The sequence below is a fragment of the Mangifera indica genome, chromosome 2 (assembly GCF_011075055.1).
Source record: "Mangifera indica cultivar Alphonso chromosome 2, CATAS_Mindica_2.1, whole genome shotgun sequence".
Taxonomy (NCBI): domain Eukaryota; kingdom Viridiplantae; phylum Streptophyta; class Magnoliopsida; order Sapindales; family Anacardiaceae; genus Mangifera; species Mangifera indica.
The window spans coordinates 2809672-2953850 of record NC_058138.1 but is presented as its reverse complement, the minus strand read 5'-3'; the positions used below and the strand labels follow the sequence as shown (position 1 = coordinate 2953850).

The 144179-nt window shown below is 31.9% G+C and overlaps 12 protein-coding genes, 5 long non-coding RNA genes and 1 pseudogene across 17 annotated transcripts; 11 read left to right on the top strand and 7 right to left on the bottom strand.

Annotated features, from left to right (window-relative positions):
* Positions 1 to 1185: 1185 nt before the first annotated feature.
* Positions 1186 to 3156, bottom strand: LOC123204117 (disease resistance protein At4g27190-like). The gene has a single exon (XM_044620680.1). The coding sequence runs from the start codon at positions 3154 to 3156 to the stop codon at positions 1186 to 1188; it is 1971 nt and encodes a 656-aa protein (XP_044476615.1).
* A 17020-nt stretch (positions 3157 to 20176) lies between these two features.
* Positions 20177 to 21481, top strand: LOC123204053 (putative UPF0481 protein At3g02645). Its single transcript, XM_044620598.1, has one exon. The coding sequence runs from the start codon at positions 20177 to 20179 to the stop codon at positions 21479 to 21481; it is 1305 nt and encodes a 434-aa protein (XP_044476533.1).
* A 4751-nt stretch (positions 21482 to 26232) lies between these two features.
* On the top strand, positions 26233 to 28646 carry LOC123204028. Its single transcript, XM_044620563.1, has 4 exons — positions 26233 to 26257; positions 27433 to 27709; positions 27974 to 28122; positions 28198 to 28646. The coding sequence occupies exons 1-4, from the start codon at positions 26233 to 26235 to the stop codon at positions 28641 to 28643; spliced, it is 897 nt and encodes a 298-aa protein (XP_044476498.1). The 3' UTR covers positions 28644 to 28646.
* Positions 28647 to 33235: 4589 nt separating this feature from the next.
* LOC123204012 lies at positions 33236 to 39017 on the top strand. The gene is made up of 3 exons (XM_044620539.1): positions 33236 to 33608; positions 37786 to 38534; positions 38859 to 39017. Exons 1-3 carry the CDS (start codon positions 33236 to 33238, stop codon positions 39015 to 39017), a joined length of 1281 nt encoding a protein of 426 aa, XP_044476474.1.
* Positions 39018 to 45876: 6859 nt separating this feature from the next.
* Positions 45877 to 47112, bottom strand: LOC123203962 (UPF0481 protein At3g47200-like). Its single transcript, XM_044620463.1, has one exon. The coding sequence runs from the start codon at positions 47110 to 47112 to the stop codon at positions 45877 to 45879; it is 1236 nt and encodes a 411-aa protein (XP_044476398.1).
* A 17647-nt stretch (positions 47113 to 64759) lies between these two features.
* Positions 64760 to 65620, bottom strand: LOC123209810 (annotated as a pseudogene).
* A 4425-nt stretch (positions 65621 to 70045) lies between these two features.
* On the top strand, positions 70046 to 72273 carry LOC123203934 (putative UDP-glucuronate:xylan alpha-glucuronosyltransferase 4). Its single transcript, XM_044620426.1, has 2 exons — positions 70046 to 70790; positions 71345 to 72273. The coding sequence occupies exons 1-2, from the start codon at positions 70046 to 70048 to the stop codon at positions 72271 to 72273; spliced, it is 1674 nt and encodes a 557-aa protein (XP_044476361.1).
* Positions 72274 to 73341: 1068 nt separating this feature from the next.
* LOC123201928 lies at positions 73342 to 73768 on the top strand. Its single transcript, XR_006498886.1, has 2 exons — positions 73342 to 73378; positions 73689 to 73768. It is a non-coding gene; the product is annotated as an uncharacterized LOC123201928 (long non-coding RNA).
* Positions 73769 to 74059: 291 nt separating this feature from the next.
* Positions 74060 to 75219, top strand: LOC123203915 (UPF0481 protein At3g47200-like). The gene is made up of 2 exons (XM_044620404.1): positions 74060 to 74946; positions 75087 to 75219. Exons 1-2 carry the CDS (start codon positions 74060 to 74062, stop codon positions 75217 to 75219), a joined length of 1020 nt encoding a protein of 339 aa, XP_044476339.1.
* Positions 75220 to 79593: 4374 nt separating this feature from the next.
* Positions 79594 to 80868, top strand: LOC123203854 (putative UPF0481 protein At3g02645). Its single transcript, XM_044620312.1, has 2 exons — positions 79594 to 79880; positions 80256 to 80868. The coding sequence occupies exons 1-2, from the start codon at positions 79594 to 79596 to the stop codon at positions 80866 to 80868; spliced, it is 900 nt and encodes a 299-aa protein (XP_044476247.1).
* Positions 80869 to 81701: 833 nt separating this feature from the next.
* On the top strand, positions 81702 to 85327 carry LOC123203840 (putative UDP-glucuronate:xylan alpha-glucuronosyltransferase 4). Its single transcript, XM_044620291.1, has 2 exons — positions 81702 to 81706; positions 84367 to 85327. Exons 1-2 carry the CDS (start codon positions 81702 to 81704, stop codon positions 85325 to 85327), a joined length of 966 nt encoding a protein of 321 aa, XP_044476226.1.
* Positions 85328 to 94430: 9103 nt separating this feature from the next.
* Positions 94431 to 96782, top strand: LOC123206418. The gene is made up of 2 exons (XR_006500019.1): positions 94431 to 96361; positions 96464 to 96782. It is a non-coding gene; the product is annotated as an uncharacterized LOC123206418 (long non-coding RNA).
* Positions 96783 to 101694: 4912 nt separating this feature from the next.
* On the bottom strand, positions 101695 to 102299 carry LOC123199666. The gene is made up of 2 exons (XR_006498396.1): positions 101927 to 102299; positions 101695 to 101747 (listed from the first exon to the last, which is right to left on the bottom strand). It is a non-coding gene; the product is annotated as an uncharacterized LOC123199666 (long non-coding RNA).
* A 40-nt stretch (positions 102300 to 102339) lies between these two features.
* On the bottom strand, positions 102340 to 104821 carry LOC123203809 (disease resistance protein SUMM2-like). Its single transcript, XM_044620259.1, has one exon. It carries the CDS (start codon positions 104819 to 104821, stop codon positions 102383 to 102385), a length of 2439 nt encoding a protein of 812 aa, XP_044476194.1. The 3' UTR covers positions 102340 to 102382.
* Positions 104822 to 125047: 20226 nt separating this feature from the next.
* LOC123203778 (protein FAR1-RELATED SEQUENCE 5-like) lies at positions 125048 to 128254 on the top strand. The gene is made up of 4 exons (XM_044620257.1): positions 125048 to 125394; positions 126341 to 126410; positions 126542 to 127421; positions 127758 to 128254. Exons 1-4 carry the CDS (start codon positions 125312 to 125314, stop codon positions 128252 to 128254), a joined length of 1530 nt encoding a protein of 509 aa, XP_044476192.1. The 5' UTR covers positions 125048 to 125311.
* Positions 128255 to 131064: 2810 nt separating this feature from the next.
* LOC123199678 lies at positions 131065 to 131978 on the top strand. Its single transcript, XR_006498400.1, has 2 exons — positions 131065 to 131203; positions 131304 to 131978. It is a non-coding gene; the product is annotated as an uncharacterized LOC123199678 (long non-coding RNA).
* LOC123199672 lies at positions 131894 to 134389 on the bottom strand. Its single transcript, XR_006498399.1, has 2 exons — positions 134068 to 134389; positions 131894 to 132811 (listed from the first exon to the last, which is right to left on the bottom strand). It is a non-coding gene; the product is annotated as an uncharacterized LOC123199672 (long non-coding RNA).
* Positions 134390 to 135388: 999 nt separating this feature from the next.
* On the bottom strand, positions 135389 to 141386 carry LOC123203771 (probable disease resistance protein At4g27220). Its single transcript, XM_044620246.1, has 5 exons — positions 137968 to 141386; positions 137418 to 137499; positions 137274 to 137332; positions 135552 to 135614; positions 135389 to 135397 (listed from the first exon to the last, which is right to left on the bottom strand). The coding sequence occupies exons 1-5, from the start codon at positions 141370 to 141372 to the stop codon at positions 135389 to 135391; spliced, it is 3618 nt and encodes a 1205-aa protein (XP_044476181.1). The 5' UTR covers positions 141373 to 141386.
* Positions 141387 to 144179: the final 2793 nt, after the last annotated feature.

The following is a 144179-nucleotide window of genomic DNA, read 5'->3' as shown; positions in this document are numbered from 1 at the left end:
TTTTTTCTATATTATTTGATGTGAAAAAGATAAATAAAAATATTGCATATGAAAATATTTGTTAGTAAATGTAGAATAAATGGGAATGAATAAATAATGTAGCAAGAAAAAAGTAATCCAAATCAAATTGTCCAAATTAATAATGTTTATGTACAATTAATTGAAAATAATGTGCATGAATGAATGAATGAAAATTGAGTAAGTTGAGAAAATGAATTAGAAAAAATAGTTGTTTCATCATAAAGTAGTATATACCTGTTCATTGAAGTACTCTTCGAATGTGCTATTCAGGTTGCCATTCCAACGTCCAGTACTTTCTTTGGGAGAATAATCATTGCTAAAAAACACTTCTTTAAGCTTGGGTGTCACTTGCTCTCCAGAACCGAAGGTCTTCATCTTTCTACAGTTATATATCCGTAATCCTTCTAATTTTGGGAATTCAATAGTATATGGCCCAGAGCTAAAACAAGTGAGGCTACATAGATCAAGCAGATTCAATTCCTCCAAACTAGGAAACACAATACTCTCTGATGGCTTTTTTTTTTCTCCTTTCTCATTTGTGATTATTTCTTGTATTTTAGAGCAGCAACTTACCCAAAGACTTCTGAGCTTCACTAAGAGTTTGGCAATTGAGGGAGTGAAGAGGATTTCTAAATTATCATAAAGTGTTAAGCTTATAATAGTGAGGTTTCCCAAACATGGGGAGGTTATGGTGTGATCTAACTCTACATCCTCCACTTCTTTCTTCTCAAAGATCTCCTTTAGATTAGAGCATAAACATATGTCTATTTTTTCCAAACAAATAAGGCTTCCGAGTAGAATTGGTGAAAATAGTTTTATTAACCTGGAGCATCCAAACAGTCTTACGCTCTTCAAGTTATGGAGGCTTATGGATTGATGGTCACCCTTCCATATATGCGACATCTCTTCCAAACGTCTCAAATGGAGATTCTCTAATGACGAGAGTAACTTGGTTTCTCCCTTTGCAATCTTAATCTTTTCACAATTAAATATGCACACCAATGATGGACACAAAATTACTTCAAGATCTTGAAGATTTTGAAACCTCTGTAACAAATGACTTGGTGCAATATTTAACAAGTCATGACACTATTCCACTTTTAAAACTCTTAGTTTACAAAAACACTGAGCAAGAGGTTGTCCATTACATAATTCAACAAGGTTCTAATTTTTATTGATATGCAATTCCTTTAACTTTTGAAGAGAAGATATAACACCACAAGGTATTAGTTCTAAATTAGTATTATTCAAATCTAACAATATGAGATTAGTTAATTGACTAAAGGATGAAGAGATCTCCTTAACAAGTTTAGAATCAGAAATGGAAAGAATCTCAAGTTTACTTAGTCTTCCAATTACTGATAGATCAACCACTTCGGAAGCACTAACAACTAATGTTCTAAGATTTGTGAGAAATAAAAGTGAATCAGGTAATGCCTCAATGTATGTTTGTCCCAAGTTTAGAACTTTGAGATTTGTCATTTTCTCAAAGAAGCTACTTGTTACAACCCAACTTTCATTTTTCTGCAACAATAAAGCTTGCAAATTTGGGTATTCCAACCTATTTGGTAGCTCTCGAATATAATTTGCCATCAATGAGATACATGTAAAATCTTCAAATATATCCCTATGTGGCCACTCCTTTAGACCAATTCCAGCATTTACCATGAATTTATGGTTGTATTCAGGAGCTATAGTTATTGCAAAATCACGGACAATATCATGCATCTTTACATGCTCTTTATATTCTTCAATCAAGAGAAAAGAAGAGGTTAGGGTACTTACAATATCATAAACTTTGTCTCTGACATCCTCAATTGTCTCACCGATATCTTCAGACCACTTCAAACCCATCCAATATCTTACCAAATCTTCAATAGGAATTAAGTAATCCTCTGGAAATAAGCTACAAAACAAAAAAAGTGATTTTGTCTCCTCTTCTAAGTAATCAAGGCTTAGTTTCAAAGATGAAGAAACTTTTCCCTTCATTTCTAGGGTAGACGATTTAAGTTGTCGTGCTGCACGTTTCCATCTATGGATGCTCTTCCCTTTTAAAGCACCTGCTGTTGTCACAATTGCAAGTGGCAGTCCCCCACAACCATCAGTTAACTCTCTTGCAATCTGGTTAATATCAGAATTTTCAACAATCGGGCCCGCAATCTTGCTAAAAAGCTCCCAAGATTCTTGTTCTGATAAAGTTTCAACCGTATATATCTGCTGGCAGTCCATTCCAATACATACATCTTTGCTTCGAGAGGTGATTAAAATTTTACAACCTTTGTGGTCATTCCCAAAAGGAATACCGATCTTACCCAATTTAATTGTCTCCCAAACATCGTCTAATATTATAAGGACCCGCTTCTCTTGCTTGATTCTCTCCCACAATGAACCTACTCTTGCTGATTCAGAATGAATTGGACGAGATTTTAAACCCAACATATCAGCAATTTCACCTTGAATCTTCATAATACTGAGGTTTTGAGAGACAACTGACATCGCTACAGCATCATACTCCTTGGCTTCTTGTACATGGTGGCCGATTTCTTTAACTAGTGAGGTTTTACCGATGCCCCCCATCCCACATATGCCAATTATGCTGACATTGTTAGCATCAATTAAAGCCATCATAACTTCCTCCTTAATCAAATCTCTAGATTTGAATGTGCCAGAATTAATTGCCTGAGATGGCAATATAATTCCAGATGGAGGAGCAGGATAAGACACACTGTCAAACTTTCCTAGTTCTTGAAGTTGATCAAAAATCGTTAGAGTATGCTTTTTTGCCTCCTTACTAAATCGAAAACGTTGTCCGAGATTAATGCACCACCCATTGAGGCACCATTTGTTGGCTTTTCCTTCATCTTCCAAAAACTCTTCAGCTTTTGCAGAAACATCATCTACTTCAGCTAACGACTTTTGAACAATATCAAAGATGATCTCTCCATTTCTTTTAGCAGACTCGATTTTCTTTTGCACCATGTCTCTGCTATCCCTCAGCTTCTCAACTTGCTTTTTCAATTTTTGAATGTTGTCATTGTAGTGAAACAAATAACCAAGTTGATCACCAGCAGCTGCAAACACAGGGTCAGCTGCCTTCTCCGCTACTTTCCCACAAACACAAGTGAAAATTTCCATGGCTTTTTTTTTTTCTTGGGTGTATAAGGACAGAGTTGTGTTTGAAATGATAAGTATAAAAAAAATACAGAAAAAGAAGGAATATATAGAGCCAAGAGAAGTCCCGATGAATATAAAGCAAAGAACAAGTACTTGTGTTTGTACACGTTGTTAATGGATATAGTTATACTATTTTACCAAATGTTGTAAAGATTAATTTTATATTAAGGAAAACTTTACCCTGTGTGTGTATTTGAAATTTTTTTTTTTGGGGTAAACTACTGTATGCATAAAAACAAATGTTAATGTTTTATTATGTAATTAAACGTTAATATATTTCTATGTTAAAATAATCCGATCTTATTTATAGAATTAATAATGATTTGTTATTAAATGAAAAAAGGGGAAAAATAATAAAAAGGAATATATAAATAAAGTAGGAAAAAAGAAATGTTCATAATATACTAAGCAAATTAATGAAGAGAGGTATGTGATTTATCTTTGAATAATGAGAATTCCATTATTTGCCTTTGCCCTTAGAATTGCTTGGTTACAAGATCAATTTTTTCTTTTACTTGTAAACAAGCACAAACATAAGAAATTATGAAAAATAAAGAATTCATGATAAAAGAAAGAGATTAAAATAAATGACATGATAAAACAAGGTATATAATTAAGAAATGATTTCATTTTACGCTCTCAAATATGAGGCTCAATCTCTTAAAATTAATATCATATGCCAAAATTCTAATAGATTGACATAACATACAATCCATTTTGTTTATGGGTTTTGTTGGATGTAGGTTTTTTCTATAGGTGTCGTAATTGCATTTCACTAATTATGGATTTTGAATGAATACAAACTTTATTTTTATTGAAATTTAATATAAAACACAAAATTTGATATGATTAAGGTTAGAAAAATGTGTTTGATAGAGCTTGTAACAAACAAGTGTCAAAATCTACTAAAAACATGTAAAATCTATAAGATCAAATTTATTAGACAATTTTAGCATTACTACTTTCATATTCCCATTTAACAACACTATTAACATTCAACTTCTCTAACTTTTGAAGAGAACACGTAACATCAAGGTGTATTAGTTTTAAATTTGTATAATTCTGATGGATTCCCAACTGTACTTACAAAGAAAAATTCAATCCACACTAGAATTTATGTAAAATATCTCCATTTTTGATCAGCCAAACAATAAAATTATACAGACATAACTCAAAATTATTGATATGATTAAATGTTGAATATAATCACTTAGTTTCGTTAGTTAGTCAATGTGACATTACCTCCTCAATACCAAGTTTACTTCTCAATTCTCTAAAAAACCACACTACTCTCATTTCCTCCTTAAAAAGCACTCTCATTCATCACTTCTTAGCTTTTTTTCTCTTCTCTTACCATTCAATCACAAAATGATATAATATCTGTTTACCTAATTATATATTAAAAATATATACACATAAGATTACTCTTTATGTAGTCATGGCCAAAGTTTCTTCAAATGCTCCCTTACAACTCTAGAATAATTAATCTCCATACAACTAAAAAGAAGAATCCACCAAATGTTAAAACCAAGTAACAGGAATCTTTTTCAAATGGTTTAATGCAATAACTGATAGGAGGTAAGAATAGTTAGATGTACAAGACACATAAAACAGATACAAAAATTAAAAAATCAAGAGCATTGATATTCAATAAGAGAAATTAAGTACATTAATAGAGAACGGTAAAAAGACACATAATATAATATTAATCAGATATTTAGATTGACATTTAAACTTTGCATTACTCCCAAATTAAGTAGAAAGTACTTTTATCTTAAATTGTTGTACCTGCATTAACAATTGATATATATACGGACACAAATATTAATGTATCATTATATAATTATGTGTTATTTTATTTATAATTCAATCTTATTTATATAATTAATAATTATTTGTAACAAAATGACCAATGAGGAAAAATAAAAGGAAAAAGGAATATATAAATAAAGTAAGAAAAGGGAAATGCTCATAATAGATAAAGCAAATTAATGAAGGAAGGTATGTAATTTATCTTTGAATAATGATCTTTTCATCCTTTGCCTTTGCTCTCAAAGTTGCTTTGTTACAAAATCAATCTTTTCTTAAAAACAAAAATACAAACACAAGAAATATGAAAATCAAAGAATACATTATAAAAGAAAGAGATAAAAAAATGAATAATATAATAAAACAAGATACATAATTAAGAAATGATTTTATTCTTTGTTTATACTCTAGTAGGAGGCTAAACCTCTTATGATCAATATCATGTAACATTTGGTTTAATAATTCAGTCTATTGTCAAGATATTATTCGTTTTGAACATGCAATTTGTCATGACATTCACAACGTATTTTGACATCTTAAAAGCTCATGAGTTATTCAATTATATACTCAATATTTCTCTCATACTTTATTAATATGAAATTTGTTTAGGAATGTTGCATTTAACTCTATCATTAGACTTAATATCCTCAATCAAGTTTCCTTGAACACTTGAAGTTGTTTTGATATTATTTATAACATCTTTCAAATTCTACAATATTATAAGGACCCATGCACTTCTCATTCTTGATTCTCTCCCACAAGAATTTGCTTTGGCTAATTCACAATGAGTCAAAAGAGATGTTAAACCTAATATGTAAACAATTATGTCTCAAATCTTCATACTACAATTCAAGTAAAGAACTAAAACGTAGGATAAAAATATCTTTTAAAATCCTTTTGGATTGGAATATAAAATTTTATAACTTTGTGTTAGATTTAATTGACAATCCTAACCAAATTCATGTCAGTCACAATGCGAGGTAACACATGTAACAACAATCTTAAATATTGTATGCTTTATTGATAGTTTAGGAAGCATAATGTAGGGATATACTTTCACAGTTTGGTAGACAAAATGGAACAAATCACTATCATATAAATTAATACAAAATTTGCGAGTTAAAAACAGTAGACAAAAACAAAGGCACCTCCCAGGAAACAGCTACTCTTCAACTGAAGATATAAAAATATGTCAAGTAGGAAATTTTGAATTATTTTTTTATTTTATTCTCACGCATATTTATCTTCACGCGATGGGTCTCCACTCTGCAATGTCTCTTTTCCTTTTTTTTTTTATTTCATATCTCATGAAGCCATTGACAGACAGGACAGACAACTCTCCTTGAAATCCGTAAGTCATACACGTGTTTGATACTTTATTAAAGTTTCCCTGTTAAAATTAATAGCACTCCAGCCTGCGTTCACATTTCAACAACCATTTCAGTAAATTAATTAATTAAATAGTATTTTCGAGCGGCTCAAGATCGGGAACCTGAAGATTCGGAGGGAAGAAAAGGTGGCCTTTCAGTGTACATTGGTAGAACTTTGGGTTTTTCAAACTCCTCATATGTGACTTTGGGTGGGAAATAGATCTTTGGCCCAACCAAAAAAAAAAAGCGAAAAAAAAAAGACCCCCCACAGTTTCCAGAGATTATGAGGCAAACATTAACTTGTATTACGTTACTTAATCACAATCTCTGTAGTGAAATATGAATAAACATCCATTTTATCTTTTTTAATTTAGTATTTTTAATATAAAATATTAAATTAAATTTTAGAGTTTTAAAAATATTTAGATCGTTATATAAACTCACCTATAAATTATTTTTATTAATTATTTAAACTCACCTATAAATTAATATTACACTATTTAATTATCTAATTTTATAAAATCATACACATAATACATTTGCTTTCAGGAATATGCTTTTCTTAATTTTCTGCAATTGGTTGCTTTACACTCATTCTTCATTATCTTGCTTAATTTTCTTCACTCTTCTTGGAAAGGAGGTTGCATGGCTGTATTGTAGGAAAAATTTTCTGGACTCTTGATAGGAGGGTCTAAAGAGGCGGCACTTTATTTAATCATCCGGTGAAGGATGACGAAAATCATCTAGATTTGAGAGACATTCTTCGTCCATCCACATGTCGTGTCAATCATTAGTGGTCCGAGAAAGGGGTGAAAAAAAGACTTAGAGATTTGAGGGAACAAATTTACTTTTCAAAATTCAGATATAAGGTAAAAAATTAATTTTTAAAATGAGATAAAATTATATATTTTTTAATATTATTATTAAATAATGATTTTATCTTTATATTTAATAATAAATTTAACTATAATTTAAAAATTAATAAATATTTAAATTTTGTATGTAGATAAACATAACTTTAAAAATGAATTAAAGCTTGCGTAAAATACCAAGTCAAGCAAAAGTCTATGAACTGTAGAAATAAACAGGATTTTTGTTTCAGAATGATGAAGAGGTTTGTGAAAGTAATTTTGGGTGGTTTCAAAATGATTGCGAGAGAAGAAAACTAAAGATGATGAAGAGGGACTGGGTGTGCGTCATTCGGATAATATTTTATTATAAAAATTAAAATATTATTAATAAAATAAATTAATTAAGAAATTATTAAATATAAATAAAATTAAATAAAAATTAATAAATATTATATTTGATTTGATATAATAAAAATATATTAACATATTTTTAAATATAATTATTTTAAAATATTTTATATATTATTGATTATTTTAATAAAAAATAAAAAAAAATTATATTAAAAAATATGCTCATAATAAATTTAAAAGGGAAACTATTAAAAATAGGCAAAATTAAGAGGCTCTAAGCAAAATTATCCAAAATATTCAGGTTTAAACAAAAATGCCCAGGTTTTGTGAAATGACGAAACTGTCCCCATATATAAACACAGCAAATTTTCTTACTCCCCACGGCCATTTTACTGTACAAATTCAAAAAAAATTCAAAATTTCCCAATCTCCCACGGTCATCCCAAATTTTTGTTGATTTTCTTGCTTTCCGACAACCGGAAATGGCAAAAAAGGTTAGTATATCTCCTGTAATCTTGTTTGAATCAAGTTATTGCTCATATTATTGAGATTTGATTGAGATTTTGCGGTTTGAAATTTTAGGGTTTCGCTCTTGAACAATGCTTAAAATGTTTTGATTCTTGGTTGTTTTCGTTGAATTGATTAAGGGGTTTTGTGTAATAGCCTATATAGATTTGATTTATGTGAAAATCGGAGGCCGAAACAACGAAATTTTGGCAGAAAATGGCTGCCGAAGAGATCGGCAATCCGACGTGGGAACAGTGTTTCCCACGTCAAGCAATTTCTCCCACGTCAAATAGACATTGACTTTTTTAGGGGGGTAAATTAGCTTTTTTAAACTATTGGAGAGTCGGGGAGAGTCTTAGCCCACGTCGGGTTTTTTTGAAATTTGTCACGTCACCGTGGGATTTGCGAAATTATGAAACTGCCCCTATATATAAACACAGCCAAATTTACTTATTTCCCACGATAATCTTTGCGATTTTACTGTGTATTTCAAAGAAAACTCAAAACTTCCCACGTTACCACGTTCATCCCACGACCGACCACATTTTCGCCGATTTTCTTGCTTTCTGACAGTCGCAAATGGCAAAGAAGGTTAGTATATCTCCCGTAATCTTATTTAAATCAAGTTATTGCTCATATTATTGAGATTTGATTGAGATTTTGCAGTTTGAATTTTTAGGGTTTCGATCTTAAACAATACTTAAAATGTTTTGATTCTTGGTTGTTTTCGTTGAATTGATTGAGGGGTTTTATGTTATACCTTATGTAGATTTGTTTTATGTGGAAATCAGAGGCCAAAACAACGAAATTTTGGCCGAAAATGGCTGCCGAAGAGATCGGCAATCCGACGTGGGAACAACGTTTCCCACATCAAGCAATTTCTCCCACGTCAAACAGACATTGACTGTTTTTTAGGGGGGTAAATTAGCTTTTTTAAAATATTGGAGAGCCGGAAAGATTCTTTAGAAGACAGCGGGTTTTTCTGAAATTTTCCATATAATAGTGGACCTGTTTAGAAAGGAATTTTCATGCGGGGGTAAATTGATAATTTTCTTATTTAGGGTTTCTGCTCGTGTAGTTTTCGAATTTTATATCCGTTTTTTCTATTCTAGGGTTTTTCAACTTTTAGAATTCGAATTTCAGTTCTGTTTTTTCGAATTTCTCCGTTTTACGATATATCGACTCATATTTTTCAGATTTCTAAAAAATTTTTCGATTGTTGCCATTCTAGGGTTTTTTAACTTTTAGAATTTGAATTTCAGTTCCGTTTTTTTGAATTTAACCGTTTTACGATATATCGACTCATATTTTTCAGATTTCTGAAGATATTTTCAATTGTTGCCATTCCAGGGTTTTTCAACTTTTAGAATTCAAATTTCAGTTCCGTTTTTTCGAATTTCACCGTTTTACGATATATCGACTCGTATTTTTCAGATTTCCAAAGGATTTTTTGATTGTTGCCATTCTACGGTTTTTCAACTTTTAGAATTCAAATTTCAGTTCCGTTTTTTTGAATTTAACTGTTTTACGATATATCGATTCATATTTTTCAGATTTCCAAAGATTTTTTTCGATTGTTGCCATTCTACGGTTTTTCAACTTTTAGAATTCGAATTTCAGTTCCGTTTTATGATATATCGACTCATATTTTTCATATTTCTAAATATTTTTTCGATTGTTGCCATTCTAGGGTTTTTCAACTTTTAGAATTCGAATTTCAGTTTCGTTTTTTTAAATTTCACCGTTTTACGATATATCGACTCGTATTTTTCAGATTTCTGAAGGATTTTTTGATTGTTGCCATTCTAGGGTTTTTCAACTTTTAGAATTCGAATTTCAGTTCCGCTTTTTTGAATTTAACTGTTTTACGATATATCAACTCGTATTTTTCAGATTTCTGAAGGATTTTTTGATTGTTGCCATTCTAGGGTTTTTCAACTTTTAGAATTCGAATTTCAGTTCTGTTTTTTTGAATTTAACCGTTTTACGATATATCGACTCGTATTTTTCATATTTCCAAAGATTTTTTCGATTGTTGCCATTCTAGGGTTTTTCAACTTTTAGAATTTGAACTTCAGTTTCGTTTTTTTGAATTTAATCGTTTTACGATATATCGACTGGTATTTTTTAGATTTTCGAAGATTTTTTCGATTGTTGCCATTCTAGGGTTTTTCAACTTTTAAAATTCGAATTTAAGTTCTGTTTTTCTGAATTTAACCGTTTTACGATATATTGACTCATATTTTTCAGATTTCTGAAGATTTTTTTGATTATTGCCATTTTAAGGTTTTTCAACTTTTAGAATTCGAATTTCAGTTCTATTTTTTTGAATTTCACTGTTTTACGATATATCAACTCGTAATTTTTAGATTTCCGAAGAATTTTTTGATTATTGTCATTTTAATGTATTTCAAAGTATAGAATTCGAATTTCAGTTCTGTTTTATCGAATTTCACAATTTCAGGATATATCTACTCGTATTTTAATGATTTTCGAACGATTTTTTGATTATTATCACTTTAAGGTATTTCAAAGTATAGAATTCGAATTTCAGTTCCATTTTTTTGAATTTCACCATTTCAAGATATATCGATTCGTATTTTCAAGATTTCAGATCGATTTTTTGATTATCGTCACTTTAAGGTATTTCAACGTATAAAATTCGAATTTCAGTTCCGTTTTTTTCAAATTTCACCATTTTAGGATAATCAATTCGTATTTTCAAGATTTTCGATCAATTTTTTGATTTTCGTCACTTTAAGGTATTTCAACGTATAGAATTCGAATTTTAGTTCTGTTTTTCCATATTTCACCATTTCAGGATATATCGACTCGTATTTCAAGATTTTCGATCGATTTTTTGATTATCGTCACTTTAAGGTATTTCAAAGTATAGAATTCGAATTTTAGTTGCGTTTTTCTGAATTTCACCATTTCAGGATATATCGACTCGTATTTTCAAGATTTCTGAACGATTTTTTGATTATCGTCACTTTAAGATATTTCAAAGTATAGAATTCAAATTTCAGTTTTGTTTTTTTGAATTTCACTATTTCAGGATATATCGACTCGTATTTTCAAGATTTTCGATCGATTTTTTGATTATCATCATTTTAAGGTATTTCAAAGTATAGAATTCGAATTTCAGTTTCGTTTTTTCTAATTTTCATCATTTTGGGATATCTTGCTTCATATTTTGTTATCTTCGATCGATTTTTTGATTGTTAACATTCTAGGGTATTTGTATGTATAGAACTCGAATTTCAGTTCTTATTTGTTAAGTTTTGTCATTTCCTTTTTGATTATTTGGTATTTTTCATTTTTTTATGTTTTTTTCACTAATACACTTGTTTACATATTTATTTTTATGAATATCTAACAAATTTTTAAAATTGTTACAGGATATTTCTCGCAAAAGAAGACGGGTTGACAGCGAGCTGCACATCCCCGACGAGTCTAGACACTTTCGAGCAGATGCGATATCTTGTGCATAGCATACTACATTATCTCGGATTTCTTCTACATTGACCCCGGGTCAACTGTGACTATTTAAGGGGACATGTTTCGGGTCTCTCCTTCGTTTACCCGAAACCAAATTCTTCAAGATATTGGTTCATGCTTTTTTGCTACGACAGCTACATCCACCCTTTGCCAGAGACGGGTTTTGGTTTAGGGTTAGTGGGGTTGATGTGAGATTTAGCCCGTTTGAGTTTGCGTTGGTGACAGGGCTTTCGTTTAGCAGACAAACTAATGTTTCTTCATATATTCCTCGCTTCTCCGAACATAGGCCATGGGGGGATGACGATATTGATGCTGTCAAGATGGCCTTGTTGTATATTCTTCACATGGTTTTGTTGGGGAATGATCGACGAAAGAAGGTGTCCACGGATTACTTATAGGTAGTTGATCATTTGAACGGGTTTAATTCCTACCCCTGGGGCGTTGTTGTGTGGCAGATGACATACGATTCTATGTCACCGACGAGTGAGAGAGTCTATTCCAAACGGATGCCTGAAATCTGTAAATACGACCTTTACGGATTTTCTTTCGTATTTCAAGTAAGTTTTATATTATTATTTATATATTTTAATTGGCAAACATATAAATTGATTTATTTACATCGTAAATGATTATATTGCAGTATTAGATATATGAGACTCTAGAGACGTTACACGATTGGATTGACCTTATCGATCTCTATTTGTCCCTACAGATGTTGAGGTGGTGTATGTGAGACATCCCTAGTTGGACTCATATAGGTCGTATTTTCACTGGTGATCTGGTATGTACTAGTCAATTAATAAGTCGATTAATTCATTATATATTACAATTATTTTGACTTATATATCTTCATCATTAGGTGGATGTCACATTCCCTTTTCATCCATCATCGATCGAGAAGGGTTTACCGTGGTACGCTGAGATTCGTGAGTACACCGGTTTACCCAATGCTGATTCCTCCTCATCTTTTTTGGTTTCGATCGTGACTAGAGACGGGGCTTTTCCATCCTCAGGACCTTCAGATGTACTCGTCAAGACTTCTGAGACACGTGAGGAGCCTATTCAACCTCTTGTTATGGAGCAGTCTATATGTTCCCCTATTGTTCAGAGCCCACGGACGACAGACCATCCTAGAGTGGAGGACCACTCTAGCGTGGAGGAGCATCCTGGAGTGGAGGATCGCATTACCCATCATGCCACTGAGCAGTGTCCCCCATTCGTATCACCCAATATTTCTACATTAGATGCTACATTAGCACACTAGGGTGCTACGATTTTACGTGAGATATCGAGTTTTCGTGACGATATCTCTTCCTAGATGACTCGATTACGTGACGATATCTCTTTCCAGATGACTCGATTAGAGGATCGTATGACTCGTTTGAAGGACATCGTCACGCGTACATATCCAGTCCCTGTTGCTCAGGTTGTAAAACCACTTCTAATTTATTACTTATATAAAATGTCTACTGTATTATTATTCTAACAACTATTATTGCATTCGTACAGAAGAGGGATGAGGATATCCGACCGTCATCCCCTATCGACCCCACAATACCATCTCATCACCCACACAAAGTCCGTATGATATTTCAAATTTATATAACTTATTAAATGTCATTATTATATTATAATATTTTTATATATGAAATGTCACTAATTAAGTTATTATTACTATTATCTTAGGGTAGTCGCCAGGAGGACACACCGGTTAGTCCTTCTATTGCATCACCTGTCCAAGCTGAGGTATATCACTTATCAATGAAACTTTATTTTTATAATTGTTCAGTTATCGATTAATATAGGATATATATATTCGTATAGGGTCTTCCTCATAACTCGATTTCGGTCAGATCTCATATAGGTTCTTCAGATCCTCCACTTGAGGTATGACAATTATTATACATTATATCGACTCTTAGATGTGATATTATATTTTATATGAAATATCATTTATCATTTTGTCCTTTTCATGCATATAGGGAACCGATATTGATATATTATCGATCGAGGGTTCTCCCCGAACACCTTCCCCGGAAGTTAAGGTTAACTTTTTTTTTAAAATTGTCATTCATTGATCTGTCTTTTCAATTATATTTTTTATTTAATAATGTTTTGACTCTTTTTCAGGACGAGCAATTATGGTTACTTGTTGATATCCCGAGCTCGACCAAAAATATAGTGGATATTGATTCACAGGAGGAGGACTTCTAGGCGGACGATTTTGAGGCCATCCATATTGAAGTATATCAATCATACTTAGTATATAAATATTCGTATATATTGGTCACTGAGATGTTCAAAATTACAATTTTCTAGTTCGTCGAGGGAGCACGCTTGGTCGACTTGACCGTGATTCAGGATTCTCTAGCTAAACCTCATTTTGCATACATGAAGAAGGTAAAATAAATCGATTAATGCTAATTGTTACGTAGGATGAATGATGAATTAATTATTTGAGTGTGATCATACAGATGATCCGTGCAACACATGGCTGGATCGTCTGGAAGGGTTTGCTAGTTCGCACTCCATATACGAATCCACTCAAAGGGAGGGCGAAACAACAACCTAGGACCATTCCATCCTCTGCCGCAGAGTGTGAGGAATCTTTCCTCACGTGGTACACCAGTGCTGCAGCTTCCGACACACATAATGTTTACTTCATCAGGTCGAAGTCAAAGGACAGTTTTTGGCGGCTTGTGGTAGAGTTGAACCAGTTGCTGATCGATGATGTAAGTTGTCTATACTATATAATTCGGGAAAAAATTTGATATTTTTACCAATAACTAACACATGTGAACTTGTTTATACCATTTTAGCATGTGGATTCTTTTTTGGCTTTATTACGTCGAAAATAGGATGAGCACTGTGCTACTGTTTCCTAGCGTTGGACGACTGCCCACACATTCTTCGGAGGCCATATTGAGATGGCTGGGAAGAGTTGGCAGACTACACTAATTAGCGAGTTTGAGTTTTTGGGGCTCTTCACGAGGATGGTTGACGCAGCGTACACCCTGAGATTGTTGTACAAACCATGGGGGATGGTCGATCAGGTATAGTATATATATATTTCTATTACATTGAATTGGTGGGCGACAACGATAATTAACTAAAATTTGCCACTGTTTATAGGTTTACATCCTTATAAACTTCGACAACGCACATTGGGTTGCCGAAGTTATAGATTTTCATGAGTGGTCAATTACGGTATACGATTCAGAGGTATCATATTCGGGGAATATAGGGACTCTTGAACAGAGCATGCGATCATATTTGACATTCATTCCCGCGTTATTAGATGCGGCGAGTTTTTGGATAGCTTCTGGGATGACTCCACAACGTGATTCCCTCACTTTGCATTGAGCGACGGATGTCCCTCAGTAGGGATTGGGCTCCGGTGACTGTGGCATGTTTATGTTACGATTTTTTGAGTGTTTGGCATTATCACGGAGCTATGCTTTTCCCCGAGAGTCGTCTACCTTTATGCGTCGACGTTTAGCGGCATAGTTGTATTTTCACTATATCGAGTAGCTCACGGATGTATATTTAGTTGACTCATTGTTTATTTATCGTTTTTGCTATGTTTAGATGTATATATTTATTGTATGTGCATATGTGTATGATATACTTTATCTATGGTTATATATGGATATGTATGGTATTTTATTTCATTTTTTAAATAATCTTGTCACGAAAATACAATAAAAACATAAGATTACTCAAATAATTACACATTTGAAACAATTAGATGAAATAAAGAAATACTGAAACAACTTAGTGTTTACACTAAAGTTATTACATCACATGACAATACAATTATACATTTGAAACAATAATTAAAATACATCGGTTAGATAAAACTGAAGTACAACAATGAAGAATCATATAAGAAACAAAACTGAGAATAAGCATGTCAAGATCTCGTTTCTTTACCCTTTTTAGATGAACGCTGCGGGGCAAAGCTCGGGATCGGTGCTGGGGATTTACATTAGGTTCGTGTGTGCCCCGGTTCATGGCAACGACTGCAAATCCTCGGTGTAACATTTTCTCCTTGCGATGGATGTCGATTTCTATTGGATGGATGACCTAGACGACGACTATCAAGGACAGGGGGCAATATAACTCTTTTTTCTAGCGAGTGCAACCAATCACATTGATTTCCAAGAGGATTGATCGGTTCCTAATATATTGCATGGTAGACCTCGGTGCGAAAGAATGGATGAACCCATGCATTAACATTCGTGAGCCTCATATATTGTGTAACAGCAATGGCATGCTTGCACGGAATATGCGAAAGTTGAAAGTTTCTACACGTGCATGACATTTCACCAAAGTCCACAATACTTATGAATCCACCAAATCTGACAACCTGATACCGAGTAGGTGTAATCGATCAAACCTCCAGACTTACAGACTTTAATAGATGATTACTGATCTTCTCCTCCGCCCAAGGGGTGACAAAGTTAGGACATTCGTCTGTAATTTGAAAAAATATTAACAACACATTTGGTAATATCCAAAACTAAGGAAAAAAAGAACATGAGAAAAAAAATTTAATTAATAACGATTAGATACTTACTTGCATGGTTTATTCTCTCGTAAAACCATCGCTGCATGGTACCACGAATGAACTCCAGGAGCATTGTGATGGATAGGCCTCGTGCATATCTAACAAGGGCATTAAATGACTCAGCAATGTCAGTGGTCATGATGTTGTAATGATAGCTCAGAAAGTACGCTCTACTCCAACGCTTAAGTCCGATATCACGTAGGTAGGCTCTAGCTTGAGGGTTCATTGAGGCAAGAGATTGCATCATCACCCCAAATTATGATTCGATGTATGATTTTGCGGCTTTCCAATATGCCCCCGCAACCTGTTATATGTCAAAAATTATGATAACTGATTATAATTAAAACATATGAAAAAGATAAACTGTTAGAATTTTAATTACTTGTTTAAAACACTATACCTTTGAGTCTCGTTTATACTTTGCTCGCATGTTACACAGAAGATGATGACAACAATATCCATGGTGGACATCTGGAAAGACTTTAGCCATTGCCGAGTATATAGCATGATGTCGATCTGAGATTATTGTCAAATCAGATAGGTCATGGATACATTCTTTGATACTCCGGAGAAACCAAGACCACGTGTCATGATATTCTTTTTTACCGACATCGAAACTAATAGGATATATCTGGTTATTACCATCAAGAGTCACCGCAATGAATAAATGCCCCAGATATCGACCTTTGAGGAATGCAGCATCAATGCAAATAACCGGGCGAAGATAATCTCTGAATGTACTAATGGAAAATCCTAATGCCATGAAAAAATTCTTAAATTGATAGTCATCATCCGTTTCAATAGCAGTAACGGTGCCCAGATTAGTACGTTGTAGATTATAGCAATAATCTGATAAAAACATAAATGATTCCTCCAGTGAACCCCTCAATGAATTTATAGCCCAATTTCTTGCCCGCCAAGCCTGTGAGTATAAAATATCAATTTTATATCAGTCGACGATGTCTACAATTATTTCCTTAGGCCGATAAATTTGATCAACCATCACAAACTTTGATCTCATTAATTGACCTAAAGCTCGGGCCCCAGCTTGTCTGTGATGTGGCATGATTTGATCAACTAAACATGTGTGGGTAGGAGTCATAGAGTTGATCCCCCACACTTCACTGACAGTGGACTTGGTTGCATGTATATACCACTCACAATTTTCACCCTTGCACTTTATTTCCCACTGTTTCTTGTCAGACTTTTTTACACCAAATTGAAATCCTTTAAGTAAGGAGAATTGCGTCACGACGTCTTTCAATTGGACTTTATTATGAAAAATATCACCAATCTTTACACCATTCTCCTCTCGGATCAATCTGGAACCACCTGATAATGCTGATGGCTGTGGAGGAAAATCAGGAAGCCACCTAAATGGATCATTGGGGACATTGTCAAAAAATGGTCCAGAATAATTTTCATCACCCGAAATAGGATCTTCAAGCTGTAAACTATCCATACCCTCAATAACTGATGCTATATACTCAGGCTCTACATCTTCTGAAGGAATATTGGGCATATTATTTCTATCAAAGTCACCCCAATCGGGAACTATATCTTTTTCTCCATGAGCCCATGAGTTTGCAATGTACAACAGGTCATTACTGAAATCAATCAACTTTTCCAAATCGTATTCTTTTTTTACCCCACTACTTTCTTCTTCATCTTCATCTTCATCATCTTCATCTTCATCTTCTTCCTTCTGCCCTTTAATTGGGGTACATGTAACAAAAACAGGAATACATTCCTGTAAGTACTGGGACATATCAATAAGACCCTGGACATCTTCATCATTTTGGATCTCTATGGGGCAGTTGAGCTAAATTTTTCTTGGCTTCATTGATAGTTGAAGGTAGTTTGTCATTGGATCAATACTGTAAGACTCCTTCAAAAGCTCAATAAATCCCTCGAATGTTGTTCCATAAGGGATTTTAATCGATTGTTTGACTCCTCCAACATATTTCATTGTGTTGTTGCCACCTTGAATCCATTCTCCCTGGTAACGAACCGATGCATAACCATCCATTTTAATTATCAATCCTACAATGACAAGTTTTTGAAGATAATTATTCATTTATAATAAAAAAATCTATAATAACTATGTAAAACAGTCGTACAATTATTAATAAAAAAAACTCCTCATATTTTTCTAATATTTTATTTATCCCCCTATAATTATTTAACAATTTATATAACACTTTCGTATGTTATCTTATATCAAAATGCATCTTATATCAAAATTTCTTCAGAAACATGAAAAATACTAGTTGATATATCCTAAAACATTGAAATTCGAAAAAACGGAACTGCAATTCAAATTCTAAAAGTTGAAAACCCTAGAATGGCAAAAATCAAAAAATTCTTCGAAAATGTGGAAAATACAAGTCGATATATTTTAAAACGGTGAAATTCGAAAAAACAGAACTGAAATTCGAATTCTAAAAGTTGAAATACCCTAGAATGGCAACAATCAAAAAATTCTTTAGAAATCTGTATAATACGAGTCGATATATCCTAAAATGATGAAACTCGAAAAAACATAAAATTTCATTTATAATACGCCTACAATGTTTAATATCAAAATGCCCCCTTAATTTTAATAACATTTCATTTGAGCCCTCAATTATCTCTTTCTTTATTTAACACCCTTGTATGTTGTCTTGTATCAAAGCAATACCTATCTATTCTTAACATGTTATATAAATCATTTATATATTGCAAAATATCCAAAAACCCCCGATATTTATCTAGAATTACTTTAACCCCCCATATTTGTCAGACATTGCATTTTACCCCTATATTACAACATAAAAACTAACTTAACAAATAAAATTAAGTTTTAGGCTAAGATTGGTATAAATACCTTTTTTCGATGAATAGTCTTTTTTCAAGTCGAATTCAGAAATACTAACTTCTTCGGTCCGAACGAATCTCCACTAATTGATCTTGAATAAAAATGAAAACGAGAGAGTGAGTGTTTGAGTGATATGAGAAGTGTGTGTAATAAAAGTGAGTGAGGAGAGTTTATATAGATGAGGCGAAGGGTAATTTTGACTTTTTAGAAAAAGTTACGAAATAATAAAGAAATATCAAAATGCCTTTACAATGTTTAAAGTAAAAAATATTTTTTTCACCAATTTTATAAATAATTTAACATATTATATTAATAAATTTATAAATAGATAAGAGTAAAAATTTCAAATTAAAGTTTGGGTGGGAAATAGTCTTTGGGCCATTTTAAAATGGGATATATGTGCATAAGCCGAGGAGGATGAGTAAGCATGTGGCCAACTTAGTGGCGTGTAAGGCCTGCTTGTTCACTTTGCTTTAATCTTTGTTTATTGAAAAGATCTTCTTTATGGATATAACACACAGTAGCACGAACAATGGAAGCAAAGCAACAAATCCCGGTGAGCTTTCACCATATTAGAGAGGAAGATCTTGGGAAGCTGCTGCTCTCAACCACACAATTATTTCTTCATTTCCTGCCCAAATATTCAGGTTCTTATTTATTCACTTATATTCTCTATCATTTCCATGTGATATTTGGTTGCTAGAACTCTCATTTTATTTATTTTCCTTCACCGAGAGGTTCAGAATGGATGGAATATATGGTATTGTACTGTAGAATATAGACTGTATTATTCCTTTTTTATTTTTCTTTGTTTAATTGTTCAGTATGGATGGAGGGAGGGGACAAGGGGGGCTCACTTGACCCTTCTTGAGATTTAGCTCCTTATATTAATATAATTAAAAAAGAAACTGAGTTTGGTCTATACATATCACTTGTTTTGAGGATGAAACATTCACTTGTAGCTTGTAGGGTGATTTCAATTTCGTCACATAATGATTATTTTAAATGATTAATTTTTGTCTTGCCTAACCTTTTGGGATGAATTTTTAAATTTTTGGACGAAAAAATCTCTAACACCTTTTATAAAATATGGGATGCACACAAATGGTTTTCATTTGAGGGTTGCATTTATCTATATACTCTTTGTAGGTTTGTCGTTGGAACAATGAACACCTTGCAGGAGAACAGTGGTACCTTTAAAGTTCAGGATTTAGTGGAAGAGTTGCAAATTGGCATTGAAAATTTGAAGCCTGAGCCCCTTTTTTTTAAGTGTTCTATATACAGGGTTCCTGAAAAGATTCGTTGTACAAAGGAAAATGCCTACACACCTCAATTAGTTTCAATCGGTCCTCTCCACAATAGGCAGCACACACATTTAGTTGACATGGAAGAGACAAAAAAAAGGTATATGAAAAGTTTTCTTGGAAGAATATCTACGGAGAAACGAGATAAAATATTAGCCTTCATCATGAAGAATGAGCAAGAAATTCGAAATTGTTATGTGGAGACATCCAAACTTGATAGTAAAGAGTTTGTGATGATGATTATGTATGATGCTATCTTCATTATAGAACTCTTCTTAAGGAGTAAATCTGGCCGTGATAGGGCAAGTGATTCATTGCTAGCTATAACGGCAATAAGACGTACGTTATGCATAGACTTGGAATTACTTGAAAATCAGCTTCCTTATTTTGTCCTGGAGGAAATGTATAAGTTGGCTAATCTCGTTGGTCGTCAAATACCTTGCAGCTTCATGGAACTTTCTCGTTCTTTCTTCGGCTATTTTAGCAAGCAGAGCTTGGCTATACCTAGAGGTTTTACAGTCAAACATTTCTGCACTTGGAGAAGAAATACTCTACTGGAAGGCTACCGGAGTTCAGTACTAGAATCAAAGGGATGGATTACAGATTTGCCTTCTGCGGTGAAGCTGAAAGAGTCAGGAGTAAGATTTAAGAGTGTTGAAGGAGAATGCTTACTTAACATAAAATTTGAACCTGTAAAGGGGCTGATCCCATGCTTCAAAAAATATGAGCTGCAAATACCACGTTTGGAAATATTCCACAGCACCGAACGCCAACTTAGAAATATTGTCGCTTTGGAGCAGTGTAGTTTTCCATTGGATACTCCAGTCTGCAATTACATCAAGATAATGGATTATCTCATCGATACAGAAAAAGATGTGGATTTGCTTGTGGGGAAGGGAGTTATTTCCAACCATTTGGGGGATAACGCTTCAGTGGCAAAAATGTTTAACAGACTTACCGAAAATATCCATCTGAGTATTTCCTCTTCCTTTAAATGTTGCGAGGATTTAAAAGCCCACTATAACAATCCCTGGAACAAGAGGAAGGCAACTTTGAAAAGTGTGTATTTCAGCAACCCATGGAGAGGTGCAGGCACTCTTGCGGCAATTGCACTCCTGTTGTTCACTGCCATACAAACTATATGTTCTACAATGCAGGTCGTTTAATTTTGATTAAAACCACGTATAGTTTTAGTGTTCAGTTTGAAGCTTGTTATGTTAATAATAGAGGGCAATACTACCTATACCTATTTTGAGTATATAAGTGGATTCACATTTGTCATTATATAATTGAGTATTACTTTATTCTTAATTTAAAATCATCAAATCACATGATAATACATATGAGTATATATATTTTGTGTACTCAAATTAGGTAATATTATATGTGTCTGCTATGTAATTCTTATTGGTTCTGTGTAATGTATGAAATACCCAAATTCTTGTTGAAGGGATAAAATGCGTAATAATGAAAACTTTTGGGTTAATGTGGCAATCAACAAAAGTATGAGGTCTAAGGGTATTTTGCCATGAAATTCACTTTAATGGCAAGGCAAAGCCATTTGGGTTTTCTTTTCTTATTCTGGGAAGGAAAAAGAACGGCTGAGAGAGAAAAGAAATAGAGAAAGGGAGAATTAGTGAAAGAGGAGAGAGAAGAGAGAAGAGAGAAGAGAGAAGAGGGAAGAAAATGGAAAAGGGAGAGAAAGATAAAAAATAATAATAATAAGGGAGATGGAATTGGCAGAAATAGGGGGAAAGGGGGAGAGAGTTTTCCAATTTTTCATCTACATTTAGTTTTTGGGGTTTAAAAAAAATGGCCAAAGGAAAATTTCCCACCAAAGTTTAGATGAAATGACAAATATATATTTACGGTGGATAAAAAATTCAAATATTCACCTAAGTTTTCGTTAGTTAAGATACACTCGCAAATTTTTTATTAGAGTTAAAGGGTAAAATCGTTATTTTACTAGTAATATTAAAATAATTAAAATTATATTTCATTTTCTCCCGATTTAAAAAACTAATAATTTTTCTCCTGGATTAAGTTTTAAAAAAATTCACTTTTCCTTTGAGGATACCAAACTTGATATTCAACCACTTCTGCTTGCAAACGATAGCCCTACAATAGACAAACAAGTCATCGTCATCGTCATCCAGCAAAGTTCAAGGCCTCTGGCCACCAATAGTGGCTAGAGGGAGGGGTGAAGAAAAAACTAAGGATTTAGGGGGGAGGGAGTCACTTTTCAAAGTTCAGGTATGGGGTGAAATGTTAATTTTTAAAATCTGAGATAGAAAATGAGATAAAATTATATATTTTTTAATATTATTATTAAATACCAAATTTACCATTATATTTAACCACAATTTTAACGAAAGTTTAGAAATTGGTCAGTATTTAAGTTTTTTATTTGTTATGGATATATTTTTAAAATTGAACTAAAACTTCGGTAGAAAATATAAAAATCACCTACTCATATAATAACATATTTATATGTGTTAATATATGATTGAATAATTTTAAATTAAAAATAAAATAATATTTAATAATATAATGATATATCATCTATATACATAATTTGTATATAAAAAATACGTAAAAATAATATTACCCTTTTCCTGATTTGCAAATATGGAAGCCAAGGGGAATCGGAGCACGTGATGAGATGTATAATATAGGCATGCTGGTATCTTTTTCCAATAAATAAATATATTATGGCATTATTGCATATATTAATTAAATTCATAGTCTTTGTAAATTAAAGAGTAACCCCAAGTTCTTTCTCTGCTCGTTCAATGGCAATTTAAAAAAGGCTAAGTGACTGCTTTCCAGTTAAACTTGGATGAATCCACTTTTTTATATATATATATTTTTTTGAAGTTTCAAAAATATATATTTTTTCATTCATTCATGAAAAGACTTGAAGTGTATTTTTATCATTTTATATAATATATAATAGAATCAGTATTACCAAACTCAAAGTATAGAATAATTGTGTTTTCATCCTAATATTTTACATTTTTTGTTCCTCTCCATCTTTTTTCTTTTTTCTCATTTTCTGAACTGTTGAACATTGAGGGAGGGCCAATAGATATACTTAGGGTTTGTATGAGTTACAAGATGTCTTAGAGTTAGTGGAAATAGTAATATCCAACCAAAACGAAACTCTTCAATGGTAAATCTAAGCGAGAAGTGATAGATTTGTCAATGACAAAAAGGGTTGTAGTTAAATAGGAACAATCCTGCTATTGATTTTTATAATTATTAATCAAGACTTGATAAAAATTTTATAATGTTTAAGTAAAACTATAATTTAGCTCTGGTAAAAGTTGAAAATAGTTTTTCACCAATTTTATAAATAATTAAAAAATTTTATGAACAAATTTAACATAGGTTAGAAAATAAAAATTTCAAATTCAATGATGAGAAATTGTCGTTTCATCAAAGTTTGGATGGGCCATAGTGATTTGACTATTTTAAAGTGGGAAATATGTGCATTAGCCGAGGAGGGTGAGTCAGCATGTGACCAACTTCTTGTGTGTAAGGCCCGCTTGTTCACATTGCTTTAGTCTTTATTTATGGAAAAGATGGACTTGTTTATATATATAACACACGGTCGACCTTGAGTCTTGGCTGTTAGAAATTTTCTAATATAGGGTAATATTAATTATTTTTTTTATTTAATAAAATTGGATAATTAAATAGTTCAATACTAATTTACAAATAAGTTTGAGTAATCAATATAGATAAGTTTAATATACTTAAATGTTATGATTTGAGTGAACAATATAAATGTAGGGTTTGAGGTTTATTAAACCTTGATGGGAGGGTCAATCAACCTAATATAAATTGTTTAGGTTTTTGTTCTAAAACTTAATACAATATGATTGTAGTATATTTTACCCATACAAAACTATCATTCAATGATGTTTATGAAGTAAAAGACCAAGTCACATGGAGAGGTAATCTCGACAAGTAATTTCAAGTGATTTATAAAGGTTTTATGTATTTAAATTGTATGACAATCCAGATAATTTTAAAACCTTAAAATTTAATTCAATTTTTATAATTTGTGTGTGGATTTTGTGGAATATAACCGATTGATTTATTTATTCAAGTTTATGTAAATAAATATTTCCTGTGGTATTAAAGCAACACGTGATAAGTTATAAAATCTAAATATGGAAATTGAAATTTGAACTGAAATCAGAATTAAGGTTGATTGAATTAAATTAGAGTTTATTTCAATTAGACTTTGAAATTGAAACTAGGGTTTTTAATTCAATAAAACAAACTTTCTAAATTAAGGATTGAAGTTTTGAAACTGTGGTTGATTCAATTTCAACATTAGGGTTTAATTGAAATCTTATTAAGGTTTAAAATTTATTGATTCTGAATTAGGGTTTGAGTTTTTAGAATTGCAATTAATTCTTTTTTTAATTATTGCCTTTAATAATTCTAATGTTGAATTAGAGTTTTTGAATCAAAATTAGGGCTCAAATTTTTTTTAAAATTAGAGATCGATTCAATTTTAGTATAAATCAAACCCAAGAGATTAAGATTCATATTGAAATTAGGGTTTTGGATTTAATTTCTGAAATTAGGGTTTGTTTTAAATCAAATTCAAGTTTATTTCAATTAAGTTTTTTAATTGAAATTAGGGTTTAAAAAAATAAATAAAACCTGTCACCTAGAGCTACCATTCGACCACGATTTTCAGCTAAATCAGAGGCATTTGAGCCACCTCCAGCAAGAGTATGAACATGGAGATGATTAAGAGTTGCTAATTGGCATTGATAAAAACGTGGAGTTCGAGTCTGATCTTGGTCAGTGCTGTATTTTTAGGGTGCCAAAAGACATTCGAAACATAAATGAAGTAGTCTACACTTCTAAGTTAATTTCAATTGGTCATATTTACCATGACAAACAAGAATTAGTTGACATGGAAAAGAAGAAGAAAAAAGTATGTGAAAAGTTTTCTTAGAAGAATGATAATAGAGAAAATTGCTACAATTATAATTTTCATCAAAAACAATGAAAAAATATTCGTGTTTGTTATGTAGAAACATCAACACTTAGGAGTCTCAAGTTTGTTATGATGATTCTATATGATATCATCTTCATCATAGAGATCTTTTTTAAGAAAGAGATTTGATGATGGAAATGATATATTACAGGACTACTAGTGATAACACCACTATAATATGCTTTATGCGTCCTTGCAGTTATTTGAAAATCGGCTTTCATACTTAATCTTTGAGGAAATATACAAGGTAGCTTTTGTTGGCATTGACATAACTACATTCATAGGGTTTTCTTGTTATTTCTTTAGTGAGTTTAGAAGTCTGAAATTAAGTAGAATAGCCACTGAGGTGGCAGTTAAAACATTTCACTTATTGGAGACAATATACACTACTCAAAGGCTACCCAATATCAGTGTCAGCCAAAGGATTGACTGGTGATTTACCTTGTGCATTGAAACTACATGAGTCGGGTGAAGGAGAGCACAACTTATTGGATGTAAGAAACGAAAAGCAAAAGCAACAGATCCCACATTTTGAAGTCCATGAATTGCAATTATCACATCTGTTAGTAAACAGTGAGACTGAACGTCTATTCAGGAACATTGTTACTTTGAAGAGTGTCTTTACCTAGATGATGCTCAGGTTTGCAATTATGTAGCATTAATAGATTATTTTATCAATACTGAAGAGGATGTGGATTCGTTTGTTAGAAATCGAATTATTTCCCAATGGATGGGGGACAATGCTTCAGTAGCAAATATGTTTAACAAATTTTATCAAAATGTACATCAAAGCCAATCGCCTTACCATAGCATATGCCAGGAACTCAACAAAAACTAAAACAATCCTTGGAATAGGACCAAGGCAACTTTGAAAAGTGTATATTTCAACAATCTATGGAGAGGCACAGCAACTGTTGCGGTAATATTACTCTTGCTTCTAACTATCATACAAACTTTATGTTCTATCTTGCAAGTTCTGTAATTTTAATTATACTTGTACTCGTGTAATTTTCAGCTTCAAGCCGCTAGTAACATTTTGTTGAAGTGGAAGAAAATACCACCAAACGTGTTATTCACAAAAATTCAAACTTAATTCTTTTTCTCTCTTAAATCTTCTTTATCATAAAGCAAAAGAGCAGGTATATGTGCTTAACTTGACCAAAGGGAGAGCATTTAATCTTGGGATTATAATATGCGCAAGAAAGGAATTACATTAATAAGGTGAGTGTGTATATATATAGTATACAAGAGCAAAGAGAGGAACTGCGACGTGTCTGTGGGCTGTGGTTGTGAGTTGTAACATTTGAGAGAGAAGGATTCTACACGCTGATATCACACTTGTATCTCTTGGACTCTGAAATTCAGGTGCACATATTTTTCTTTACCATTTATTCTTCGTCTTTGTTTTAGCTTAATTTATGTGATAGTTTGATAAGATATTAAACTCGATTCAATGTTTTCAGACCTAATCAAAGTGTCGTCTCTAGGTCGATGATTATGTCAATTTGATTCAATAATTTAAATGAGTTTCAGCTATGATCATAATCAGATTTATCATTGGTTCTTGATTAGAGTGGTTGGTTCCATTTTGATTTTAAAACACTACCCTAATATGATAAGCAGCATAATTGGTTCTTGATTATGGCAATTTTCACTTTTATAGGGTTTTGTATTTACCGCAAAATATTAGACTCTTATCATTTTTTTCTTGTTATACTTGATTTTCATTTGCTTAATTATCTTGTTACTTTTCTCAGTAAATAAAATTAAAGAATAGAGGTATTGCCGGATTCCAACACCAAAAAAAAAAAAAATTTAATCCAAATTATTTTCAATATAAATTTGTATTAACCAAATTGATTCACCCCAAAACTTTAAATAACCAAATAATTTAATTGAAACTGTACATTTCAAGTGATTTATGAGAGATTTCGTGTTATTCTCTGAAAGCTGTATATAGAGAAGAAAATAAATACCTCATGCTATTGTTATCTACCTTTGGTTTTAGAGCAAATAAACTCGGAGATGACTACAACCTTTGAGCATGAAGATCTGGTCAAAGAGTTGCTAAATGACATTGATGAAAACTTGGAGTCCGACCCGCTCCTGGTCAGTGCTGTATTTACAAGGTACCTAAAAACATTCGTAGAGTAAATAAAGAAGCCTACACTCCTCAGTTAATTTCAATAGGTCCTCTTCACCATGGCAAACAAGAATTAGCTGACATGGAAAAGAAGAAGAAACAGTATGTGAAAAGCCTTATTCAACGAACAACAATAGAGAAAATAGATAAGATTCCAAGTTTCATCAGAGACAAGGAAGAACAAATTCGTGTTTGTTACGTAGAAACATCTACATTTGAGAGCACTGAGTTTGTTAGAATGATTTTTTATGATTCTATCTTCATTATAGAGATCTTCTTATCAAAGAAATCTCATGATAAAAGTGATATATTACTAGATACAAAGCCAACAAAACTTATTTTAGTGACCAACCTGCTATTATTTGAAAATCAACTTCCATATTTTATCCTTGAGAAAATATACAAATTGGCTTTCGACGGCATCCATGTACCTACCTTCATGGACCTTTCTACTATTTTTTTTGGCTCTTTTATGGGTGTAAAATTATGTAGCATAACCCCCGAGGAGGAAGTTAAACATTTCATAGATTGGAGTAGACTTAGTCTACTTAAAGGCTACCCAAGATCAGAGTCAGCCAAAGAAGAGGTTTATGACTTACCTTGTGCAGTGAAGCTAAATGAGTCAGGGATAAAGTTTAAGGGTATTATTAAAAAAGAACAGAGTTTACTTGATATAAAATTTGAAAAGCGAAAGCAGCTGATCCCATTTTTTTAAGTCCATGAATTGAAGATACCACAACTAATTGTAGCTGACGAGACTGAACTTCTACTCATAAATATTATTGCTTTGGAGCAGTGTGTTTACCCAAGCGATGCTTTGGTTAGCAATTACGTTGACCTAATGGATTGTCTTATCAATATTGAAGAGGATGTGGATTTGCTTGTTGGAAATCAAATTATTTCAAATTCTATGGGGGACAATGCTTCAGTGGCAAATATGTTTAACAAACTTAATCAAAATGTACCCATAAGCCCCTGGTCATACTATCACATACGCATGCAGCTCAAACAGCACTACAAAAATCCTCGGAACAGAACCAAGGCAACTTTGAAAAGAGTATATTTCAGCAATCTATGGAGAGGCACAGCAACTGTCGCAGCAATAATACTTTTGCTTCTTACTATTGTACAAACTGTGTGTTCTATCTTGCAAGTTATTTAATTTTAATTAATTCTTGTATTAGATCCACAATCTACTCTGTACTACTGTAATATTCAGTTTCAAGTTCCTTGTTTTTATAAAAATATGTGCTTGAATACTTTCTAGTTCAATATTTCTTCCCTTGATTTCCCTCCTGGCGACAATAATAATATTAAAAGATGAGTGTGTGAATGCTCTTCCTCTATATATGAAACCAGACCACCAAGGCACGAACAAAATTGTACTGATAAACAATAAAAATAGTAATAACAGACGGACGTCCGGTTTAAATATATTATTCACATGGATGAATTTACTGTTCAACTGCTTTTGTGTATATATATATATATATATATATATATATATCTATGACCATTCGGGTGTGCGTGCTATCCCCACTTAGCACCCTATACCGCTCACAAGCTGGAACCTCGTTCTTGCCAATGTGTATTTTGGGTTATAGCCCCACCCCAGCCATAAAGGGTATCGCTGTCTCTATCCCTCTTCAGGCCGTGTTTTCATATCCAGGCATGTGATCTTTGATGAATTAAAAAAGCCATAAACCGAGTGAAACAAGAAAAGACTGAATTTTTATGTCGCATAAATCCATGAATATCGGGTACAATCATCCGTAAACATAACATAATAGCGAAAACTCGAAACAGAAGAAATAGGAGACATCCATACATCAGAATGCACTAAATAAAAAGGGACATGAGCCCGTAACTATATGTGAATTGAAGCTGTAAAAAAGCTAGGCAAAGGGACGACCAGATAAATTCATTTAACTTTATGATTGCCAGCCAACACAAGTGAAAGACACAAAAGTAGTTGGGCATAAGGATCATTGAAGAAGAAAAGAAGAGGAGAGGCAGACAGTTTTATGCTTTCTCACATTGGTGTCTATGTCACGATAATTTCACCTTGAACCATGACATATAACATGTACAAGAAGCTCAATGCACCAATCCTTGAATAAAACTATGATAATATAATACACAACTATGATTAATTTAAATTGAGTTTGTCTTAAGTATTGTTAAATCAAACTCGGGCTCACTATTGTTTAACTTAATGAACTTATGATTTAACTTGAGTACAATATTAATAAACTTTTAAAATTTAAAATCTTGGATATTTTATACCCTATTTTTATAATATGTTTATAAGTTATAGACTTTAATTATAATTTCTTGAGTAAAGCTTTAATTAATAATTTCAATCTCAAGTTCAAGTTATTATACCAAATTTAAATTCAACAAATACTCAATTTGACTTGAAGAATCACTATAACAATCAATACAACCACAACAAGGTACGATTGAAAAGCGTGTATTTTGGCGATATCTGGAAAGGCACAGCAACTGTTGCAGCTGCCATCATCTCACTTTTACACGGACCATTTACTCTGTCAAGCAATATAACTAGATGTATTAGATTGATTAATTGTGTTGCATTTGAAGCTGTGTGGTTATTTTAATTGATAATAAAGACTTTCTATTTATATATAATTCACTTCTTATGTAATTAAAGCATGCAATCTTTAAAAATGTCAATAAGTTCGATGTGAATTTTTTATGTATGGACTTATTTTACAATATGTTCTCGAGTCCTGCCATAGGATAAGTTATATACTGGATGAGTCAATGTAAAGATTTCAGGTTCAAATTACTGCACTTGTTTATGCTCTTAATTTGTTTTAGGATAATGAATAGGATTGTTATTTTCTTCGAATGCATAATACACCTCATTTCGTCTTTTATGAGTTGATGGTTATGCACCTTCGACTTCAGAGTAATGAACATGAAGATGACTAAGGGTTGCTTATTGACATTGATGAAAACCTGGAGTCCGAGTTTGATCTTGGTCAGTGCTATATTTTCAGGGTGCCAGAAGACATTCAAAGCATAAATGAAGTAGTTTACAGTCCTGAGTTAATTTCAATTGGTCCTTTTTACCATAATAAACAAGAATTAGCTGACATGGAAAAGAAGAAGAAAAAAATATGTAAAAGTTTTCTTAGAAGAATAACAACAGAGAAAATTGCTACGATTATAATTTTCATAAAAAACAATTAAAAAATATTTGCGTTTGTTACGTAGAAACATCAACACTTAGGAGTCTCGAGCTTGTTATAATGATTCTATATGATATCATCTTGATCTTTTTAAGAAAGAGATTTGATGATGGAAATGACATATTACTAGACTACTAGTTACAACACCACTATAATATGCTCTATGCATCCTTGCAGTTATTTGAAAATTGACTTCCATACTTAATCTTTGAGGAAATATACAAGGTAGCTTTTGTTGGCATTGACATACCTACATTCATCGAGCTTTCTTGTTATTTCTTTAGCGAGTTTAGAAGTCTGAAATTAAGTAGAACTCCGAGGTGGCAGTTAAAACATTTCACTTATTGGGGAAGATATATACTACTCAAAGGCTACCTAATATCAGTGTCAACCAAAGAATTGACTGGTGACTTACCTTGTGCAGTGAAACTACATGAGTTGGGTGAAGGAGAGCACAACTTATTGGAAGTTAGATTCGAAAAGCAAAAGCAACAGATCCCATATTTTGAAGTCCATGAATTGCAATTATCACATTTACTAGTAAACGATGAGACTAAACGTCTATTCAGGAACATCGTTACTTTGAAGAGTGTCTATACCAAGATGATGCTTGGGTTTGCAATTATGTAGCATTAATAGATTATTTTATCAATACTGAAGAGGATGTGGATTCGTTTGTTAGAAATCGAATTATTTCCCATTGTATGGGGGACAACGCTTCAGTAGCAGATATGTTTAACAAACTTTATCAAAATGTACGTCAAAGCTAATCGCCTTACCATAGCATATGCCAAGAACTCAACAGACACTAAAACAATCCTTGGAACAGATCCAAGGCAACTTTGAAAAGAGTATATTTCAACAATCTTTGGAGAGACACAACAACTGTTGAGACAACATTTCTCGTGCTTCTAACTATGGTACAAACCATATATTCCATCTTGCAAGTTCTGTAATTTTAATTATACTTGTATTAGATCCAGAATCTACTTGTATTATTGTAATTTTCAGTTTCAAGCCTCTTTTAACATTTTGTTGCAGTGGAAGAAAATACCACTAGACGTGTTATTCACAAAAGCTCAGCTTGTATCTTTTTTCTCTCTTAAATCTTCTCAGTCATTTAGTAAAAGAACAGGTATATATGCTTAACTTGACCAAAGGGACAGCATTTTTTTTTTTTTAATTTGGGATTATAACATGCGCAACAAATGAATTACATTAATAAGGTGAACGTGTTTATATATATAGTATACAAATGCTAGTATTAATTATAATACAAGTAGTATACAAAAACTACTTGTATTACTGTAATAAGTTCTGTAATTTTAATTATACTTGTATTAGATCCAGAATCTACATGTATTACTGCAATTTTCAGTTTCAAGCCTCTTGTAACATTTTGTTTTAGTGAAAGAAAATACCACCAGATGTGTTATTCACAAAAGCTCAGCTTCTATTTTTTTTTCTTTCTTAAATCTTCTCAATCATAAAGCAAAAGAGCAGGTATATGTGCTTAACTTGACCAAAAGGACAGCATTTTTTTTTAATCTTGGAATTATAATATGCTCAAGAAAGGAATTACATTAATAAGGTGCACGTTTATATATATAGTATACAGGAGCAAAGAGAGAACTGCGACGTGTTTGTGGGCTGTGGCTGTGAGTTGTGACATTTGAAAGAGAAGGATTCTACACACTGATATCACACTTGTATCTCCTGGAGTCTGAAATTCAGATGCACATATTTTTCTTTATCACTTATTCTTCTTCTTTGTTTTAGCTTAATTTATGTTATAGTTTGATCAGTATTAGTCGGCTTAAATTATTTACCTCTTCAGCTGATGTTTATTTGAAGCAAGAAATAAACAAACACCTTATTTAAGTAAACACGTATGTATAAAAAAAACTGCAAAAAGTAATATAGAGGATAAAAATTAAGATACTAACGTCAATTCAATGTTTTCAGATCTTGTCAAGGTGTCGTCTTTAGGTTAATGATTGTGTCAATTCAATTCGATAATTTAAATGAGTTTCAACTATGATTAGAATCAGATTTATCATCGGTTCTTTATTAGATTGGTTGGTTCCATTTTGATTTTAAAACACTACCCTATTATGATAAGTAGCATAACTGAGATTTCAATAAATAATTATGACAATTTTCGCTTTCATAGGGTTTTGTATTTACTGCAAAATATAAGACTCTTATCATTCTTTTTCTTGTTTACTTGATTTTCATTTGCTTAATTATCTTGTTACTTTTTTCGGTAAATCAAATTAAAGAATAGAGGTATTGCCGGATTCCAACACTAGAACAAAAAATATAGTTTAATCCAAATTATTTTCAATATAAATTTGTATTAACCAAATTGATTCACCCCAAAACTTTAACTAACCAAATAATTTAATTGAAACTGTACATTTCAAGTGATTTATGAGAGATCTCGTGTTATTCTCTGAAAGCTATGTATAGAAAAGAAAATATTTACCTCATGCTATTGTTATCTACCTTTGGCTTTAGGGCAATGAACTCCGAGATGACTGCGGCCTTTGAGAATGGAGATCTGGTCAAAGAGTTGCTAATTGACATTAATGAAAACCTGAAGCCCGAGCCGAATCCTGATCGGTGCTGTATTTTCAAGGTGCCTAAAAAGATTCGTACTGTAAAAGAAGAACTCTACACTTTTGAGTTAATTTCTATTGGTCCTCTTCATCATGGCAAACCAGAATTAGCTGATATGGAAATGAAAAAGAAACAATTTATGAAAAGCTTTCTTCAACGAACAACAACAGAGAAAATAGATAAGATTTTCAGCTACATCAAGGACAATGAAGAACAAATTCATGCTTGTTATGCAGAAACATCTACACTTCGGAGTCCTGAGTTTGTTTTGATGATTCTATATGATTGTATCTTCATCATGGAAATCTTCTTAAGAAAGAGATTTCAAGATAGAAGTGATATAGATACATACCTAATAAGCTATAGTTTATGGATCGACCTGCAATTATTTGAAAATCAACTTCCATATTTTATCCTTGAGGAAATATACAAGTTGGCTTTCGTTGGCACCGACTTACCTACCTTCATGGACCTTTCTATTGATTTCTTTGACAGTTCTATGGGTGTAAAATTGAGTAGAAAAACTCCCGAGGTGGGAGTTAAACATTTCACTGATTGAAGAAGAATTAGTTTACTCAAAGGCTACCCAAATTCAGTGTCAGCCGGAAGAGTGATTTATGATTTACCTTGTGCAGTGAAGCTACATGAGTCAGGGATAAAGTTTAAAGGTATTATTAAAAAAAAACAGAACTTACTTGATATAAAATTTGAAAAGCGATGGCAACAGATCCCATTTTTTGAAGTCCATGAATTGCAGATATCATAGTTAATTATAGGTGATGAGACTGAACTTCTACTCAGAAACATTATTGCTTTGGAGCTGTGTATTTACCCAAATAACGATCTGGTTTGCAATTACATTGAACCAATGAATTTTCTTATCAGTATTGTGAAAGATGTCGATTATTTCCAGGCATATGGGGGACAATGTTTCAGTGGCAACTCTGTTTAACACACTTGGTCAAAATGTAACTATAAACACATCGGCTTACCATAACTTATGCAAGGAGCTCAAAAAACACTACAACAGTCCCTGGAACAGAACCAAGACAACTTTGAAAAGAGTATATTTCAGCGATCCATGGAGAGGCACAGCAACTGTCGCAGCAATAATACTCTTGTTTCTTACTGTCGTACAAACCGTATGTTCTATTTGGCAAGTTGTGTAATTTTAATTGATAATTGTATTAGATCCAGAATCTACTTGTATTACTGTAATATTCAGTGTGAAGCTCCTTGTTTTAATAAGTTTTTGTATACTTTCTAGTTCAGTAACATTAAAAGATGAGTACGTGAATGCTCTTCTTCTATATATGAAACCAGATCACCAAGGCACCAACAAAGTTGTACTGAAAAACAATAAAAATAGAAATAACAGAAGGAGGTCCAGTTTAAATATATTTTTCACATGGATGAATTTATTCTTCAACTACTTTTGTGTTTGTATATCTATCTATATGAATTGAAGCCGCAAAAAAGTTGGGCAAAGGGACAACCAGAATAAATTCTTTTAACTTTATGATTGCCAGCCAACCCAAGTGAAAGACCCAAAAGTATTTGGGCATAAGGATCATTGAAGAAGAAAAGAAGAGGGAGAGTGAAATGAACCTTAGGAGAACCATACCTCAAAAACTAGCTATTGAGATGGGAGAGCCCAAGACCATATAAACCCCACATTAGTTGCCCATACTTTCCAATCTGAGATCCAAGTCTCATACCTTGCACTTGGGATCCTAACATACCACCACGCTCCGCAGTCCCGACGCCCACGCGGGCTGGCTGTGCACTAGCTCCCTGCTAGCTCCAGGCGAACACTGCAATACTGGCGTCACCACCCGCGCCGCACGATTGCAACTGGGAGACATGGTGATGACTCTGATACCAAATGATACGAACCTTAGGAGAACCACACCTTAAAAATTAGCTATTGAGATGGGAGAGCCCAAGACTATATAAACCCCACATTAGTTGCCTATACTTTCTAATGTGAGATCCAAATCTCATACCTTGCACTTGGGATCCTAACAAAGAGGCAAACAGTTTTATGCTTTTCTCACATTGTTGTCTATGTCACAATAATTTCACCTTGAACCATGACATATGACATATACAAGAAGTTCAATGTACCAATTCTTGAATAAATTTATGACAATATAAGAAGAGTTCGTTTTTAATCAAATCCAACGATGCACAACTACTATTTACTTGAACTGAGTTTGTCTTAATTATTGTTAAGTCAAATTCAGGTTCATTATTGTATAACTTAATGAACTTATGATTTAACTTTAATATAATATTAACAAACTCTTAAAATTTAAAATCTTTTTGACATTTTACATCCTATTTTTGTAATATATTTATAAGCTATAAAGTTTCATTATTATTTCTTGTGTAAAGCTTTAATTTAATTAGTAATGTTGATCTCAAGTTCAAGTTATCATACCAAATATAAATTCAAGAATACTCAATTTGACTGGATTAGAACCTTAACCACTTCTACTTGTTATTATCACAACGTGCTGTCTACGGAGGCAAAGTGCTTATAAAAATATTTAGTCAGAAAATTAATATAATAATGTTAATAAATGGGACAAATTTGCGCCAACGTTCATTCAAAGGCCAAACGACTATTTCCCACCCAAGGTTTGATGTTTTCTCAAGTTTTCACCCTTTAACTATGGAAGCACAAAACACCTACCCATAGCAGGTTAAATTTAACGAAACCCTAACACCTGAAAATTTAATCTCATTTTCCCCCCTAAAAGTTTAAAAACTAACATTTTTTCCCTAAGCTAAGTTTGAAAAGATCGCATTTCCCCCCCTAAGGTTTATTTCCAAACCCTTTCACTTTCTTCGGTGCCATCGCCGACCGTCTTCCCCTCCCGACGGTTTCTCTTCCACCGACGGCCTCTCTCAACTCCACCCCAACTCATCCGGTGCAGAGAGAAGTTGTTTGGGAAAAGAAATCGTCTTCCCAGACGACGAAGACAAGATCGATCGATCTCGTCTTCGTCGTTTAGGAAGACAATCGTCTTCCCAGATGAAGACAACTCGTCTTCCCAGAGGACGACGAGTAATCTCGTCTTCGTCTGGGAAGACGATGATCGTCTTCCCAAACGAAGACGACTGGGAAGACAAAGAACTTCGTCTTCCCGGACAAAGTTTTTCGTCTTCCACTACTTCTCCGGCTCCGATCAGGAGTCCACATGGGAGGAAAGAGATCGTCGGAAGGAGAGGATGCTTCGGGAGGGAGAGGCCGTCGGCAATGGAGTCGGAGATATCACCGAAGATTTCAAAACGAAATCCTAGGGTGAAACTGTGATTTTTTAAAACTTAGGCTAGGGAAAAATTTTAGTTTTTAAAGTTTAGGGAGGCAAAATTAGATTCTATTTTAGTTTATTTTTATTATTATAGAGAAAATGACTATTTTACCCTTACCACCGTTAGGGTTTTGTTAAATTTAACTGGTCATGGGTGGGTGTTTAGTGTTTCCATAGTTAAAGGGTGGAAACTTGAGAAAACATCAAACCTTGGGTGGGAATGTAATTTGGCCTTCATTCAAATCCCAAAACCAGCGGTTCCTATTTTTAAGATAAAATTGATGACTATTGGGGCGATTTTGTTACACCCGCTTCGTTCTCCCGCTGTGAAACGCTCCCTGTAAAATCACTGGATCCGATTCATTTGTCCGTCCGTCGCCGAGCTGATGGCTTGATAAATGATGTGGCGCAGCCTGACTTGGTCCCGAGTCGGAATCGGGTTCAGTGGGAGAAAACCCAGGGCGCGTTGCCTATACTTTCTAATGTGAGATCCAAATCTCATACCTTGCACTTGGGATCCTAACAAAGAGGCAAACAGTTTTATGCTTTTCTCACATTGTTGTCTATGTCACAATAATTTCACCTTGAACCATGACATATGACATATACAAGAAGTTCAATGTACCAATTCTTGAATAAATTTATGACAATATAAGAAGAGTTCGTTTTTAATCAAATCCAACGATGCACAACTACTATTTACTTGAACTGAGTTTGTCTTAATTATTGTTAAGTCAAATTCAGGTTCATTATTGTATAACTTAATGAACTTATGATTTAACTTTAATATAATATTAACAAACTCTTAAAATTTAAAATCTTTTTGACATTTTACATCCTATTTTTATAATATATTTATAAGCTATAAAGTTTCATTATTATTTCTTGTGTAAAGCTTTAATTTAATTAGTAATGTTGATCTCAAGTTCAAGTTATCATACCAAATATAAATTCAAGAATACTCAATTTGACCGGATTAGAACCTTAACCACTTCTACTTGTTATTATCACAACGTGCTGTCTACGGAGGCAAAGTGCTTACAAAAATATTTAGTCAGAAAATTAATCTAATAATGTTAATAAATGGGACAAATTTGCGCCAACGTTCATTCAAATCCCAAAACCAACGGTTCCTATCTTTAAGATAAAATTGATGACTATTGGGGCGATTTTGTTACACCCGCTTCGTTCTCCCGCTGTGAAACGCTTCCTGTAAAATCACTGGATCCGATTCATTTGTCCGTCCGTCGCCGAGCTGATGGCTTGATAAATGATGTGGCCCAGCCTGACTTGGTCCCCAGTCGGAATCGGGTTCAGTGGGAGAAAACCCAGGGCGCGTTGCCGTTGTCGTTGTTTGGAGAGGAAGAGAAGGACGATGAATCGAGTGAGCCGGGTTTATTATTTAATGGTGCAACCGTGTTGAAAAAAACTGAGAAAAAGGTGGGATCGGAGTTAAATATGAGCGATCTGATTTCGAATTTATATGCTGGGAGCGAGCCGAGCAAGGTGGTAAGTGGTGCGGGTTTGAATTTGGACTCAAATGGATTGGGTTTGAAGAGAAGTGCATCAAATTTGGATTCAAACTGTTCGGGTTTAAAATTGGAAAATTGGGATCCTTATGGGTTGAAATCGGAATCAAAGGGGTTGGATTTGAAGAGGAGTGTGTCGAATTATGAAATAAACGGGTTGGAGGATTGGCGTTCTTATGGGTTGAATCTGGATTCAAAAGGGTCGGACTTGAAGGGAAGTGTATCGAATTTGGGTTTGAATGGAATGGATTCGAAGATTAATTTGGATTCAAATGGGTTTAATCCGGTTTTAGATCAGGATGATGATGGGTGGCCATTCAAGGCTGCAGAGACTAAATTACCAAATGGAGATTTTAATTTTAACGTAATTCTGTTTAATTGTTGATAAAATCGTGGAAATGGAAAGAAAATTAAAAAAAAAATTATAAGGTTAGATGGGGGTTAATCTTGCAAAAAACATGAACTTGCCATGTTGAAGTTAAAAACTTGCAGAACATGCAACTGATTATGCAAATATTGCTCTGAAAATTAAACATAAAAGTCGTAATTCACTTTAAACTTTGTAATGTGATAGTGATTTTTTTTTTTTTTTGCTCATAAAAAGAAAATTTTTCAAGATTATGAGTTTTTGTTATCTGAGTTAATTAAATTGTTAAATTGCTGTTTTATGGCAAACTTTTTGAACCAGAGTCAACACGAGGTGAAACCTGAAAATGTACCAATGCCAAATGTTGATGGACTTAATTCAAGTTGGAATGTGTGGGGTTCAAACTTAAATGGGTTAAGTTCAAGTGATAATGGAGTAAATAAGGATGCAAATGGATTAAGTTCAAGTCTAGTTGACTAGAGTGAGGATTTTGAAGAAGATGATGAGTGGGAGTTTAAGGATGCAAAACCAGAACCATGGTCTGGCGATAGGAATATTAAGGTAAATCTATTTCTCTTGATTTAATCTGATTTTTCATTGGTTTTTTTAATTGCCTCTGTTTGAGTTTGGAATCTTCATTTTTGTTTTGTTGGGGTTTTGTAGTTTGAATATAGATTTTTCGCTTAAGGCTAACACAAGGAATATTCTTGTTGAAGTCGTGAACTGTGAAATAGAAGTTTTGAATATAGCTTATTGAATGTTATATTGTAGTAATTTGTCTTTTATGGATTGTAACAGTATAAGTATTTTAGAGATTTCTGAATTATGACAGTTGAAAGAATCTTTATTAGGAAGTTTGGGAATAATTAACTGTCTTTATCTACTATCGGTACTGCCTAGTACTTAATTTTGCATTCATGTGTTGTGTACTTGGTGAGGGAGTTTGTTTAAAATTTTAAGCTATATTTGTTATTATGCATTGATTTTATGTTTTGTATTTCTAAGCATCATTAAATATATACATATATGACTTTTGATTTTATTTTCATTTGGTTTGTAATGGACTGACATCCTTTCATTTGAAGGGCGACAACAAAGGGACTGGGAATTCTGAGGGAGCTCAGTGGGCATTTGTCTTTGAAAATGGGCACAGGTTCCTACAAATTTATTTGCTTCATCAAATGGCATCTCTCAAAAAACTGGTCAATTTGACTTTGGTTTTGATTTCAGCAAAAGTTCTGTGGCACCAGATGGTACTTCCAGTTCATTGTCAAAAAACAAGCAGAAGAATGATAATGAAAATGGACTAGATTCTACATCTGTTATTGGCAATGTTGAGAAAAGAGAAACCTTATAGGAATTCAGGGATGCTTTTTCAGAAAGTGGATCGAATGATACGGTAATAAATTACTTAGACTCCTTTTAAATGTAATTAACTACGATCTAGATTTTGGACAATGTACTTAGTGAAAGCTTCCTCATATTTGTAAAATGAGTCAAAGTGAGCTCCAATTTGTCCTGCTTTAGTGTCAGCATTTTCTTTGTCGCATTGATATTCAGGTTTAACTCATTTGATTGGCTGTGTGTGTTTCTTAAAACTCAGTGACTGGATCTTTGGCAATTCAATTGTTTGTGCTTAGGAGCCAACATTGAGGAAATTTACATTAATGGAAATCTGTATGCTATCTAAATTTCATCTTACTTTCAAATTGGTCAACCTGTGTCTTTTGGCAAGTTTGTTTCATCTGACATGTTCACTCTTCTAAGCGAGTGTTTTACCTTATGGTCAAGTTCAGGACTTGAAGAGGCTGTCAGAAATATTTCTGATCCGACAGGTTTTGAGTATAATGTAACTCCCAAGGAATTACTGGAATCCATCAGGCATATTCATGATCTTGAAGCACTTGCATTTCATAACCATGTTTTCTCTGGACAAGAACTTACCTGTCGGCTATCTTTCCTAAGTTCTGGAGCAGTGCCAGGTAACAATTCATAAATGTCTCAACTTGATTGAAATCACAACCATGTTTTTGAATTCTGTGTCTCATCTTCCAAGTTTCTATTTGATTGCATGTATCAGATATGAAAATGGTGGTATGGAATGGTAAGCACTATTTCCTACCCCTCGCAAACTTGTGGGCAAATCTTGAAACAACTAATCCTCCAAACTTACCGCGCCTGCATGTTCACTAATAAGGATGCTAGTGGAAGTTGAAATTTTCTATTGAGAAATTCTGCAGCCTCAGTTGTCCAATGAATCCCAGTTGGATAATAAAGCTTCTGGGGCATCAATTGCAGACATAGGGACTGTGTCTGGTAGAAAAAGCCACAGTTCGAGTTTCTGGGAACCTGACGACTACAGTGCCTGATTGATCAAACAAATTTTCAGATTCCATATTGCCTTACTTAAAATCGATTGCCATTCTTTTAGTGAAAGCTGTAGCATAGCAATTCAGTGTGGAAAAAAGTTGTATTACTCATTTATTTATATGTGATTGGGTGGATCAAGAGAACAAACACCCATAAAGGAAGGGGTAAAAAAAGAAATTTTGTGAAAAAAACAGATGAGTATATCATTTTTACTTCTTTGTAATGGTGACGGGTGAGTTATAGAGTCATATCTCATAAAATAATAATAATAATAAGTTGGTTGATTTTTGGTTGTCAAAATGTTCATTGTGCAATATCTGGGTTCTTGTTACCACTCACTTCTCCATATTCTGTATTCAAATTCAAGTTTTCTCCTGCATGGTTATGGCTTTTTGACTTGTCACAATCTCCCCGGCTTTATCTAATTGTTACATCACGTGCATAAAAATCAAGTCAACTTGCCTTTACCTCTCCAAGAAGTTTAAAATGGATTTTCTGGTCCGGTTATTCTTAAAACGTGTTTACCCATAGTTAAAACTGGTGAAGAGTATACAATTGCAAGGTTAGAAAAATGTGTAGATTTTGGATTTTAATGAATTTATTTTGAAATTTTATTAGAAGTTTAAAATTTTAATTATCTGCTAATGTTATCAATCCTTTCATCATGTTAATGTTCAGTTTGGATATGAACTCTTCGCTCTCACACTAATATTTGGATTCTTCCTTCGAGTGTTAATATAGTAAAAAATATATAATATTATTTTAAAATATAAATTTATAAATTATATTAACTTTGCAACATAAATGAAAAATTACCCGATCTGGATAAAATTAAAAAAATTAATAAGAAAAAAAAACTAGTCTATTTTTACCATATTACGAGTATTTTTTTAGTTTACTATAACCCTTATAGTTTGAGAATTACGTATGCTCCTCACAATGAATTGGGACCGTGAGCAGATTGGTTGTTTGTATGCAATTAGTAATTAGATTTGTATGGAACCAAATTTGAATTGAAGTTTAATATTGTTCAATTTCGTTTGACTTGAATATAATATCAATAAAATTTTAAAAGTTTAAATCTCATATTTATACGCTTAAAATTTTTTCTCTAATTTATACAATTGATAAATAAATATGTCATGGAGTTTAGCCATAACTTTGCAGCCTGTGAGGGGGTGAAGGGAAAGTTAAGTTGTGCTAGTTTCAAAATAGCTAAGCTCAAAATTGGGGAAATTAATTAAAATAGGCATGGAATTTGCCACATAAACCTTTTTTAGCAAAATTTATATAGTTTTATCTTTTTAAACAAACTTTATTTTATATTACAACAATACCTTTTATCCTATTTCTGTCTATCCAGATTAGTTTTTACAGAAAAATCTTTTATTTTTTGAGAGTATACAAAATAAGTTTAATTTTAATGTAATTATTAAGATTTACAAATCAAAAACAAATTAATTTATGATGTAATAGTTTATATTTAGAAATGATAAACATAATTACACAGACTGCATGTGGGGTGTGCACAAGTGCTAAAGGGTTGCATTCTTTTGAAAGGGTGCGTGTTTTTTTGAAAGGGTGTGAAAATGTGCAAAATAATATGAAAATATACAAAAATGTAAAGGGGTGCGTGAACCTATGAAAGGGTGCGTGAAACTATGAAGGAGTGCTTGAAATTGTAAAGAGGTGCATGAAACTGTGAAGGGGTGCGTGAAAGTATAAAAGAGTGCATAAAACTGTGAAAGGATGCGGAAAAGTGTAAAAGAATGCGTGGAAATGTGAAGAGGTGCGTAAAAGTGTGGAAGGGTGCGTGAAAGTGTAAAAGGGTGCGTGAAACTATGAAGAGGTGTGTGAATGTGTAAAGGAGTGCATGAAACTGTAAATAGGTGTATGAAACAGTGAAGGGTGCATGAAAGTGTAAATGGGTGTATGAAATTATAAAAGGGTGCGTGAAACTATGAAGGGTTGTATGAAAGTGTAGGGTTTAGGGTGTGTAAAACTGTAAAGCGTACATAAAACTGTGAAGGGGTGCGTGAAAGTGTAAAGAGGTGCGTGAAACTATGAAGGAGTACGTGAAAATATGAAAGAGTGTCTGAAACTGTGAATGAGTGCGTGAAAGTATAAAATAGTGCATAAAACTGTGAAGGGGTGTGTAAAAATGTGAAAGGGTGCGTAAAACTATAAAAGGGTGCGTGAAACTAGGAAGAGGTGCGTGAAAATACAAACAAATACGTAAAAATATAAACGGGTATATAAAAATACAAACGAGTACGTGAAAATATAAAAGGGAGTATAAAAATACAAACAAATACATAATAATAATAATATATTATATAATATAATATATTATATATTATATTATTAATATATAATATTTTATATATAAAGGGGTGCATAAAAATGCAAAGGGACACACCCTTTTGCCCACACCTGATTAACATATATAAAATATATTATTATTATATTATAATATATATATAAAAAAAATATAATATATATTTTTTATATTTTCGCACACCCATTTTATATTCTAAGCACCCGTTTGTATTTTTACACACACATTTATATTTTTATGCACCCATTTATATTTTCATGCACTAGTATATATTTTCACACACCCGTTTGTATTTTTACGTACCCATTTGTATTTTTATGCAACCGTTTGTATTTATACACACCCTTTGTTTGTATTTATACGCACTTGTTTATATTTTTATGCACCCATTTGTATTTTCATATGCCCATTTGTATTTTTACGCACCTGTTTGTATTTTCATGCACTCCTTCACATTTTTACGTACCCTTCACAGTTTCATGCACCCCTTCACATTTTTATGTGACCCTTCACATTTTCGTGCACCCCATGACAATTTTGCATCCTTTCAGAAAAATGTACCCTTTTCAAAAAGCACACACCCTTTTGCATATTTTCGCACCCTTTCAAAAGAATGCACACCTTTAGCACTTGTGGACAACCCATACGCATTCTCTGTGTAGTTATGTTCATCATTTTCTAAAAGTATGTGAATATCAACATTACATCAGAAATTAATCTGTTTTTTATCTGTAAATCTTAACGATTACAAAAAAATTAAATTTAATCAATATACTCTCAAAAAAAAAAGATTTTCTGATGAAAACTAATCTGGATATGAAGAAATAGGATAAAAGGTATTATTGAAATAGAAAATAAGGTTTGTTTAAAAAGGTAAAACTACCGAAATTTTATCGAAAAGGATTTACGTGGTAAATTGCGTGCCTATTTTAATTAATTTCCCTCAAAATTGAGACTTTTTTTGGATTTTGATGTCGTTAATGTTTATGTTCTGTTTGGTAGCTAGGAAATCATCGGCAGAATTGAGAATATAAGAGCCTACTAAAGCAGCTAGAAATGGAAAAGATATCAACATTGTACTGAGCAAAAAAAAATTAGCAGAAGAACTAAACAAAGAGCAATACTATGTGTACTTATTTTTGGTGCACAATTTATATACACAGTGATATGTCATCATGTAATTAGATGATTTTAAAACATGTCATCATATGATAAAGAAACATCCAATTACATAATAACACTTCATTTGTATACACAAATTGTGTAACAAAAATGGGTATATATAGTTTTATTGCTAAACAAAAATGAACTTTTTTTTTAATTCTTTATTTCTATTTAAAAAAATCTGGCATTATTGAGTGGCCAATATTTTTGAAACTTGGACAATTTTTTTTAATGCGTTTAGTTATTGGTTCTTTGCCATGGTAATAGGCGTTGGATCAAGAGTTTATGAACTGAAATTGAGTTTGTTGAGTATGTAATATGGTGGCCTTCAGATTGGTCTGCATACAACTAGATTGCTGAAATTTGTGCCAGCAAACACAGCCTAACTGAAATTCTTAGAACACTTACTATTGTATTTGGATGCTGAAGCAGAATTTTCTATATGTGCTTGCTGACGTGAATATAGTCAACATAAATATATCCATGAGTGTTTGTTATGTAGCTGTTTTGCATTGTGATTGCATTTTCACAATTTGAACTTGTGCGGATTTGTTGTATGAATATCTTCCGCATGGGGTACAAAGGCAACCTAATGTTGTACATGTTCGAACTGTATAAAGGCAGCTATTCGTCGGAAGATATTGTGATTGCATTTTTACAATTTGGAAGGATGGTTTCCTGCATCGCAAACCTATGGAGAGTTGGTATCATGTTCGAACTGTACAAATTATCAATCGAGAAGATTGGAGATTCGATATGGTCAGAAAAAGGTGTGTTCTGTTTACCCGTTCCTAGTTAGTGCAGGCAAAGCCAAATGATGTGTAGTTTGCTGCCCTTATACACTTTCCATGAAACAACATATAATTTAATATTTTTTCTGTGGCTAGAATTCTTACAAACTCACGATTATGCTTTTGTAACTATAAAATATTGCAGAGCAATGAACATACGAAGCAATATGTGCACTTGTTGAACTCTACACTCACGGCAACGGAGAGGACCATTTGCTGTATCCTTGAGAACTACCAAAAGGAAGATGGTGATGAAGTACCGGAAGTCTTACAGCTATTCATGGGTGGCAAGACCTTCCTGCCTTTCAAGGCAAAACCAATTGCCAAAGCCAAAGGTAAGAAATCTAAGACTTGGTCGTATCTTCTACGAACATGTTGGAAGACTAATGCAGTCATGCAGACAGATTGAGATGTTAAAAATCTGCAAAATCTGATTATTCTTAGTGGAAACAGTAAGAACCGAACTAAATTGTTGTGTAATGAATTGCCAAGAAGCGGAATGGCCTTATTTTGTGATCCATGTCTTAAAATTTTTTTGTTATTATTAATACAAGAACCTTGAAACTGAAAATTACACTAACACAAGTAGATTTTGGGTCTAATACAAATATCAATTAAAATTACACAATTTGCAAGATAGAACATACGGTTTATACGATAGTTAGAAGCAAAAGTATTATTGCCGCAACAGTTGATATACTCTTTTCAAAGTTCCTGTTTTCAAATTTACCTTGGCTCTGTTCCACGGATTGTTGTAGTGCTTTTTGAGCTCCTCGCATACCCCATAGTATGGCGATGGTCCATGAAGTACATTAAGTTTCTTAAACATATTTGCCACTGAAGCATTGTTACTCATTTTATTGGAAATTATTCCTTTTTTAACAAGCAAATCCACATCCTCTTCAGTTCTCATAAGATAGGCCATCAGTTCAACATAATTGCAAACCCGAGCTTTATCTGGATAAAGACACTTCTCCATAGCAATAATGTTTCCGAGTAGATGTTCGGTCCTCTCATCTACTAGAAAATGTGGTATTTTCAATTCAAGAACTTCAAAAAATGGTATCAGCTGCTTTTGCTTTTCAAAACTTACCTTGAATAAACTCCGATATGGTGCGTTAGTAATACTCTTAAACTTTACTCCTGACGCATAAAGCTTCACTGCACAAGGTAAATTGTCGATCCGATCGGACAAGACCTGAAATGTTAGGTACCCTTTGAGCAGAATGATTCTTTTCCAATCTGTGAAATGTTTAACTGACTCGGCCGAGAATGTACTTGACTCCACACGTGTGAAATCCGAAAAGACGCCACTTTGCTCCACACTTGTTGATCGCGCAAAGAAGTTACGAGAAAGCTCCATGAAGGGAAAATTTATGTCACTGCCATCGACAGCTAACTTGTATATTCCCTGAAGCACAAAGTGTGGAAGTTGATTTTCCAATAACAGCAAGTCTCTGCATAGTGAAATTTTATCTGCTGATATGTCACATCGATCTTGCAATTTCTCTATAAGGAAGAGCTCAATGATGAAGATAGAATCATATAGGATCATCATCACAAACTCAGAACTCCCAAGTGTGGATGCTTCTGCATAACAAGCACGGATGGTTTTTTCATTGTCCTTGATAAAACTTAGAATATGATCTATTCTCTGAAATGTTGTTCGTTGAAGAAAACTTTTCACATACTGTTTCTTCTTATTTTCCATAACGGCCAATTTTTGTTTGTTATGATGAAGAGGACCAATAGAAATTAACACAGGAGTGTGAAGTTCTTCATTTCCTGTTCGAATACATTCAGGCACCCTGTATATAAAGCAACGATCAGGAACAGACTCGACCTCCTGGCTTGCATCAGTGTCATTTAGCAACTTTTGGATCAGGTCTCCATGTTTAAAGACAGCAGTCATCTTCCAGTTCACTGTTCTAAAATAAAAGGAGGATAACAATAGTAAATATGGCTGTTGAGCCAAGGAGAATCATGAATAAAATGTAAAAGCAGCATGGACTGACCTGAGTTGATTTTCCTTCTCTGGAAAGCCACAGCTACCTCACAGCAGGGACGTGTTACTCTTGTGGTTCCTGGCCTTGGATGTACAATTCACAGACCGTGTTTATATTGAAAGAACCAACGGTACATTTTGAATATAATAAAATAATAATAAACACAATGAATTCCATGATGAGGGCAGGTGGAGGTTGCACGAGGAGAAAGAGAAGAGTGGAGGACTGTACCGACGTGTAAAGCTACTCTTTTACTCCACTTGTTTTAAATTCGGCCAAAAGATTTACTCCCACTTGCAGTTTATCGTATTTTCAGAGTAGTATTTATTAATTATTAAAAACTTAATATTCATTCACAATAATTAATAAAAACTCAATATTTATTTATAAATAACTAAAATTAATAGAATTAGTTAAGTTTTATAGATAAAATTATTATTTCATTAAAAATATATTAAAAATAATAAAATATTTTACATGTTTTTTTAAATTTAAAAAACTAATAATTTTCAACTTTGAAATATTTCATTTTTTCCTTAAAGTTTTTTTTTCCTCCCTTTTCCGGTGCATCACCAACAAGTTTCTCTCTCTCCCCTTTTCCGACGCCTTCTCCGGACAAAGAACATCGTCTTGACTCAATAATATTATGAGTCTAAGTGTAATGTAATTAAGGTGAATAGAGTAATCTTGAAAATAAAGTTTGGGTATTATCCATACTTATTCTTGGTGGTCTATTAGACCTAATTTCTACACTTTCATTGGGTTTTTCAATGATACTTTCTATTTCTGTATTTTGAATTGGTTAAGGAGCCTTTTGTGTTGTTCTTTGGTTGAAAAGTGTAACTAATATGTCTAATCCACAATCATTGGGTAGAATAATTATAACACTTCTCTCCAGATACAAACCTCTGATGAGAATATGACAGAAGACGCGTGCACAACAAAACTATTTAGAAACTTTAATGCATAATCATAATTATAAAACATGCAAAAAAGTAATGTAATAAAAACACTTTGTTAATTAATACTCAAATGATTCTATATGTCTGAAAGTACTAACAACAATGATAATAATAAAAAAATAATAATAGCTATATGTCTGATAAAAATTGAATAACAAAGGGCCTTTCTCCTTGTGCAACTACTAATTGGACCGTTGGATCTCTCATGTGTCTCACTACTCATCTCTACCTATAAACATATGAAAGAAAACATATGAGTAAAACTCAGTAAGTGGTGGCCTTTTGGCACCCAAAACTATTATAAATAACTGATGCTAAATCTTGTGTTACATTTGTATGTTGATTATGGTTACATTATGATACCTCGGTGTCTTAACATGAATCATCCATGGAAGTTGCGAAGACCCAAGCTGAAATCAACATATTTGATGTCCTAGTGAAACCTACTATTGTGTCTTGCACACATGTCAAATGCTCTATTAGGTTTCTAACTAGGATACCCTGATCACACAAAAAAATCTCTAATAGTAGTTTCTTCCCTTATCACATAACTTGATCAAAACTGCTGACTAACTATCCGGAGATGGCCCCTACCTCGAGTACATATGTGGTGCATCTCACTGATCACATGAGGAATATTTAAAAGTCACATCCTTACCATGCACACCTAAACTAAACTAGGTGGCTACGCACCTTGGCTCTAAGTGTATGATGCATCTTATAGGTGTCCAAACCTATTGCTTCCACGATTATCATCATTTATGCACATAGTTGGTGACTATCTAGTTATATGACATTAGCCTTAAGGTTGTTGACTTTCGACTTGAATTTGACTGGATCTAAGTTTGTACCATCATCCATATAGTCGGATACCTTATCTATGTCTTTCTTGAATTCATTATGCTCTAATAGCTCATTATTCTTCTTACATAACTCTCCCCTTCTATGCACATAGCTAAGGGGCAAAATCATCTTTTGTCTTGGTCTAAAGGTATACAGTCATGTGTTTTTCTATCTACACTTATGTGTCTTCTAACCCATATACACAAACGTGTGTCACTTAACACATGGTTGTGCATAAAGTAGGTGCACATGGGGAGTTAACTTAGACACCCTCCTATGCACAATGATCCACATGTGCAAGCCACGTATCCTCTAATGCTCGTCATCCACTTTTAAAAAGTCATACATAAACGTGTGTCCTGTACCACACAATCATGCATTTCTCCCCTTCAAACGAGTGCAAAATTTTTAGACTTTCAAAATTTTTGAAACAACACATGACCGTGTATACGACCATACACGACCGTGTGTCATGATTTGAAAATTGCACCTTAGGATTTCTACGCTTCTTGGATCATAATTCTGGTAAGATTACTTATTCTACGACACACACAAAAGTCTTTATGCACCCTAAGCATGATATTTACATGATTTATTTAATCGAAGTACATATACATGACTCTAAGGCATCAATAAAGTCAAAACCTAAACATTCATACAATCAATAGATTACGCATGTGTATAACTCTTCATGTTTGCATATCATCATCAATTTCATCAACAAGATCATCACTACTATATCTAAACATCCTAGATCATGTATATAACAAAAACATTTCAAAGATTACATAACCAAACAAGGGAAGCTACTCCACTTACTCGAATTCTGATGAAAATGTTTCTCTTGCATGGCTATAGTGATTTTGGTGATCGCTGGTAGCTCTACAGGCGACAAAAATATCTTTTCTCTATCTCACACTTTCTCCTTTTTTACGATTATAGAAGATAATGAAAGAAAGTTACGGTTATCGTGTTTTTATTTTATCCCTAAGATGCGATACATGGGCATGTATAGGCCATACGTGGTCATGTATCTAGTTGCATAATTATGACAATCTCTTGTTTCGTCACGATCACAATCTAATCCACTAATTGACTTTTTGTTAATTATACATGGTCATGTATGCCTCCATACACGGGTGTGTACCATTAAAAATTATTAATCACTAAATTTAAAAACTTGAAAAAAGATTGAAATGTTTTTGGGTTTATCTATAGGATGCTACAATAATTTGATCTCAACTAATAGTTTTTTATATTGTACTGTTTGACCTACTTAATTCGGTTTGGAATAAAATTGTGTGTCATTTTCGGTCATGCCTAACAGCTTAATTACTTTTATGATATATTCTTGTCACTTTATTCATTTTCGTCCACCAAATGACATTGATGAAAACCTGCAGTCCGACTCTACTGTTGGTCAGTGCTGGATTTACAAGGTGCCTAACAAGATTTGTTGAGTAAATGAAGAAGTCTACATCCTCAGTTAATTTTAATAGGTCCTCTCCACTGTAAAAAACAAAAATTAGTTTAAATAAAAAGAAAAAAAATCAAGTATGTGAAAAGTTTTCTTGAAAGAATAATATAGTAGAAATAGATAAGATTCTCAGTTTCATTAAGGATAATAAAGAAAAGATTTGTTCTTATTACACAAAAAAGTATTTATTCTTAAGAAAAGTAAATTTGTTATGATGTTTCTATATAATTCTATCTTCATCGCAATTAACTTTTTAAGAAAGAGATTTCAACATAGAAGTGACACATTATTAGCTTCAATATCTATCTCTCAACAATTAAATTATATTATTGTTGTTGTCAGACAACTGTATGATACATGACAAGCCAACAACCACATCGGTAATACTAACAGATTAATAATCATACTTCACCTGATGGATTGACATCATTATCTATATATTGTACTTTTTTTTTGTTCATTTAGTTTTTGTCATCTCTAATTGTTTGTCAGTCACTCTATTTACCATTTTATTATGCGTTGGCTATGACTAGATAATCATGTCCACGATGCGCCATAAAACCGGAATCAATTTATTAAAAGTTTTTAGGTTGTAAATGTAAATAGTATTGACAGTTCATCTCGTCGTACGAGTGTACGATAGCTTTGTGATGCATGACAAGTCAACTACTACATGGATTGACAGTTCATCCCTTAGCTCCTCCAGAGTCGACATCCAGGACACAGATTGACGAAGTGTTGAATTAGCATTTTTGGACATTCACCATCCCTTAGCTCCTCCAGAGTCGACAAACCCCAAAAATGACTTTGACCATTGTTGAAGAGAAACCCCTGAAGGAAGAAAAGAAAAAATTCTAGAATAATTTCTCAAAATTGATTTTGCAAATCAAAATATTTATGAAAATATTGGAAAAAAACTCCTTTAAAAATATAAATAAAACAGTTGAAATTGCCCTTTCAAACAAAAAAAAAATTGCAGCTATTGCAACTGACAGAACTCCTCAAAAATCTCTAAAATCATGATAAAAATATTTAAAAAAAAAAAATCAATAATCATCCTGATCCTAGAAAAAGAATTCCAAATTGAAGATCTAAAATTTTTAATAAAAATTGTTTTTCCAAAGGGTTTCATTATGTCTCAATTGATTTTAAAAAATCACAAAAATTTTATGAATTTATTTGGGTAGATTTCGACTCTTGTAAGTTCAAATATTATCAAAGCAAAAAAAATCTAAATTTCATTACTCATTTATGTATACATATTACGAAAGTCTTTAGTCTTTTTAATTGAGGTGAAGATCTTTCAACACAAAATTTCTCGAATAAAGTTTGAAAAAAAAAAAACATGTTCCATTAAAAAAAAATTAAAAAATGTTTGCAAAATCATCAAAGATATCAATGTTCCTGCAAAATAAATATTCAAATGATGCACAAGCACCCGTGCCTAATTTTCAAAAGAAAAGTTTGCAGGAACCAAGATTTCGGACAAATTCACATGCAAAGATGCTTAATGATTCAAATGATGCGCAATCAGGCGTGACTAATTTTCAAAAGAAAGTTTGCAAGAATCCAGATTTCTGACAAATTCGCCTGTACCAGGCTACAAATGATGCATAATTTTACTAATTTAATCAAAAAATTGATTGATTCAATTTATTATCAAATTAAAATTTAAAAAAATTTAAAAATTTGATTAAATCTAATCAAATCTGATTTGATCGGATATGATTGAATCAATAATAAAACTAGTTTTTTATATTAATCAAATCAAATTTAGAGTTAATTTTTAATTTAATCGATTGAATCAACTGATCTAATCTAATTTTAAAATCATTGAAATCTATTCGTATGCAACTAAAAATATCACATAACAAACAATACACTTTCATGAACATGCATTTATTCTTACTTCATTTAATTGGTCCCAATGAACGTGAATCATCCTTAAGAGGTTGTTGTCAAACTAAATTATTGTTATCATGCATTAGTATGATAATATATTAATGGATTGCCAGTTCATCTCTTAGCCATTACTATATTTTTCATTAATATAATAAATAATATAAAAATATTTTAGAATAATTATATTTAAAGGTATTTAAGTAAAATAATATAATAGTATTTTTTATTATTTCTAACCAAATATAATAATTATTTATATCTATATATTTTATCAAATATAATAATAATTTATATTTAATAATCCTTCAAATAATTTATTTTTACAATATTTTTTTAATTTTAATAATAAAATATTTTCAAAACTAAACTGAACATCCACATATAGATCAAGACATATTTATCAGTTCTCTCACGACAAAGCAATTAAATAAATGTGTGACATGACAAAGCAATTAAATAAATGTAAGAACTGACTATTTCACTTTGGATGCATTAGTTTAGATTATTATCAAATATAAAAAATTATTATAAAAATAAATCATTTTAAATATTATTAAATATAAATTATTATTATATTTAATAAAATTAATATATATAAATAATTATTATATTTAATTAAAAGTAATAAAAAATACTAAAATATTATTTTAGTTAAATATCTTTGAATATAATTATTTTAAAATATAGTTATTTTAAAATATATTTTATATTAGTTGTTATATTAATTAAAAATAAGAATATTTTAGTCTAAAAAATTTAATTAATAAGGCTAAAATAGTAATAAAATCAATATTATCTTGATAATTTTTTAATAGTTAAGAAGTGTTTGATTTAAGAAATATTTTATTATTAAAAATAAAAAATTACCTTAAAAATGAATTATTTAAGAGATTATTAAATATAAATTATTACTAATTTGATCAAATTTTATAAAAGTTAGTAGGTATAAATAATTATTGTGTTTGGTTAGAGATAAAAAAATAATACTAAGATATTATTTTACTTAAATACCCATGAATATAATTATTATAAAATATTTTTTATATTACTTATTATATTAATTGAAAATAAATTATTTTTATCCTAAGAATTAATAAATTATAATTATAATAAAATCAAAATTATTTTGATAGCATTTTAATACTAAGATAAAAGTAAAGGTGATAATCAAATTTTTATGTATATTATTTATCATATTATTATTAATAATAAAAATTATTTTAATATTTTACAATTAATTAAATAATATAATATAATAAATTAAATAAAATAATATAAATATTGAAAAATAAATTATAAAGATAATAATTATTGATGAAACCAAACTGACCCAAATTAAATTTCTGATGTGTCTATTTGTATTTAGCTAAAAATATCTCATAACAAACAATACTCTTTTATCAACTTGTATTTATTTATTTTTTCATTTAATTGGTCACAGAGTTGCTGTTAAATTAAATTATCCTTGTCGTACGACAACTTATGATACATGACAAGCCAACCACTGCAATAATGTATTAATAGATTGATAGCTCATCGAGGGTTGGCATCTAGGGCATTGATTGATGACAAAACGTGGAATACAAGTGTTGAATTAGCATTTTATTTTCTACTCAAGCCTTAGTTTAATCTTAAAAATATATTTATGACAGATGAAAAATTCAAATATTCATTCATTCTTAAACCATTGTTAAATTTTTTGTTAAATACAAAGATAAAATCGTCATTTAACAATAATATTAAAAAATATATAATTTTATCTTATTTTTCCCATCAGATTCTAAAAATTAGCATTTAACCCTCATAATTGAACTTTAAAAAGTGACTTCTTTCCCCCTCCCACCAAATCCCTAATTTTAAAATTGTTTATTACAAAATTTTTTCGAACATATATATATTTAAAAGAAATACAGTTTATAATTTGTTTCTATTTGAAAATCGCTTAAACTACAACCCAAACTAAAAAAAATGGTTTAAAAATTTTTCAATCTAAATTAAACAATTTTACAAATCAAATCACTTGTTTAGTTATTTCTTATTTTCCGGGGTCAAAAGTTTCAGGTTCAATTCCACTTGTTTAGTTATTTTTATGATATATTCTTATCATTTATTCATTTTCATCCACCCAAAACTAATCAAATGTTTATTTGATCTTAGGATTTTATACTAATACACAAAATTATTTTGAAATTTAAAAAAAAAACTTGTTAGTTTTGAATACACGAATCTAAACTCTGTTATGTTAAAACTGGTCAAAAAATAAAATTTGTCAAAATTTTCTTCTGAAGATTGATTATCAGTTGATTGTTATTGACTATTGTTATGTATACACCTTTGACTTCAGAACAATGAACACGGAGATGACTGCTGTCTTTAAACAAGAGAATCGGGACAAAGAGTCGCTAATTTACATTAATGAAAGCCTGGAGTCCGAGTCTGTTCCTGGTGTAGGGGTAGGGTGTTTGAGTGTTTCGTGTGGTGGAATCATATTACTTGCTGGAAGCTGCTAAACCGTTTAATTATCGATGATATGTTAATTACTTGATATGTTTATATCAATGTTGCTTTTTCGAAGCTTTGTCTATTTAATATTAATAATAAAATCTTCTTGCTAGTTATATATGGTCAGTTAGACATTTGTTTATCTTCTCGAAATGGCTACTTTGAAATCAGTTATTCCATGCATGAGATAATTGGAGGGGTGTGAATTTCAGCAATGTTTGGAGAGGCACTTGGAATGGCAATTTGAGTTTTTTTTTATGAAAAATAAATGCCTGTTTTATTAGCACTCACCTTGCTACCGAAAGCACTACAAAAGAGGTCTATTGTCTGACTGAGGCTTCGACAAACAAGACCACATCGTCGAATTGAGGTGTGAAACAAAATAGGTAGTTAATAAGGAGAAAGAGGAAGCACAACACGTCATGAATGTACAGCTAGGAATTACGGGGATTTCTAAATTTAATTCCGTTTATGGAATCTAATTAATCTTGTTTACTTTCTAGTGGAGAATCTAGATCAACTAACGAGGAATCTCTATTTATAAGAGGGAGCATTTAAAATTTCCGTTGTTATTGGATGGCTCAATGTAGAAGCGTTTTTTCTGGAATACTATTTGTTTCTACAATATTAAAGATTTAACGATGACATTAACAGTGGAATCTTATTAATTTCATCATCTCTTTTCCGCATGGCTTCCTCTATCCATTAGCTAGCTGCTGATTTAACGATAATCTTTCTTTTATAAGGTTGAATTGGAATACGCGCATGCACAAGAGAAGCACATATATATCAAGGTGAACATGTTTGTATATATACACAGAAGATGAAGAGAAAAACATAATGCAAAGAGAGAGGCAGCGACTGGAAAGATACCATAGATATTACCACATTTCTGTGGGCGTCGTCGGTAGAACTCTGGACACTGGTGCTTTCAAAGCCGACCAGAAAACTCTCTTTCTTTGGGCAACATTACGTACTCAGGTTATCAGGCACTACTAATTTTTCTTAATAATTTTCTCTATGATTTCTTCAAGTTGTTTTCCTTTCATGGTTGGTCAAGTCTTATATGTTCGATATTCGTGTGTGGTAGCTTCGTACTGAGCCATGCATCGCTGTTTTGGTTTTTTATATAACTTTCTCTTTGGTTGGTTAATTAGAAAATGAAAAGCTACTGAACTGAGGTTTGAGAGGGTGAAAAGAAAGTAAATTTGTGTTTGGTTAATGAAAAAATGGAGAGAAAGTGATATCTAAAAATCCTTAGTTTTAGACTTAAAATATTGTGTCAAAAAATGAACACGGAGATGACTGCTGTCTTTAAACAAGAGAATCGGGACAAAGAGTCGCTAATTTACATTAATGAAAGCCTGGAGTCCGAGTCTGTTCCTGGTGTAGGGGTAGGGTGTTTGAGTGTTTCGTGTGGTGGAATCATATTACTTGCTGGAAGCTGCTAAACCGTTTAATTATCGATGATATGTTAGTTACTTGATATGTTTATATATTCATGGACTGTCTTTTGATGATATTATCCCATCGTTATGTGACAGGGAGTTATCACTGAGGATGGAGTTCAGAACACGAGACCTTTGCGACTCGAAAAACGCTTGGGTAATGGTTACCTGTTAATCAAGTGTGCTTCTGTCATTTCAATTTATGATTTTGAGTTATCATTTGAAGTTTGTTTGGTTTGATTTCACTTTGTTTTGTATTATCTTTGTGTAGCCCTCAGAAGTCATCCTGAAAAAACTCGTCTACCTCACAATCATGAGCACGATCGGGTAGTATACATTGGAACTCATGATAATGACAAGGTCTTTTTTTTTAATTCTTTACCTTTGGAAAAAATAATAGGAAAATGCCATATGTTGCATCACAATCTTGAATGAAATAGAGTTGTTTATTCTAACTCATAGTAATGACACTGTAAAATTCCTTTTTTTATGAACGTGATGATGACTGCTACCTTTGAACTAGAAGATCTGGTCAAAGAGTTGCTAATTGACACTGATGAAAGTTTGGAGTTCTAGTCTGTCCTCGGTGTAGGGTGTTTGAGTTTTTCCTTTGATGGACGTTGAGAGATGAAGTGTCATTCAGATTGACGATACTTCATCGTCAATCTGGAGGCAACGAAACATCGTTTGGATGACAGACGATGCTTCGTTGTCTAGATGTCATCCTGCTATCTTTCCAACCACCTTCCGTCCACCGAATTACTTAGTTGGAAACGATTTTCAAATCCTAGTGGCAGAAATTGTAAATTTTTAAGACTTAATTTTAGGACAAAATTGTTAGTTTTTCAAATTATTGAAGAAAATAATATAGATTTTTATGGTTTTAGAGTTTAGTGATAAAATCACAATTTTATCTTTGTCTTTCTAACATAAAACTTTAATAAAAGTTAACCCATAAATGAGTATTTAGATTTTTGAATTATCGCAAGTGTGTTTTTGAGATTTGGCTAAGACTTGGGTGAGAAATAGTCCTTTGACCTATATTTTTTTCTGGTTCTTATCTTTGGAAAAAACAAAAAGGAAATTGCCACATCTTGCATCACAATCTTGAATGCAATAGAGTTGTTTACTCTAACTCACAATATGACACTGTTAAAGTCCTTTTTTTATGAACACATGCAGATGACTGCTGCCTTTAAGCATGAAGATTTGGTCAAGAAGTTGCGAAATGACATTGCTAAAAGCCCGGTCTTCGAGTTTGTTCTTGGTTAGTGTTGTATTTACAAGGTGCCTATGACCATTCGTAGAGTAAATGAAAAACTCTACACTCATTAGTTAATTTCAATAGGTCCTTTTTACCATGGCAAAAAAAAATTAGCTGATATGAAAAATAAAAATAGATAGTATGTGAAAAACTGTTTTCAACAAACAACATCAGAGAAAATAGATGGGATTATAAGTTTCATCAAAGACAATGAAAAACAGATTCATTCTTATTACATAGAAGCATCTCCACTTAAGAGTCTTAAGTTTGTAACGATGATTCTATATGATTCTATCTTCATCATAGAGATCTTAAGAAAGAGATTTCAAGATATACGAGATATATTACTAGATACAAAGCCAATAAACTTTACTTTATGGAACGATTTACAATTATTTGAAAATCAACTTCCATATTTTATTCTTGAGGAAATATACAAGTTGGCTTTTGTTGGCATTGACAAACCTACCTTCATGAACATTTGTGTTAATTTCATTGGCTGTTTTATGGGTGTAGGATTGAGTAGTTTAACCCGCGAGTTGAGAGTTAAACATTTCACAGTTTGGAGAAGAATTAGTCTGCTCAAAAACTACCCGAGATCAATGTCAGCAAAAGGATTGACTAATGATTTACCTTGTGTAGTGAAGCTACATGAGTCGGGGTTAAAGTTTAAGTATATTAAAATTGCAGAGAAACAGAGTGTACTTGATATAAGATTTGAAAAGTCAAAGCATCTGATCTCATTTTTTGAAGTCAATGAATTGTAGATACCACAGCTAAAAGTATATGACGTGACTGAATGTCTTCTCCGAAACATTTTGGCTTTGGAGCAATGTCTTGACCCAGATGATGCTCAGGTTTGCAATTACATTGCACTGATGGACTATCTTATCAATACTACAAAGGATGTGGATTTGCTCGTTGAAAACAAAATTATTTCCAATTATATGGGGGACAATGCTTCAGTAGCAACTATGTTTAACAAACTTAATCAATATGTAGTTACTTGCCCATCCTCTTACCATAAAATATGCGAGCAGCTCAAAGAACACTACAAAAATCCTTTGAACAGAGCGAGGGCAACTTTGAAAAGAGTATATTTCAACAATCCATGGAGAGGCACAACAACTGTCGCAGCAATGATACTCTTGCTTCTTACTATTGCACAAACTGTATTTTCTACCATGCAAGTCGTGTAATTTTAAGTGATACTTATATGAGATCCAGAATCCACTTGTATTTCTGTAATATTCAGTTTCAAGCTTCTTGATTTTAATGAGAATATGTGTTTATATACTTTTTTAGTTCAATAATTAAAATGACAAGATCACAAAATAAGGCTATCCTGCTTCTTCCTCAGTTCTTACTGTTTCCATGCACTAAGAAAAATTAGGTTTTGCAGATCTTTAACATGTCACTCAATCGGCATTTGTCTTCCATAAATTTCCTAGAACATATAACTAAGCCTCGGATTTCTTCCTTTTCCCTTCTGGCCACAAAAATAATATTAAAAGATGAGTGAATGCTCTTCTTCTAGATAAAACATAGTTTCTACTGATAAACAATACAACATAGTTCAAGGAAGTCCGTAAAAGGAGGTGCAGCTTATATATAATCACACTGATGAATTTACTCTTCAAATATATATATATATATGTTGATTTTATAAATATATGTGAATTGAAGCAGTAAAAGCTAGGCAAAGGGACAACCAGAATAAATTCATTTGACTTTATGACTGCCAGCCAGCACAAGTGAAAGACACAAAAAGTAGTTAGGGATAAGGAAATTGAAGAAGAAAAGAAGAGAGGGCGGAAGACGTAAGTTTTTGCAAAGCTCGTTATCAGGAGTGGTTTTGCTACCCAACAACAAGATCCACCGCAGCAGTGCCATCTCATGCATGTAGAAAACCCAAACCTGGAAAATCACCGTACTAGTTGGAAAAATGTTTTACCATAAATGATGAAGATTATTAGGCCAAGAAATGATTATTTATTCTCTTTAAATCTTAGTTCACTCACTCTTTTGCACAACAATATTCATGAAGCTTCCTCCCTCTTTCTTCGGATTTTCTTTTTTTTGAGAATTAATTTGGATTTGTCCATGCAACATGTTTAGATTTCCATACACTTTTTTATGGGCTTAGGATTTTTGGTTTCGGTGTCTTGAATTCGTGAGGAAGGAGTAGAGGTGTCGATGGGTCAGACCGGGCTGGCTCAGGCTCGACCCATCGGGCTAATGGATTGGGTCGGGCCTAAGGCCCAAACATTGATGGGCTTTCGGGTCGGATAAGCCCATTAATATATAAAGGCTAAAGGCTCGGCCCATATAAAAATGGGCTGGGCTTTAAATATTTTTTAAAAAATTATTTAAAATTTTTAAACATAAATTATTTTTCAAATTATAAAACATAAATAAATATATACTATGATAATATTCAAATGGATTGAATTCATTTGATACTTGATTTATTTGTAATATTTTGTAATGATAAAATTAAAATAAAAATAAAATTATAAACACAAAGAATTATTATTTATGAATTCAGATATCTTCTGAAAGATAATTAATAAGAGAAAATGAGATTGAAAATATAATAAAATAATTGAGATTAGAGATTTGTAAATGAAAGTGAAAATGAAGAAAAATTAAATAGGTTTATATAAAAAAAATTAATTAATTAAAAAATTTAAAAAAATAATAAAGGCCAAGGCTTCTGCTACAAGGCAGAAGCCTTGTTTTCCGCTGCCTAACAAGGCTTCTGCCTTGCGGCAGAAGACAGAAACACAAGGCAGAAGCCTTGTTTCTATCAACAAAAATTAAAAATATATATTTATATATATATATCTAAACAGTATCAGGTCGGGCCAACCCATGGGTTTAATATTAAAGCCCAAAGCCCGGTCCAATAGGCCCATGGGCCTAACCTGACACGCTACAATACCGGACTGGGCTTTCTCGTGCCATATTTTTTTTTGTGCTGCGTGTCAGGCCTCCATTCAACCCGGCCCAATTGATGTGTCTAGGAAGGAGGATTAAACTCTAGACCAACTTGTATAAGAATAAGCTCTTCATACATTCTTCAATCTTGAATTTGATCGTCGACTCCTATACTCCCTACTCCTAAAGCAATTCCCCACCATTAATCTCACCATGAAACCAACCATTTTTTATACTTTTCTCACATTGTTGTCTATGCCACAATAATTGCACCTCTAACCATAACATAAAATATGTATGAGAGATTTGAGAGAACAACATAACAATTTTTAAATAAAGCTATATATGACAATTTAAGAAGAATTCATTATTAAACAAACTGGAAAGCACACAACTAGGCCTATAAATAAGTTGAATTGAGCTTGATTCCATTGTTGTTGAGTCAAGTTCGAACTTTCTCTTGCTTGGCTTAATGAATTTGTGACTTGATTTGAATATAATATTAATGTGTTAAATTCATAAAATCTTACACCCTAAATACAAGGGATAATCGAAAAAATTTTAAATTATGAATTTAATGATTTAGTTAATAGCTGTTACTTTAATCTCAAATTTTATATAAATCTAATCGAATTAAACTCAAATCTAACTATATTCGATTTAACTAGATGGATTACAACCTTATGTACAACTATTTGATATTATCACAAAGTGCTTTCTATGGAGCAAAATTGTTTATAGAAGTATTTATTTAGAAAATTAATATAATTATAATAATAAATGGGAGAAATTAGTGCCGACGTGGAAGCATGGATGGCTCCACCTAAGACCCCATCATGTTGCCTTGTTGGATCACATTTGCAAAATAATATTTATTTTTTTTTAAATATTGATTAAATGATTACTAAAATTCCCTTCCAAACAGAGTGGGACTAGCCAAAATACGTGGGGTGCGCATAATGAATCTATGCATCATCAGCCTTGATATATGAAGTACTCTGAGATTCGGAGACCAAGAGCTCGCCAGACCTGAGAGAAGCTATGACAACAATAGAAGACGAGGACGATGAGGGATTCGGGGAATTCACCTTCGCACCAATCACCATCCATTCAAATCCCACAACCAACGGCTCTGATCTTCAAGATAAAACTGATAACGATTGGGGCAATTTTGTAACAGCCGCTTCGTTCTCCTGCAGCGAAACGCTGCCTGTAAAATCACTGGATCCAATTAATTTTTCCTTCGATCGCCGAGCTGATAGCTTGAAAAGTGATGTGGTGCAGCCTGACTCGGATTCAAGCTCAGTGGGGGAGACCCAAGGGCGCGTTGCCGTTATCGTTGTTTGGAGATGAAGAGAAGGAAGATGAACCAAGTGAGCCGGGTTTATTAGTTAATCGTGCAACCGAGTTGAAAAAAAGTTAATAGTCCTGATGAAACAAACAAACAAAATAACATCACATAGCCCAAGAAATCTCATTTCCTCTCGTCTCATTTCTTTCACAAAATTAGTTATAGTCTCTTCAACTTCTCCATATAAATTTTAATCCTGATTTTCCATATTTTAAATTTCATTCATATTCTAATAATCTTAAATTCTAAAAAGGACAAACCTGAAACAAGAAAACTGCTATTTTTAAAGCTTCTTCAATACTTGTTCGCAGCTGACGCAAACCCTTTAACATGAACCCGAGCTGCCTGGCTTTATCGATCAAGAACTGATAAAAACGATTAAAGGCTACACCCATAGGGACGTTATGCTTGTTGGCTCGTTCAACGGCGTGAATCAAAGCCCAGTTGTCTCTCAGCCGTTGATCTCTGAAATTCAGTAAACAGGCCGACCCAAATGCTGATCAGATGGAGGTGAAACTTGTTTTAGTACCCAAATTCGCCGGGATCGACAGAGGACGATGGCGGAGATAGCTGTTGGAGACTCAAAGAAAGAGTCCCACATCTAATAAATAAAACATAAGAGAGTGTGTGGATTGGACCTTAACAAAAGCCAATTGGTTTTGTGTAACATGGGTTTCAATCTTCACACTTGTAAGCCCAATTTATATTTCCGACATGGTATCAGAGCACGAGCCAAACGGCAGGTTTAACAGCCTAAGTGTTCCTGGATACAAGTGACAACGTACCCAGCCAAAAATCGGCTGAGCCAAGAGGCAGGTTTAACAGCCTAGGTGCTTGCACTTAAGTGGGGGTGTTGAGGACTCAAATAAAGAAGAGTCTCACATCTAATAAACTTAAGTAAAATGAGTGGTATATAAGTGTTGTGAATTGGACTTTAACATAAGCCAATTGGTTTTATGTAAAATGAGTTTCAATCTTCACATTTGTAAATCTAATATATATATTTCCGACATGGTATCAGAGCATGAGCCAAACGGCGGGTTTAACAGCCCAAGTGTTCCTGGATACAAGTGACAACGCATCCAGCCAAAAATCGGCTGAGCCAAGAGGCAGGTTTAACCACCTAGGTGCTTGCACTTAAGCGGGGGTGTTAGAGACTCAAAGAAAGAGTCTCACATCTAATAAATAAAACATAAGAAAGTGGTATATAAGTGTGTGGATTGGACCTTAACAAAAGCCAATTGGTTTTGTGTAACATGGGTTTCAATCTTCACACTTGTAAGCCCAATTTATATTTCCGACATGGTATTAGAGCGCGAGCCAAACGGCGGGTTTAACAGCCTAAGTGTTCCTGGATACAAGGGGTTTAACAGCCTAAGTGTTCCTGGATACAAGTGACAACGCACCCAGCCAAAAATCGGCTGAGTCAAAAGGCAGGTTTAACAACCTAGGTGCTTGCACTTAAGCGGGGGTGTTGAGGACTCAAATAAAGAAGAGTCTCACATCTAATAAACTTAAGTAAAATGAGTGGTATATAAGTGTTGTGGATTGGACCTTAACATAAGCCAATTGGTTTTGTGTAACATGGGTTTCAATCTTCACACTTGTAAGCCCAATTTATATTTCCGACTATAGCGACGCCATGCCCTAGGAGGTTAAGAGAAAAATGATGAAGAGCGATTAGGAAATGGAGGGAAGTGGAAACGTGTTTACAGTTACAGCTGTGGTTTTGAAATGGCATATGTAGATAAGTTAAAGTTTGAACACGTAAGTAGGCTTTGGATGCCATCAACAATTTAGCCCTTAAAGTCTGGCACCTGAGCTTCTGAAAAGTATTACTTTTGATCTAAATGTTTCATAGAATCATAACAAAAGTAAACGAAACTCACAGGGACAGAGTTGCATTGTTGCCCCTAAAGATTATGATCTGGATTCATTTTCTACCAGGGTATTTACTTTCTTTGATATTCTTATTTTCCTTTTAAAGTATATTGAATGGTGACAGCAATATTTAGTATTTTCTCCTGTTGGGTTAACGATTGATTGTATGTCTGAGTCTGACCATAAATAATAGAGTAAACGTCCATGGTTATTGTTTCAATCTTGAACAATCTTAGAATTTTGATTCATGTTTGTCTCATTGCCTCTGTAAAATGCAGCATTATATGCTGTTTCACCTTTATTTCCTTTTAAATCCATGTCTATTTTAAGCTGGGTTGGATAATACAGTAATCTTGTTGGAATATTTGCTATTGTCGCTCTTATTCCAATTAGCTCACGTTTTGGTGAATTCAATAATATATTCTGGACGATTGTGGTTGAAACAGAGCATCCGCACTTGAGCATTCCAGAAACTGAAGCTCAGAATGTGGGATGAATTTGAGTCAAATCAAATTTGAACAAGAATCAGTTTTGAGTTCGGCTCAAATCTGGAACGGCATGCTTCATTTTGAGCCAGTTTGAATGGTAAACAATGACACTAAAGAAAATGAGGGGTTACCCGAGTAGGAGAAGGATTTAAAGAAGAATCACCAAAGAAATGGAGAATCGTTGAAAAAAAAGAGCTTAAGTGAAAATTTGTTGGTAAGCTCTTAAACTCGAGCAGTGCCGCCAAGCTGCCTGAACTAGCATCAGTCCCTCAATATATCCAAAATAAAATCCCTGTATTTGCATTTCACAATAATTCTAGATGTTGTAAAATGTCTCGTTGATGGTTTAGCGCTAAACCCAACACTAAATTGACACCATAATCCTGAAAATTTAACATGAGCAGGCAATTTTTTTCTATAAATAGTTCATTGTTTTACATTATTTCAGACATTTTTCCTGTACTGGAGTCTGGGTGCTGTGATATATTGATGCCCCAGGGATATGCAGAAACCTTACACAGAAGGCAACTGCTGCTGCTGTTGTAGGCTTAGTTCTCATCTTTGTGTGGCCATCCTTTTTCCGACTGGGTTGGGGACATGTTCTCGTATTCTGCAGCTCCTTTCTCCAGATGTAAACAGTACTTCCTTGAAGACCTCTGCAGTGACATGAAGCCTAAACTCCAGAGTAAACAAGAAACTTATCTCCAGTCTGTTCATTTCTGCGGTGCTCGCCCCTCCGATCTTGGCGAAATAAGCATTGTTGTAAGACCTGGAGGATGAAAGATGTATACATTTTATCAAAATTCAATACAGATATGGTTTTCAGTAGAAATATATATGTATAAGACATTACTCTTCATCTATGAATTTTGCAGCAATCATGATACTGGTAATCAGAAGGCGATGCGCGTTGAGGCTTGTAAGTTAAGCGTTGAGTTGTTGAAGGAATCGATCGATGTATATGTATGCAACGACAAAGCAAGAAGGGCTGCAGCTTGAGTACTTAAATATGCGTTCAATATATTGTCTGATGCTCAAGCTGGGAACTCTTGAGCCATGAAATATGGTAACAACATCCTTCTTTTTGGACGCCTGAAGCAAACTCTCGTTCTTCTGAATTGCTTTCTCAAGAACAGATGAAACAACCGATACAACGCGAGGAGTTCCCGGACAACTTATTCCTTTCCCAGAATCAACCAATTCTAAAGGCGAATTCGTTTCTGATTCATCAGCCTTGCCATTGAGCACCATTGATCTCAGAAAATTACCAGATTCTTGCTGGGATTCGAGCTCTAAGAAGACTTCTTTTGTTTGAATTCTTGAAAGAAGAGCACGGTTATTCTGGTGAGGCTCATTTCTGAGATATACCAGAGACAGAAGTAGACCAACTTTAATGAGTTTATTTTTAATTCTTTTCTTCCAGGGAAAGATCCATCGGAACATATCAATAATATACTTATGCAACCTTGGAAATTAAAGAACTAAATTCCTAGCGGCCCAATTTGGCAAACAATTATTCAGCCTGAAAAGAAGATTAGAAGAGACTAAGAGCACTATATGAAACAGTATATGCTAAAAGTATATGGAAATGTGCTGCAACACAAGAAAGATATAATTTTGATTTTGATTTAGAGACGCCATTAGTGTTCCAATATGGAGGATGAAGTGGAAGCTACTACTTTTTATAAGATTTAATGATCAACTTCCGCATTTTCTGTTGAATTGCTTACAGGAACATAATACCGTAGAAGAATCAAAGAACTTTTATCACATCCCACGTTATTTTTAGGGAAATTGAAATTTTTACCACTATTTTATTCCGTGTATACAAAAATGCCACCTATCTTAAAGTTTAAACAAATATACCACAATAGTAATCACCTTTCCCAAAATACCCCTCTTTAATCTTTCATGCATATATTCTCTCTCCTCTTCTCTGCAACTTTTTTCTCTCTTCTTCCTCTTCTTTCAAAGTGATAAAGAAATAAATCATGCAGAGAGATTCTTACTCTCTTCATCCTCATCTTCAAAAACAAAAGAAGGAAGGAAAAAATTGAATTCTTCAGATTAAGAATTCTTCAAAGTGAGGATATAAAAAAAAAAGAGCAACCCACAAAAAAACTCAACCATATCCACTTTATACCCTGGAAGAAATGACCATCAAAGAAGATCATTTAGTAGGATTTAACTAGAAAAAAAAATTAACATTTAAGGATTAAAACTGAAAAAAAAAACGTTGGCGTGAAAGTTCTGGGTATTAAAGCCAACCCTTAATATATGTACATATGAAGGCTGCTGGGACCTGCAATATAAAATTAAAAAAGGGTTGGCGTCCTACACCAACTTTTAATTTATAAAGGGTGGGCCCACCCTAAATTATAACACCAACCTTTTCCTCCACCAAGTGTTTTAGTTTATAAAGGGTGGGCTCACCCTAAAATAATGCTAACAAGCCAACCATTTTTTTAATCCAATTTTCTTTTTTTATTTTATATTGCAGGTTCCAGCAACCCTTATATGTACATATATTAAGGGTTAGCGTTAACATCAACCTTTAATACCTGGAATTTCACGCCAACATTTTTATTTATTTTTTTCAGTTAAACGTAATTTTTTTTTTAGTTTTAATCCTTAAATGCTAATTTTTTTTCCAATTAAATTCTACTAAATGATCTTCTTCGATTGTCATTTCTTCCAGGGTATAAAGTGGATATGGTTGAGTTTTTTTGTGGGTTGCTCTTTTTTTTTTTATATCCTCACTTAGCAGAACTTTTAATCTGAAGAATTCAGTTTTTTCCTTCCTGCTTTTGTTTTTGAAGATGAGGATGAAAAGAGTAAGGATCTCTCTGCATGATTTATTTCTTTATAACTTTGAAAGAAGAGGAAGAAGAGAGAAAAAAGTTACAGAGAAGAGGAGAGAGAATATATGCATGAAAGATTAAAGAGGGGTATTTTGGGAAAGGTGATTACTGTTATGGTACATTTGTTTAAGCTTTAAGATAGGTGACATTTTTGTATACATGGAATAAAATAGTGGTAAAAATTTCAATTTCCCTTATTTTTAAGTAACCTAAGTCAGAGTTTCAAGTAAAAGTACAAGGGTCAAATTTAATGTGAGTGGTCAGAGTTTGAATTTGAGTTTAGATTGAATGAGTTAAGTTTGAATCAAAGATTGAACTTGTCTTTATTAACAAATTAAGATTAAATTGATCTAAATATTTGAATCGAGTCAAGTTCGAACCTTAATTCATCGATCTTAAATTGATCTCAAATTAAGTCTTGTTTGGATTTTGCTTGAATCAAATCTAAAAAGTTTAGCTCGTGATGAGTTCTATACCCAAAAAAAAGAATTACTGAAAAAAATGATTAACGAGACAATTTTCTGGTGCAGTGACATCAACAAGATAGGGGTTTGAGGTGAATCGAACTTAAAATTGATATGTTTAAGTTAAACATTAATCTAAACTTAAAAAGTTCAAATTGAATTTATCCTTATTAAATATTCATTTTCTTAAAAAAATGGTTTATCAATTAAAAATTGATTAATGGGTTGGACTTTGATATGATCCACATATTTGTCTTTATCTTTGTTTCATGTCAAATTGTTGAAAGATAAGGAAGCAACCAAATGGAATAATTAGGTGTTGAGAAAAGGAGAGGGAGAGAATTTTGGTTGTGATTTTGGAATGGTTTAATAGTATTGGAATATGTAGTGGCCACATTCTTTCACACTAGTTGAACTTGGCTGCTCCATGGCTGCGTTGGACAAGAAAGTGACTGTCTGTATTGTGGGTGATGGGTCAATGCAGGTTACACCAAAATTATAGGGCCGAATTGGGTTGTAGGCTGACCCGGCCCTTTAACGTCTCTAAATCATTGTTAATTTAGTTGGGAGAGAAATTAAAACTTAAAGATAGTAACCATTTTAATATCAATTTGACAAGTCAAAATATAAAATGGAAGATTATGACCTTCCATCTTACATCATGAAAAAATGGCATGAGCAAATAATCTAAGTCCTTATAAGCTTATATGATATATATGTATAATTACCAATTCAACTTCATATCGTCTTACAAAATTTGGTGACATTCCTTGGAATCACTTTGACTTGATTGAATATAATTATTGTCTAGTAGAACTTTTAGAGTAAGTATTTTTGGCATTAATAGTGAACCATTAATTAATATGTGAACTTTTAAGTATGGTTTAAAAAATCTCAAATTCAATTTTATTCTTTTAAAAATAGACTTAAAATAAATATTCTCGATATTAAAATTAATAACTAAATAATACATAATAACTAAAATAAAAAATTTTAACGTAAATTATAAACAAAATAAATACTTAAATAAATATTTATGCTTTAAGTCGTATTTTATTTTTGATATAAAATTTCATATTTATAATTAATATATAAGTAAATGCATATAATTATTTTATAAATATAATATTTTAAAAATTGTATTGAACAAAATCAGCTATTGTTGTAGGTATGTCCTTTTCAAGATTTGTCCATGAAAGTGAAAGCACAAAATATAAATTCCAAAATTTAACTACCAAAATCTTGATCTTGACATGTAGTGATTAAAGAAGTCAACTTGAAGAGGGTCAACACCACGCTTTGCATCAAATCGAGATAGTCTATGAATGGATCAATGGTCAAGGTATCTTTTTGAGAGAAATACTAGATATATCAATAAATATATATTTAAATATTATTTTATATTTAATTTAAAATAATTTAATTATATAATAATATATTAATATTTATGTTTGTATTTATACGATAGTAGTGCATTTAAATCTTATAAATATTTTGGGACTCTTTCTATTTATTTTTAAATTTGATTGCCTGCCTCCTGACATAAAATATTAAAATGGGAAATATTATTCTATTATGGGTAAGACTTAGAAACATTCTATTTTTAAATTAAAAAAATTAATGACGTTTAGTTTTATATTATTTTCACCGTTGAAATAAAAAAGGGTATCCAATACAAAGCCCTTGTTAATCTGATGTGGCATTTGATGGGTTCGGTTGCTCTTATCTTCATGAATTACTATAAAGTGAAGTTTATGTATACCCATTTGGCATCTGTCTCCACGCTCTGATAATGTGCGTTCCCTAAAAATATATTGGCAAAAAATTGAGAATTTTGGATTTAAAAATTGAGTTCGCATTAATTAAATGTTATCCAATTAAAATCATTTTCTTAGGAGAACCTACTCCGACTAACCAAACATTTTTTTATGAAATAAATTTAAATTCAAACTAAATGAAAACAATCAAAGAAGAAAAAATAATATCATTGAAAATATAAAAATTAAAAGAATCATCTATAAATAAAAATAAATTATTAAGGAAGTTAAATATCACTATTGAATACGCAACCCAAATAGCATTAACAATGCATTAGAAATTCTACTTAATTAACTAAATGCATTCATCCTGAGATGTTAAAAAATAAATAATTAATTTTAGTATAAGATGTAATGTTCTTAAATTTCTAGCAATTTTTGAGGTAAATTTACTTTCTTTTTAATTACTAGCAAATAGAAATTAAATATAAAATCCACAGCCACCCGCAACAATCGCGCGTGAGATGATCCATTTCTTGCATTCCTACCAAAGAAGACCAATCGCCAGCCTTAACGTGCAGCCATGCACGCAGCAAGCATCCTTTCATTTCTTCACGTTATGAGTTATGACCTATAAACCACCGTCCCTTTAGCAACAAGCCTTCAGAGATGTGAAAAACAACTCAATACAATTCAAAAATGGCCTTTTTTTCCTCCTCTAAACCGGCCAGTTTCAACCAAAAACTCTTCATCGTCTCCCTCTTCTTCCTCTCTTTCTCCCTCCTCATCATTGTGTTCTCCTTCAAGCCCCAACAACCCCATCTCCTCGACCCCCTCACAGTTCGAACCGAGCCTCTTCCCATCGTAAACAAGCCCAAATGGCTCGAACTCATTCAACAACAAGTCGCCGGTCAAAGACTGAAAGTTGGTTTAGTCAATTTACAAAATAATAGAGATGAAGTCCATGGAACATCGGTTGAAGCCGTTCACGTGCATTTCGATCGTGTGGCCGAGGATAAAACATGGAGTGATTTTTTTCCTGAGTGGATTGATGAAGATCACAAGTGGCACGCGCCGTCGTGCCCGGAGATTCCGTTGCCAAGGCTGGAAGAGTACGGGGACCTTGACTTGATAGTGGCGAGAGTTCCTTGCCGAGGAGGAGGTGGTGAGAAGGAGGGGATTAGGGATGTGTTTAGATTACAGGTTAATCTCGTGGTGGCAAATCTTGCGGTTGAGAGTGGGCGGGTCAAGCCCGGTTCTGATCGAACGGTGTACGTTGTCTTTGTGGGGTCTTGTGGACCCATGATCGAGATTTTTAGATGCGATGATATGGTGATGCATGTAGAGGATTACTGGGTTTACAAGCCTGAATTGAGAAGGTTAAAACATAAAGTTATTATGCCTGTTGGTTCATGCCAAATCTCTCCCGGATATGCAGAAACAGGTGAGTTTTAGTTATTAGATTGCCAAGTACATGAAATTTAGTTTAGTTTCCTGACAAGCAGGGAAAGAGGGAGGGGGTCTAGGGTTGATTATTTTGTTTTTATTCTACCTTAACCCTCCTACTTTTTTTGGTTAATCTCCTTGACCCTTTACATTTATATGCTGTTACCCTAACTTGAGACCCCTATATTATTATTCTTGGCTCTCTCTCTCTCTCTTAAAGTAAACCAATATATGTGAGTTAACTTGAACTTGGCTTGAAGCTTGTTGGTTCAATCAAGAGTCAGCTGAAAAATTTGTGAAAAATGATTTTTCACAACATTTCTTATTCCTTTCTGACATTTTCTGATAACTTTTTCTGACAATCTCATTATTGACTCTCAAATTGGATATATTTGATTTGAGTCAACTCTTATTTGGACTTGATTGAAATTCACCCCTTAGAAGAAAAGAAAATTTTCATTAATGCTTATGCTTGCTCACATTGAAATTATATCTTGATTTCACTCTCAAATGATCTAAGAGTAATTTGAGTGTTGGTTCTTCAATTTGCAGGAAAAGAGGAATGGAGATATTTCCAGCAACCAGAATTGAATTACACAGCAGACCATGAAAGAGAAGCATATGTAACAGTTCTTCATTCCTCAGAAGATTACGTATGTGGAGCAATTGCGTTGGCACAAAGCATAATCCAAAGCAACTCCGCAAGAGACCTTGTTCTTCTTCATGATAAATCGTTAACAGACAAATCTTTACAAGGGCTTCGAGCTGCCGGATGGAAGACGAAGCTAATTTCACGTATTCGCAGCCCGTTTTCCAGAAAAGGCTCCTACAATGAATGGAACTACAGCAAGCTTCGCGCATGGCAACTCATTGAATACGACAGAGTTATTTTTATCGATGCTGATCTTCTTGTCTTGAAGAAAATCGATAAGTTTTTCTATTTTCCGCAGTTATCAGCCGCAGGGAACCACCGTTCGTTGTTCAACTCAGGGATTATGGTGATCGAGCCATCACTGTGCATGTTTGAGAAGTTAATGCTGAAGAGCTTCAAGGTGGCTTCCTATAACGGAGGCGACCAAGGTTTTCTGAACGAAATTTTTACATGGTGGCATAGATTGCCTTCGAAGATTAATTATCTCAAGGTGTTTAAGCTTGACAAGCATGGCAACGATGAACATCAAATCCCGGAAAATCTTTACACGATTCATTATTTGGGATTGAAGCTATGGCTGTGTTACAAGGATTATGATTGTAATTGGGATAAGGTGGATCACCATATTTTTGCGAGCGATTCAGCTCACAAGAAATGGTGGGAAGTTTACGATGCCATGCCCAGGAAGTTGCAGAAATTTTGTGCACTAACAAAGCACGGGAATTGGAGGATTAAGAAGTGGAGAGGGATAGCAAGAAATGCAAGTTTGGTTGATGGACATTGGAAGATCAGAGTGAGAGATCCTAGACGATACCATCTTGTTGAATAATTGAAACACCATTAATGATTTCTATGGCATGTTCATTGTACTTTTTGATATTTTAGTTAGGGATCATAGTTAAAATTTTGAAAAATTATTTTTAGGGAATATTATAAAATTATTTCATCATAATTTCCTTTCTATTTTTTTAAGAGAAATTTATATTAATGTTGTTAAATGCTTCACGCTGAGTGTTTTTCATTATAAAAGTTTTGTTAACAATCCTGAATTGTAATTTGCTGTAACGAGAAAGAATGAACTGTAATTGTCATAGCATAGCATGTCTACAGCTGTAATTTGTCTATATTACTGTTTATTCTTAACAGCAACTATAAACACTCTGGAAATAGATTTGCAAAAGTTCTACATCGGTGATATACATTTTTCATAAATAGGAACACTTAATATATGTTATTGTAGTACTGGATGTTTTTAAATTAATGATAAATTAATATTTAATTATATAATGATATATATAAATATATTTAAAATAGATACACATGATATTACTCTTTTTACTGTCCCATATTTGGTGAGAGAAATTTTAATCACTTATCTCACCACTTAAGAAATAGGTTTGATCTTTTAATAAAAATATATATACAAATAATGATATGTCTTTATGCGATTGAATAGTTTTAAATCAAAGATAAAATAACATCAAATCATATAACAATATATCATTATTTGTATATAAAATTATATACATAACACTATTCTCTTTCTTTTTATTTATCATCACATTTCAACTTTAATTCATGTTTTTTTTTTTTGGAAAGACAGAAACCATTTTTGTTTTACCAACTTTATAAAAAATTTTATCATATTTTATTAATAAATTTAATAAATAATTGAAAAAAATGAAAATTTCCAACTTAAAATGAGAAATCTCCGGTTCATCAAAATTTGGGTGGGAAATAGTCGATCGGCCATTTTAAAATGGGAATATATGTGCATAAGCCGAGGAGGATTAGAAAGCATGTGACAAACCCGTTGTTTGTGCACGGCTGCCTGTTTCACATTGCTTTAGTCTTTGTATGCAGAGAGATGCCAGAAGCAACAAATCCTTGTGAGCTTTCACCATTATTTCTTCATCTCCTGCCCAAATATTCAGGTTCTTATATAGTCGCTTATGTTCCCTCTGATTTCCGTGTGATAATTGGTTGCTAGAAACCTCGTTTTATTTATTTTTCTTCACCAAGAGGTTCAGATTGGATGAAATAGATTCTTTTTTTTCTATGTTTAATTGGTCAATAGGGATGGAGAGAGGGGGCAAGGGGCGTCACTTCACCCTAAGTTTTAACAGTTTTCTTTAATATATATGTCAAATACATTACCCATATGTATTTCACTATCCTTGGCTCCGTTCTTGTTGTTCAATATGGATTACAGTCGATCTTAATTCTAGTCTTCTTTGTTTTTAGGAATATGGGTTTGAAGATGAGTACTGGTACAGCTCCCATTAAAGATGAGGACCAGAGCAAGGACTTGCTAATTGATATAACTGAAGAGCAGTATCTAGATCCTGAGCTTGCTGTTGAGTGTTATATTTGCGGGGTTCCTAAATGCATCCGTAGAATAAACAAAGAAGCCCACTCTCCTCGACTAGTTTCAATAGGTCATCTTCACCATGGCAAAGAAGAACTAGCTTTTATGGAAAGACAGAAAGCCAGATACAAGGAAAGTTTTCTTCAGCGAATAACGAAAGAGAAATGAAACGAACTTCTGAGCTTCATCAAAAACAACGAACAACGAATTCGTTAGTGTTATGAAGATATAATTAAAATGGAGAGTCATGAGTTTACAACCATGGTTGAACACGACGTTGTCTTCATTCTCGAGCTCTTCCGGTGAAAGTGATAACTTTTTGTTAAAGATACCAACAACTAGATTTGCTCTAAGGATGGACCTGCAACTACTCGAAAATCAACTTCCATTCTTTGTCCTGGAGGAGCTATACAGTTTAGCTTTCAAAACCCCAACTTTCCGGGAACTTTGTCATAAATTCTTATATTTGTCCAATACCTTACCAGCTGAGATTGTGGTTAAACATTTCACCGACTTGAGAAGAAGCACCCTTTTTAAAAACTTCCCCCGGAGAAAGGATTTAGAGCAGGGATTCATTTCAGATGTGCCTTGTGCAGTGAAGTTGCGCGAGTCGGGGGTGAAGTTTAAGGGCATTGCAGGAACATCCTTGCTTGACATAAGATTTGAGAAGCGAAAGCGGCTGATTCCATGGTTTGAAGTTCATGAACTGCAAATACCTCATTTGGTTTTGGCTGATTATGGGACTGAACGTTTGCTTCGAAACATAATGGCTTTGGAGCAGTGTCACTATCCATCAGATACTCGAGTTTGCAATTACGTGAGGCTGATGGATTATCTGATTAATAAGGAAAAAGACGTGGATTTGCTTGTTAAAAAAGGGATTATAAGGAATCGTATGGGGGACAATATTTCTGTAGTGAATTTGTTTAACAGACTTAGCTTGCAAATTCATAGAAGCAAGTCGTGTTATTATAAAACTAGCATGGAATTGAAGGCACACTACAACAACCCTTGGAACCATACAAAGGCGACATTAAAAAGTGTCTACTTCAAGAACCTTTGGCGAGGCACGGCCACACTAACAGCAGCTGGAATTTCATTGCTAACGCTCTTGCAAACCATATCTTTTATGAAGTAAACTATGCAATTGATTTTAATTAATAGTTTATAAAATCGACCAATATCTAAATGTGGGTGTAATCTTGCATTAATTGAAGTTTATTATTCTAATAGCGAATACTATATACTATGACTTATTGTTTATAGAATATCAGCCTCCGTACTTTGTTCCAGAGAACTTGCACAGGATGGCTTTTGCTAGCCGGCCCTGATGATCCTATGTTCATGGATCTTTCGTACAACTTCATTTCCACCTCGATTTCGTGGTCATGGCAGAGTCTCTGGTAGAGGTACTGGCGGCAGGGGAAATCAGTTTTTTTTTTTATGAGTAACGTTGGACAATCTGGTTACTGACAAGGATTTAGTAAAGATATCTGCAAAGGAAGCTGAACTAAAGCGCTAAGATAAAGCAAAAGATGAGGTACATACATTCTTAACTTGACTACTGGGATTCGTATAAGGGCAAGAAAGGAGTCACAGTCACTCCATGTAACTTTCAGCCAAGTGTTTAACAAGCTTCGTAATCCGTTGGGTTAGCTTTTTTATGAACCTTTTTTTTTTTTAAATGGCAACCAATGATTGGAATTGGTGACTATTACAATTAAAAGTCATTACGGTGATGTGCATGGGGTAAGGCCTTCGAACAAGTAAGTGGAGTTTAATTACCCACTACTTATTCTTTATTATATAACGAAAAAGGTGTTACAAAGCATTACCTACTGTTTTTTGGTTTAAAGATGTTAATTTTAGTGTACATAAATGACAGGACCGTCCCGACCAATGAATCTCATAACATTGTAATATTCTTATGGGACTTAGGAGGCCTAAATCCTGTAAACTGTTTAAAAATATTCTACAACACCTGTGTGTATATAACACAAAACATCTTGATTTCCTTTTCAAAATCATGAGGTTAAATTTTAGTTAGATCTCCGACCTTTCAATATTTACATAACTTTTTCAAAGGATCTATATAGACATGAAAAATAAGACATCTACTAAAGATGCTATATTGTGACACAAACTTGAGCAAAATCACTATTTGATACAATCCTGGAGGGAAAAAATTCTATAAAGATAAGTAGAAAGCTCACTGAGTGGGCAATATATAAAACATTTCTAAAATATTTTAATACAAATTTGTGAGGAGCACATAACAATTCTTAATATGTCAACCAACTCAAGATATTAAATTTCTAAAGAAGAATTTGAACCATCATCACTAAAATAAATCATTCACTACTAATAATTAAAATTTAACGAGAACATTATACTTAAACTAAATACTAAAATTCTTACTAAAAATAATATAACAACCTCCAAATAAAAACTTTAAGTTGCAATTACAACTTAATACAGTTATAAACTATATCTAGATTTTTTTTCCAATAAAAGTTTAAAATATCATCAATGAGCAGAGGTCCACACATGCAAAGATGAGTATGATCAATCATGGAATCAACTTCTAGTTAGCTCATCATCAACACCCATCATAAAATCATTGTAATTGATCCTAGCTCATATGTAAATTCGATCGGAGTTAAGTTATAACAATTTATTTAAATTGATATAATATCATTAAAGAATTGTCAATGAAACTAAAGTTTTAGCTAGATTCAATTTGTTTGAACCAAATGTGGATTTGAGTCTAACCCGTCTCAAATAGAATCTATCCTACTTCCAAATTAAGTCATTGTCCTGGAAGTAATCAGCTGGCATTTGGCATACACTAGCTCCAAGTGGTTGTCACATAATTGGTGTTTCACGAATTTGATTCACCAAGTTGCTACAAATTAAAGAAAAAAAATGAAATAGCTGTAGCTAGCTAGCATTACAATGGTGGCTATGTTCCCTTGACAAGACCTTTCTTCATTAAAATGTACTTCAATTCGTCTGAAACTGGGTATGAAAAACCATCTATTTATCTATCAATCTTGGAGACTTTCTATTGTAACTGATTTATGGTAAGCCTTTCATGTGACGCTTGCCAAGCACACTAGCAATATTATAGGTTGAGGGTCCCTACAAGAACCCAGCAATTGCGTTTGCAAATTAAAATCGACCAGCGAATTAAGTGATTGCACTAATATATATAGTAGTTTGATTTGGCCGACATACTGCGCACCCCCGCGCCAGCCCCCACACCCCCACCATCCCACCACCCCCCTTTTTTTTGCCATCCATGCCACCTTCAATGGTAGCACTACTAGCAATGGGGTTGTCAACGGTTCCATGCATAATTAATATTATAAATTTAATTTAATGGAACAAGCATTGCACAAGTGATAGAATTATGTGTAAGGAATATTATAATTAAATAGAAAATCTGATTATCAATCATTTATATATTTATTTCTGAATCTCCTATCAAACAATAACATGAGTTGTACACCTCTACTAGTATTCTGAAGGGGAAATTTGTCAAACTTGGTGGGTGTCCCCTTATGCAAGTAGAGTAAGAAAGAATTGTCGTACTCAATATACTGTAATCTCGCTAGGACAGAATACTAAAATTTGTCATACACAGTGTAAAACATTGCACAAGTAGAGCAACTAGAATCTGTCATACCCAGTGTAAATGACTACATAGACAAAACAATTAAAATCTGTCATACATTGCATAAAATATTGCACAAGTAGAGCAACTAGAATCTATCATACCTAGAGTAAACTACTACATAGGCAGAGCACCTGAAATCTATTATACCTTACGTAAATTTTTACACATGTAGAACAACTAAAATCTGTCATACCTTGCATAAATTACTATATAGATAGAGCAATTGAAATCTATCATGTTTGGGGTAAATTATTGTATAGGTAAAACGACTGAAACTTGTTATACCTGACGTAAAATACTGCACAAGCAAAGTAACTTTTCGCTTCATATGCATTAGCAAATAATATCTGAATGATACCATATCTTAATATTACATTCATAACATAATAACTCCATAATATAAATTTAGAATAATTGTCATAAGGCAACCACCACAATCACACCACACCAAATTACTACGTTTAACTCTACAGTTGCCTGTAACATTAAACTAGACAACAGTTAACCATATAGTCATATTCATCATTGAATTTACTGAATTAAGATTTCCATCCTATCTCTAGCTACACACATATCAATAATGATTTATTCAACAAGTTTTGATCATCCATAAACTGAATTTAAATCACATTCAACTCCACAGCCTCACAAAACATCAACTTAAATAACATTAAGCCATTTTAGTTTTCCTATAGAACTGAACTAAAAATCTTTCAGCTCTACAACTATACACAATGTCAAGTCAATTAACACTTAACAATTTAAAACACCTCAAGAACTGAATTAAATATCTTTAAGTTATACAGTTACACAAAACATCAAATTAATTAACACTTAACAATTTCAATTACCTGTAAAGCTGAATTGAATATCTTTGATCTTTACACCTATAGAAAATATTAAATCAATTAACACTTAACAATTTCAATCTCCTATAAAGCTTTGAGCTCTACAGCTACACAAAACATTATTAACTTAATCATTTAGAAATTATAGTTAGACCATAATTGAATTAAACAACATGCGTCAAAGTTCTATCGTTTGTAAGGAAATTTTCATAAAATCTATAATATCATTTGTCAAGTATTTAAATTAAAGACTATAAATTTTGCTTAAGTAAAAGCTATAATTAAAAGTTTTGTATCCCACTCAGATATTTGAATAGACCCAATGTCGGTGTGGAAATTTCCAATGAATCTTTCTTCTTCCTCACCTACTTGCACTAATTTAAAGTAACATAGTTAGAATTTTAGAAATTCTCAATTTTAAACAGTGAGCTTAACCCTAGAATTAAATTGAATGAAATGGAATACCCTATCTCTTGTTTCCTATAAATTCTTTCTTCTCTTTCTTCTCTTCTTCTTCTTTTTTCATTTTTTCTTCTCTTCTCTCCCTTTCTCTCCTTTTCTTTCTATCTTTTCTCGCCTCTGCTTCAGGTTTTCCCGTACTGAAGAAGAAGCTAAATGCTTTATTTAGTGAAATAAAGGAAAATTTACACTTACCCATACTTGTGCACAATTTTTAATAAGCCCACAAATTTTCACATAAGAACTATTTTGGCTTTGACTTTCTACCAAGCACAATTTACCCCTTAACACAAAATTTGGGTATTTCAATAAACATATTATTTATTGATAGGGTTTTGGATGAACTTTACTATGTGACTATTGTTATCATAAGCAATCCCATGTTCAGACATGGCAGGATAAAGCAAAAGATGAGGCATATGTTCTTAGCTTAATTAGCGGTATTGTATCTTTTGATCACGGGAATGTAACTTGCAGAGGAAAGGAATCACTACTATCAAGGACATGTATATATATGTACACACACACAAATGTTAGTAGGTGAAGTGGAAGAGAAAACACATTATCAATAAACAAAGAGGATGGGAGAGATTCACCATTAGTAACTCATCCCTGTGGCTTGGGGCTAGGGTATTCGAGATTAGGATTGTGGGCTCTTCATCGCATTACTAGAAATCTCTTTCTATCAAAAAATTCAGGTGCACATATAGCTTCATCACTTAATAATATTCTTTCTTTTTCTTATTATTAATTATTGTTAATTGCTGTTGTGTCTTTGTCATAATATTCAGGACAATGAGCTCAGAGATAACTGCTTCTGTAAGCGCAGATGAAGATCATGGGTATCAGAGCCGAGAATTGCTAATTAGCATAAGAGAAACCGATCCACCTTATGAGGGTAGTATTTATCAGGTACCTAACCGCCTTCGCATGGTAAATGAAAAAGCTTACATACCTCAGTTAGTCTCAATAGGGCCTCTTCATCATGGTAAAGAGGAATTAGCTGGAATGGAAAAGCGAAAAGCATCATATTTAATACATTTTTTTAAGAGGACATCTCTTACCAAGCAAGACCTTTTAAGGTATATAAAATGCAATGAACAATATATTCGTAGTTGTTATACCGAGTCTTGCAAGCTTGAGAGTCCTGATTTTGTAACAATGATTCTATATGATGCTATTTTCATCTTGGGGCTCTTCGTGAGGAAACACAAGCATGAGACTGATTTTATTTTAGATAAACCAATAATGTACATGGGCATATCTATGGACATTGCATTACTGGAAAATCAACTTCCATACTTCGTCTTAGATGAATTATGTAAGTTAGCTTTCGACAACCTTCATGATAAATATCCTTCCTTTAAGCTTCTTTGCGATGAGTTCTTCCGGGTGTTACGGATCGGGAGCATATCTATCTAGACAGAAAAAGTTCTCCATTTCACGGATTGGGTTAGATGTGCATTTCTGCAAAACTACCCATCAAAAAACCATCAGAAGGGATATATTACAAAGATACCTAATGCCGTTAAGCTGTATGGATCAGGAGTCAAGTTTAAGCGTCATGATGTTCCAGACTGCTTACTTGACATCAGACTTGGAGAGCAGAAGCAAAGAATCCCATGCTTCAAAGTGAAGGAGTTGAAATTACCATTTCTTCCGGTAGATGACAACACGGAGCCTCTGCTCAGAAATATAATGGCTTTAGAGCAGCTTCACTACTCAAACGATGCGTGGATTTGCAGTTATGTTAAACTTCTGGATTATTTTATTGAAACTGAAGAAGACGTGGATTTGCTTCATGGAAAGGGGATTATTGAGAACTGTTTGGGCGATAATGCTTCTGTGGCAAATATATTTAACAAAATTTGCAACGAAATTTCTTTGACAGAATCTTCTTACTACAACATCACCAGGGACTTGAAAGCACACTATAGAAATCCTTGGAACCATTCCAAGGCAAAGTTGAGTAGTGTGTATTTCAACGATCTTTGGACAGGCACAGCAAGTGTTGCAGCAATTGTACTGTTGCTGCTTACTGTAACGCAAACTGTTTTTTCTATCTTGTAATCACAGTGCTATTTTTATTGTTGGAAATAATATGCCTAATTTTGTAAATCAAAAAATGTAAATTGACATTCCTGGATTTGACGAATCTGTAGTTGAATGATCTGCAGCGTCCCAATTTAATGATTTCCATAACAAAATTGCTTATAGTACTTTGTTTTTGGATTCTGTAGAGAGACCTTTTGTCTATTTGGCATTGGGAGGCTTTTCTATCTTTTCTGAAAAAATTGGGATGAGGGAAACACATTCTGTTTTCTTTTGTTTTTCATTAATGGTAGAAAATGGTATTTTTAGGACATTTATATGAGCCTACCTGCCACTATCTGCCAATTGGTAGTTAATTGTAAACTGGTCACGTTGACCTGTTGTAAATGGATTTTGATTTAATATCTCTCTTTCACACATAACAAAAGATCCAAATTAAATACTTAAACACAAAATTCGTATACAATAGTATATTTCATTCTTATAAATATGTCGTGCAACTTTGTGAGTAACCTGTACTTGGGAGTTTATTAATATATATCCGTTAGAAATAACATTATCATTTTAACCTAGAAAAATATATGATAAATCATTAGTCTCTCTGTACTCCAAACTTACTCAATAACACTAGCACATTTCAATCTTTCAAAATAATATTGTGTCATTTTTTTATGTATCTATGATCAAGTCAATTCTCTTATATGAGTGATAAGATTGGCCGACCAATTGACACACGTAACATATAAGTCATGTTTTATAGATTGAATCGTATATGGTTATAGGTGTCAAGCTTAAATAGCAAAAACTAAGAATAAATATCAAATAACAGTTAAGTGTCTAAGGGGACCAACATGAGGTAAGTCTCATAAGGTCTTACATAGTGAGGAAGTAGGGATTCATTCACTTACTACTTTAATTGGTTTATGCACATATAGTATGAAGCATGTGCTACAGTGTTTATTATCCACAAATGTCATTACATCAACATTATACAGATCTTAGTTTAGTTATTACACCCAACACCTTACTTGAGTTCTTAAACATCTTCAAACTTATAGGTATTTATATTTATTAAGAACTTACATCGAACATTCAAAAGTTATTTGGATGTGGAGAATCCAAACTGGTCATTATCAAATGTATATATCCATTATCTCATCTTGATTAATCATCAAAGTGATATTTCAACTCTAAAAAATTGTTTCTCAAGAAATATGTCTCTTTTTTTATGCTCTCTTAGCGCCATATTTCTCAAGAAATATCACATCTTTGCACGCTCTCTCAACGTCAAAGACTATTGCTCGTGTGAGTAAGTCGATCTCTAACTTATATGACATTATAATTTTATTAAACTTTCAAACAAAACAATGTGTATGCAATGAGACACCGAGAATTTGGGGATGCAATTTCAAAACAAAATTAACTTGAATTCATGATTTTCAATATTGTGTCACTAGTATAATATATAAGTTCAACAACTTATCAATCATAAACTATGTAATCTAAGAGATTTAACATGTATAAAATATACGTATTTTGAAAAAAGTTTGGTGAAAGGATCAATGACCATATGATGTGTAGAAATATATTGCATGTATACTTCCCTCTTGGAAATGATGTTTCTTATAAAATTGTGTCTAGTGTCGATGTGTTTGTTCTACTATAGAATTTGAGATCATTTGTAAAAATTACCTCAACATGGACAACCTATTGCTCCAATCATATCGTCCTGTATACCCAAATTCACAAAAAAAAATTTTAACCAAACAGTTTCTTGTACAATTAGTGAAAATTATACGCTTGACTTCTATTATAGATAAGACTATACATATCTATTTCTTATTGCTTTATGATATAACGCCCTTTTAGAGTAATAATGCATAACCAAAAGTAGATTTTGCGTTAGTCTAAATTATCTCCCTAGCTGGCATTTGAATAATTAATCAAACGCAAATTTAATATTTGATAACATAAACAATAATCTACAATGTCTTTTAGATATATCAATATGCTCTTAACAACCTTTCAGTGCTCTTTTTCCAAGATTTGACTGATATCGACTAATTAGCCCAATAACAAAAAGTAAATGTGTAGGTGTGTACACATTACACATCATAGTATACATAAGACATCTAATGATATTTCAATATGATACTTTTGACATTTCTCTTCTTTTATTTTGAGTTTTTGGGACATATCCCTTAGTTCAACAATTCGCATTTTGACACAGAAAAATCAACAAATTTGCGATTTACCATATTAAATTATTTTAAAATCTTTTGAATATAATACTCTTGTGATAGAGTTAAAAGTCTATTTAAAGAATCCATTTTAATTTTTAATTCTTAATATGTAATCTATTATACTCATATCTTTCCGGTTAAAATTTATAGGTGACCAACCTTTAATAGTCATCATATACTTCAAATTGTTTCCAACTATTAACTTGTCATCTACATATAATGATAGAATTGTAAATTTGTCATAAAACTTCTTCACATAAATATAGTAGTTTTGATCAATCATTTTAGGGTGCGTTTGGTTGGCGGAAAGATAGATTACCTTGGTAATCTATCTTTTATTCCCTTGTTTGATTTGTCAGTAATAAAAGATTACAGTAATTTTCTATTACCAATGCTGACGTGGCAGGTAATATAGGTGGTAATCTGATTACCACCTTCACCTTAGGTATTTAAAGATTACTGGGGTAATCTTGAGTTTATTATAGAAAAATTATTATTTATTAATTTTTTGAGATAAAAATAAATTTATTTTTAATTAATATGACAAATAATATAAAAATGTTTAAAAATAATTATATTCAAGGGCATTTAAATAAAATAATTTACTAGTAATCTTTTATTACCTTTAACCAAACACAATAATTATTTATACCTATCAAATTTTATCAAACATAATAATCATTTATATCCAGTAATCTTCTAAGTAATCTATCTTCAAGGTAATCTTTCTATTTTAGTAATCAAACATTACCCAAACCAAACGCCCCCTTAAAGTTATAAAACATTATAGACTTATGAAATTTCAAGTACCAATATCTGGACAACCATTTTAGATTATATAATGATCTTTGAAACTTGCATACCTTGCGCATCTGACCTTTAACAACAAAATCTACGAGTTGTTTCATGTCAAGTTTTTCATCAAAATTTTCCTCGACTCCAAACAAACTTAATCTCTAGCAGATAAATATCTGAGCTAGTTGACTTGAATTTGACTTGAAATTTGTCGGTTCAAATTGGGAGAGTCGCTGAAAATTTGTTGGAAATCATTTTTCACGACCTTTCTTGTTCTTTTCCAATGTTTTCTAATAGTTTTTCCAACAATCTCTTCACCGGCTCTTAAGTTGGATATTTTCAATTTGAGTCAACTCTTGTTTGGATTTGAATGGAATCCACCCCTTTAAAAGGAAAGAGAAATTTCATTAATGCTTATGCTTGCTCACTTTCACTACAAAAGTAGTTATATCTTGACTTCACTCTGAAATTATGTAAGAGTAATTGGAGCGCTGGTTCTTCAATTTGCAGGAAAAGAGGAATGGAGATATTCCCAGCAACCAGAATTGAATTACACAGCAGACCATGAAAGAGAAGCCTATGTAACAGTTCTTCATTCCTCAGAAGATTACGTATGTGGAGCAATTGTGTTGGCACAAAGCATAATCCAAAGCAACTCCGCAACAGACCTTGTTCTTCTTCATGATAAATCGTTAACTGACAAATCTTTACAAGGGCTTCAAGCTGCCGGATGGAAGACGAAGCGAATTTCACGTATTCGCAGCCCGTTTTCCAGAAAAGGCTCCTACAATGAATGGAACTACAGCAAGCTTCGCGTATGGCAACTCATTGAATACGACAGAGTTATTTTTATCGATGCTGATCTTCTTATCTTGAAGAAAATCGATAAGTTCTTCTATTTTCCGCAGTTATCAGCCGCAGGGAACGACCGTTCGTTGTTCAACTCAGGGATCATGGTGATCGAGCCATCTCTGTGCATGTTTGAGAAGTTAATGCTGAAGAGCTTCAAGGTGGCTTCCTATAACGGAGGCGACCAAGGTTTTCTGAACGAAATTTTTACATGGTGGCATAGATTGCCTTCGAAGATTAATTATCTCAAGGTGTTTAAGCTTGACAAGCATGGCAACGATGAACATCAAATCCCGGAAAATCTTTACACGATTCATTATTTGGGATTGAAGCCATGGCTGTGTTACAAGGATTATGATTGTAATTGGGATAAGGTGGATCACCATATTTTTGCGAGCGATTCAGCTCACAAGAAATGGTGGGAAGTTTACGATGCCATGCCCAAGAAGTTGCAGAAATTTTGTGCACTAACAAAGCACGGGAATTGGAGGATTAAGAAGTGGAGAGGGATAGCAAGAAATGCAAGTTTGGTTGATGGACACTGGAAGATCAGAGTGAGAGATCCTAGACGATACCATCTTGTTGAATAATTGAAACACCATTAATGATTTCTATGGCATGTTCATTGTACTTTTTGATATTTTAGTTAGGGATCATAGTTAAAATTTTGAAAAATTATTTTTAGGGAATATTATAAAATTATTTCATCATAATTTCCTTTCTATTTTCTACGAAAAATTTATATTAGTGTTGTTAAACGCTCCACACTGAGTGTTTTATATTGCAGAAGTTTTGTTAACAATCCTGAATTGTAATTTGCTGTAACGAAAAAGAATGAACCTTAATTGTAACAGTAAGTCCACAGCTGTAATTTTTTTACTATCCATATTTGGTGAGAAAAAGTTTGATGGGTCACCTCAATACTTGTGAATATGTTTAATCTTGTAATACAAATATATACACAAATAATAATATCAAATTATATGATAATATATTATTATTTATATATAAAATTGTACACATAATACTGTTATTTTTCTTTTTATTTATCATCACATTTCAGCTTTAATTCATGTTTTTTTTTTTTTGGTTAGAACTCACAAGTCTGATAATTTTTAAAATCATAGCTTAAGTTTGAGTCATATTTGTTCATTTCAGATTTTATAGAATCAATTTAAGTCAGCTTAGCTCTTATCTAATCTTACAAATCACATTACGGAAATTAAATATAGGTTTGGTCTCTCTTTTTAGATAGACTTCTCAGGCTTGAGCGCGGGTTTTTTTTATGCAGTTATAATTGTTTGACCCATAAGATGAGGATACCTTCCTACCTTTCATGGCCCGTGGGCCTTTTTTATTTCTGTGATGAAACTCAGTCCAGGTTGTCTCTTAGCCCAATTTCTTGCCATCTTATCTGATTGAGTAGAACCAGTTTATGTAATGTTGATGTTCATTTAGTTTTTCTTTAATCCTTTAATTAGCATTATTAAATAGGTAATTATGAAAGCCGAGGAGGAACCGAAGCACGTGACCAGGTGTACTATATAGGCATGCTGATGTTGGCATTTTCTCTCTTGTCAAAATTTTCCTCCAAATAACTATAATATTCTTGTTGAATTTGATCTCTTTGTTCTTTAATATATATTTTAAAAAATTATTTTTTTGGATTTATTTATCTCAAAAAAAAAATTTCTTAATAATTCTCTATTTATTTTGAATTTTTCTATCATATTTAATTTTAGTATATTTTCAAAAAAATCCGTCATTAGAGAATGAATAGAAGACATTTTTTATAAAACCTCTTCATCATCTTTTTGTGAAAAGTGTTTGGACTAAATAGTAGGGTCTTGGAATATTTGAAAAATTATCTACCACTTGGATATCAACAAATATTCAATTTAGGGATGAAATATTTGACTTTTAAAGACAACATTTTTTACATTTAATGATATTTTTTACTTTTAAAGATGAATTTTTAACTTTTTAGGATAAAAATTTTTATCACCTTTTTAAAAATTTGTTGTAGTGATTTGTTTTTATTGAGTTGGATCTTAGGATTGAGGAACATGAAAATCTTTATAGTTTATAAGTTTGTTTCATTTTTAATTTTGAAAATGAAGTTTGGGTATCATCAATACTTACTCTTGACAGTCTGTTAAACCTAATTATTACACTTCCATTGGCTTTTTAATGATACTTTCTATTTTTGTATTTTGAATTGGTCTAAGAGCCTCTTATATTGTTCTTTGGTTAAAAATGTAACTACTCTGTCTAGTCCCCAATCATTAGGTAGAATAATTTGATCCCAACTAATGGTTTTCGATATTGTAATGTTTGACCTATTTAAATTAGCTTAGAATAAAATTTTGTCCCCTTTTGGGTCCAATAAAACTGTGTACTCACTTTATATATATAAGTTATACACATTTGATGCATGTCATCAAGTGAATAGATGATTTTGAATTAAAAATAAATTAACATTCAATCACATGATGATACATCATGTGTGTATATATTTGTGTACCAAAAAGTGAGTACACATAGTATTGTTCTTCTAGGTCATGCCCAACGACTCTAAATTCAAAGGTAGATTACATTACTTTTGTATTAAATGCTATATATGCATGTTATGGGTATTGATCCTAGTTTAATATCATAATTAAATGTTTTGATATTTAAAATTAAAACATTTAATATATTTGGGTTATAAAGACCGATGGTATAATTTGGGTAACAACTGAAATATATTGCTCCATTGAACAAACTGGATTTAATGGTTTTTAAGAGTGAATCTTTAAAATTATTAAACATAACATCTATTAAACATGTTAAAATTGCAATATCTATTCCTTTCATACTTAATGGTTTAATTCCAATTTGTACTAATCCCAAATTTCACAACTCATTCATGTCTACACATCATGAAAATCCTTAATCCTTCTAATCGGGGCAAAGATCTTTTAAGACCTAAAATTTTTTTTCAAATGTTTGACCCTCCTGGTTACATATATTGGAACAATCAAAATGCACGGTTTCATATTCTGCTCTATAAAAATTATCAATTCAGACACTCTAAATGATTTATTTCAAACGAAATATAATATTCAAATTTCCATATTAGTTTATTCAATGGTAGAGGTTATTTGATCTTATACTAGATATCTTCCCTCAATTCATCTAAAAATCCCACAATTTCTTTAAATCAAATTTTAAATATGCCCAAAAAGAAGCTCTTTTCCAACCAACCCTTCATTTCTCATCAAGACCCTATCTCTCATGAATTCTTTCATGAGATTATAAAATTATTAGTTTAAGAGCCCAAATAAGAAAATTTAACTAAAGAGAAAATTCAATCATATTTGTCAAACACCCCCGAACTGACAAATGCAATCATTGAAAAATTGAAAAATTCTTGCAAGATTATAGCTCCATTTTCTCTGGCTAGAGCTCGATCAAAAGAAGAACTCAAACTCTAATTAAAAAATTTGTTGTTCCAATTACAAGATGATGAAAAGTCAAACAAAGAAAGTTCAAGTTCAGCAATCAGTTATACCCAAAACAATGGGGATAACTGCTACAAAATCCTCTAATATTTTTAAAATGATTTAATCAAGACAAATTTTTTAAAAAGCCGTTGGCTCAAGATGTAGGGGCAAGAAATTATTCAAACAAGATTTCAAGCTTAGAATCATTATAGATTCCCAAAGAATTAATGAATTTTTGGTATCGAGAGATATGTGCAAAAATCCTTCATTATTTGAACTTATCCAAATGATAGTTGTTGGGTTAAAATCAATTTCAAATTTACTCAAAAAAGGTAATATCTAATATCCCCTAGCCACCATAAAAGTGAAAGCAAAACACACAAGATTCCCTCAACAAAAGTTTGAAAAAAAAAAGTTTTATGCAAAAAGAAGAAAAATAATTAAAACATGTTTGCAAAAGACATCAAAGGTATCAATAATTCTGACAAGATTCGCATGTAAAGATGCTTGATAATTCTGACAAGACTGCAAATGATATTCTGATGGGTCTACTCGTATCCAACTAAAAATTTCTCATATTCATCAGTATTCTTTCGTCAACCTGTATTTATTTTTTCTTCATTTAATTGGTCCCAGTGAACATGAATCATGCCTTGAGAGTTTTCAGGGAAGTTACGACCATCTTGGAGAGTCGCTTTCAACAATTCAATTTTTGTCCTTGTAAGACAACTCTATGGTGCATGATAAGACAACCACTTCAATAATATATCAATGGATTTATAGTCATATTTCATCTTTATCTATGTCCTACAGTCTTCCTTGTTCATTCAATTTTTTTCATTTTTCGTTGCCAGTATGTCATTCTCTTTACCATTTTAATTATTAACTCTTCTGTAAATTATGCAATAATTGTGTATGCACCATAAAACTGGAAGCCAAGAATAATACAAGAAACCACCGGTAGGAGATTATGTTTCAGGGGTCATCTGGTGGGAGAGATGTAACCACCGGTCCACCGTTTAACATATGCAACTGGTACGAGATTATGTTTCAGCCATGACATATTTACGAGTTCTTTCATGAATAGGCAATTAAATAAATGTATGGACTGACTATTACACTTCACCTCTTAGCCCATCTAACATTCAACAAGTATCACCAGACTATAAAGATCTACACCAGATTTATTCAAAAACTAACAAAAATCCATCAAGAACAGAGCAAGGGCAATGAAAAATACCTCAGAACTTCTTATTTTTATTAATCACTCGGATCAAGTGCTTTTCAACTAAAATACATAAGTATAACTGATACATGCCGGCCGATAACCGTCTGTGAAAAGCGAAACCAAGCTCTGTTATAACAGAGCTTTAATCAATCATAACCAAGCAAAACCAAACCGTTTAATCACTCTACGATTCTGTTATAATAGAATCTTTTTTCAATGCATCTTAACAATCCAGGACACAGATTCAACACAAGCTTGGCCCATGTCTTTTTCCTTTATTCAACGCATTTTATTGCCATAAGTTATTGCCATTGTTGACTTATTAGCAACAATGGTTTAAAATCTAAAGAATGAAATATATATATACATACATACATACATACATATATATATATACATATATATATATACATACATATATATATATATATACATACATACATACATACATATATACATACATATATATATATACATACATACATACATATATACATACATATATATATATACATACATACATACATATATATATATACATACATACATACATATATATATACATACATACATAGATATATACATACATATATATATACATACATACATACATACATACATACATATATATATATACATACATACATACATATATATATATATATATATACATACATACATACATACATACATATATATATATATATATACATATATACATACATACATACATACATACATATATATATATATATACATACATACATACATACATACATATATATATATATATATATATATATATATATATATATATATATATACACACATACATACATATATATATATATATATGTGGGGTACCTGCTTATATATTCGAGTGCGAGGAGGAACTCTGGTCCAATCTACCACACAACTAGTTCTGATTTTCCGGGGCCAAAATATACGGGTTCAATTGCACTTGCTTAATTACTTCTACGATATATTCTTATCATTTTCTTCACTTTCGTCCACCAAATGACATTGATTAAAACCTGCACTCCGACTCTGCTGTTGGTCGGTGCTGTATTTACAGGATGCCTAAAAGGATTTGTAGAGTAAATGAAGAAGTCTACACTCTTGAGTTAATTTTAATAGGTCTTCTTCACCAAAGAAAACAAAAATTAGTTTACATGGAAAGGAAAAAAACCAAATATGTGAAAAATTTTCTTAAAAGAATAATGACTGTAAAAATAGATAAGACTCAGTTTCATGAAAGGCAATAAAAAAAAAAGATTTGTTCTTATTACACAAAAGTATTTATACTTGAGAAACGTAAATTTGTTATAATGTTTCTATATAATTCTATCTCCATCGCAAATAACTTCTTCTGAAGTAGATTTCAAGATAGAAGTGACATATTATTAGCTTCAATATCTATCTCTCAACAATTAAATTATTGTTGTTGTAAGACAACTCTATGATATATGACAAGCCAACAACCACTTCAGTAATACTAATAGATTAACAATCATACTTCACCTGTATCTCTCTTGTAATATTCCCTTTTCATTCAGTTTTTGTCATTTTTTATTGTTTGTATTAACTCTTCTGTTAATTATGCATTAATTGTACTTTAATAATATTAATAGATTGACATCATTATCTATCCTGTACTCTTTCCTGTACTCTTTCCTGTTCATTCAGATTTTGTAATTTTTGATTGTCTATCTGTCATTCTATTTACTATTTTATTATGCGTTGGGTATGACCAGATAATCATGTCCACGATGCACCATAAAACTAGAATCAATATATTAAAAGTTTTTGGATTGTAAATGTAAGCAGTACTGTTAACATATGCATCTGGTAGGAGACTATGATTCAAGCACTCGGTGAACTAGCACTCAGTAAACTCAAGCAAGACTTCGGGCGTTTGGTTAATCGATAATATTTTGATAATTTATTTTTTATTTGATTTATAAATAATAAAAAAATTTAATAATATTTTATTATTAATAATGATGTGACAAATAATATAAAATATAATTTGATTTCCTCTGTATTAAAAAATTACTAAGGTTTCTTAATTTTTTTATAATTATATTTTTATTTATTAATTTTTTTAGAGTAAAAATAATATTATTTTTAATTAATATAACAAATTACATAAAAATATTTTAAAATAATTATATCCAAACATATTTAAATAAAATAATTTACTAATATTCTTTTATTATCTCTAATCAAACACAATAATTATTTATATCTATCTATTTTATCAAATATAGTAATAATTTATACCAAATAATTTTTTTGAATAATTTATTTTTAAAGTAATCTTTCAATTTTGATAATAAAATATTTTTCAAATTAAACATTTCTTATAGGTCATGACATATTTACGAGTTCTTTCATGTCAAAGCAATTAAATAAATGTATGAACTCACTATTTCACTTTGGATGCGTTAGTTCAAATTATTATAAAATATAAAAAAATTATTATAAAAATAAATTATTTTAAATATTATTAAATATAAATTATTATTATATTTAATAAAAATTAGTATATATAAATAATTATTATGGTTAGTTAATCATAATAAAAGAATACTGAAATATTATTTTAATTAAATATCTTTGAATATAGTTATTTTAAAATATATTTTATATTAATTGTTATATTAATTAAAAATGAGAAAATTTCAGTCCTAAAAATTTAATTAGTAAGGCTAAAATAGTAATAAAATGAAAATTATTTTAATAATATTTTAATACTTAAGAAGTGTTTGGTTTGAGAAATATATTATTATCAAAAATAAAAAATTTCCTTGAAGATAGATTACTTAAAAAATTATTGAGTATAAATTATTGCTAATTTGATAAAATTTTATAGGTATAAATAATTATTATATTTGATTAGAGGTAATAAAAGAATACTAAAATATTATTTTACTTAAATGTCCTTAGATATAATTATTATAAAATATTTTTTTATATTATTTATTAAATCAATTGAAAATAAAATTATTTTTATCCTAAAAAATTAATAAAGTTATAATTATAATAAAATTAAAATTATTTTGATAATATTTAATCCTAAGATAAAAGTAAAGGTGATAATCAAATTTTTATGTATATTATTTATTACATTATTATTGATGATAAAAAAATATTTTAATATTTTATAATTAATAAATTAAATAATATAATATAAATATTAAAAAATAAATTGTCAAAATAATAATTATTGATGAAACCAAACGACCCCAAAACAAATTCTGATGTGTCTATTCGTATTCAGCTAAAAGTATCTCATAACAAACAATACTCTTTCATCAACTTGTATTTATTTATTTTTTCGTTTAATTGGTTACAATGAATGTGAATCATGCCTTTAGAGTTGCTGTCAAATTAAATTACCATTGTCGTTAGGGCTGGATACGAGTCGAACCGACCTTGAACAGGGCCCGACTTGTTTTCAATGAGCCCAAGCTTGGGCTCATTGAGCTAGTTAAACATATGTTTGTGTTCAACTTATTTCATAATTTTAATATTCGAGATTAGCTCGCACTTAGCTCAGGCTCGGGTTTGCATTTTAAGCTCAGAAGCTCAGCTTCAGGCAGTATTTTAGGGAACAAACAATGTCGTTTATTCTAAGCTAAATTTTTTTCATTTGAGTGAGTGGCTCGTGAGTCAAGCTCGGCTCGCTCAATCCGTGTTTAGGTTCGAGCTCATATTCGTTTTTCACTTAAAATTCAAGCTCGTGTTTATACTCGAGTATATTTAAGGCAAACTCGGTTTGAGCTCATTCGAGTAAAGCTCGTTTCGAGCCTGAACAAGCCCGCTTTGAATCTAGCCCTAATTGTCGTACGATAACTTATGATGCATGACAAGCCAACCACTGCAATAATATATTAATGAATTGACAGTTTATCTCGTAACTCATTGAGGGTCGACATCTAGGGCACTGATTAATGACAAAACATGGAACACAAGTGTTGAATTAACATTTTCAGATAGGCACTTGTTATATAAAATCAAATAGGGTGGACATAATCGATTTGATATGGTATGGAAGATTTTTAAATCAAATTTAAAAAGATGGTTTAATTTTTTAAATAAATCAAATTAAATTAAAAAACCCACTGATTTGAATTAGATTATGGATTAAGTTATAATTATAAATATGTTATAATATATGATATGTATTTTATGATACGATATAATATATATAAAAACTGATACATATCATAAAATATATCAAATTAATATGATATAATAAACATAACATACTATACTATATATACTATCGATACACTTTTTTACAGAAAATAATGATACAGTAGAGGTGTATATAAAATATTTTAAAAAATTAAGAGTGTTTGTAATATTTTCCTAAAATGATGACGTATTAATTATGATTTTTTAATAATTTACTTTTTTATTTATTAAAAGACGTATTATACATATGATACACAATTTGACTACCATAATTAAAACCTTTTAAAATCATTCTTTTCTGTTATATTAAAATTATTTATTTATATATCATTTAATAAAATTAATTGAATTATAATTTTCTAAAATATAATTTAAATATGTAGAATAAATATGAAATATATATATATATATATATTATACATTTAAAAAAATAAAAAAATAAATATAAAAAAATTGTATACCTAATTAATTATTAAAATTTTTTATCAAATATATGTATGTATATGCGGTTTATGGTTTAGTTCAATTATAAAATCACTCAAGTTATACATCTAATTATCTATTGAAAAATTTTATCGAACTTATATATATTTTAAAGAAATAAAGTTTACAGTTTGTTTTGATTGGAAAATTACTCAAAGTGCAATCCAAATTGAAAAAATGGTTTAAAAAATTTTCAATCTAAACTAAACAATTTTACAAACAATTTTAAGTAAACTGTCTTTCTGCTAGATGCAAATAGTTTTCAAAAACTGTATCATCATCTATATGAGATTTGAATCGCAAAGGAAACATCTATATGAGACAACTAAAATCATCATCAAAGTGAATATAGTATTTGAACCCTTCTATGGATGCTATTGGAGTTGGACCACATATGTCAGAATATAGGATTTTCGTTATTTTAGGTACACACATTACATTTTAACCATTTCCTCTGCCAAACTCGACCTCTACTCTTCTTTTCATAAAACTGAGTTGCATAACTAAGAAAGGATGGATTTGTTTGAAGGCCATGTTGCTGTGCCCAGATGTCCCAAAAAAATTAGGATTAGAATTATTCAGTGCAGATTCTAGTATACATTAATTAAAAGGCTGTTGAACAAGAAATGAATTCTGGGGAATGAAAGAACTATGAGCTGCTACACAAGCCTGAGACAAGCCTTGGTGAATTGCAGGCTAGTTCTGTATAATTCCTGGATCAGTATCTACTAGTCCACTACACAATTCTGTCTTTATGGATTTAACAGAAAAGTTGTGTGGGCAGAGCCACCATAAAAATCTAAGGACATTACAGAGGACGAACTTTGATTGGCTTTTTCTACCTTAAGTTCATGCCTCTTAAGTAGATATTATGCCACCTGTAGGTTTAAAGGATCAGCCTTGGTTCAATCCTAAACGTTAAGCTAGCCACTATAGCATCATATTCTGAGGCAAGGCATTCCAAAATGTAATGAATCAACTCCTTATTTGGCATATCTTGGCCATTAAAAGACAACACCTCAGCAGAGTTTTTCATCTTTAGTACATACTCACTTATGGACAGATTGCCTTTTTAGTATTTTGAAATAGACCCCAAACATGCAACAACTGAGTTTTAGACTCACTAATGAACTCAAGTTCTAAAGTATTCCGTATCTCCGAAGCAAATTGACATTTCGATATCACTCTAAACAAACTTTCAGATATGGACACAAGTAACCAACTAACCAACATTTTATCTACTTTCTTCCAAAGCACATAATCGGAAGTAGTTTTTTTACTTTTACCGGAACTAGAGTCCAAACCCTTTGATTGTGTGTAGTAGAATGGATGTGGACATACTGAAGATCCAGTCAGATGATGTTCAAGATCATGAGCTCTGATTGCAAAGGATACTTGCGATTTCTAAAATGGAAAGTTGCTTCTTGTGAGCTTTGGTGAGATTGCTTGTAGCACAGAAATGAAGACTCTCTCAATTTGGAATATCTCTCATATAGGGTTTCAAACCATAGAATGTAGATGTGAGTCTTCTGTGGCTTTCATAACATGAGCAGATTCAAGAAAACAGCAAAAGAATCTTCGGAGAAAAAATCCGAATTTCATTCACTTAATGAAACTTCATGATATAGACATCTATTTATACAATAATCCAAAGCATCTTATAGCCTTTGATCTGTACAACAGAAAATGCAAGCAAACACTACTCTCCTTCGGTTTAAGTCAATAAGAGCAGGTAACAAATTGAGTATAGGGCTGCTTCTGTTGAGAGAGAGATAAAATAATAGGAAGAGTGATTGACTTTGTGAAAATGAAAGAGAGGAGATATTTTTCTCAACTCTTCTTTGCCGAAGCAAGTGAGATGGTGCTTTTTGGCTCAGTTCAAAACTTGCCATTTTATCATAAGTTCACCTAATAACATCTAATCACATTGTTTATATATTAACTAATAGTTATACAGCATTCATGTTAATGATCAGATAAATTCTCATCTTCCGCATGTTTATTGAGCTCATACCAGAAATTATCCAAAGGTTTATTTGTTTTATTTCATTGTTTAATCTTCTATGCACATAAATTGTTTAAGGTAGTTTTAAAATACTGTAGATGAAAATGCCATGGCAGGACAACATTCCAGCAGCATCAAACTTTGATCCATTTAATTGGAGTCCTCTAGAACAAAGCAGTCTAGCCCAACCCAACAGTGTTCTCAATGCTTCAAATTCAAGGTACAAAGTGAATCAGTCGATTAATATTTTATAAATTTGAAGCAACCTCATGTTTACTTTTACATCAGGATAAATATGACTGTCGTTTTTGCATATTACCAGGTACTTCAAAAACTCTGTATATGATCCAAAGTATGAAGCTAAGGGCTTACTTGTAGACCCTCATTTGCGAATGTTTATGATGAGTCATGAAAATGGTAAGCTCCATCTTCAATTTTCAGATGTCCACATGGCTATTTTGGATTGTTGGAGAAAAGAATAAAGAGGGAAGGTGTGGAACTTAAATGCAGAGAAGAAAGAAAATCATAATTGAACATTTGGTTTTGGAGGGCATTTTGCCTCTCAAATTGCCAGAGAATTAGAGTTGTAATTGTTGTTGATGATTCTAGTTTATGAAAAGCACTTTAAGTGCAACCTTCCAGCATATACCATATTTCTGTAACTTCTGTAGTGCTGAGATTGTGATTCTTTTTCTGGGTTTTTCTTGTATTTGTTGGGTTTGCATCAAATTGGTGTCAGAGCTGACAAAACTGTGGCATGGTTTCAATTAGAGTGGATGGGCAATTTGATGATTCACAGCAAGGATATAGTGTTTTGTCCAACAAAGTGTGCCATGGATTCTCGGCTAGAAGAATTGATGGTGAAGATAGCTCAAAGTGTCTGCCACTATGATGTCACAACCTCCCAATTGTGGGGTTTGGGGAGAGCACTTGACATTGTTCCCACATATGGTACAATAATTGATGATGTCTCGATCCATACAAGACATACCATTTAAAGTGGTAAGGCTGTTTTGTCGTTAAATGGAACTTTGTGAGGGAGAGAAGATAATGAGTTTCTATTGACTTAAAGCCCTTGACTTTTGTTTGATATGAGATTTTTGGCATCAACAATATGTAAAGGCATTCCATTTTGGGCACTCACCGGCATTGATGCATTCTCAAAATGTGCAAAATCCCATCGGTGATGAATAAAGACTAAATACATAAAACTCAATGAAATGAATCAAAATGAGAAGGAAATGGCTGGAAACGTGGCTGAAACAGCACAAGATATCTCTGAGACGGTGAAACAAAAAATGCAAGGAGCATGGAGCTCAGCTAAGGATACTGCTCAGAAAGCTAAAGAATCAGTGATGGGCTTCAATCAAAATGCTGATGAATTGAAGAAAAAAATGAACATCAAGAACTAATTATTATTGTTTCTCTTCTATCTCATTATAAGATTCACTCTTATATGTATCTATGAATAAAATTATATGTACAAACATTTCTTAAGAACTTATTCATACAAATAGATGTGACAAGAAGTAAAAAATCATATCTTTATAAATTAGTAAAAAATGCATTTATATATAGTATTACTCATTTATAGGTAGTTATTTTGTAGTGCAGATGTCTCAAATGAATATGTATTAATTAAATGTATGTTCACTTGGCTTGTTTGTTACCACTCTCAAGACATATTCATATACATGAGTTAACAACTTTATAAAGTCACATATTTTCCAAGCAGAATTGAGTATATTAAAATATATTCTTATGTGAACCGAATAGAAAAATATATATGCATTTCTATATTTATCTTTCTGACGATAAGGTTAAAGTCTCATGCAAAGGGTTGGATTTAATTCAAATTGTTTGAGTTTGAATTTAAGCTCAAATTGAAGAAATCATATTCAATGCAACTCAGATCAAATCTAAAGTTAATTTATACTCAAACAACGTATAAGTCTTAACTCATGGATTTTGGATTGGACTCTAATCAAATCCAATCCTATTCATGCACCCAATTTATGATATATAAATTTCAAATACATCGTAATTAAAAACTTATAATTATTAATTTTTTAACAAACCTCGACAGTACGAGAGAAATTTTATTAATTGAAGAAAAAATGACACCTAGACAGAGGGGACATAATGAGCCTTACCTTTCAATTAAATAAAACTAAATACAATTAAAAAAAAAAAAAAGATGATGATGATGCATGAATTACAAAGAATAAATATAAAACATGTGCACACACCGTTAATGTTGGTAACAAACATATATAAAAGCCTACAAATCTCAAATATGTATTGACATCTTAACAAGTAGCCTGTCCTTCTTCTTCTTGGTTGTCTGAAGAGCATTAACAAAGTTAGATTATCAATAAATATATAAAAAAAGAATATATAACAATAATATGTGTGAATAATTGCCAACAACAAATCCCCTTACAATCCCATTTCCTACAAAAGCAACAAGCTTATTAATAACGGAAATACTTCAAATACAAACACAGTTACAAACGTTGATGTGTCACTATATGTGATTGATTGATTTTGAATTAGAGGTAAAAAAAAAAAAAAACCAATCATATGATTATACAGCAAAAGTTGCACCTAAACATCTTTCAAATTTAGATTAAAATCCCAAAATTTTATGATTCGTAGTGAAATATTACATAACATTGTTTATGGTAATTAATTTTTGTCTCAATATAATGAGATTGATTATTTATAACTATAATATTATTAAGAAAATAAAACATAACAATTTGTTAGGATTAAGAGATTTAAAAACTGGAAAAGAAAACCCCTAAATAGTGTATAATTAAGAATTTAATTATAATTATGAATTAATAATTTTCCCGGGGTTTTCACCTGGGCTGAAGGCAGAGGAGCCACCCCCTGCCACCAGCACCCCTGTTTCTTAATAAAATAATGTTGAATAAATGGAGATGAACAATTAATCTAACAAGAAAAAAGTAATGCAAATCAAAATGCACAAATAATGTGAATATATAATGGCATATTTGAATATATAATATGAATAACTGCTAAGGATATGATAAAACAACATGATTCATACCATTTACTTCAGCAACAGCCTTTTGTGCCTACAAAAGCAATTAGCTTATTAATACCGAAGTTATTTCATGTATTAATAAATGGGAATGAATAAATAATGTAACAAGAAAAAAGTAATGCAAATCAAGTTCTCCAAATTAATAATGTTTATGTAAAATTAACTGAAAATAATGTGTATGAATGAATGAATGAATGAAAATGGAGTAACTTCTGAAAATTCATTAGAAAAAATACTTGTTTCATCAAAAACTATATCCCTGTTCATTGACGAACTCTTCCAATGTGCTATTCAAGTTGCCATTCCAACGTTCAATGTCATCAAGACGCACTTCTTCAAGGTTGGGTGTCACTTGCTCTCCAGAACCGAAGGTCTTCATTTTTCTACATTTATATATCTCTAAACTTTCCAATTTTGGGAATTCAATAGTATATGGCCTAGAGTTGAAACAAGTCAGGTTGTCATTTACACTCAGATAGAGGGGGACATACTGAGTCTTACCTCCAATGAGACTAAATACAATTAAAAAAAAAAAAAGAAAGGAAACAAGAAGAAGATTATGCATGAATTACATAGAATATATATAAAAACATAAACACACACCATTAAGGATACTGCTAAGAAAGCTCAAGAATCAGTGATGGGCAATGCTGACGCTTCCAAGGAAGCCTTCAATCAAAATGCTGAGGATTTGAAGAAAAAAATAAACACCAAGAACTAATTATTATTGTTTCTGTTCTACCTCATTATAAGATTCACTCGTATATGCATCTATGAATAAAATTACGTGTATGAATATTTTTTAAGAACTTATTCATACTGGAGTTATTTTGTAGGGTGGATGTCTCAAATGAATACTGTAGTTATCTTTCTAATGGTTAGGCTAAAGTCCCATGCATATGACTACATATGATTTGAATTGTTTGAATTCAAATTGAATAAGTCAAATTCGACACAACTGAAATTCAATTCAAAGTTAAATTATTTTTAAATCGAGTTTAAATTTCAACTTGTCAACCTCGAATTGGGTCTTGTTGAGCTAGATCTGAATCAAATTATTTTTACTTATGCATCTAATATAAAAATTTCAATTACATCACAAATAAGAACTTATAATTGAAATTTTTTTGGCAAACCTCGACGGTACAAGAGAAATTTTATTAATCGTAAAAAAGATTACACCTAGACAAAGGGGGACATAATGAGCCTTACCTCTCAATTAAATAAAACTAAATACAATAAGAAAAGAAAAAGACGATGATGCATGAATTAGAAAGAATAAATATAAAACATGTGAACACACCATTAATATTGGTAATGAATATATATACAAGAGTACGAATGTAAAATATGTATTGACATCCTAACAAGTAGCCTATTCTTCTTCTTCTTCTTCTTTGTCGTCTGAATAGATTTAACATAATCAAATTAACAATAAATATATAAAAGATGAATATATAACAATAATATGTATAAATAATTGTCAACAATACTGAATAAATAATATAATAAAGCATGATTTATACCACATTCATGAGTTGGCAACAAGTGCCCTTCCAGTTGCATTTCCTACAAAAGCAATGAACTTATTAATAACGGAAATACTTCAAGTATGAACACGGTTACAAATGTCAATGTGTCATTGATTTTAAATTAGAGATTAAAAAAAAAAAACCAATTATATGCTTATACATCAAAGGTTGCAACTTTAGACTAAAATCCCAAAATTTTACGTTTCATAATGAAATATTAAATAGCATTATTTATGGTAATTAATTTTTGTCTCAATATAATGAGATTGATTATCTATAATTATAATATTATTAAGAATATAAAACAAAACAATTTGTTAGGATTGAGAGATTTAAAAACTGGAAAAGAAAACCCGTAAATAGTTTATAATTAAGAATTTAATTATAATTATAAATTAATAAATTTCCCAGGATTTTCACCTGCGCTGAAGGCAGAGGAGCGTCCCCTATTTCTTAATAAATTAATGTTGGAAAAAAGGGGGAAAGAATAATTAATTAATGTAAGAAGAAAAAAGAAATGCAAATGAAATTGTACAAGTAATGTGGAAGTATAAAAGGCTTATATTTATATTTTATGTATAATTGAAAATAATATGCATGAATGAATGAATGAAAATGGTGAAAATTGAGAAAATTAAATAGAAGATGTAGGTGTTTGATCATCAAGTGTATATATATATACACAAAAATATGAATACTGAATAAAGAAGTATAAAATAATATGAATACACAATAATAACCAAAATATTTCATGTAGGTATAAATATTTGTTAGTCAATGTAGAATAAATGGGAATTAATAAATAAAAATAGTTCATACGAAAATATTTCTTAGAAAATGCTGAATAAATGAGAATGAATAATTATTCTAATAAAGAAAAAAGTAATGCAAATCAAACTGTCCAAATTAATAATGTTTATGTTCAATTAATTGAAACATGATTCATACCATTTTCGCTATCTACTTTAATTTGGTTTCCTTGCAGCAGCATCCTTCTGTGCCTACAAAAGCAAAAAGCTTATTAATAACGAAAATATTTCATGTATTAATAAATGAGAATGAATAATTATTCTAATAAATGAAATTGTCCAAATTAATAATGTTTATGTACAATTAATTGAAAATAAGTTCTGAAAATTCATTAGGAAAAATAGTTGTTTGATCATAAAGTAGTATATACCTGTTCATTGAAGAACTCTTCCAATGTGCTTTTCAGGTTGCCATTCCAACGTTCAACGTAATCAAGACACACTTCTTTAAGCTTGGGTATCACTTGCTCTCCAGAACCGAAGGTCTTCATTTTTCTACAGTAAGTTATCCTTGGTATTTCCAATTTTGGAAATTCAATAGTATATAACCCAGAGCTAAAACAAGTGAGGTTGTCTAGATCATATAGAATCAATTCCTCCAAAGCAGGAAACACAATGCTCTCTGATGGCTTTTCTTTTTCTCCTTTCTCATTTGTGATTATTTCTTGTATTCTTGAGCAGGACGATAGATTTAGACTTTTCAGCTTCACCAAGAGTTTGGCAATTGAGGGAGTGAAGAGGATTTCTAAACTTTTACAACCACTTATATCTATAGAAGTCAGGTTTCCCAAACATGGAGAGGTTATGGTGTGATCTAACTCTATATCCTATGTTTCTTTCTTCTCAAAAATCTCCTTTAAATCAAAGCACATATCTATATTTATTTCTTCCAAACAAATAAGGCTTTGGAGTAGAGTTGGTGAAAATAATTTTATTAACTTGGAACAGTGCACCAGTCGTACACTCTTCAAGTTACGGAGGCTTATGGATTGATGGTCACCCTTCCATATATGTGTCATGTTATCCAAAAGTTCCAAACCCAGATACTCTAATGATGAGAGTAACTTGGTTTCTCCCTTTGCAATCTCAATCTTTTCACAACCAAATATGTACACCAATGAGCTACAATTACATACTTCAAGAGTTTGAAGATTTTGAAACATCTGTAACAAATGACTTGGTGCGATATTTAACAAGTCATCACACCCTTTCACTTTTAAAACTCTCAGTTTACAAAAACACTGAGCAAGAGGTTGTCCATTATATAATTCAACAAGGTTGTTATTGATGCTGATATGCAATTCCTCTAACCTTTGAAGAAAAGATATAACACCACAAGGAATTAGTTCTAAATTAGTATTATCCAAATCTAACAACATGAGATTAGTTAATTGACTAAAGGATGAAGGGATCTCCCTAACGAGTATAGAACCAGAAATGGAAAGAATCTCAAGTTTATTTAACCTTCCAATTACTGATAGATCAGCCACCATGAAAGCCTTGACAATTAATGTTTTAAGATTTATGAGAAATGAAAGTGAATCAGGCAATACCTTGATGATTGTTTCTCCGATGTATGTTTCTCCCAAGTTTAAAACTTTGAGATTTGTCATTTCCTCAAAGAAACTACTAGGGACAACCGAAATTTGATTTTCCTGCAGCAACAAAGCTTGCAAATTTGGGCATTCGAACCCATTAGGTAGCTCTTGAATATAATTTGCCATCAATGAGATACATGAAAAATCTTTAAATGTATCCCTATGTGGCCACTCCTTCAAACCAATTCCAGCATTTACCATGAATTTATGGTTGTAACTAGGAGCTATAGCTATTGCAAAATCACGGACAATATCATGCATTTTTACATACCCTTTAAATTCTTCAATCAACAGAAAAGAAGAGGTTATGGTACTTACAATATCATAAACTTTGTTTCTGACATCCTCAATTGTCTCATCAATATCTCCAAACCACTTCAAACCTATCCAATATCTTACCAAATCTTCAATAGGAATTTCGTAATCCTCTGGAAATAAGCCACAAAACAAAAAAAGTGATTTTGTCTCTTCTTCTAAGTAATCGAGGCTTAGTTTCAAAGATGAAAAAACTTTTTCCTCCATTTCTGGGGTAGACGATTCAAGTCGCCGTGCTGCGCGTTTCCACCCATGGATGCTCTTCCCTTTTAAAGCACCTGCTGTTGTCACAATTGCAAGTGGCAGTCCCCCACAACTAATAGTTACCTCTCTTGCAATTTGATTTATATCAGAATTTTCAACAATCGAGCCTGCAATCTTGCTAAAAAGTTCCCAAGATTCTTGTTTTGATAAAGTTTCAACAGTATATATCCGTTGGCTGTCCATTCCTATACATACATCTTTGCTTCGAGAGGTGATTAAAATTTTACAGCCTCTATGGTCATTCCCAAAAGGAATACCAATCTCACCCAATTTAATTATCTCCCAAACATCGTCTAATATTATGAGGACCCGCTTCTCTTGCTTGATTCTTTCCCACAACGAACCTGCTCTTGCTAATTCAGAATGAATCGAAAGAGATTTTAAACCCAACATGTCAGCAATTTCACCTTGAATCTTCATAATACTGGGTTTTTGAGAGACAACTGCCATCGTTACAGCATCATACTCCTTGGCTTCTTTTACATGCCGGCCGATTTCTTTAACTAGTGTGGTTTTACCGACCCCCCCCATCCCACATATTCCAATTATGCTGATATTGTTAGCATCAATTAAGGCCTTCATAATGTCCTTCTTAAGCGATTTTCTAGATTTGAATGTGTCAGAATTAATTATCTGAGATGACAATATAATTCCAGATGGAGGAGCAGGATAAGACACACTCTCAAACTTTCCAAATTCTTGAAGTTGATCAAAAATCGTTAGAGTATGCTTTTTTGCCTCCTTACTAAATCGAAAACGTTGTCTGAGATTACTGCACCACCCATTGAGGCACCACTTGTTGGCTTTTCCTTCATCTTCCAAAAACTTTTCAGCTTTTGCAGAAACATCATCTACTTCAGCTAACCACTTTTGAACAATGTCAAAGATGATCTCTCCATTTCTTTTAGCAGACTCAATTTTCTTTTGCACCATGTCTCTGCTATCCCTCAGCTTCTCAACTTGCTTTTTCAATTTTTGAATGTTGTCATTGTAGTGAAACAAATAAACAAGTTGATCACCAGCAGCTGCGAACACACCGTCAACTACCTTCTCAGCTACCTTCCCACCAACAGAAGTGACAATTTCCATGGCTTTTTTTTAATTTTTTTGGGTATAAGGACAGAGTTGTGTTTCAAATGATCGGTGGAAAATTTTTTGGAAAAAGAAAAAGGGAACAGAAAAAAAGTAATATATAAACCAAAGAGAAGTGATGTTGAATATAATATCGATGATTCTATCCTTTGCCTTTGATCTCAAGGTTGCCTGGTTCCATATTTAAATCAATGCAAAACTATATTCTATATAAAAAAAAATGCAGAAATATTCTTTTCTTCAGGAAGAGGAAATCAAAATCTATACTGAAAATGAAGAATGTATCAGAGAAAACAAATTTACATAAAAATTGATCTACAATATTTGAAGCTTATTTGATGCATGCTGTTAATGTCTGGATCTTCATGCATAGAAAATCAGTATGTACTCTGTTTTCACCCATTCATAAGGATATAAGTACAACAATATGCATACATACATACATACATACATACATATATGTATATGTATGTATGTATATCTTTGAAATCTTTTTTATTTTTTGGTAAACTATTGTATGCACACTAACAATTGATATATACACGGATATAAATATTAATGTTTTATGTACCAATAATGGGAATGAATACAATTACCAACATTTATATTTTTGTTTGTATTCATTGTTAATGGATATAGTTATACAATTCTATTAGATGTTGAAAAAATTAATTTTATATTAAGAGAAACTTTAATTATGACTAGACATTATTTCGAAATAATTCATTGTTATTTACAAAATTAATAATTATTTGTTATAAAATGAAAAAAAAGGGGGAAAAGTTAAAAAAAGAGAAAAGTTTAAAATATATAAATAAAATTAAAGAAGGAAGGTATGTAATTTATATTTGAATAATGATGATTTCATCCTTTGCTTTTGCTCTCAAAATTGCTTGGTTACAACATCAATCTTTAAAAAAAAAAACATCAAAAAGCATAAACACAAGAAATATGAAAAGGAAAGAACCATGGGTCCTTTAAGTGGCAAAAGATGAAGATTGTACATATAAAAAAATATGAGTTTAAGTCTTTTATAACGACTTATCAAGATTAAATTCTTGATTTTTCTGATTCAGTGATTATAAAATCAGTCACTAGATTAGGGGTTTGTTTTGCTTGGTGTGGTTGGTTTGGTTCTGAAAATGGCGATTTTGAGATGTTGAGGAAAATTTGAAGTATAAACTCTTACTCTTCTTTAAACTTACAACAATATTTTATGCACTAACAAAAGATATACAAATATAAATACAAACTCTAACATATCATCATGTGAGATTTTAAATTAGAAATAAAGTAATGTCCAATCATAAGATAATACATCAATATATATACTCGTGTATGTAACTATTGCCACTCAAATCACCCAGTTTTATTCACATAATTAATTTATGTAATTTATCTTTCGTAAATGTGATTCCATCCTTTGCCTTTGCTCTCAAAATTGTTTGGTTATAAGATCAATCTTTTCTTTTACAAAAAGAAAAAATGTACAAACACAAGAAATATGAAAAGCAAAGAATGCATGATTTAAAAAAAAGATTAAAATGAATGACATGATAAAGTAGGGTATATAATTAAGAAATGATTCTATTCTCATGATATATTATTTGCAATATGAAATGATAACAGCAAATAAAGAAAGGCATACATAAAACCACTATTTAATTGTATGAAATAAGAAAAGAGAAATGTTGCAGAATAAAGCAAAGTAAATGGTCGGAAGAAGGAAGGTACTTAATGTAATTTTGGAAACGAATGATTCTATCCTTTGAATTTGCTTCAAATGCTTCAAAATCAAAGGCAGACATACTATATAGTTAAGTTAATTATGCAAATAAATATTATTGTCCTTAGAAAGAGGAAATCAATATGTATAGAAGCAAACTCTATTCTAATTTAAATTCTTGAACAACATCAAAACATTTACCAATCATCTTTTCAACGTCCTTTTAACATGTGAATTTGAGACATAAATTTAGAAAACCCATTTAAGATTCCTATTTGGGAATTAGACATATATTTTCATAATCTAATGTGGATACCCAATAGATTATGAAATATCAAGACTTGTGTCTTTTACCTTTTCACATTAATTGCAATCACTTTACTAAATATTTCAGCCTACTTGTACTACATATAAATAAGGAGGTCTTTTTAATGCTATAGTTAACAATCAACTATCATTTTCTAAGTGCTGCAATTACTTAAGTATTATGACATGACTATAATCTTGGTATGTTCAAAATTTTGTTCACTGTTCTTATCATTTTCATATTTTAGTTATTATAAGTATTATTTTTATGCTTTTAACAACTAATTGTTTATATTCTCTTTAAAATTGAATAAATGTATACTTTTAACGATGTATTATTCAAATTTCTCACAAAAAATTTATAAACCCATTGTTATTAGTTTTAGGGATGTTTAAAACTTATAAATCACTTATCATCACCAATTTTATATCAACTAGACTTGGATCTGAACTAGGGATAGCAATGGGGAGGGGCGGGGAGGGGATATCAATCCCCATCCCTGTCCCCGCCCCGTCCCCATTACGGGGATAACAAAGAATCCCCATCCCCTCCCCGGGAAGGAAAATCCCCTCCCCGTCCCTGTGGGGAAAAATCCCCCCCCCCCTTCCCCATACCCGTAAATATAAATTTTAATTTCTTTATGTATTTTAATAAATAAAATAAATTATATTCTCCCAAAATATCATTTGCTACAAAAGCTACAAAATATTCATTGTTATTTTAGTTCAAATAAAAAGTTTTCATAAAATCTAACAATATGCAATAATCAATCTCTTCATTAATAGCTCTTCATGTATGTGATTTAGGGTAATTTTATAATAACATTAAATTTAACACTTTTCATTCACTTCAATTGATTTTATCAAGTTTATAATTTGTTTTTTTTTTTTTTTTGCGTAAAACTTGGTGGATTGACAAACTAAGTTTTGAAGTTGAAATAAAATTAATTTGGTGCATTTGCATTTTATAATAATGAGATTTGGGGGTTTTTTAATATATTTGATTAATAGTTCAAAAATTAGTAAAAGTTGATAATTAATAATTAAAAAATTAGTAAAATTAAAGTCATAGTTTTAATAAATCATAATATAAAAATTTCTAGAACTTAATAGTTTAGAAATTATTATATTAATATATTAGATTTAGGGGGCGGGGCGGGGCGGGGCGGGGCGGGGAAGGGAGGGGAGGGGAGGGGCGAGGCAGGGACATATGTATCCCTGTCCCTTTCCCCGTTTTTATCGGGGAATCCCCTCCCCGTTAGGGTCGGGGCCCCTAAAGTTGGGCCCAAATTGTCATCCCTAATCTGAACTAAGTTAACTCATTCTTAGAAGTTGGCTCAGCTCGATTTGTCTCAATTTAAATTTGTTTAATTTAAATTTAAACTAAAAGATTTGTCTCGTTTTTAAACCGAGTCAAACTCAAATTAAAAAGTGTTTGACTCAAATGAATTGATTATTTTTGTTTATTATTTAAATAAAATAATATAATTTTATCAATAAATCACGAATTTGAACTATTAGAACTAATATTTTTATGGATCTCAATCTGACATGACCCATGGCACAAGTCATGCAAATTCCACTCCGACCCAACCAGGCATGATCCGACAACATGACTAGTTTTGTGTAAATGAAACCATACTAAACGTGATAGTGATAGTGATAGTGGCAGTGATAGATTGGTTCAATTTTGGATTGGTTTGGCAATCAAGCTTAATTGGCTTGCTTGGTTCAGGTTAGAGATACCTTAGTGAGGCCCATATGTTGGTTAGGATGTCTAATACCATGAGCTGATCTTCTTTGCTCCAACACATGATAATGAATAAAAACAAACAGACAAACAAATAATAATAACAATAATAGTACACATTCTAAGTTTGTATTGCAACTTTTACATTTCAAGTGATGTTCCATTGATTTGTGATTGCTATGTGGATTACCTGGTATATCAAGTGTCACTCTTAACATTATGCTGCAGTAATATTTGATAAAACTGGTTGGTTTTTTAATATAAGCTGGCTTTAAGTTATATATTATCTATTACAAACTCCTTATTTAATAACAAATAATCCAATCTTTATTTAATATTTCATTATGTGATTAAATGTTACTCTATCTCTATTTCAAAATAATTATTTGTTATGAAATTAAAAAGAAAGAAAGGAGAAAAGTAAAAAGAAGAAGGAATATATAAATGAAACAAGAAAAAGGAAAATTTAAAAATATATAAAAAAAATTATATATGGCTGGAACCGCCACTAACCCATTTGGGAATGGCTACTTTCAGGGCCCAAAAGAGGCACCACTGGAAGCTGCATCAGCTTGTCCTGGTATATATGGCAATGGGGCTTATCCTGGTTATGCAGGGAACTTGTTGGTGGATTCTACAACCGGCGCTAGTTACAGTGCAAATGGTATCAATGGAAGGAAATACTTGCTTCCTGCTCTCTATGATCCTTCTACATCGCCTTGCTCAACTTTGGTCTAAGAAGGGAAAAGTCTAGTGATTATTAATAGAATGTATAGTTAATTATATAGCTGGAGATAGTTCAATTCTTTGATTCGTTATTTATTTGTTGTGCTATTGCGGATTAATAATAGAAGAGCAAATTGGTTTGGTTTGCTTCTTTCAAACGGCAATTTGTGTCAACAATTTTCACACATCATTACTTTTCATAACATGTGCACTTACGGTAAGAAGAATAGTTTCTTGCCGAACCTCTTTACTACAAAAGAATGCCCATTATTATTCATTTGAATATGCCCTTAAAAAAAAATATATAAATCATTTGGCCTATTCGAAATTATGGATTTCACTCTCCATTCGGCTGGCTTCTCGTTGTCCTATTTCTTACTTAGTTGGCAATACACGGTAATGTTTATGACATTCTTTTGAAGGCGTGAGTAGCCGTGCACCATTAAGTAACAAAACCAACGCGTTCTTAATTAATGCTTCCACCGTGTCAGGTTAGGCATCTCCACTTGTAGAAATAAAGGATCAAACTGTTGTACATGCACTAACAATTGATATATGAAATAAAGGATCAAACTGTTGTACAAATATATATATATTTGAAATTTTTTTTATGTTATTCTGTTGCACATGAACTAAAAATTGATATACACATGGATATAAATGCTGATGCATCATTATATAATTAGATATTACTCTATCTCCAATTTAGAATCATTCAGTTTTATTTACATAATTAATAATTATTTGTTATGAAATGACAAATAGGAAAAAAAATATATAAATGAAGTAAGAAAGAAGAAAAGTTAAGAACAAATTAATGAAAGAAGGTATGTAATCTATCTTTAAATAATTATGATTCCATCCTTACCTTTGCCCTTAAAATTGCTTTGTTACAAGATCAATTTAAAAAGAAAAAAAAGCACAAACACAAGAAATATGAAAAACAAAGAATGCATTATAAAAGAAAGAGATAAAAACGAAGGATATGATCAAACAAGGTATATAATTAAGAAATGATGCTATTCTTTGTCTATGCTCTCAAGTAAGAAATTCAACCTTTTATAATTAATATCATGTACGAGATTCTAATGGATTGAAATAATATTTAGTCTAACAATTTGACCTGTTATCAATATATTGTTCACTTTAAACATACAATTTATCACGACATTCACAATGTATCTCAACATCTTAGAAGCTCATGGATTGTTTAATTACATAATTAACATTTTTCTCATACTATTTTAATGTGAAATTTGTCTAAAATATTTAATTTAACCTCATCATCGAACTCAATGTCCTCGATGAGGTTTCCTTGAACACATAAAGTTGTTTTGATATTATTTGTAACAAATATCCTCCAATATTATAAAGACCCACTTCTAACATTTTGTATCCTCTCCTACAAAAACAATCCAAAGCATCTTATAGCCTTTGATCTTAACAATAGAAATCACTTAATAGAAATCATTTATTAGAAATCACATCAAGGGTGATAGTTTTCAAAAATTATCATAAAAAGTGTTACAATTACAAAGAGATTTTCTAGTTTTCGTATTCTATATTTAATCTTTCCAACAACATTTTTCTTATCACATACTATAATTTTGAAAAGTCGAATAAAATGAACAAAATAACCATTTTATTTCCATTAACAAATTGAAATAATCTATTTTCAAACAATTATGTTTGTATGAAATGAATGATTTCATCCTTTGAATTCGCTCTGAAGGCTTTTTTTCTTAAGACAATAACTTGAGTATTTTCAAACAATTATGTTTGTATAAAAACTGTGGATTTCAAAGCAACAAAAAATTGATTTTCTAAACCATTGGCCTGCTTGATGTTTTCATATTTGAAAATTTACAATATTGAATAAAGAACTTTCTAGGTAAAGACATTTACCATATCATAACAAATATTTTACGAAAAAAATAATCTATCCAACTCATACACAATCATTTTTTTTTTTGGCAATAAAGACAATCCTTATAACTTTACCATAATTAACCTTCTTTGTAATGTCTCTGTTTGAAAATAAATTTAAAATAAAAACTACTAAAATTTATAAAAAATTGTGTTCATTTGATTTAAATCGTTGACAGCAAGATGCCATGAGAGGTTGCAAGGGCATTTGATAAAATTCTTATTTTTGTGCGATGGCTTCTCTTAATGTTTCATGAAAACCAATCCTAAATACTAATAATCTGATAGATACCTGGGCAGAACCTCACTTCTTCGAGTCACTTTTGGACAGTATCTCGCCAGCACTCCACGATTTCCCAACAAGCAACACAACAGCAACAGTTTACCAAAGTCAAAACAGAAACATTGTAACAGTAGAGAGAACGGAAAATATGTATTGTATTGATTGATTTCTGAATAAAGGTTTCATAATCATTTCTCAATACAATGACTATTTCCCAGCAATCTCAAAAAGGGAAAAGGACTATTTTCCACCCATTTTTTAGGTCATTCTCAAACCTATACCGATGAGAGATGAAAAACCTCTTTTCTCATCCATGACCAAACTGCCGTCCAATTTTTCAATTAGGGACAGAGGTAAAATCATCATTTTAATTATAAACCTTAAAACTTTAAAATTTCACCATTTTCCCCCTCCAGGTTTTAAACACTAAGACTTTAACCCATCTTCAAAGTTTGAAAAGTTTAGATTTTACCCCTAGGGTTTTCTTCCTTCTCTGGCCACCACCGACGGCTGGCACATTCCACCAATCTCCCATCTCTAACTACAAAGGACGACCCTTCGTCGCCCAGATCTGGATGACGAAGCGTCATCCAAATTTGGAAGAATAGACGAAGGACGACGCGTCGTCCGCCTTTGTCGTCTGGGTGGAGCGACGAAGAGAGACCTCTTCGCCGCTCAGTGGTGCGACAAAGAGATCTTCGTCTTTTCGTCTGGTGCGACAAGGAGATGAAGATCTCTTCATCGTACCACCGCAGTTGCACCAGGAGAAAGAGGAGGCTGGTGACGACATCGGAAGATGAAGTTGAAGAATAGGGGTGAAACTGCTATTTTTGAAAGTTATGAGGGGCGGCTGCGTTTTGAGAAATATGAAAACCCTAGGTTTGGGGGTGGAAATGTTAACTTTCAAAGTTTAAAAATTTTAGGTAAAGATAAAATGTTATTTTCTAAAACCTAAGAGAGGTGAAAAATAATAAACTTTATAACTTTTTAATATAAACAGTAAAATAACTATTTTACCACCTTCTTTAATAGAAAAAATTAATAGAAGTTTGCCTATAGGTGAGAAAAGGGGTTTTTTATCTCTCATGGGTATAGGTTTGAGAATGACCTAAAAAATAGATGGGAAATAGTTCTTTTCCCACTCAAAAAATCACAAACGTACAATGGAAACACCACTGTCCCCGCTTAGCTTCTTAGAAGCCAGATTCCCCACTTCTTTTCCTTCAGTTTTTCCTTCCTGCCCCCTGCTGCATCACCTGCTCCCTTTTTCTCCTCTTTCTTCAGCTAATCCTTTCTTCTTTTCCCCTAATGCTGTGCCAGGTACTCTTTTCTCCTGTTGTTGACTTATTAGTGAAGTAATGGCCACTTGATCACCTCTTTCGCTGCCAAGTGTCTCCTTCTTTTTATTTACTTTTTTCCTGCAAGAGGTGTAAACATTAGTTCTAACGTAATCAACTCTATTTGAATAATTTAACGGAAAGATTAATTTAAATTTTTGAATAACATCAAAACATTTATCAATCATCTTTTTAACGTTCTTTTAACATGTGAATTTAAGATGAAAATTTAGAAAACCCATATAAGATTCTCATCTAGGAATTAGGTATATATTTTTCATAATCTAATGTGGACACCTAATAATGATGATTCCATCCTTTATCTTTGCTCTCAAAATTGTTTGGTTATAAGATCAATCTTTTCTTTCACATAAAAAAGGCACAAACTCAAGAAATATGAAAAGCAAAGAATGCATGATAAAAGAAAAATCAAAATGAATAACATGATAAAGCAAGGTATTTAATTAAGAAAAGATTCCATTCTTTGTCTATACTCTCATATTTGAGGCTCAACTTCTTATAATTAATATTATATGCCAAAATTTCAATAGATTGATGTAACATCTGATAAACTTTGTTTTTGAGTTTTGTTGCCCTAGGTTTTTTCTATAGATATTGTAATTGCATTTCGTTAATTACAAATTTTAAGTAAATACAAACTTTATTTCTCTTGAAATTTAATATAAAACACAAAATTTGACAAGATTAAGCTTGAAAATTGTGTTTGACAGAGCTTCTAACAAACAAGCGTCAAAATCCATTACACAGGTGCAAAATCTATAAGGCCCAATCTATTAGAATATGGAGACTGCTGCAATAAGTTTAAGACATGAATTCAAAACAAAAGAAAAATTAATAAAAAAAGAATAATGATAACTAATAATCTCTAAATGCATGGCATCATATTCAAGTTTGAGTAATATTATATAACTAATGAATACAAACATTCTGATATGTCATAATTTAATTAAATAATATAATTATTTACTTTATTGATAATTAAAAATAATTCAGTCATATTACAATGGCTAAAACTTCTAAATTAACATAACACCCTATTCAGGATATTTATCAAAAACTATTGTTTTTTTTTTTAGTAGATACTATAAACTATTGTTAAGCATTACTAAATTGAACAATTTTAGCATTCTTACTACTTTCAAATTCCCATTTAACAACGCTATCAACAGTCAACTTCTCTAACTTCCTCAATGCAAAGTTATCTTCTCAATTCTCTAAAAAGCCACAATCCTCTCATTTTCTTTTTTAAAAAAATACTCTCAATAATTACTTCTTTGTTTATTTCCTCTTCTCTTACCACGTGGTCTCTATTTGTAACCTTTTAACTTTTTGGCTTGTTTATCTTCTTTTGTGCTCCCTTCCTTTTCCTGGTATATACTTTAAATGGTCTAACAAAATCAAATCTAACAACTTGAGATTAGTTAATTGACTAAAGTTGTATGTTTTTGTATAGCAATAAAACTATGTGCATATATTTTTAAGTATACATATGATATGTTATCTTATAATTAAATAATGTTAAAACCAAGTAAGAGATACTCATCTTTCTTCAAATGGTTCAACTCAATAACAAGTAAGAGGTACGAAAAGTTAGATGTACAAGACACATAAAACAAATTAACAAAATAGAGAGCATTGATATCCAATAAGAGAAACTAAGTATATTAATAGAGAACGGTGTTAAGAGATATTATGCAGTATCAACCAAATGTTCAAAGGGATTTAAACTTGGCATTATTCCCAGATTAAGCAGAATGTACTTAATTAATTAATTTTTGTTGATTTAATGATTAAATACTTAAAAAGGTTTTGTCATCAACTGTCTATGATGTACCGCAATATTGTTAATGCATATAATTATACTATTCCACTAAATGTTGAAAAAATTAATTTTATATAAAGGGAAACTTTACCTATAACAAATGAATAAAAGTATAGCAATATATATATATATATATATATGAATTCTTTTTTATGTTTAACTATTGTACATGCACTCACAATTGACACATATATAGACACAAGTGCTAATACATCATTATGTGATTAGATGCTACTTTATCTCATATTCAAAATCACTTATTCTTATTCACATAATTAATAATTATTTGTTATGAAATGACAAACAGGAAAAAATAAAAATACAAAAGGAATAAATAAATGAAGTAAGAAACAAGAGAAGTTAAGAACAAACTAATGAAGGAAGGCATGTAATTTACCTTTAAATAATGATGATTCCATCCTTGCTTTTGCCCTTAAAATTGCTTTGTTACAAGATTAATCTTTACTTTAATGAAAAGAAAAAAGCAAAAATACAAGAAATATGAAAAACAAAGAATGAATTATAAAAGAAAAAGATAAAACTGAATGATATGATAAAATATGGTATATAATTAAGAAATGATTTCATTCTCTATCTATGCTCTCAAGTAAAGGGCTCAACCTTTTATAATTAATATCATGTACCAAAATTCCAATGGATTGAAGTAACACCTAGTCTAACAATTCGGTCTATTGTCAAGATATTGAATGCTTTAAACACACAATTTATCACGACATTCACAACATATCTCGACATCTTACAAACTCAGGGGTTATTTAATTACATACTCAATATTTCTCTCATATTTTGTTAATATGATATTTGTCTAAAGTGTTACATTTAACCCCATCATCAAATTCAACGTCCTCAATGAGGTTTCCTTGGACATTTGAAGTTGTTTTGATATTATTTATAACATCTCAAATATCCTCCAATATTATGAGGGCCCATGCACTTCTCCCATTCTTGATTCTCTCTCACAAGAACTTGCTTTTGCTAATTCAAAATGAGTACGTTAAACCTAATATGTAAGCAATTATGTCTCAAATCTTCATACTACTACAGTTCAAGGAACTAAAATTTAGGATAGGAATATCCTTTAAAATCCTTTTGGATTGGAGTACAAAATTTCATGACTTTGTGTTAGATTTAATTAACAATCCTAAATCAAGTTAATGTCAGTCACAATGCAAGGCAACACATGTAACAACAATCTTAAATATTGTATAGTTTATTGATAGTTTAAGAAGCATTATGTAGGGATACTTTTAAATTTTGGTAGACCGAATAATTAATCATATAAACATTCTATTGTTTCAATTTCAAGTTTTCAATGGACTTGACCATCGATGTCACATATATTAAATCAAAGCAATCACATTGAAAGTTGAAACGATGTAAATATATTAATTAAATCATTCATCATATAAGACCAATATGAATTTTAACTTAAAAGAGTTTTTTTTTTTTTTTGGGGTCTAGACCTAATCATCGAATTTAAAAGTAGTGGATTTACCATATTTTGATACATGCCTTTATAAGGCAAAAAAGAAAAAAAAAAAACTCTTTCTAGACTATTGGTGGGGTGATGTTTTCACATTTGGGAATGCAGATATAATGATGCAGAAGAAATGATAAAAGAAAATAAGAAAAGATAAATGTTGCAGAATAAAGCAAACAAAAGTAAATGGTAGGAAGAAGGAAGGTACTTAATGCAATTTCGGATATGAATGATTCCATCCTTTGAATTCACTCCAAAGGCTGTTTTTTATTTTATAACATGCTTCAAATGCATCAAAATCAGAGGCAAACATACTATATAGTTAAGTTAATTATGCAGATATATATTATTGTCCTTAGAAAGAGGAAATCAATATGCATGGAAGCAACCCTAGTAAATATGCTTGATGTGTTTTATCAATCCAAGACTTAGATTCGCTATGTTATGACATATGAGAAGAATATAAATCATTTATTAGGAATCACTTCAAGGGTGATAGTTTTCTAAAATTATCATAAAAGTATTACTATTACAAAGAGATTTTCTAGTTTTTGTATTCTATATTTAATGTTTCCAACAACAATTTTTAATCACAAATTATAATTTTGAAAGTCAAATAAAATGAACAAAATAACCATTTTATCCTTGTATGAAATGAATCGAAACAATCTATTTTCAAACAATTATGCTTGTATGAAATGAATGATTCCATCCTTTGAATTCACTCCAAAGGCTGTTTTTTCCTTAAGACAATAAATTGAGTATTTGTTTCTAGACCCATTTGTGCAATTTAAAAAGGCAATTTCAAAGTTATACCTACGAAATTTGAAAAACTTAAAGTCTCACATATTAACCAACTGGGTTAAAATTCTCTATTAGAAACAGAGATAAAATCATTGTTTTACTAATAATATTAAAAAAATATAAAATTTATTATGTTTTCTCCCCTAAGTTTTAAAAACTAATATTTTATCTATACCTAAAATTTTTTAACTTTCAAAAGTCACATTCCCCCTCCTCCCCTCCCCTCCTCAAGACCTCAAGGTTTTTTTTCTCTCCCCTCTGGCCACCATCTCCGGTGCCAACAACTTTAGCATTTGTCAAATAATTCGTGAAGGACTTGTTATACTTGAAAAGCTCTCTAATATTGACTTCATACAATAATCTCAAACAGTAAGTTATTGTCTTGAATCATTATGTATAGTAATCTTTTTTTTTTTTAATTTAAGTGCCATTTCCGTATTTTGATTTAGCCTCGACCTTATTTACATTAATTACAAAATTATTTGATATTTGCTTATTTTTCAACATATCAAAAGATTTTTGATAATAAGGGAAACAAAACGATACTGGGTATGTTTTGATAAGGGATGACAACAGACGAAGACGGCTAAAGATGGCCAGCCATTGGATGGTGACACATGGACGGAAAAGATTGATATGTTAAGATGGGCGTGTGGCATGCTCGTGGTAAGATACATTATCAGAGATGGCTCTAGAGATGGTAAATAGTAAATATGGAATCTCAAAGACTAGTATGGTATTTTGTTCATTTATGGGAGATTGTTATTCAAATTTAATTTTTTAGTTAATTGACAGAATCTTTGTATGGGCAAGAAGTCATTAGGCATAATTCAAAACTAGAATGTCCTCTCCGATTCATTTTTTAATAAAAATATACATATATGGTTTTAGTAGACAATTTATATACATATATAATGCGTTTTTATATGATTAAATGATTTTGAATTAAACGTAAAATAACATCTAATTATATAATAATACATCATCTATATATTAAAATTATGTATAAAAAATTTGTCCACATATCATTACTCTTCCATTTTTGGGTTTTTAATTCAATTGGCCGACCTTTTAGACAACACTTAATTCAGTTTGTCTTGGGCCTTGTCACATTTTCTAAACTACAGTTACCAGCCTGCTAAAGTCAGGCCAAATACCTAGAGAAAACATTATTATCAACAATGTTGCTTCAAGTTCATTTAGTTTTGTTAATCAATATGCATTATGAAGAATGCAAAATCAATTGAATATGAATCACTTAGAGATGCCTAGAAAAAGAAAAGTATGAATTTATTTTTATTCAGGATTTTAGTTGCAAAATGAAATGATAAAAGCAAATAAAGAAAGGCATACATAAAAGCACTATTTATATGAAATAAGAAAAGAGAAATATTGCAGAATAAAGCAAAGGAAAGCAAATGGTATAAAGAAGGAATGTATGTAATGCATCTTGGAAACGAATAATTCCATCCTTCAAATTCGCTCCCAGGGCTGTTTTTTATTTTATAACATGCTTCAAATGCTTCAAAATCAACCTTCTTTTGTGATGCCAATGTTTTAAATTGAATTTAAAATAAAAACTTCAAAAGCTTACAAATAATAATGTTCATTTGTTTTAAATTGTTGCCTGCAAACATGCCATGTGAGATTATAAGGGCATTTTGTAAAATTCTTTTTTGATAAGATGGCTTCTCTTAATGTGCATTTTAACGGTACATGTAAACCAATCCTAAATACAAAGAAATTACATTAAAAACCCTGTTTGAATAGTTTAATGAAAAGATTAATTTAAACCCTTGAATAAAAACAAAACATTTACTAACCATTTTTTAATCATCTTTTTGACATTTAAATTGGAGACGTAAATTTAGAAAACACATGTAAGATACCCATCTAGGAATTAGATATATATTTTTCATAATCTAGTGTGGAGACCTAATAGATTACAAAAAATAAGGACTTGTGTCTTCTATCTTCTCACATTAATTGCAATCATTTTACTAAATATCTTGGTCTACTTGCCTTTACATGTAAGTATAGAGAGATCTTTTGAATGTCATAGTTAACAACCAACTATCGTTTTCTAAGTGCATCAATTATTTAACTAAGAAGGTATTATGACATGCCTATAATCACTAATTTTATCACCCTATTATGTTTATAATTTTCTTCCCTTTTTGTTCATTTTCTTATCATTTTCATATTTTGGTTGTAATAAGTACTTATTTTTTTGTTTTTAATACATAATTATTTATATTCTCGTTAAAATTAAGTATACTTTGAACAATGTACTCTTAAAAATTTTCATATGTTGGTAAATAATAATTGGTGTTTGGATAGTGGTTCGACTGATGTGATCAAAGTTAAAATTGGATCATTAGATTGCATCATTTATGTTATCTTGGTTATTTTGATCTGGTTTGGGTGTGATAAACCACATCGGTCAGCAAGGGCCTTTAGGCCAAATCCTAAATACCTAGATAACGTCGTTGGACGTAATCCATTAAGCCACTGCATACGACATACAAGCACGACGTAATCCATGGAGCCATTGCATGTGACAAGCAAGCAGGGAGGTGGGACGTAGTGGAAGCAGTTATGAGAAGTAGTAGAGGTAGTTCTGTTTACGTGTCTGTTTTACGTGTACTTTCTGTGTTGGTTTATTTGTTCATGGCTTGGCTTATTTAAGCAACCAATGACTCTGTTAAGCATTATCAAGAATTTGCATTTCATTTGTGGTACTTTCTCACCCGAAGAGAAATCATTCTTAGCAATTACACTATATAAAGTTAAGATCTATCATTGGTGTCAAAGCTAGGCTACTAATGAGGACTAACAAAGAACGTATTGAGCACTTGGAGTTTGGACTGGGTACCATTTAGGAAGGACTACAGCGGATGGAGGAAGCTCTCAATCGAATTTTGATTATGTTGATTATAAATTAGGAGAATCCCAACAACAGCAATCCTCACCGAGAAGGCAACGATGGAGCCTGATAGATCATCTCTTCCAAAATAGCTAAGCTAGAATTTCCATGATTTTTAGGGGATGACCCAATCGAATGGTTCAATTGTGTGGAGCAATTCTTTGAATGCCAAGGCATAGCCGAAAACCAAAAGGTTCCTATGGTCGCTTACCATCTTGAAAGAGAAGCCAACCAGTAGTGGCAGTGGCTACGAAGGATGTTACAGAAGGAGGGATAGGTGATTACATGGGAAAGATTCCAAGAAGAATTATGGGCTCGCTTTGGACCATCAAACTGTGAAGACTTTGATGAAGCTCTCTCAAGAATCAAGCACTTGGGAATGTTGAGAGACTATCAATGTGAGTTCAAGAAGTTTGGCAATAAGGTACGTGGATGGATGTAGAAGGCATTGGGGGGTGCGTTCATGGGCAGTTTGAAAGCTGAGATTTCTGATGGGATTCGGATGTTTAAACCGCAATCCTTTAAGGAGGCCATTACTTTAGCGCGGATGAGGGACGAGCAGCTTGCATGGCAACAGAGGTTAATGCAGCCACCACCTACAAGAACTCCTTTAGCTCTTCCATAACCCAGTCGAGTAGCCCCTGCTACTCTAATTGTTCCAGTCAAACGTTTATCCTAGGAGGAGATATAGAGGAAAAGAGTGCAAGGCCTTTATTTTAATTGTAATGAACGATTTACAGTTGGGCACAAATGTCAAAAACCTCAATTATTACTCTTGGAAGGCTATGCAGGTACTGGTAATATGGTCTGTGAGAATGTCACTGATCAACAAATAGGGAAATTTGTCCAAGAGGAAGATACGAGAGAGGTACAGGAACCTGAACTTGAACCAAAAATCACCTTTCATGTATTAACGGGATGGACTGCTCTGAAAACAATGCATGTGATAGCAACGATAAGTTCTCTTGAAGTAGTGGTACTAATCGATAGTGGATCAACACACAACTTTATTAGTAATCGTCTAGTAAACGTGCTGTAATTACCAATAGTACCAACGGAAACATTTACGGTTCGTGTTACAAATGGTGAGCGATTGAAGTGCCAAGGACGTTTTGATAAGGTAAAGGTGCATTTACAAGGAACTGAATTTTATCTTACCCTCTTCTCGCTGCCATTACAGGTCTTGATCTAGTGTTTGGCATTCAATGGCTAGAGATGTTGGGTTCCGTGGTTTGTAACTAGAAGCAATCAACTATGGAATTCATTTGGGATAATCAAGTCTGAAAGCTACAGGAGATAGGCGAGCAAGCCATTCAGGAGGCTACATTGAAAGAAATAAAAAAAGAATATCGAAAGGACCATGCGTTATTTATCGTAAGCTTTTCTCCAACCACAGAAGCTACATCACAAGGGGGGACACGTGATGTGAAACAGCAAGACTTGTTGCGGGTATTACATGAATACGGGGACGTGTTCAAGGAACCTTCATGTGTACCACCGGTGTGAGAGGTATAACATTTCATTACACTTAAAGAAAGCACCAAACCGATCAATGTACGACCTTACCGATATGCCTATTTTCAAAAGGAAGAGATCGAAAAGCAAGTTCAAGAAATGTTTAATTCCGGGCTCATTCATCCTAGCACTAGTCTATTTTCTTCACCAGTCTTGCTCATAAAGAAAAAAGATAGAAGTTGGAAATTTTGCAAGATTATCGTGCACTTAATACTGTCACTATCAAAGACTGTTTCCCTATTCCAACGATGGACAACATGCTCAATGAATTATATGGCGCCTTTTATTTTACAAAGTTGGATCTGCGGGTCGGATATCATCAAGTAAGAGTAAAATCCTCTGATATTTATAAAACCATTTTTCGTACTCATTATAGTCATTATGAATATCTCATAATGCCTTTTGGCCTTTGTAATGCACCATCTACATTTCAGGCCATTATGAATTCTATATTTCGACCTTACCTTAGAAAATTCATCTTAGTTTTCTTTGATGATATACTTGTATATAGTTCAACTTGGGATAAGCATGTGGTGCACGTTGAACAAACCTTAGAGATTTTGAGGCAACATAAGTTTTTTGCTAAGACAAGCAAGTGTGTTTTTGGCCAGTAAGAATTGGAATATCAGGGCCATATTATCACGGCTCAAGGAGTGAAGGTTGATGACAAAAAATTGTAGCCATGCTTGCATGGCCCCAACCTACTAATATTTCTGAATTACATGGTTTTTTAGGATTGAGAGGATATTACAGAAAGTTCGTTTAGAGTTATGATATCATCGCACGACCTCTTACCTAATTACTCAAGAAATGATAGTTTGGATGGAATGATGATGTCAAATCAGCTTTTTTGGCTCTCAAGCAAACAATGACCACAACTCCCATTTTGGCCATGCCTAATTTCAATGATTCCTTCACCATTGAAACCGATGCCTCAGGAGACGGGATTGGCACAGTATTATCGCAGCAAAGGAAGCCCATTGCATTTATGAGTAGAGCATTGGGAGTTACAAAAAAATCTTAGTCAACTTATGCCAAGGAAATGCTTGCCATTGTGGAGGCCATACGCCTATGGCATCTTTATTTACTAGGAAGAAAATTTTTCATCCAAACGGACTAGCGCAGCCTAAAGTATTTCTTGGGGCAACATATGGCAACACCTAAGCAACAAAAATGGGTAGCCAAATTAATGGGCTACGACTATGAAATCACTTACCATCCAAGTCATGAGAATTCAGTTGTCGATGCCCTTTCACGCAAGCCTCACAGCCCAGTTTTTCATCATTTACATGTGTCTTCTATTACCATATGGGATGAAATTAAGGAAGCTTACATAGAGGACTCATATATACAATCAGTGTAGTAGAGGGCCAAAACTCAAACTGGGAGGCACTACTCACAACGCTAAAGACTATTTTTGTTCAAAGGAAGAGTGGTTATTCCTTCCTAAGAGGTGTTGTAAACCAAGCTTATACATGAGGCTTATGACACCAAAATTGAGGGGTACTTATGAGTGTTACGGATGTTCAAACAACTGGCTCAACAATTTTATTGGCTTAAAATGTACCACGCAGTCCATGAATACATCAAACGATGTGAAGTCTGCCAAAAAATGAAGTCTGAGACATTTTCCCCTATCGGACTCCTACAACCTTTGCCTATTCTATACCAAGTCTGGGACGATATCACTCTCAACTTCATTGAAGGCTTGCCGACATCTTACGGCAAGGATACAATTTTGGTAGTTGTCGACAGATTAAGTAAATTTACCCATTTCTTAACTTTAACACATCCTTTTACAACTAAAGGCGTGGCTGAAAAATTCGTTGAAGGGGTTGTCAAATTACATGGTCTTCCCATATCAATCATTAGTGATCGAGACCCTGTTTTTATTAGCCACTTTTAGTAAGAATTCTTCCAGATGTCAGGTACTAAGTTGAAACTTAGCTCCGTCTACCATCCGTAAACCGACGGACAGACGGAAGTGGTTAATCATTGTGTAAAGTAGTATCTCTGCTGTTTTGTTCATCAATGGCCACACAAATGGAGCTCCTACATTCCATAGGCAGAGTTGTGGTATAATACGATGTACCATGCCTCTATAGGAATGACCCCATTCCAGGCACTATATAGTCGTTTGCCTCTCCCACTTCCCATTTACCATGGCGACTTATCTTTTGTGCATGATGTAAATCAGAGTCTCATATCTACAATAGAGATATTACACCAACTTAAAGCTAATCTCTAAATTTCCAGCAATTGCATGAAGCAGACAGCGGATCAGACGAAAAGAGATGTGACTTTTGAAGTAGGCGATCTAGTGTTACTAAAGCTACACCCCTATCGACAACATTCCGTTTTCAAATGAGCCCAGCAGAAGCTTGCTAGTCGATTTTATGGTCCATACCCCGTGCTCCAAAAACTTGAAAAGGTTGCATACAAACTTCAGCTATCGGAAGGAACTCGCATTCATCCTGTTTTCCACGTTTCCTTGTTAAAAAAATTTGTGGGAGACATGGCGGTGTCGTCTACCAACTTGCCACCCGTAACCGATGAGGGCACATTTATATTGGAACCTTAACAAATATTGGACACTCGTTGGGTCAAAAGAGGGAATAAATTTGAAGAAAAACATTTAGTCCAATGGAAGCATCTACTACTGGAGGAGGCCACTTGGGAGACAACTTATTCATTGCTAGAGCAATTTCTGTCTATGGACCTTGGGGACAAGCGTCCACTGGAGGAAGGGAGTATTGATAAACCATGTCGGTCAGCAAGGGCCTTTAGGCCAAATCCTAAATAGCTGGATAACGTCGTTGGACGTAATCTATTGAGCCACTGCATGCGGCATGCAAGCACGACGTAATCCATGGAGCCATTGCATGTGGCATGCAAGCAGGGAGGTGGGATGCAAGCACGACGTAATTGCATGCGACATGTGAGGGAGGTGGGACTTAGTGGAAGCAGTTATGAGAAGTAGTGGAGGCAATTCTATTTACGTGTCTGTTTTACATGTACTTTCTGTGTTGGTTTATTTGTTCATGGCTTGGCTTATTTAAGCAGCCAATGACTCTCTTAAGCATTATCAAGAATTTGCATTTCATTTGTGGTACTTTCTCACCCGAAGAGAAATCATTCTTAGCAATTACACTATCTAAAGTTAAGATCTATCAGGGTGTAAATGAAACCATACTAAACGTGATAGTGATAGATTGTTTCAATTTTGGGTTGGTTTGGCAATCAAGCTTAATTGGCTTGCTTGGTTCAGGGTAGAGATATCTTAGTGAGGATGATTAATACCATTGGCTGATCTTCTTTGCTTCAACACATGATAGTGAATAAAAACAAACAAATAAATACATAATAATAACACTAATAGTTTACATTCTAAGTTTGTATTGCAACTTTAACATTTCAAGTGATGTTTCATTGATTTGTGATTGCTATGTGGATTACCTGGTATATCAGGTGTCAATCTGACATTATGTTGCAGTAGTATTGATAAAACTGGTCGGTTTTGTTATATGAGCAAAGCTACATGTACCCAAACTTGGTACATAAAATAATACCCACTGATGTGGCAGCCAACATGGCAGATGACATCTCATCTGCCACATTGGCAATTTGCCACATCAGAGGATAAAATTTCTTCAAAAAATGTAATTGATTGTGCCATATCTTTTTAAAACAAACCCACTTTCTCAAACAACAATCACGTAAACAACAGCCAACCACGATCAACCCAAACTTGTGTTTAACCATAATCCAGCATCAGCCATCACTTTTTGGAACCGTCATCGATTGTCAGCTCTTTGAAACCATCATCGGACTTCATTTGCTGGAGATGTCAGAGGATTTAACTTCTTCTTCAAAGTTGGATTTGTTGCAAAGTGTGACTTCACCGGAGCCTTCATCAAAGCAACTAAGGTTGAGTTTTTTGTTTTTCTTTTTTATAATTAGAAAAAGATAACTCTGATTGATTAATTAATTGAAAAGAGAAAATTGTTAGCAGTGGGTATTATGAAGACATAGAGTAGCTATCGGAAATAGAGAAAATTGTGAATGTCAAATCATTAAGTGGCCCTATGGAGTAAGACATTGGATTGGATTAATTTTTTAGTATAGGATTAGACTTGTTCTTTTTTTTTTTTCAGTTCAAGAATATACTGCATCGAATAGAATTGGATTGTTAAATTTAATATACAATTTTCCCTTTACAGTTAATTACCTTTAGAATTTTCTTTTCTTGAGAAATTACCTTCAGGAAATTATATATCTTCAAGAAATTATCTCTGTATAACCCTTAATTGATATTGATAAATATATTTTTTTTTTGGGATTTTTTAAAATTTTTTGCCCAATCTCTTACCATATAAAGCTTCAATTTGGTTCTTCAGAGGTGGGTCAAGGTAAGTTTTTCATTTTCGGTTAAGCTTCCTGAAAGCCTTTTAATTGTATATTGATTAGTCAGAATTTTTTTTAGTGATATATATGATTGTTAATATTTCAATTTTAATATAATATAGTTATGTTTTTATGTGATTTGTGATTGGTGAGTAAATAATGATCATATTTATTTTTTAAGTACTTCATAGATCTTTTGAAATTATAATCATTTTCCGAAGAAACCAATTTTATGTTTAGTTTAGGATTCAAAGATGCTATGGTTCAATAATTCGAAATGGTTAAATCGATGTCAAAATCGTATACCAACCTTTTAAATCTACTTTTTAGTTCAGAATGTTAGTAGGCATTATGACTTTTTTTTTTAGTTCAGAATGTTAGCAGTTTAGAATGTTAGTATGGTTCAATAATTGCTAAAATTAGTTACTCTTTATTCAGTAATTTAAACTTGGTATTGATATTGCATCAGAATTTCAAAAATGGAGGAGTGCAGTCAAACAAATTCCAAGAACACTTCTTCTCATTTCAATGTTATTGGGGTACTTCTATTTCTTTATAATCATTTTTTTATTCATCAATATGATTTTATTTTATTTTTTAGGTTTTGTTTTTACATTTTTCATAGGATTATTTTATTCTAATTCTAACTAATTAAATATCAATGAATTAGGATAATCATTTTGAAGAAATTGATTATACAAGAAGTTTAGAAGAGGAATGGGAGCCTAAGCCTGGAATGGTTTATGATTTGTTAGAGAATCTTGTTCAAGACTATAAAAGCTATGGAAATAGGAAGGGTTTTAAAGCTATTATACGATCTACAACAAAAGGAGATGATGGAGATGTAAAATATGTGGCGTTGGCTTGTTCTTGTCATGGCAAGGCTAGAAGTAATTGTAGGAATGCTTTTAAAATGCATCCAATGACAAAAATAGATTGCAAGGCGCGAATTCGTGCAAGCATACGTTTCGATGATAAATGGACAATATCTTCAGCTATATTAGATCATAACCATGAACTCAATAGTCCTGCCAAGACTAGATACTTTAAGAGCAATCGAATAATACATCCATCTGTGAAAAGGAAGCTTGAAGTGAATGATAGGGCTGGCATTAGACCAAATAAAAATTTCAATGCCTTAATAGTTGAAGCAGGTGGTGCTAAAAATTTGCCATTCTTACAGAAAGATTGTAGGAATTATATTGAAAAGGTAAAGAGGCTACGACTTGGTGTTGGAGATGCTTCTGCAATTCAGAAATATTTTCTTAAAATGCAAAGTGAGAATTCAAATTTCTTCAACACAATGGATTTAGATGAAGAGGGTCGTCTTAAAAATGTTTTATGGGTGGATACGAGAAGTAGGGCCGCTTTTAAAGAATTCGGTGATGTTGTGACATTTGACACCACATATTTGACCAACAAATATGATATGCCGTTTGGTGCTTTCGTTGGAGTGGATCATCATGGTCATTCAATATTATTTGGTTGTGGGTTAATCTCTAATGAGGACACAGAGACATTTGTATGGCTTTTTAAATCTTGGCTTGCGTGTATGTCCAACTGTGCTCCTAAGGCAATAATTACTGATCAAGACAAGGCAATGCAAAATGCAATTGAGATTGTGTTCCCCAATACATGACATAGATGGTGTTTGTGGCATATAATGAAGAAGTTGCCTGAAAAATTGAGAGGTTATTGTGAATATGAACATATTAAGTTTTCTTTCCAAAATATTGTGTATGATTCGTTAACAAGTGATGAGTTTGAAGAACGCTGGAATAAGTTCATTGATAAATACAACCTTCTCAACAATGCATGGCTACTTGGATTATATAATGAAAGACGATGTTAGGTGCCCGCTTTTCTAAAGGATACTTTCTGGGCAGGTATGTCTACCACGCAGCGCAGTGAAAGTATGCATTCATTCTTTGATGGTTATGTCAATTCAAAAACCACTTTAAAACAGTTTGTGGAACAATATGAAAATGCATTGCGTGATAAAGTGGAAAAAGAAAGGGACGCTGATTTTAAATCTTTCAAATCATGGATCCCTTGTATAAGCACTTATCCAATGGAGAAACAATTTCAAGATGCATATACCATTGCAAAATTCAAAGAATTTCAACAAGAACTTGCTGCTAAGATCTATTGTGGGTTGTCTTCTTTTAAAAAGGTTGATTCTTATATGGAATTTATAGTACAAGAAGATGTTGTGGTTGGAGAGACTCATCGTCGTGTTACTTTTGTAGTTCGCTTTGATGAATCAACTTATGATATTCATTGCAATTGTCGAATGTTTGAGTTTAGAGGAATATTATGTCGACATGCAATTGTTGTGCTAATTGAGAAGCAAATTTCTCATGTACCAGATAAGTTCATGTAATATACAGTTTTTTGTATAAAGGGAAAAAGGAAACAAGTATACTTTTTGATAAATAAGATATGAAGAGATATTATAATTAAATAGATATGGTTGCAAAGCAAAAATTAAGGAAATTATGTGTTGGAGGATTATAAATAAGGATTTTAGGATTTGATGGATTTTTTTTAAAATAGAAAGAAGGGATATGATTGGATTGATTGAGAGATGAGAAGATATTGATTGATTTTAATTGAAATAGTTTTTATCCCTTTGAATAGATTTTTATTGGCTATAAAATTATTTCTCTAAAAGTTTAGACCTCATAAGTAAATCAACAATATTAGTTTTTATTTTTATACTTGGCAATTGAAAAAGGGAGAGGTGTGAAGTTATTTGGATCAACAAAAAGGGTGGGAGATTTGAGTAAGTTTAATCTTTCAATTTTATTTTATTTAGTTAAGCTAAATTTAGATTTAAATTATGTTAGCATCATAGTTAGGTCAATAATTGTGTTGTGCATATTAGAAACTAAAAAAAATTCTAGACAGTTTGTTATTCTATCTTTATTAAATGTTTTGATGAAGAAATTTATTTTATTTGCAATCGAAAAAGTTTCTGGAAATTTTATAACATGTGTTTTTAATTATAGCAAATTTTCGTGAATTTTTGATGATTACAGAATTTATTAAAAATCTTATAGCTATGACTGTTCAATAGAAAAAAAAATCTGCATTCTGGCAATTTGATGATCTGAATTTCTTAAAACATTTTGACAAAGTATTTGAACTCAATTTTATCTGAAAATTTTTCTGCAAATTGTATTATATGCCTATTCATACATGCCCAAATTTCATAAAGTTTCAATGCTTATAGAAATTTTTAAAAATCAAGAAATAAGGGCTGTCCAGTAAAGATCTGGTTTCTTTGACACTGTTGATGTGCTCTCTTTATTGAACGTTTTGAAAACGAAATTTAACTTTGTTTCATTTGAAACTTTTTGTCAATATTTTACTACATGTCTACTTTAATTTTTCCGAATTTTGTGAATTTACCATGAGTGAGTAATTTATTAAAAATCTTGCAATCATAACTGTCCAGTAAGAAGTTTGTATATGCACAGTTGGTTTTAATGGAGTTTAGTATGATTTAACACTAGGGTGATGATTTGTAAGGTTTATAGGTTATTAATGGATACTTCTAAGATTAAGATCTGATAGTATTAAGTTTGAATTATGATTGCTAGGACAACGTGAAGATATTGGTATCTCGTTGGTTGATTAAAGACAGTTAGAAATTGTTGAGGTAAGTAAAAGCTTACATAATATGTAATGATTTTTGTTTTATATGAAAAATGTTTATATGATTATTTATGTTATAAAATTCTTTTTACTAAGATTGATAAGTTACATGATGGTTTTATTTTAGAAGTATATAATCTTGTTATCTAAAATACTTTTAAAAAGTGTTTTGATATTTTTCTATAGAAGAAAACTTATGTTATATTATACTGTTGTTAAGATAAAAATATTTGAATGAATTCCTTGAATAAAGATTTTATGCTATTTTTCAAAGATAAAGATTTGTTAGAAAAACAAGTTTTATAAGATTATTTTGCCAAATGTCTATAGGATTTATGGATCGATTAATATGACTGGATCATAAAACATCCAGGGACATATGTTGAATGATGAAAGGTCTGCGGACCAATTATGAATATGAACACAATGAAGGGTCTGCGGACCAATTATGAAAACGATGAAAGGTCTGCGGACCTATTACGAATATGAATACGATGAAGGGTCTGCGGACCAATATGAATAAGAATATGAATTATGAAAAGTCTGCGGACTTATGATGAATATGAATAAGAATCGAACCAAGTCACCACGAATGTAGGTGACACTATGTGACAAAGGCTAAGTACAAATTTTATGTTTTTTTTATGAGTAATGTTTATGAACTATTTTAAGATTATCCCTTATGATTGATATAAAATATTTATGTTTGTTTCTCTTTAGGATAATGAATATGAACTTGTTTATATTGTTTTTTTTTCTCTTAAAATTTGTGGAAATGTTTTAGCCCCGTTATAGTTAAAGAATATCAAGGGTTTTATTTATTTATTTTGACTAATTATTTTGAAAATAAAGAAGTTTTATGATGTTTATTTATTAAAAAGTTATGTATTATGTTTGTTTTTATTTATCGAGTTGACGGCTCACTCCTCGTCTCCTTTATTTTGCAGAATAAGTTTTCTAGATTAGCTAGGAGGGGTGGAATAAAATGAACTCAAGCTGAGTTGGGAGATTGAAGAGTTTTGATGTCTAGATTTTATTATTTATGAATATTGTAATTGTGGATTATTTATAAGACGTTATTATGTTTAATTATTTTTTTTTTCTTTTGGGGATTATTTTTGGCAAGAATAAGAATATTTTATGCTATAGAATTATTTCTTTTAGAATGAAGTCATGGATTAAATTAGTTTTGCATTTTTAAGTGAGGTTAGAATCTGGGGTGTTACAGTTCATTTTAAGGCGATGGAGGAAAAACATAAACAGGTGTCATACCAAGGTCAAAATAAGTTATAATAGTTGGAACTCTAATCTTGAAGGGCAAAGGTTTGATAAATCGTTTAATTACTTCAGCGTTGTTGCAGATTTGGCATCAAATAATGATGACGATTGTAATATGGTGATAGCAATGATAACTGATATGAAGAACAAGTTAATCTCAAGTGAAAATGTTGATAGGAATTGTAAAAGTTTAAACATGTCAAATAGTATGACAAATCCTAAAGTTGGTGATGGAACTTCCAATGAGGGCGACAATTAAAATTCTTACTCCACAGGCTGTTCGTAGCAAGGGTCGTCCTCCATTCAAAAGAAAACAATCAAAAGTTGATCAAATTATCCGCAAAGTAAAAGAGAAGAAATTGCGTATACAAAAAATTAATTAAAAAGGATTAAGGTAAAAGTTTAGTATTTTAATCTAATTGAGTATTTTGTTTTGTTTTTTTTTTTCATATGTTTCATGATAAATAACAAATTACTTTTATTTAATTTTGCAGGAGAGTTCTTTTGAGGTGTGATCTACCAAGTGCATGTGTAATTAAGTCTCAGTTTTTTAGTTTTATATAAACATGTTATTGATGGAAGATAACTTTATGATAGGGATCATGTTTTATAGTCGGTTTGTTGATTTTATAGTTGATGATGTGACAAATTTTAACATATGATTGATATTTAGAGTAACATTATATGAATTTGATTTGTAATTTTATTTTCAGTAATTATGAGTTTTTAGTTTATTTTTGTTAATCTAAGCAGTTATCTCTTTTGCATTTTGTTATTGCATTGTGTTAGACTCATATTTATGTGAAGAAAAATCAAAGGAATAAATTATCCTAACCAAACACAAGACAGCCTAGGAAACAAGCAAGTGAGAGTTTCTTAACCCCCTGGTCCACCACAAACAGAAGCAGTAGACAGCAAACAAGAGGAGTCTAAAGCTGTGATGGAACAAGAGGCAAATAAAAAGGGAGTAGAAGGGCAAAAGTCTCTTTAGTTGAAGAATTTGAAGAATCTGAAAGGGAGTTGCAGGTTATGGTTTGTCTGGATGTGTTTTGATGGACTGTGTAATGTGAACAAGTTTATAATATGTAGCAATGAAGAAAGCTTGTATTGAATATAATCCATAAACTGGTTCTCATTACATGAAATCAATAAAAAGTACATTTCTTGCATTATGTTTCTATATTACATTTGAAACATATTATCATCTCTAGATGTCCAACCAAAGTTACTGCAGCCAAGTCAGCCCGATGCCTCCAAGTTGCCTTTTGCTTCTGTTTTTAGAGGGAGTAACATAGATCATAATATTATATAAAGAATTTTCAAGCTGTATAGGAGTATGGCTAAAGCTGGTTTTGGAGACAGCATCTCGGCACTAGAACTGCAGAATCTGGGCCTTTTTCTTCCAGCAAAATCTTCTTGGAATGTATTTGGGCAGTGTTAGAAATTCTAGAAATCTGCTGACTGAAGCTGTATACTGCAGAATGAGATTTGCAGAAGTTGGGTAACTGTCATAGCACAATTCTGGAAAAAATCTGGGCAGTTTGAACTTTGGTTAGAATGGGCATCGGCAAATTTAATTTTACCCCTGTAGGGACCTGAATTTATGGAGTAAGACTGGGCAGACTGAGTATCCATGAACCTGCATTTTTGCATTAGCAGGGCTCTTGGACTGGTTACAAAATATCAAATTTCAAATGCACTAGGTAGCTTACGAATTCCTTAATCGCAAATCCTGGATACACATATTCAATTCTATGCAAATTCTCATAATGAATTGAATAATGGTAAAGTTCTTGACTAAGAGGGCAAAATAATGAATTGAATATTAAGGGGTAAGATTCATAAATTCTTATACAGATTTCTTAACCACAAAATTTGATATTTTGTGCAACCTAAGGCATTTGAAATTTGATCTATAGGAAGCCACTCCGGGATATACAACCCGTGCCAATTCCTGGATATATATGGTGGGGGCAATTCCTGGATATACATTCTTCAATTCCTGAAACCATTAGCACAAATTATCAGTTTTAGTTAAATATAGTGCAACTTGAAGCACACATATATGAATTTAAGCGAAGTATACTGGATGAAGACAAGTTACAAAAGGCATATTACATTCTTCAATTTCAGACATGAGAGGTCATAATGCACCACCATAGGACTGAGGGAAGAAGCAATTATCAGATTTCAAATGCCCTAGGTTGATTTCTATTTTCCAAGAACTATTTCTTTAACTGTGTCGATACCTATGCAATTGACATTAACAAAATCAATATGACAAACCAACTGGTGTTTGTCATGCTTGTAGAAATCATGCAAGGTCTCAAACTTACAACCAACTAAAAATTTATTATCCACAGTAACATACACAAAGTTTAAAAATAAAAATAATAATTAACATCAAATCTATTTTACTTATAAGTAAAAGTTTCATTTTTAGATAAAGAATATATACAGAAAACTTTAAAAAAATGAGAGAGGGAAACCCCGTGCCTTTATATCAAGACCAAAGTATTCATCTTCTGAATCAACATCCACGGCCAAATTCTCTTTAGCTAAAATAACCTTTAATATTTTCTCCGTGTTCAGGGCATTCGACAATTTTACCATAGTATAATAACATCAATAATAATCAACAATCAACCACCTAAGAATATAAAGAACAACAAAAAAATAATAATTTGATGACAAAAATAAAACCCACACCGCCTAAATTGGATACATGCACTGCCTTGAAAGGTTTGGGTTTGGTTTTAAGAATCCCACATCCAATTAACTTAAAAAACCTAAATTGGATACCTACACTGCCTTGAAAAATGAAAGTCTAAAGTCACAGCATTACATCGGCTGATTTTACACCCAACAAAGTGCTGCCTTCTTCAACTTTTTCTTTTCAATTAAGGGTTAAACACAGAGAATTTCTTAAAGATAATTTCTTAAGAAAAGAAAATTCTAAAGGTAATTAACTGTAAAGGGAAAATTGTATGATAAATCTAATAATCCAATTTAGTTCGATCCAGCCTATTCCTGAACTGAAAAAAAAAACAAATAGTCTAATCCTGTACTGAAAAAGTAATCCAATCCAAGTCTTACTCCAAACGGCCACTTAATGGTTTGACATTCACAATTTTCTCTGTTTCAGATAGCCACTCTCTCTTCACAATACCCACTGCTAGACAAGTTTCTCTTTTCAATTAATTAATCAATCAGAGATAACTTTTTCTAATTATAAAAAAAAATAACAAAAAACCCAACCTTAGTTGCTCTGATAAAGGCTCCAGTGAAGTCACACTTTGCAACAAATCCAACTTTTGGAGAAGCAGTTTCCGAAGAACAACAATCAACGATGGTTCCAACAAGCGATGACCAACGGTGGTCCCGACGAATGATAGTGGATTATGGTTAAACATGAGTTTGGGTTGATGGTGGTTGGCTGCTACTTTCATGGTGGTTGGCTGCTTTTGTGCCCTGAACACGGAGAAAGTGGTTTATTTTATAAAAATAAGAAATTCCATTAATTTTTTTGTTGTTCTTTTTTTCCGCTGATGTGGTAAGTTGTCAACATGGGCAGATGAAATGGCATATGCCACGTTGGCTGCCACATCAGTGGGTATCATTTTGGGTATTAATTTTGGGTACATATAGAATTATCCTTGTTATATAAGTTGGCATTAAGTTATAATCTATATATTACAAGCTCCTCTTTGTAAATTTAATACAATCAGCAGACCATATTCAATTGATATGCTGTCTAGCAGCCTGCTTAATGTGCATTATACTTGTAATGGGCTAAGAACTATTTAAATTGAAATGATAGTTTCTGTGATTCAACAACATGTTTTGAAACTGCCATATTTTTTTATCTTCTTAAAATCTCTAGCAATTTATTGCTTTATTCAATTAATGTCACAAAATTTGTTCACTTGAATTGCTGCTACTGTTGATGTTTATTGCTTTTTCAACATTTGAAGGTGAAAGGCGGATCTGCTGGATCTGTTGACTTGTTGGCGAACTTAACCAATAACTTCTTCAAGTATGATTCTGATTTTGTATTTTCTTACTAGTTTCTTAAATATAGATGAGTTTTATAAAGACCGGATTCTTTTGTGTGTTTAGATGATTAGACAAAAAAAAAATTGTCATAAAATTGTGAATATTTTAATTTTGCCTCATATTTTGAGATGCAGGTAGTAGATTTGAGTGTATGAAGACTGTCCAAATGCGACAACGTATGGTTTTTTTTTTTTAATCTGTGTAGTGTAATATGGTAATTTAATTAATACCTCAAAGTTCTGGGAGAATGGAATGGAGTTAATCAGCTGAGATGAAGATTGGAGTGGTTTTTGTGTTGGGATTTAAATCGTCGGAAGCCATTGATGAAAGAAATGAGCAACTAAGTTAGCAGTTGCAGAAAGAAATTGCAGAGGAGACCAAGACTTGTGACTTGCCAGGTTTTGTAGAGCTGTTTTGTAGTGCGGATGTCTCAAATGAATACATATCTATTCTTTTTTTGGTAAGTAAATGTGTAATGTAAAGGAAAAGCCAATTCAGCAAAGCAAAGTAGGCTCATCTTGTTCTACTCTCTCTACAATTGCAAGATAGGGGACAAGATAGCAGCAAAAACACTATATACAAAACTACACAAGAAGCCCTTAGGGAAAAAATCAACCAAGCAAAACATCGAAAGCCAGCCAAGAGCAATGCACGAAACAAACACAGGGAAAACAGACTACAAACACCAATCCCTCAGCTTCATGATCCGCCAATGCCTCTAAGACAACCAATGCAGCAACAAGCAAAAGCTAAAGGAGCAGACACACAGCAGACAAACACAGGGAAAATGCAGCTTCAAACAACAGCTGAAAAGATGCTTCTGAAAGAGCTTGGGCTGGACAAATTGCATTAGACAGGGCAGCAGTAATCTGCTCCAGCAGGGTAAAACAGAGAGCGTGGATCCACAATTTAGCATGACTATTTTGGTCTTGAAAAGAAGCATGATTCCAGATTGGGCAGAGCAGCTAGTCAATTAGAAAATATCATTGATTGAATGTATGTTCACTTGGTTTGTTGGTCACCACACTCGAGGCATATTCATATACATGAATAAACAACTTTATGAAGTCATATATTTTTCATGTGGGATTGAGTATATTGAGAAATATTTTAAAGTGAACCGTGTATCAAAACATATTTGAATTTATTTATCTTTCTAATGATTAGGTTAAAGTCTTATGCATATGATTGGATTTGATTCGAATTATTCGAGTTCAAAATGAACAAATCAAGTTCAAGACAATTCAAATCAAATTCAAAGTTAAATTATTCTTAAATCGAGTTTAAATGTCAACTCATCAATCTTGAGTTGGGTCTTGTTGAGCTACATCTAAATCAAAATAATCTTATGCATCCAATATATAAATTCCAATTACATCACAAATAAGAATTTATAATTGAGATTTTTTGGGAAACCCCGACGGTACGAGGCAAATTTTATTAATTGAAAAAAAAATGACAATGAACACAAAGATTGTGTTCATTGTACACACACCACTAATGTTGGTAATAAATATATATACAATCGAACAAATGTAAAAGACGTATCAACATCTTAACAGATAGCCTATTCTTCTTCTTCGTCGTCATCTAAAGGGCATTATCAAAGTCATATTATGAATAAATGTCTAAAAGATGAATATATAACAATAATATGTATGAATAATTGCCAACAATATTGAATAAAGAATATGATAAAACATTATTCATACCACTTTCACGACTTGGCAACTGATCTGGCTGGTCTTGCATTATCTTTTTCTACAAAAGCAATAAGTTTCTTAATAACGGAAATACTTCATATACAAACATGGTTACAAATATCAATATATTACTATATAGATAATTGATTTTGAATTAAAGATAAAGTAACACTAATCATATGAACACATGTCAATAGTTACACTTAGACATCTTTCAATTATAGACTAAAATCCCAAAAGTTTACATTCTGCAGTGAAATATTAGATAACATTGCTTATGGCAATTAATTTTTGTCTCAATATAATGAGATTTATTATTTATAATTATAATTTTATTAAGAAAATAAAACAAAACAATTTGTTAGGAATAAGAGATTTAAAAACTGCAAAGAAAACCTAAATAGTGTATAATTAAGAACTTGATTATAATTATAAATTAATAATTTTCCTGGGACTTGCAACTAGGCTGAAGGCAGTGGAGCCACACCCTGCCACCAGCACCCCTGTTTCTTAATAAATATTGAATAAACGGGAAAGAATAATTAATTAATGTAACAAGAAAAAGGAAATGCAAATAAAATTGTACAAGTAATGTGAAAGTATAAAAGGCATATATTTATGTATAATTGAAAATAATGTGCATGAATGAGTGAAAATTACGAAAATTAATTAGAAGATGTAGGTGTTTGATGATCGAGTATATACCTGTTCATCGAACAACTCTTCTAATGTGGTACTGAGGTTGTCATTCCCACGACTGGTACCTTCTTCAGGTAAATTAATTAGAAGATGTAAGTGTTTGATCATCAAGTATATATACACAATAATATGATAAAACATGATTCATACCATTTTCACTATCTACTTTAATTTGGTCTCCTTGCAGCAACAGCCTTTTGTTCTTCGTTCTCCTTCCAGCAGTCTTTTGTGCCTACAAAAGTAATAAACTTATTAATAACAAGAATACTTCGTGTACTAACAATAGGTATATATATAGATACAATTATTGATGTATCATTATGTCGTCATTAAGTGATTTTGAATAAGAGTTAAAGTAAATAATTAGATTAACTAATCATACAATAACATGTCAACTTTTTTGTATATTAGTAAAAGAATGTTTGTACTCAAAGTAGTATTTTTTTTTTTTTTTTACATACATTTTTTCTATATTATTTGATGTGAAAAAGATAAATAAAAATGGTGCATATGAAATCATTTCTTAGAAAATGTAAAACAAATGGGAATGAATAAATAATCGAACAAGAAAAAAGCAATGCAAATCAAATTGTCCAAATTGATAATGCAGGCACATTTTTATGTACAATTAATTGAAAATGGAGTAGGTTCTGAAAATTCATTAGAAAAAATAGTTGTTTGATCATAAAGTAGTATATACCTGTTCATTGAAGAACTCTTCCAATGTGCTTTTCAAGTTGCCATTCCAACGGTTAGTACCTCCAAGACGCACTTTTTTAAGGTTGGGTGTTACTTGCTCTCCAAAACCGAAGGTCTTCATCTTTCTACATTTATATATCCGTAATCTTTCTAATTTTGGGAATTCAATAGTATATGACCTAGAGCTAAAACAAGTGAGGCTGTTAAGCTTACCAAGTTCCAAGCAGTACAAACTTGGAAACACAATGCTCTCTAATGGCTCTTCTTTTTCTCCTTTCTCATTTGTGATTATTTCTTGTATTCTTAGGCATCTCTTTATTACAAGTGTTTTGAGCTTCACCAAGAGTTTGACAATTGAGGGAGTGAAGAGGATTTCTAAATTAAAACAACCACTTATTTTTATAAAAGTCAGGTTTCCCAAGCATGGGGGGATTATGGTCTGATCTAACTCTACATTCTCCACTTCTTCTTTCTCAAATATCTCCTTTAAATTATAGCATAAATTTAATTCTATTTCTTCCAAACAAATAAGGCTTTGGAGTAGAGTTGGTGAAAATAGTTTTATTAACTTGGGGCAACTCCACAAATATACTCTCTTCAAGTTATGGAGGCTTATGGATTGATGGTCACCCTTCCATATAAGTAACATCTCTTCCAAATATTCCAAATGTATATTCTCTAATGACGAGAGTAACTTGGTTTCTCTCATTCCAGTCTTAATCTTTTCACAATCAAATATATACACCAATGATCTGCACATTTTTACTTCAAGTGTTTGAAGATTTTGAAACCTCAATAACAAATGACTCGGTGCAATATTTAACAAGCTGTTACATTTCTCCACCTTCAAAAGTTTTAGTTTACAAAAAGACTGAGTGGCAGGTTGTCCATTACATATTGCAATAAGGTTGTAATTCTCAATGAGATACAATTTCTCTAAATTGTCGAAACTTGAGTTTGTTGTCCTTTCCAATGCATTGAAAAGATTCCTTATCTTATCACATCTTTTGATATCGAGATACTTCAATTCATTGAACCCTTCATCAGTTAGGTCATGACTAATGCTATCTAAATTAAAAATATTTTCTAAAGTTAGTCTCTCAGTTCTTTTAACTGAACCTCTAAACTTGTCATATATCATTGAAATGTTAGTACTTGAGATCTCCATAATTCTTGAGTACAACATGTTACCTAAATATTTATCAGAACGATATCTTTCAGTGGGAGATTTAGTCCAATGAACAAGATTTTTATGTTTTGTTAATAAGCTATTAGCTATTATTAAGACAAAGTTGGGCAATTTTTGGAATGACAAGAATGTTGGGGAGAACACCTGGTTATTTGGAATAAAAACATGTAAGCTAGTCAATCGAGACAAGACGTCTAACTCAGCAAGATTGGCACAACTTTCAGATCCCCATTTAACAAAACGATTAACATATAACTCCTCTAACTTTTGAAGAGAAGATATAACACCACAAGGTATTAGTTCTATATCTATATTATTCAAATCTAACAACCTAAGATTAGTTAATTGACTAAAGGATGAAGGGATCTCTTTAACAAGTTTAGAATTAGAAAGGGAAAAAATCTCAAGTTTACTTAGCCTACCAATTACTGATAGATCAACCAACATGGAATACCGAACATCTAATGTTCGAAGATTTGTGAGAAATGAAAGTGAATCAGGCAATGTCTTGATGTATGTTCGTCCCAAGCTTAAAACTTTGAGATTCATCATTTTCTCAAAGAAACTACTAGGGACAACCAAACTTTTATTTTCCTGTAACAACAAAGCCTGCAAATTTGGGTATTCCAACCCATTAGGTATCTCTTGAATATAATTTGTCATCAATGAGATACATGTGAAATCTTCAAATGTATCCCCATATGGCCACTCTTTTAGATCCAATCCAACATCTACCATGAATTTATGGTTGTATCTAGGAGCTATAGCTATTGCAAAATCACGAATAACATCATGCATTTTTACATACTTTTCACCTTCTTCAATCAAAAGAAAAGAAGAGGTTATGGTACTTACAATAGTATGAACTCTGTTTCTGACAATTTCAATTGTCTCATGAGTATGTCCAAACCACCTCAAACCTGTCCAATATCTGACCAAATTTTCAACATGAATTTTGTAATCCTCTGGAAATAAACTACAAAACAGAAAAAGTGATTTTGTCTCATTTTCTAGGTACTTGAAGCTTAGTTCCAGAGATAAAAAAACGTTTCTCTCCAATTCTGGGATGCTTGAAGGGGTAGACGTTCTAAGTTGTTGTGCTACGTTGCTCCACACATGCTTGTTCTTACCTTTTAAAGCTCCTGCTATTGTCACAATTGCAAGTGGCAATCCCCCACATTTAGTAGTTACCTCTCTTGCAATTAGGTTAATATCAGAATTTTCAACAATCGGGCCCGCAATCTTGCTAAAAAGCTCCCAAGACTCTTGTTTTGATAAAGTTGCAATAGTATAAATCTTTTGGCAGTCCATTCCATTACACACATCTCTACTTCGGGAGGTGATTAAAATTTTACAGCCTCTATGGTCATTCCCAAAAGGTATACCGATCTCACTCAATTTAATAATCTCCCAAACATCGTCTAATATTATGAGGACCCGCTTCTCTCTCTTGATTTTTTGCCACAATGAACTTGCTCTTTCTAATTCAGAATGAGTCGGAAGAGATTTCAAACCCAACATGTCAGCAATCTCCCCTTGAATCTTCATGATATCGGGGGTTTGAGAGACAACCGCCATCGCTACAACATCATACTCCCTGGCTTCTTTTACATGGTGGCCAATTTCTTTAACTAGTGTGGTTTTACCAATGCCCCCCATCCCACATATTCCAATTTTGTTGACATTGCTATCTTCAATTAAGGCCTCCATAACTTCCTTCTTAAATGAATTTCTAGATTCGAATATGCTAGAATTAAATGCCTCAGATGAAGATATAATTCCAGATGGAGGAGCAGGACAAGACACACTTACAAGATTTCCCAGTTCTTGAAGCTGACCAGAAATCGCCAGAGTATGATTTTTTGCCTCCTTACTGAATCGACAATGTTGTCTGAGATTAATGCACCACCCTTTGAGGCATCTCTTGTTGGCTTTGCCTTCATCTTCCAGAAACTTTTCAGCTTTTGCAGAAATATCATCAACTTCAGCTAACCACTTTTGAACAACATCAAAGATGATCTCTCCATTTCTTTCAGCATATTCGATTTTCTTTAGCACCATGTCTCTGCTATCCCTCAGCTTCTCAGCTTGCTTTTTCAATCTTTCGATGTTGTCATTGTAGTGAAACAAATAACCAAGTTGATCACCAGCAGCTGCAAACACATTGTCAGCTACCTTCTCAGCTACCTTCCCACCAGCAGAAGTGACAATCTCCATGGCCTTTTTCTTTTTTTTCCGGGTACAAGTACAGAATTGTGTTTTAAATGATGAGAAAAAAATAGAACAGAAAAAGAAGGAATATATAAAGCAAAGAGAGAAGTGATGTTGAATATAATAACAATGATTCTATCCTTTGCCTTTGATCTCAAGACTGCTTGGTTCCATCTTTAAATCAATGCAAAAATATTTTGGATATAAAAAAAAAAAAAATCTATGCAAAAATATTCTTGTCTTCAGGAAGAGAAATCAATATGCATGCTGTCAATCTGAATTTTCTTACATAGAAAATCAATATGTGCCCTGCTTTCCGCCATTCACTTAAAGATGCCAAGGAAAAATAATAGTATAAACCTACAAGTTAAAGCAATATTATTAATACATATCATTATACTTTTTGCTATATTATTTTATGCACTAATAATGGTTACAAACACAATTACAAACCGTCGTACTCGTGCATGTACTCATTATTAATACATATAATTATACTTTTTGCTAAATGCTGAAGGAATTAATTTTATATTAAGAGAAACTTTAATTTTAACAAATGTGTATGAGTATAGCAAGCTCTATATATGTGTGTGTGTGTGTGTGTGTGTGTGTATGTAGATGTAGATGTATATATATATGTATACATACATACATATATGTATATGTTTGAATTCCTTTTTTTTGTGTTAAACTCACTTATGTGTAGTGACAATTAATACATGTATGAGGTAAAAGTGTTGATACATCATTATATGATTAAATATTACTATCTCTTTAATTCTAAATTATTTAATCTTATTCATATAATTAATAATTATTTGTTATGAAAAAACAAAAAGGGCAAAAATAAAAAGAAAAAGGAACATAGAGATGAAGTAAGAAAAGGAAAAAGAGTAAATTAACAAAAGAAGGTATGTAATTTATGTTGGAATAATGATGATTCCATCATTTGCCTTTGCTCTAAAAATTGTTTGGTTACAAGCTCACTCTTTTCTTTTACAAAAAAATAAAAAAACAAAAACTCAAAAAATATAAAAAAAGATAAAAAAAATCCATCATAAAAGAAAGAGATTAAAATGAACCATATAATAAAGTAAAAATATATAATTAATAAATGATTTCATTTTCTGTTTATGCTCTCAAGGATAAGGTTCAACCTCTTATAACTAATATCATATACCAAAATTCCAATAGATTGATGTAATATCTGGTTTATTTTACTTGTGGGTTTTGTTGATGTGGGTTTTCGTATAGGGGTGTTGTGATTATATTCTATTAATTACGATTTTTGAGTAAATACAAACTTTATTTCTCTTGAAATTTAATGTCAAACACAAAATTTGACTCAGTAAGGCTTAGAAAATATGTGTGTGATAAAATCTATCAGATTCAATTTATTAGAATGTGGAGACTGCTGCAGTAAGTTTAAAGACATTAATTCAAAACAAAAATAACAAATTAATGACTAATACTCTCTAAATTGACAATTCTACTTTATCTCCCAAAGTGTAACTCCAAACGCATGGTATCACATTCAAGTTTGAGTAATATTCGATATAATAAGGGATACAAACATACTGACATTTTATTATATGATTAGATGATGTAATTATTTATTTTATCTTTAATTCAAAATTAATATACTCTAAATTATCAATGTTTACTAAAGTTAGATTAGACTCCCAAATTTTTTGAGTAAACTTTTAAAACCTATTATAATCCATTTGTTATAATCAAAGTTTCCCTTAATATAAAATAGAATAATATAATTATATGCATTAATAATGATGTGGTAATCATAGACAATCAATGGCATAACCCTTGTAAGTGTTCAATCATTAAATCAATAAAAATTAATTAACTAAGTACTTTCTAATTAATTTGGGAATAATGCAAAGTCTATATACCTTTTTGAATATTTGATTGATGTTGCATCATGTCTCTTTTCATGGTTCTCTATTATGTACCTAGTTTTCCTTATCGGATATCAATGCCCTTAATTTTTTAAGGTTTTTATTTGTTGTATGTTAAGTTGTTGCACGCATACTAACAATTGATAACATCATATGATTAGATGTTATTTTATCTCTAATTCAAAATCACTCAATCATATTTATGTAATTAATAATTATTTGTTATGAAATGACAAATGAAGAAAAATAAAAAGAAGGAATATATAAATGGAGTAAGAAAAAAGAAAAGTTCAGAATATGTAAAACAAATTAAAGAAGGTATGTAATTTATCTTTGAATAATGATGATTCCATCCTTTGTCTTGCCTTCAAAATTGATTTGTTACAACATCAATCTTTTCTTAAAGGCACAAACACAAGAAATATGAAAGCAAAGAATGCATTATAAAAAAAAAAGATTAAAGCAAATGAGATGATAAAGCAAGTTATATAATTGAAAAATGATTTCATTTTCTATCTATGCTCTCAAGTAAGAGGCTAAACCTCTTATAATTAATATTATGTACAAAAATTCCAACAGATTGAAGTAACATATGATCTAACAATCCGATCCATTATCAAAATATTATTCACTTTGAATACGCAATTTATCATAATATTTACAACGTATCTCAACAGTTTAAGAGTTTATAGATTATTTAATTACATATCTAATATTTTTCTCATATTTTGTCAATGTAGGATTTGTTTAGAGATGTTACATTTAACCCCATCATTGGACTCAATGTCCTTGATGAAATTTGCTTTGACACAAGAAGTTGCTTTGACATTATTTGTAATATCTCAAATATTCTCCAATATTATAAGGACCCATGCACTTCTCACGCTCTTGATTCTCTCC

What these genes read in the sequence shown, in the direction of transcription:
- LOC123204053 (XM_044620598.1), top strand. Translation starts at nt 20,177, where the DNA reads ATGAACACCTTGCAGGAGAACAGTGGTACCTTTAAAGTTCAGGATTTA.
- LOC123204028 (XM_044620563.1), top strand. Translation starts at nt 26,233, where the DNA reads ATGGAGAGGCACAGCAACTGTTGCG. An exon ending in TCTACATTTGAGAGCACTGA is followed by an intron (nt 27,710 to 27,973) that starts GTTTGTTAGAAT and finishes AAAATTATGTAG; the next exon opens with CATAACCCCCGAGGAGGAAG. An exon ending in GTCAGGGATAAAGTTTAAGG is followed by an intron (nt 28,123 to 28,197) that starts GTATTATTAAAA and finishes CATTTTTTTAAG; the next exon opens with TCCATGAATTGAAGATACCA.
- LOC123204117 (XM_044620680.1), bottom strand. Translation starts at nt 3,156, where the DNA reads ATGGAAATTTTCACTTGTGTTTGTGGGAAAGTAGCGGAGAAGGCAGCT.
- LOC123203778 (XM_044620257.1), top strand. Translation starts at nt 125,312, where the DNA reads ATGTCAGAGGATTTAACTTCTTCTTCAAAGTTGGATTTGTTGCAAAGT. An exon ending in CCTTCATCAAAGCAACTAAG is followed by an intron (nt 125,395 to 126,340) that starts GTTGAGTTTTTT and finishes ATATTGCATCAG; the next exon opens with AATTTCAAAAATGGAGGAGT. An exon ending in TTTTAAATCTTGGCTTGCGT is followed by an intron (nt 127,422 to 127,757) that starts GTATGTCCAACT and finishes CTTTCTGGGCAG; the next exon opens with GTATGTCTACCACGCAGCGC.
- LOC123203809 (XM_044620259.1), bottom strand. Translation starts at nt 104,821, where the DNA reads ATGGAAATTGTCACTTCTGTTGGTGGGAAGGTAGCTGAGAAGGTAGTT.
- LOC123204012 (XM_044620539.1), top strand. Translation starts at nt 33,236, where the DNA reads ATGACTGCGGCCTTTGAGAATGGAGATCTGGTCAAAGAGTTGCTAATT. An exon ending in TTTGATGATTCTATATGATT is followed by an intron (nt 33,609 to 37,785) that starts GTATCTTCATCA and finishes CCTATCTTTAAG; the next exon opens with ATAAAATTGATGACTATTGG. An exon ending in ATGGAGATTTTAATTTTAAC is followed by an intron (nt 38,535 to 38,858) that starts GTAATTCTGTTT and finishes TTTTTGAACCAG; the next exon opens with AGTCAACACGAGGTGAAACC.
- LOC123203934 (XM_044620426.1), top strand. Translation starts at nt 70,046, where the DNA reads ATGGCCTTTTTTTCCTCCTCTAAACCGGCCAGTTTCAACCAAAAACTC. An exon ending in TCCCGGATATGCAGAAACAG is followed by an intron (nt 70,791 to 71,344) that starts GTGAGTTTTAGT and finishes TTCAATTTGCAG; the next exon opens with GAAAAGAGGAATGGAGATAT.
- LOC123203962 (XM_044620463.1), bottom strand. Translation starts at nt 47,112, where the DNA reads ATGACTGCTGTCTTTAAACATGGAGACCTGATCCAAAAGTTGCTAAAT.
- LOC123203915 (XM_044620404.1), top strand. Translation starts at nt 74,060, where the DNA reads ATGAGTTTACAACCATGGTTGAACACGACGTTGTCTTCATTCTCGAGC. An exon ending in CAAACCATATCTTTTATGAA is followed by an intron (nt 74,947 to 75,086) that starts GTAAACTATGCA and finishes ATAGAATATCAG; the next exon opens with CCTCCGTACTTTGTTCCAGA.
- LOC123203854 (XM_044620312.1), top strand. Translation starts at nt 79,594, where the DNA reads ATGAGCTCAGAGATAACTGCTTCTGTAAGCGCAGATGAAGATCATGGG. An exon ending in ACCAAGCAAGACCTTTTAAG is followed by an intron (nt 79,881 to 80,255) that starts GTATATAAAATG and finishes GGATTGGGTTAG; the next exon opens with ATGTGCATTTCTGCAAAACT.
- LOC123203771 (XM_044620246.1), bottom strand. Translation starts at nt 141,372, where the DNA reads ATGGAGATTGTCACTTCTGCTGGTGGGAAGGTAGCTGAGAAGGTAGCT. An exon ending in AAGAGTTCTTCAATGAACAG is followed by an intron (nt 137,500 to 137,967) that starts GTATATACTACT and finishes TTACTTTTGTAG; the next exon opens with GCACAAAAGACTGCTGGAAG. An exon ending in AAGAGTTGTTCGATGAACAG is followed by an intron (nt 135,615 to 137,273) that starts GTATATACTCGA and finishes CTGCTCCTTTAG; the next exon opens with CTTTTGCTTGTTGCTGCATT.